This window comes from Nomascus leucogenys, chromosome 1a (assembly GCF_006542625.1).
Source record: "Nomascus leucogenys isolate Asia chromosome 1a, Asia_NLE_v1, whole genome shotgun sequence".
Classification (NCBI taxonomy): domain Eukaryota; kingdom Metazoa; phylum Chordata; class Mammalia; order Primates; family Hylobatidae; genus Nomascus; species Nomascus leucogenys.
In genome coordinates this window covers 22,928,492-23,050,387 of record NC_044381.1, presented here as the reverse complement: position 1 = coordinate 23,050,387, position 121,896 = coordinate 22,928,492, and the positions used below count along the sequence as shown (strand labels likewise).

The window sequence follows — 121,896 nt, the reverse complement described above, 5'->3', positions numbered from 1 at the left end:
GAGCCACCATGCCCGGCTAACTTTTTTTTTAAATTTAATTTAATTTAATTTTAAGTTCTGGGATAATTGTGTGGAACGTGCAGGTTTGTTACATAGGTAAACGTGTGCCATGGTGGTTTGCTTCATCTGTCGACCCATCACTTAGGTATTAGCCCTCGCACGCATTAGCTATTTATCCTGATGCTCTCCCTCCCCCACCCCCACTTCGACAGGCCCCGGTGTGTGTTGTTCCCCTCCCTATGTCCATGTGTTCTCATTGTTCAGCTCTTACTTATGAATAAAAACATGCAGTGTTTGGAAAATTTTCACACTTCAAAGCCATTATTTTCTACCATAACTCAGAAGAAGCTGTAGTGAACAGTGAGGTGACTGGTTGTTGTTGACTGTGAAACTTCCATCCTCCATCACTAATTACATAGCACTTAAATGTATTTTATTAAGTAGCTCAAACTCATTACAAGTACATTTCTTAGACATTTAAGGTAGTATACATTTTTGCTAAATGGTGAAAAACAAATTAAGTAATCATCTAAATGGCCTCCAGATTCCATGTGTCCTCTTTTTCATGCTTTCACTATTGTCTTCCCCAAATTATCTCCTTTCAGCATTCCCATAAATGCAGCTGGCATGTTTTCGAATCCTTCGATGATATATTCCTTGTACTGGATTTTACCCTGTATCAAAGCAACAACAAATTTTAAAACTTAATTTAATATTCTCAATGATACACTGTTCTCATCCTAGCAACAAATATATCAGGTACATCATTGGAAACCTTGAAAATAAGAGATGGAGGTCCTGTCCTCCACGAACTTGAAGTCAAGGGGGGGCAAGATCCACTTACACAGTACATGTAAAAGATTACAAAGTACACCTAAGAAGAACTTAATAATAGGTGTCAGATCATAGTGTGAAATGTCATAAGGCAGCGATTAAGCAATATTTTTTTCTTTTTTTTCTTTTTTTTTTTTTGAGATGGAGAGTCACTCTGTCGCCCAGGCTGGAGTGCAGTGGCGTGATCTTGGCTCACTGCAAGCTCCACCTCCCAGGTTCATACCATTCTCCTGCCTCAGCCTCCCGAGTAGCTGGGACTACAGGTGCCCACCACCATGCCTGGCTAATTGTTTTGTATTTTTAGTAGGGACAGGGCTTCACTGTGATAGCCAGGATGGTCTCGATCTCCTGACCTCGTGATCTGCCTGCCTCGGCCTCCCAAAGCGCTGGAATTACAGGCGTGAGCCTCCGTGCCCAGCGCGATTAAGCAATTTCTAAGTAAGATGCATAGTAAAGTTTAATAATACAATGATCTCAGAGGAGGTGCAAATAGACAGAGAAAAGAGCACCCTTCATTACCTCTGGACCCTGAAGAGGCAGGTCCTATTCAGGAAATATAAATGGCAGGACAGTCTAATAATTTGTCTCCCCTTTAAGCCAAGGTTATTTCAACATGTGTTTAACCTTTATCTGGGAGTGTGGGAAGGAAGGGTTCATGTTAGTGAGGAAGGGTCTTCATTTCTCTTTCTACTACAAGGCACAGCCTACTAATGGGAACTAATTTACATTTTCAGATTTTTTTAAGGGGTCTTATATAGAGACCCGAGTTACCTGATACAAGTTTTTCCCTAATGTATTCCAGTGATGGCTTAGCACTCTTCATGGATTTATAGACAAGATTATTTGCTTGAAGTCAGTCAATTACAAAGTAGGGAAGCTGAGATTTAAACTTTTATTATTATTATTCTGAGACAGGGTCTCACTCTGTCACCTAGGTTTGAGCGCAGTGGCACAATCATAGCTCACTGCAGTCTCAACCTCCTGGGCTCCAGTGATCCTTCTGCCTCAGCCTCCTTAGTAGCTGGGACTACAGGGATGTGCCACCATGCTCAGCTAATTTTTTTTAGTTTTTGTAGAGACGGGGTCTTGATAGGTTGCCCAGGTTGGTCTCAAACACCTAGGTTCAAGTGATCCGCCCACCTCAGCCTCCAAAAGTGCTAGGATTACAGGCGAGAGCCACTGTGCCTGGCTGAGATTTGAACTTTTGACTTGAAAGCCCCAACTCATTCTTGTTCTTGAAGAAGCAAGGAATCTGGATAGGGTGGAAAGGTAGAATCCAGTTCAGAGGTTAAAAATAGAGAACAAATACTGTTATGGACTGAATTGTGTGCCCCCAATCCAAATCCATATGTTTAAGTCCTAATCACCAGTGCCTGACAATGGGACTATATTTGGAGATAGGGCTTTAAAAAAGGTAATTAAGAGGCCAGGCGCAGAGATGGATTTGCGCTCTGTCACCATGCTAGGGTACAGTGGCACAATCTCAACTCACTGCAACCTCCGCCTCCCAGGTTCAAGTGATTCTCATGCCTCAGCCTCCCAAGTAGCTGGGACTATAGGTGCACATCACCATACCCGGCTAATTTTTGTATTTTTAGTAAAGACAGGGTTTCACCATGTTGGTCAGGATGGTCTCAATCTCTTGACCTTGTGATCCACCCACCTCGGCCTCCCAAAGTGCTGGGATTACAGGTGTGAGCCACCGCGCTGGTCCAGAAGGCACTTTTCAGCAAAGACTTGCAGGATGTGAGAGAATTCAGCAAGCAGTTACAGAGGGGTGGAGTGGTGGAGGAGACTGGGCAAGTAAACAAGGGGGTGAATACTAAGAAATGAAATCAGAGCGATAACAGGTCAGATTTTGTGTAAGCTTGCTGAGTATTTTACTTTAAGTGAAATGCAGAGCTTTGCATGGTTTGGATCATAAGAATGGCAGGATTTGATTTGTACCTTAACAGATCACTATGGCCACCACATTGGGAATTGTCTATAGGGGTGCAAAGATGGGAGGCCAGGTAGAGTCCACTACTGTTGTGGGAAGTCAGGGACCCCAAATGGAGGGACCGGCTGGAGCCATGGCAGAGGAACATAAATTGTGAAGATTTCATTTTAATATGGACATTTATCAGTTCCCAAATTAATACTTTTATAATTTCTTACACCTGTCTTACTTTAATCTCTTAATCCTGTTATCTTTGTAAGCTGAGGATGTATGTCATCTCAGGACCACTGTGATAATTGTGTTAACTGTACAAATTGATTGTAAAATGTGTATTTGAACAATATGAAATCACTGCACCTTGAAAAAGAACAGAATAACAGTGATTTTCAGGGAACAAGGGAAGACAACCATAAGGTCTAACTGCCTGCAGGGTTGGGCAAAATAGAGCCATATTTTTCTTCTTGCAGAGAGTCTATAAACGGACTTGCAAGTAGGGAAGATATTGCTACATTCTTTTCCTAGCAAGGAATATTAATAATTAATGCCCCAGGGAAGGAATGCATTCCTGGGGGAGGTCTAGAAGTGGCTGCTCTGGGAGTGTCTGTCTTATGCAGTTGAAATAAGGACTGAAATACGCCCTGGTCTCCTGCAGTACTCTCAGGCTTATTAGGGTGGGGTAAAAACTCCGCCCTGGTAAATTTGTGGTCAAACCGGTTCTCTGCTTTCGAACCCTGTTTTCTGTTGTTCAAGATGTTTATCAAGACAACACGTGCACAGCTGAACATAGACCCTTATCAGTAGTTCTGGTTTTGCCCTTGTCCTGTTTCCTCAGAAGCATGTGATCTTTGTTCTGCCTTTTGCCCTTTGAAACATGTGATCTTTGTGACCTACTCCCTGTTCGTACACCCCCTCCCCTTTTAAAATCCTTGATAAAAACTTGCTGGTTTTGTGGCTCAGGTGGGCATCACGGACCTACTGATATGTGATGTCACCCCCGGTGGCCCAGCTGTAAAATTCCTCTCTTTGTACTCTTTCTCTTTATTTCTCAGCTGGCCAACACTTATGAAAAATAGAAAGAACCTACGTTGAAATATTGGGGGCAGGTTCCCCCGATACACTACAAACATCCAGGCTAGATGGCATGGTGCCTGGACCAGGGTGGTAGCAGGGAGGGGGGAGAAGTGTTCAGATTCTGTATATGTTTTGAAGATAGAATCACCAGAATCTCCTTAGAGATTAGACGTGGGTACGAGAGAAAGACATCAAAGATGGCTCTGAAGTTTTTGGATTGAGAAACTAGAAGTATAGAATTGTTATAACTGAGATAGTAAAGTCTGAATATGGAGCATGTTGAGCAGGAAAGATCAAAACATATTTAGTTTTCAAGATGTTATGTCAGAGATGTGTATCAGGCATCCAGGTGGACATACTAGCCTAGAGTTAAGAGGAGAGCCAGGCTGGAGATAGAGCTGGGAGCTCCCGGCATACTGAGCCCAGACGAGCTAATTAAGGGATACCTCGAGTGTGGATAAAGAAGAGCAAAGGCCCAATGACCATGACCTGGGGCACTCTAATATTAATTTGGAGAAAAGAAAAGCTAGCAGGAGTCTGAGGAGGACCAATCAGTGAGGAAAACCAAGAGTTAAGGGAAGCCAAGGGAAGAAAGCATATCAAGGAGAGAATGATCACTATGAAATATTTCCCATAGCCAAGTGAGGCTAAGAATCAACCAGTGGATTTCACTATGTAAGGGTCCCCTGTGACCTTGACAAAAGTTAATTTCGGCCAGGTGTGGTAGCTCACAACTGTAATCCCAGCACTTTGGGAGGCTGAGGCAGGCTCATCACTTGAGACCAGCCTGACCAACATGACAAAAACCTGTCTCTACTAAAAATACAAAAAGTTAGCTGGGCGTGGTGGTACATGCCTGTAGTCCCAGCTACTTGGGAGGCTGAGGCATGAGAATTGCTGGAACCCAGTAGGCAGAAGTTGCAGTGAGCTGAGATTGTGCCACTGCACTCCAGCCTGGGCAACAGAGTGAGACTCTGAAAAGCCTGATATGTGGGTTTAAGGAAGAATGGAAAGAGAGGAATGGCAGACAGTGAGTGTAGACAGCACTTCCAGGTATTTTGTTATAAAAGGGAGAGAAGGGAAATGGACCTGCATTTGCAGTGGAAATGAACTTTAGAGAGGGTTGTTTTGTTTTCCTTTCAAAGATGAGAAAAGTAAGAATATTTATATTCTAAGCACAATGACCCAATAGGGAAAAACTGAAGATGCGGCAGAGAGGGGGAAGAATTGGTGGAACAAAAGCCTTGAGAGGCAAAAGGGAATGGGACCTAGTGTACAATTGGAAGGGGTGGCTCCGGAGCTCCTTACCTCTAAGACCCATTTCAGCAACTCCTTCAGAGCTTTTTGGCGGGTATCTCCTTGCCAGCGGTAGACGACGAAAGCTTCCATGCGAAGCTCCTGAAAGATAACAATCTCTGGGGGTGGGCCTATGAAGAGAAGAGCACATTTGGGTGGCAGGATCCAGGGAGGTGGCCGTGGTGAAACAAGCAGTACAGGTCACTGTCACTGCGCTTGGTGCTGGGAGTTTCTTGGTGCTTCTCCCCGTCCATTTCCTCACTCCTTTCTGATCCACGGGACTGCTGGCCAATCAACATGCACTCTGCGGCAGGTAGAATAATCGCCCCAAAGATGTTCATATCCAAAAACCCCAGAACCTGTTGCTTACATGGCAAAAAGGACTTTGCAGATGTGATTAAGAACCTTGGGGCGGGGGGCGGTGGGGGCACGGTGGTTCATGCCTGTAATCCCAGCACTTTGGGAGGCCAAGGGGGGAGCAGATCACAAGGTCAGGAGTTCGAGACTAGCCTGGCCAACATAGTGAAATCCCTGTCTCTATTAAAAATACAAAAAAAGAAAAAAATCAGCTGGGCATGGTGGCGGGTGCCTATAGTCCCAGCTACTTGGGAGGCTGAGGCAGGAGAATTGCTTGAACCTGATAGGTGGAGGTTTCAGTGAGCCAAGATCATGCCACCGCACTCCAGCCTGGGTGACAGAATGAGACTCTGCCTCAAAAAAATAAAATAAAAAAAAAGAACCTTGAGATGGGAAGATTATTCTCCACTATAAAGATGGACCCAATATAATAGCAAAGGTCTTCGTAAGGGAATGAGGGACACAGGAAAGTTACAGTCAGGAACAGAATATGGGGAGATAGAAGCAGAGATGAGAGAGAGGAGGAGGAAGAGCCTATGCCACTGGCTTTGAAGATAGAGGAAGGGGCCACATGCCAGGAAATACAGGCAGCTGCTAGAAGCTTGAAAACGCAAGGGAACAGATTCTCCTCTAGCATCTTCAGAAGGAATGCAGCCCTGCCCACCCATTTTACTTTTAACCTCCAGACCTATAAGAATAAGTGTGTGGGGTCGGGTATGTGGCTCATGCCTATAATCCAGCATTTTGGGAGGCCGAGGCAGGCAGATCACTTGAGGTCAGGAGTTTGAGACCAGCCTGGCCAACATGGTGAAACCCTCTCTCTACTAAAAATACAAAAATTAGCTGGGCATGGTGGCACATGCCTGTAATCCCAGCTACTCAGGAGGCTGAGGCAGGAGAATCACTTGAAGCCGGAAGGGGACTGCAGTGAGCTGAGATTGCACCACTGCACTCCAGCCTGGGTGACAGAGTGAGACTCGGTTTCAAAAAGAAAAAAAGGAAACAAACAAAAGAATAAACATGTGGGTGTTTTTGTGTGTGTGTTTTGTGGTTGTCGTTTTTAATTTGAGACAGGGTCTGGCTCTGTTTCCCCAGGCTAGAGTAAAGTGGTGCCATCACTGCTCAATGCAGCCTTGACCTCCTGGCTCAAGAGATCTTCCCACCTCCACCCCCCAAGTAGCTGGGACTATAGGTGCATGCCACCATACCTGGCTAATTTTTTTTTAGTTTTTGTTTGTTTGTTTGTTTTTTCTGTTAGAGATGAGGTCTCACTCTATTGCCCTGGTTTGAAACTCCTGGGCCAAGCGATCCTCCTGCCTCAGCCTCCCAAAGTATTGGGATTACAGGCATGAGCCACTGCGCCTAGCTAAGAATTTGTATTTCTAACAAGCTCCCAGGAGATGGTGATGCTGCTGGTCCTTGGCCCACACTTTGAGAACCATCACCCCAGAAAAAGCACACAGCTCTCCTGCAGCCTGTAAAGAAGATACTACCCTTCTCTGTGTGAGGAAGAAAAAGTTTTTTGGTTGCCTGGTTGATTTTCCCAAGTGTCCTAATTAACTAGAAACTGAGAGAATGACACCTGAGCATAGGCTTTCAAGTTCAAGTTCCAGGAAGTCAGGTGAAGATGCCTGGTGTGCTAAGACAAGTGGCGGAATCTAGCTTCAGCATCTTTGATGACCACTGGCACCACTCAGCCTAAAGTTCCCACTCACTACTTTGAGGAAAGTAACATTAGCAGTCAGAAATATGAAGCTTTGTCCTGAACCAAAAGAAACTAATGCAAGAGAATGAGACAGAAAGAGTGCTTCTTCAGAAGACCCACATCAACTATTCTTTGTGAGTTAGGGATTGGAACTCTCATTTCCTCATCTTAAATGAAAGTGGGATGGGCATGGCGGCTCATGCCTGTAATCCCAGCACTTTGGGAGACCTAAGGGAGCAGATCATGAGGTCAGGAGATTGAGACCATCCTAACACGGTGAAACCCCATCTCTACTAAAAATAAAAAAAATTAGTCAGGCATGACAGTGTGTGCCTGTAATCCCAGCTACTCAGGAGGCTAAGGCAGGAGAATCGCTTGAACCCAGGAGGCGGAGGTTGCAGTGAGCCGAGAGCACGCCATTGCACTCCAGCCTGGGCAACAGAGCAAGACTCTGTCTCAGAACAAAACAAAAAACAATAGCCAGGTATGGTGGCACATGTCTGTAGTCTCAGCTACTCGGGAGGCTGAGGTGGGAGGATCACTTGAGCCCGGAAGGTGGAGGCTGCAGTGAGCCATGATTGCACACGGCACTCCAGCCTGGGCAACAAAGCAAGACCCTGTCTCAAAAAAATAAATAAATAAATAAATAAATAAAAAATCTCCAGTCTGGGAAACAGAGTGAGACCTTGTCTCAAAACAAACAAACAAACAAAAAAGCAAAATGGAAGTGAAATGCTGTTTCTGGGTTTGTGCGTGTTGATGAGAATGTTGGTTTTTGTTTTTTTACTGAGAGCAAAAAAGCAAACGTGGCATTAAACCTGGAGGAAATCATTGCTTGCCTCTGAGCTATCCTAACAGTGGAATATGTTAGAATTTCTGGGGATCTGTGGTAGGGTAGAATTCCATCTGATTAAAATGGAATGGACAAGGCCAGCTGACATCTCAAAGTCCTGTCTGAGCAGCTGAGCTTCCAAAGACTAATTGCTAAAAAGACTAGATCGAGTTACTGTATCCAAAATATTTGGCTATTCCTAATTGGACTGTGGTTAAGAAAAGGCCTCCTGCAGCTTTGCTCAGCTGGCAGGCAGACAGTTTCCCATGATTCCAGCTTAGCACCAGTTAGAAAATGACAGGGGAAAAAAAGTCCCTAACAATAAGATTGCCAAGTAAATCTGGAGTTTCCTTCTTGGTAATGATTTTGATTTTTCACAACCTGAGAGGGAATCTACAAGTTGCCCTTCGTCAGCCCCTTCCCTTCTAGCCCCCACATCTCCATACAGTTGTGGGGTGGTTAACTAGTGGGGCTATAAGATTTCATTCCCATTAGTCAAGCTCATCATAGAATAAATAACCAATTGATTTATGGTTGCCTGGATCCTGATTAGAGTCTTTCCTTCTTTCTCCTTTTTTGGGGGGGACCACAGGTAATTTGTGATCTGTCTTAATAGCACAGAATCATTGTAGCAGAAACAGACTCTGTATGGGGAGCTTAGAAGACTGGTCTTTGTTTTGAGTCTGTTGCCAATAGGAGTTAAAGAGTCTCTGGTCCTCTTGGCCATTCATCTCCCCACCTGTAAAATGAGAGGCCTGTACAAGGCATCTCACAGGACTGGGATTTAATGAATATGGTTCTCTGGTTGATACTGCTTTTGGACCTCAGAGTGTGGAGTGGGAGGGGTGTGGTTTCAGCATAAGAGAGTAGGGAGTGGGGAATGGAGTGCATGGCAGGGCACCAGAGAAATAAAACAAGGACAATCAAAGAATGGAGGGAAGCTGCTGCTCCCTTCCCTTTTAGTGGCAATTGTCAGCCTGCTGAGGCCAAGGTGCCCTACTGCTCCAAGAAGCACTGCCCAAGATTTCTGAAGGGCATGGCAGCCTGCCCGTCCCTTCACCCACAGCAAGTCACGCTTTATTCCTCTCACACCTCCAGCAATGTCTCTAATATCCAGAGGAACCTGAATATTTTACCAGCCAGACCAAGGTGTTCTGTTTCTAAATCAAATCATCACTTTTTACAACTTTGCATTAAATGATAGGTAAAAACTAAAACTTTTAATAACTGTTTCTTCTATATTTGTAGATCCTGCTGTTTCTCTACATAAAAATCTAATGTAAGCTGATTTAGCACAAAATATGTGAAATTGTATATTTTTTAATTTCTTTTGTTGTTGTTTTTGTTATTATTATTATTTTGAGACAGGCTGTCACTTTGTCACCCAGGCTGGAGTGCAGTGGCACGAACACAGCTCACTGCAGCCTCAGCCTCCCAGGCTCAAGCAATCCTCCCACTTTAGCCTCTTGAGTAGCTGGGACTACAGGTGCACACTACCACACCTGGCTTATTTTTGTATTTTTTGTAGAGATGGCATTTTGCCATGTTGCCCAGGATGGTCTCAAACTCCTGAGCTCTCACAAAGTGAGGCTCTATCTTAAAAAAAAAAAAAAAAAAAAAAGAATAAAAGAATATAAGAAAATCTTTCTAATAATTTCAGAGTCACTGGCCTATGGCATATCTGTGAATTTTCTCCTTTTCCAGCCTTGTGCATGTGCTCATTACCTGGGGGAAGTGGGCCGGTTCTGTTATATGTAGAGATGGCTCCACATATGGCAATCCTTCCAAATTTCTTCATCTGGCTGATAACAGTGTTTGAAAACTCACCACCTACCTAAACAGACAGGAAAAACAAAACCAAAGACAAAACGTTAAATAATCTAAATACTAGAGATTCAGGAGAATCATTAAGTCACAATCATTATTTTACAATACCTGTTTTAGCATCAGCAAAACTGATTGAATTAGCCCAACAGTGCGGAAGATTGTAGTTAGAAAGACATTAGAAACAGGCATTTTCGGCCGGGCATGGTGGCTTACACCTGTAATCCCAACACTTTGGAAGGTCGAGGTGGGTGGATCACCTGAGGTCAGGAGTTCAAGACCAGCCTGGCCAACATGGTAAAACCCTGTCTCTACTAAAGATACAAAAAATTAGAAGGGCATGGTGGCGGGCGCCCATAATCCCAGCTACTTGGGAGGCCGAGGCAGGAGAATTGCTTGAACCCAGGAGGCGGAGGTTTCAGTGAGCTGAGATCACACTACTGCACTCCAGCCTGGGAAACAGAGCAAGACTCCATCTCAAGAAAAGAAGAAAAATACATAAACAGGCATTTTCATTTGACTCTAAGACCATACCTTTTATAACTTATACATTTTACTTGATTATATATTGAGGTTCTCTGATCAGCTAAGTGAAAGAAGCCAGTCATAAGAGGCCACTTTTAGTGGGGAGGAGGGTGGGTAATGGAGAGTGACTGCTAATGAGTAGCGTTTTTTGGGGTGGTGATGAAAATAAATTGGTTGTATAATTTTGCCAATATAGTAAAAAACATTGACTTCTACATGTTAAATGAGTGAATTACATGGTACATGAATGATATCTCAATAAAGCTGTTTTTTAAAAAAGGCATATGTACTTTCTTCATGTATCCCATGTATCAGCGGTCCTCAACCTTTTTGGCACCAGGGACCAGTTTCATTGGAAGACAATTTTTCCATCGAATGTTGTGGGTGTGGTTTCGGGGATGATTCAAGTACATTGTGTTTATTGTGCACTTTATTTCTATTATTATTACAATGTAATATATAATGAAATAATTATACAACTCACCATAACCATAGAATCAGTGGGTGAGTTTTCCTGCAACTAGATGGTCCCATCTGGGGGTGATGGGAGACAGTGACAGATCATCAGGCATCAGGCATCATCAGGCAGCTGAGTAGTGCGATCCCCATAAGGAACGCACAACCTAGATCCCTCATATGCATAGTTCACAACAGGGTTTACACTCCTATGGGAATCTAATGCTGCCACTGATGTGACAAGAGGCGGAGCTCAGGCAGTAATGGGAGCAATGGGGAGGGGCTGTAAATACAGATGAAGCTTTGCTTGCTCACCTGCCCCTCACCTCCTGCTGTGCATCCCAGTTCCTGATAGGCTATGGACCACTAACTGTCCATGGCCCAGGGGTAGGAGACTCCTGCCTTATATAGTACTTCATTAATAAATTAGATATTAAGTCCAGTTTGTACTTACATTATCAAAATAACAATCATAACCATCAGGAGAGGCTTTCTTCAAGGTTTCTTCCAAAGACTCTACTGTCTTGTAGTTAAAGACAACATCAAATCCAAGCTTTTGAAGGTAGGCAACCTTTTCATCAGACCCTACTGCTCCTACAACTTTGCAGCCCTAAATAGAAAAAAAAAAAAGGAAACCATTAATAAGTCGCAAGCATGGACCAACACTACTTTCCTAGTCTAGTATGCCTAGGTTCCCTAAGAACACTCTCTTAGGTGCTGAGCCACATATATAAGGAATAGCGTAATGGGCCAACAGATCCCATAGGTGAAATTAGTCCCCGGACCATCCTACAACTCAGCTTCAGCTTGCTTCTGACCACCCAGCAGGTCCCTTCTGCATTTATTTGGTTCATAGTTCCACCAGCTGGTTTCACAACCCATTCATTTGACTTCCTTGGTTCTTTGTTTCTGGGTTTCTCTTCCTTGCAATGCAGTGTATGCCATCTCTTGGTACAGTCATTCTTCAGACTATTATTTTGTCTCAGCTCTGTGACTCCCACATCACAGACAGCCCTCCTGGTAACTGCCCCCTTACCCTTTTTTGATTTTTTGGATGTTTATATTTTTTTGAGACATGGTCTCACTCTGTTGCCCAGGCTGGAGTGCAGTAGCACAAACATGCCTCACTGCAACCTTGACCTCTTAAGCTCAAATGATCCTCCCACCTCAGCCTCCTGAGTAGCTGGGACCACATGTGCATGCCACTGCATCTGGCTTATATTTTTTAAATTTTCATAGAGACAGGGTCTCACTATGTTGCCCAGGCTGATCTCGAACTCCTGGGCTCAAGTGATCCTCCTGCCTCGGCCTCCTAAATTGCTTGGATTACAGGCATGAGCCACTGCACCAGGCCCCCTTTATCCTTTGATTTAGTCCAAAGCACCAGACTAGACGCTTCCTCATCACAGAGGAGCTAGGAAGCATTCTGAAAAGCACTTTCAGGATGACACTACAGATTATATTGGTTCATAGAAACTAGATTTTCAGAAAGCTCCCTTATACTCTAAATGTATTATGAAGACCAGAATATGTGCCACTGTGCATTTTCAATTGAGGAAAAACCCCAATTGGATTTACATGAATCTCTGTACAAATAGTGACGGCCATATGCTTTTTCCATTCCTTCATGATTCCAGAAAAACCTATTGCAAGAGAGCCATCCTTGGTCCTTTTTCCTTCTAAGACTATAGACTATCATAGGATGATCTCTTTTACTCTTATGACCTCCTTTATGCAGATTATTAATTAATCTATTAATTCTATCTATTAATGTTAGCCCATGTTTTTTTCTCCTGAGTTCCAAATCAGTATTTCCAACAACCTGTAGATGTCCTCACATTTGGATGTCCTGTAGGTCCCTCATAAATAGTGTGTTCAAAAGGGAATATACTTTTTTCCTTGCTTCTTGTTTCTTTTCTATCCACTATTATAGAGAATGACACCACTCAGTTATCCAAACCTGAAACATGGCTCAAAGGAGAAGCCTTCCTTTGTCTTATGATCCATGTCCAATCATCTGGTTTTCTTCCTCTTTTTTAACCAAACAGCCTTAAAAACCAACTCTGGGCCAGGCGGTGGCTCACGCCTGTAATCCCAGCACTTTGGGAGGCTGAGGCAGGCAGATCACCGGAGGTCGGGAGTTCGAGACCAGCCTGACCAACATGGAGAAACCCCATCTCTAGTAAAAATACAAAATTAGCCAGGCGTGGTGGCACACACCTGTAATCCTAGCTACTCGGGAAGCTGAGGCAGGAGAATAGCTTGAACCCGGGAGGCAGAGGTTGCGGTGAGCTGAGATTGCACCATTGCACTCCAGCCTGGACAACAAGAGCGAAACTCCGTCTCAAAAAAAAAAAAAAAAGCTGACTCTGACTTCCAATCTTTGTCGATGCATCAACATTTTCATTTGAATTATTATAAGAGCCTCCTAAGTGGACTTCTTGTCTCTAGTATAATGTCCCTAGGAACTATTCTCCTACCAAGGCCTAAGTAATGTTTCTAAAAAGCAGAACCAATCATGGTACTTCTTTAAGGATTGAGTATAAATTCCTTAGCATGGCAGTCTCCAGTGGAATTTCTACAGGGAAGAGAAGATATTTTAAAAGATGTGTTCATACCATGTCGAGTTTCTCAGTGAAATTCAGAAGGATACTGCATTAGTCAACAAGTGCAGGTTATGGGGAAAGGAAGCAATCCCAGAATATGATGAGCCTCAGCTATGAAAAACTCAATTGCTAATCTAGAAACTGATGCTGCTGCAAGTCATATAATTCAATTGGAGGACCAGATTAAGAAAGTACAGAATTCAGAGGAAAAAGTACAAAAGATGTAATTATGAGAGCAAAGAGAGCATACAAGAATAGTCCTAAGGGAAACAGAATGAACATATACCATTCCTCATGAAGAAAACAGAATAGACGAAAAAAAGAACTAAATAGAAGAAGAAAACTGTTCTTCATCTGAAGAAAAACGTTGGTCTTCAGATTATAATGGCTAACAAAGTTGCAGGCAGGATTAAACAAAGACAGATATAGACATTTCCTGGTGATATTTCTAAATTCAACGAATAACAAGAAATGCTTATAAGCACCTAAAAGAAAAGTCTAATTACCTACAAGGGAAAGAGAATCAGATTGGCTTTGAATGTCTCATCTGCAACACTAAATAGAAATTGAAAAAGTAGAGCAATTTTATAGAGCTCTGACAGAAAGGGATTGGGTCCTTTGAATTTTTTTTTTTAATTTAAAGACAAGGTCTCACAACATTGCCCAGACTGGTCTTGAACTCCTGAGCTCAAGGGCTCCTCTTGCCTCAGCCAGAATTCTGAGAAGCTGGGATTATAGGCACACACCACTGCACCTGGCAGGTCCTTTGAATTCTATATGCATCAAAATTAAAAGGCATTTTCAGATGTCATAACCAAAAAGTTTTAATAATCATATGAGATTTTTATTATTTATTAGATTATTGAATAAAAATCTAGGATGTAGGGGTAGAATATGGGGAAAAAATATACTGTTAGAAGTTCATATACATATATTGTGTATATGTTTATTTTTGTATATAAAATATGTATATGAATAGTAGCAGGATAGAAATAAAACAGATTTTAAATAATTGGTAAAAAGGTAAACACTAGCAAAATGTAAATAAAACCTAGGTTCTCAGTAGTTAGAGGAAAAAGAACATAGAAAATAACACAGAAAGAAATAACCAATAAATGGAAAACAAAGTAAGATAATATAAATATGACCAAACATTCCAGTTATGACAATTAATATGAATGGCTTAAATTTAACTATTACAACACTGAGACTTTCAGATGGGTTAAAAATGCAAATAGCTGCATTTTACAGAAACACAAAAAATGGACAGAAAGGTTGAATATAAAAGAATAGGTTTAAGTGCAAGTCCTATCAAACTTACAGGATAAAAGCCCCTTGTGATTTTAATAGGATATTTGAAATTGGAATATTTAGAAATAATCCTGATTCATTTTGTAATTTTAGCATAATCCAAGCCTAGCTAAATTCCAGAACAAAAAGTAAACTTTAAACCGAACTCACTTGTGACTGTAGATGCAAAAATTCTATTTTAAATGTTATCAAGTCAATTCCAAAGGTATGAGCCCATAATATACCATACATACGTAAAGCTTATTCTGGAAATGTCAGAATGGTTCGACATTGGAAAACTAATGTAATTCATTCACTGAAAAGTGAACATGATAAATGCTGCAATGGCATTTAATAAAATTTAGTATCTATTCCTATTTATTTACTTACTTAAACAAATTATTCTACAACTTCTATGGTAGCCTCACATTTGTATTCCAAGCTCCTATTAGCACTGGAGACCAGTCCAAACCCTTGGCCATTGGTTGTAGCCCTGTACTCATCTGTACTCCATCTAACTTGTCCCCTAGGACCTAGGTCCTGAATCCTGCATCCCACCCTTGGGTAAAGGATCAGTCAAGCCAGATCACCTTTCCACTATGTAATAACAAATCCCTACTGTGTCTGAGTTGTCGCCTACTCTATACACCCATCATCAGATTGGATCCCTTGAGCAGACATCTGCCTAAATCAGAGCCAACGCTTCCTTATCCCAGGTACCTCCCAGGATTTAGTTCCCAAGCCATGGCCCCACTGCTCTGGGCTGGATGCCCGTTTCCTTCTAGTACAACAGCCTTGGCAGTGGGGCCACGTGGGTGATGACTCTTAGTTGGCTCATCTCAAGTCCCTTCTTCATTGCTAAGGACAATCATGAAGAAAGAAGATTAAGCTGTAGCGATAGAATGTTCAGTAAAAAATATGAAAGTGATAAATGCTGATAAACTCACTACTCTAGACAGAGGCCATTTCTGACTTGATTATCTGCAATGTTATCAAATAACAATGTTCAGCTTATCTTTGGTATAGTTTTCCCCATTCCTCCAATTTCTCAATCTCCAACTTCTAAAGAAGACAACTAGACTATAAACTCCCTGAGGCCAAGGAAGATCTGCTGTGTTCACTGTTGCATTCCCAACGGGTTTTGAATAAAGGCTTGTTGCTGGAGTAAGGCACTTACCTTGAGCTTTGCAATCTGCCCCACAACAGAGCCCACAGCTCCAGCTGCTGCATTAACCATCACTGTTTCTCCACCCTTCACACCACAGATTTCAAGGAGGCCAAAGTAGGCAGTCAGGCTAAAGGAAGAAAATTAAGGATATATGAATAGAGTTGTTTATTTCCTCTATAACTCATTTATATATATTTTGAAGGCCTTCTCAATGGCCCAGTGCCATGGGTCCAAGTAAAAGACGAAAATATAGGAAATAAATATTGCCAGCCACTGTTGCTTTACTTCCTCCATCTCTACTCTCAGATAGGAATAAAGATGATGTGAACTAGGGAGGGAAGAGAGAGTTGGCTAGAAAGGGGCTGTATCCTGTCCATTCACAGGCCAAATTTCAGGGGCAAAAGATGGATTATCTTTCTCAAACTTTGGAGATTCAAGAAGAGAGAGCTATGCCTCATTCCCATATAAGTTCTATGGAGATGATGAGCTTCATGGGAGAAGCCCCCATGTTATCATGGTAACATAGCCACAGAGTAGCTACAATGCTGTGATATTAGGCATGAGAGGGTCACAGGGAGCATCTGGAGCTTTCCATGGCCCCAAAGTGGTATGGAAGACCTTCTGAAATTTCCCCATATTACCACAAGTAAGATGTCAAAGTTAGCTTGCAAGAAAAGAGCTACTGGACCTACCAAGATGTCACACTGGCGGTACTGATGGGGACTGGGTGAAGACACCACCGCACCTCACTGGATTGCGAGTTTGGAAGGTGATATGATTGAAGGCTTTCTTCACAACCAAAGTTTCCTCGTGTCTCCCTTCACCTCTTCTCCCCTACACCTGGCTCACAGTCCAAAGGGAATGATGGATAACAGAGGAGAACAGAGAGAAAGAGCTCTCATCCGTAGAGGGTACAGGGCAGGCAGGAGAGACCAAGAAGTGCTGGAATTGTTTAGTGCCCACTAATTGAATGTAAGAAGGTATTAAGCATCCTCTACTTTCACAATGATGTCCTTGGCAGTGGCAATTTTGAGGAGTTCAAATTCTGAGTGAAATATGAATTTGGGGTACATGGGAGTTGTGTTTGTTTAGAGGCTGATCATTTGGCGCTATATATATATTTCCATTTCATTCCTCAGAAGAACTTCAAAGTGTAAAAAAGGAAGGGGAAGGGAGGGTGGGAAGAAGGAAAGGGGGAAAAGATCTGAAAACCTAGAGAAAGGAAGTAACTTTGAGCAGGAGATCAGCTTAAGACCAGTACAGATCAAGATCAAGAAGTCGTTGTTGTCCCCCTTCTACTGACACTGAACTTGTATTATCCCTTGGAGCTTTGCAACAACCCTAGGGAGAAGAAGAAAGAAATCCTGAGTTTTAAATTTGAAATGATGTGAGAAATCACTGAATTTAACTGAGGTTTTCTCTTATTACACTAGCCAAAAGGAGGGCTTGAGGTAGAAATGAAGTTCAGTAGTGGAAAATGTTAAGCTATATTTCTGCAGCCCTGAATCTGAGCCAATAAAATCCAGACCCATTATAGTGATTGTTAAGTCACTTGCAGAATTTCAGACAAATTCATGTAAAGTTATTTCTGCATTAAAAAAAAAAACTACGTGTTGACATTACTTAGCTTACACAGCCTCTGACTATATTTGGGGCCCATGAGAGGTTGGCATTGAATAGAAGGCAGTGACAGGCACAAGCAGCATTTTTTCTGAGAATCCAAATATCTAACATTCCCTTAACACAGTGTTTTTCAAAAGGGGGAGGCAGCACCACCTGCCTCAGAATCACCTGAAATTTTTTTTTTTTTTTTTTTTTGAGACAGAGTCTCGCCCTGTCACCCCTGCTGGAGTGCAATGGGGTGATCTTGGCTCACTGCAACCTCCGACTCCCAGGTTCAAATGATTCTCCTGCCTCAGCCTCCCCAGTAGTTGGGATTGTAGGCATGCGCCACCACACCCAGCTAATTTTTTGTATCTTTAGTAGAGACGGGGTTTTGCCATGTTAGCCAGGCTAGTCTCGAACTCCTGACCTTGTGATCCACCCGCCTCTGCCTCCCAAAGTGCTGGAATTGCCGGTGTGAGCCACCGCACCCCGCTGAAATGTTTGTTAAACATTTAGATTCTCAGGCCTCACCCTAGACCCACTGATTCAGAAATAATCCAAATGTTGATAAGACTCTAGGTGACTTTTATGAATGCTAGCAATTGAGAACTACTCCCTTTACAAAAAAATTTTTTTTGAGACAGGTTCTTGCACTGTTGCCCAGGCGGGAGTGCAGTGGCGCAATCGTGGCTCACTGCAGCCTCAATGTCTAGGGCTCAATCGATCCTCCCACCTCAGCCTCCCAAGTAGATGGGACTACAGGCACACACCACCACACCCAGCTAATTTCTAAATTTTTCTGTAGAGACAAGGTCTCACTATGTTGCCCAGGCTGGTTTCCAACTCCTTACCTAAGGCGATCCTCCTGTCTCAGCCTCCCAAAGTGCTGAAATTACCAGCATGAGCCACCATACCTGGCTGGGATGGGTCGACTTTCAAGAATGCTAGGACTTCTGATATAGACTATAAGAGAAGTTGAACTTTGAAATCTAGGGTGTGTTTTAGCTGTCCAGACTCCACAGATTTAACATTCCCCCAACGTTTTGCATCATTTCCTTCAATTAAGTTGGAAGAGCACATGTATTTGCTCTCCAAACCATTGATTCTATTAAGTCCTTCTTAGTCCAAAGTACACCATTAATTTTCCCTCAAGGATTTCTTTCCTTTTGACTTCTTCATCTTATCTCCATTGTATTTTATTTTATTTTATTTTTTATTTTATTTTTTGAGATGGAATCTTGCTCTGTCACCCAGGCTACAGTGCAGTGGTGCAATCTCGGCTCACCGCAACCTCCACCTCCTGGATTCAAGCGATTCTCCTGCCTCAGCCTCCTGAGTAGCTGAGATTACAGGCACATGCCACCATGTCTGGCTAATTTTTGTATTTTTAGTAGAGACGGTTTTACCATGTTGGTCAGGCTGGTCTCGAACTCCTGACCTCATGATCCGCCTGCCTCGGCTTCCCAAAGTGCTGGGATTAGAGACGTGAGCCACCGCGCCCGGCCTCCATTTTATTTTAAAAGGAGGTAATGTTTGGGAAAATCTTTGTGTATCTTAGATCGGAATATCTAATTGAAAGCCAACTCTGGAAATATCTAGAAGGTATACTGGGAGAGGGGGATGCTGGTTGTCACAGGTGGAATGACTCAATCAGAAAGTGTAACCTCTGCTTCTGTTTTGGGGTTAAGTGAACTGGCCCAGAAAACTCTGGCATTAGCAAAGAAGACCCATCCCACTGGTCAGTGACTCATAATAACAAGAAGTCTCACTGAATGGGTGATGTGTTGACAGAGGATTCTTAGAAATGGGCATGTGTGACTCCCCACCTCAGTCACTGAGCACCACTGGTTGATTGTTGAGAGTAAACGTGCATTAACACGCATTCCTTAGTGGCTTGGATCAGATGAATAAGAAATATACATGAGTGAATAAATTACCTTCTCTTTCAGGAGTCAGGATCTCCTAATATATTACAAATTACCTTCTCAACAACCAAAGTTTCCTCATGTCTACCTTCACCTCTCCTCCCCTACACCTGGCTCACAGTGCAGAGGGAAGGATGAGCGGGACAACAAAGGAAGAGGAAGAGCTCTCACCCATAGAGGGTACAGGGCAGGCAGGAAAGAATAAGAAGTGCTGGAATTATTTAGTGTCCACTAATTGAATGTAAGAAGGTATTAATTTTAGTAAATATTAATTACTAAAATATTTATTCATGCCGAGCATGGTGGGTCTAACTGAAATTTTGTATCCTTTCACCAACATCTCCCCAACCCTTCAGCCTCCCGGCCCCTGGTAACTATCATTCTACTCTCTAATTCTATGAGTTCCACTTTGTTAGATTCCACATTGAAGTGAAATAATGTGGTATTTGCCTTTCTGTGCCTGGCTTATTTCACTTAACATAAAGTCCTCCAATGTTGTCACAAATGACAAGATTTTCTTCTTTTTTAAGGCTGGATAGTATGCCACTGTGTATATAGACCACGTTTTCTTTATCCATTCACCCATTGATGGACACGTAGGTTGATCTTCCTTCTGAGTCCTGCCCTCTTCTCTAATCAGCCCCTGAGCCTGTCACACATCAAATATCTTCCTGTTGACCAAGTTCTGAACAAAGCATTTTGGAAAACCAGAGTGTCAGACATTCAAACAAATGGAACATATCCATGAAACTCACCCTGGCATGCCAACTGTCCCCAGAGCCAAAGACAGTGGTATTGTGTCTGGCCACTCTGTCAGGAGCTTTTCCAGATCTTTCCCATCAGAAATGGAGTACGTTGTCCAGCCTGAAGAAGCCAGTACAATAGTTCCTTTTGGTAGGGCTGCATTTTTACTTTCCACAACTCTGAAAGATAAAGCACATTAAGGCATTAAGGCATGTGACATGTCTTCCCTTTCAAGGGAGTCAGGATGCTGTGGGGTTAGTGTTGACAAAAGGGCACTGAGGTTGATATTCCACGACTGATAGTCCACCACCCCTCTCCATCCTAATTCTTAGTCATCGGCATAGGGGTCATCAGAGAACTCTCAACTGGCCCAGCCACTTGAGGAGTGGCTCATGGGGGGAGGAGCGCCTGTTCTCACCCACTTCTCTGCCTTTTAAGCAAGAGGCCTCTGTCCTCTGGCTCAAGGTGACCTGAACACTAGCCTTCTCTTCTTCAGGTATCGCTCACTTTCCCTTAGCCTTCCACGGTCCATAATCTTTGAGATTTTCCTCTCTACTGTCCCTTTCACTCAACATATAAGCATGCTCAACTCTGCCATCTTATAATCCCATCCCTCCCCTATCTCCTTGCTCCTTCGTCCTCCTTTTTCAGCCAAACTTCTTCACTTCCCATTCACGTGCTAACCCGCTGCAACCTGCCTTCCACCCCTACTACTCCACTAAGGTCACAACAACCTCCTGAGCACAAAATCCAGTGGATATTCCTTAATCATTGTCTGATTTTACTTTTCCACTGTCTCTCTCTCTCTCTCCTCTCTCTCTCTCTGTCTATATATATATAGATATATATATACACATACATATATATACATATATATATACATATATGCATATATGCGCACTTTTTTTAAAAAAAGTGGAGTCTTGCTCTTGTCGCCCAGGCTGGAGTGCAATGGTGTGATTTCAGCTCACTGCAACCTTCACTTCCTGGGTTCAAGCAATTCTCCTGCCTCAGCAACTGGGATTACAGGTGTCCACCACCACACCAGGCTAATTTTTGTATTTTTAGTAGGGATGGCGTTTCACCATGTTAGCCAGGCTGGTCTCGAACTCCTGACCTCAGGTGATCCACCCGCCTCGGCCTCCCAAAGTGCTGGGATTATAGGAATGAGCAACTGCACCTGGCTCAATACTGTTTCCTTAGTCAGGATTTCTATAAATGGTATTACTAGGTCAAAGAGTATTAAAACATTTGTAACTCTTGCTGCATATTGCCAAATTCCCAAATTCCTTCCTAGAAGGTTGTGCCAACTTCCACTTCCACCATCAATGTATGAGTGTATTATCTTCATTACTATTACATTTTTAAAAATAGTTTGCCAATCCAGCAAACCCAAATACATGTTCATTTCTTTAATTATTAGCAAGAAATGTATAAGACCTATATGAAGAAAACTGTTAAGGGGATATAAGACAAAATGAATAAATGGAGAAGCATACCTTGTGTTTGGAGAGAGAAATTATAAAGATGTCAGTTTCCTCTAAATAAATCTGTAAGGTCATTGAAATCCCAGTAAAGATCCATAGACGATTTCTACCAATGGTATTATAATAACTGGCTAGTCATTGAGACACAAAATTTAAAAAAATAAAGAATGAGATGTTTGGTTTTTTTAAGAGACAGGGTTTTGCCATGTTTCCCAGGCTGGTCTTGAACTCCTGGATTCAAGCAATCCATCCACCTTGGCCTCCCAAAGTGTTAGGATTACAGGCGTGAGCTACTGAACCTGCCCCCACTCATTATTCTAATATGAAAGCTAAATGACTCAAAATTTTTGTTGTAAAAAATTAAAGTATAAAATACAGAAAACATGAATACTTTTTTGAGATGGAGTCTCGCTCTGTCATCCAAAGCTGGAGTGCAATGGCGCGATCTGTGCTCACTGCAACCCCCTCCTTGGTTCAAGTGATTTTCCTGCCTCAGCTTCCCAAGTAGCTGGGATTACAAGCACCCACCACTGTGCCCAGCTAATTTTTGTATTTTTAGTAGAGACAAGGTTTCGCCATGTTGGCCAGGCTGGTTTTGAACTCCCGACCTCAGGTGATCCGCCCACCTTGGCCTCCCAAAGTGCCGGGATTGCAAGCGTGAGCCACCGCCCCCGGCATGAATAAATATTTTAGTAATTATGGAGTGGAGAATCCCTTTCTAAGCATGAGATGAAACCAAAGGACCATAATTATAAATAATTATAATTTTATCACGTAAAATTTTAAACTGTAATTGGACACAGAAGAAAGATCAACAAAGGCCCGAACATTTGCAACACTAATATCCTGAACATACAAGAAGCTTTTACAAATCAATATAACGAACGATAAGACCTAAAGGAAAAGGGCAAAGGATATAAACAGATAATCCACAGAAGAAAATTGAGAATTAACTTACAAAAAGAAGGTCAACATCACTAATAATAAAAGAAATGCAAACTAAACTAAGCATAAAGTATCAATATATTTATCTCAGGTTGCTGAGACTGATGGTGAACAGTATAAGGGAAACAGGTTAATACTATTTGTAGGAGTGACATTCATACATTTTTTTTTTTTTTGAGACCAAGTCTCACTCTGTTGCCCAGGCTGGAGTGCAGAGGTGTGATCTCAGCTCACTGCAACCTCTGCCTCCTGGGTTCAAGCGATTCTCATGCCTCAGCCTCCTGAATAGCTAGGATTACAGATGCCCACCACCACACCTGGCTAATTTTTTTTATTTTTAGCAGAGATTGGGTTTTGTCATGTTGGCCAGGCTGGTCTCAAACTCCTGACCTCAAGTGATCCTCCTGCCTCAGCCTCCCAAAGTGCTGGGATTACAGGCATGAGCCACTGCGTCCAGCCTTCATATAATTTTTCTAAAGAACAATTTGTCATCACCTTTTCAGATGAGAAATATACATTTCTTTGGGTCTAGAATTTATGCTTCTGGGAATTTAACGTAAAGCAATACTCATCCAAGAGGGCAAAGAATACACAGATACACACGTATAAATACATACATGCTCCTTGAAGAATTATTTGTCATAGAAAAAACTGAAAACAGTTGTTATCAGTAGTAGATTAGTTAAAAATAACTTGCAGCTATTAAAAGGTAGGTGGTATATTTATATACTGTCAATGAAAGATATCCTTAACATAATAATTGAGAGAAAGCAGTTTTCTGAAGGGCATATAATTCCATTTAAAATTTATATATAGGCCGGGTGCGGTGGCTCATGCCTGTAATCGCAGCACTTTGAGAGGCTGAGGCGGGTGGATCACCTGAGATTGGGAGTTCAAGACCAGCCCGACCAACATGGAGAAACCCCATCTCTACTAAAAATACAAAATTAGCCGGGTGCGGTGGTGCATGCCTGTAATCCCAGCTACTCAGGAGGCTGAGGCAGGAGAATCAGAATCACTTGAACCTGGGAGGTGGAGGTTGCGGTGAGCCAAGATTGCGCCATTGCACTCCAGCATGGGCAACAAGAGTGAGATTCCGTCTCAAAAAATAATAATAATAAAATAAAATGAAATCTATATATAAAAGTATGTGCACTGGACAATTTTTCTTTTTCTTTCTTTTTTTTTTTGAGATGGAGTCTCGCACTGTCACCCAGGCTGGAGGGCAGTGGTGCAATCTTGGCTCACTGCAACCTCCGCCTCCCAGGCTCAAGCGATTCTCCTGCCTCAGCCTCCCGAGTAGCTGGGATGACAGGCATGCACTATTACACCCAGTTAATTTTTGTATTTTTAGTAGAGACAGGGTTTCACCATGTTGGCCAGGCTGGTCTCGAACTCCTGACCTCAAGTGATCTGCCCACCTCGGCTTCCCAAAGTGCTGGGATCACAGGCGTGAGCCACTGTGCTGGCCCACAATTTTTGAAATAATATATTAACAATAGTTGTCTTTAAGGTTCAGATGACAGGGGATCTTTCAGTTTCTAAGATAAAAATTTTGTTTTATTTGAATTTTTACAATAATCATTGTAGGCAGACCCCCTGAAACTATTGCTACGGAATAAAAGATGAAATGATCCTGATTATTGTCATTAAAAGTTGCGTGCAGGATTGTGTAAAGACAATGCCAGGCTGGACTGCCAGAATGAGCCAACAGCGTGTGATGTGCTTCCCCCTGCGGAGAGCCTATGAACAGACATGCAGTCAGGGAGGTTTCACATCACCAAGATTCCTATCCCAGAAATGCAGATTTTCATTGCTCTGGGAATGGAATGCAACTGTTGTGGAGAGCCTATAAATGCATGCATGGGGGGTGCTTGTCCATACAGATAAGACAGGGCTATAAACACCCTCATCTTGCCACGGCTCTTCTAGGCCTCTTTACAGTTAAGGCATACTCCCTTCTGAGAATTTCTGGTCTAATTGATTGTCTAGCTTCACCTCCTGTTTCTATGGATTGTAACCAGCTTTTGCTGCAACTGTTACTGCTGATTAATATCTTGCTAATCATAGGTTATGAAAAGACTGTGTTATTAGCCGGGCGCGGTGGCAGGCGCCTGTAGTCCCAGCTACTCGGGAGGCTGAGGCAGGAGAATGGCATGAACCCGGGAGGCGGAGCTTGCAGTGAGCCGAGGTCACGCCACTACACTCCAGCCTGGGCGACAGAGCGAGACTCCGTCTCAAAAAAAAAAAAAAAAGAAAGAAAAAAAAAGAAAAGACTGTGTTTGTGTTTTAAGGCTCTGTTAGAATTTACTGATGCACACACTCTATTGTAAATTCTTATCTCTGTATACTGTACTTCTGCATACAGATGTTATGTTAAATAATTACTTCATCCCCATGTAACCATCTCACCTTATAATCAAATGACCCTAAATCCCTCACTAACCTACCCCCGCCCTCACTAAACTTAATAATAAATGCTGGTATATTCAGTGCATTGGTGGCACCATGGAACCAGAAGGCGGTGACGCCCCTGGACCCAGCTTTCACTATCTTGTGTGTGTCTATTATTTCTCAACCTGCCGATCCGCCTGGGAACAAAGAGATAGCCCCGTTGCATTGTGGGCTGCTGGCCAGATCCCACAATAAATCATGACCTGGATGAATACTTTTTTTTTTTTTTGTAATTAAAAGTAAGGATGGCAAAGTGAAGCTGAAAAAATGACAATTTCACATCCTTCCCTCCTTTCCAGCTAGTCAGGAAGGGGACAGAATTTCCCAAGTTGATTCCAAGATCACACAGTGAGTGAACAACACAGGCTGAAGAAATTGTAGGAGCAATGGACAGAGACAGGACCCAGCAGGAAGTAAAGAGGAGACATATTTTCCAAGCATTGGGACAAATGGAAATAATTACTTGGCCACTTGCTGCCCCATCATTGTATCACCTTCCTTCAATCTTTTGGCTGCCAATCTGCAAAAAAAAAAAAATAGGTAAATAAATAAAATTCCATTCATAATACATAGGAGCATCAGGGGACTGTTTTGAGTTTCAAGCCAAATGAAAAACTGCTGAGTAAGTGTATGCGGCAATAAAACCCAGACAGATGAAGGGCTACAACTAGGTGAGATGCAGGAGGAAAGCTGTTGGAGGAAATTCTGCTCTGTGACCTCAGATAAGCACTCTGATTGGATTTTTTTATGAGTGAACACAAAAGTCTTACTGCCATGTTCAAGTAAAGATGAATTTTTACCAATGACTTTAAAAACAGAACCCAGGCACCATTGGGTAGTTATTACCCAAAATACTAGCTACACAAAAAGATGCCAATTAACATTTTTAAACTGTATTTTCCACTTAAGATTTGAATCTTTATCAATCAGCTATGAAAAAAATGTAAAAGAATGATGGCTATGTTATTTACTGAGGCAAAAAAATACTGAGGACTTAGTGGTCAATAAAGGCTTTTGATTTCCTCCCCTCCCTGAGTTGTTTGCTGAGTATATAAGTTTGAGTCAACTGCAGATTCACCTACATTAGAAGAATACAGGTGAATGGAAGGCCAGAAAACCTGATTTTAGTCTTAGCATCCTCCGCTATCCAAATTACTTGCCAGTAGTGAAATGCACAAATTGGGGTTTGGCTTCTTTTTTCTTTATGAGATGGGGTCTTGCTCTGTTACCTAGGCTGGAGTGCAGTGGCACGATCTTGGCTCACTGCAACCTCTGCCTCCCAGGCTCAGGTGATCTTTCTGCCTCATCCTCCTGAGTAGCTGGGACCACAGGCCTGCACCACCATGCCTGGCTACTTTTTTTGTATTTTTAGTAGAGACGGGGTTTTGCCATGTTACCCAGGCTTTATTTTTTTCTTTTAAGGGTTTTTTTTCCTTCTTTTTTTTTTTTTTTTCTGGAAGTAATTCTTTTGAGCAGTGACAGGCAAATTGTGCAGAGCAGATAGGAGATGGTTGGGACAAAGGGACTGAGGTGATCCCTCACTAAGCTACTTAGACCTTTGCCTGCAAAAGACGAGCATGCATGAATCCCATCACTGATACTGGCTGGGAGAAACAGAAGGAAAGTGACCATGTTTTAAGTCAGGTGGATATTTTAAAAGATGAACTACTTCCAAATAGCATTTAACACAGCATTAGCATTTTGAGGGGGGAAATAAATAATACCTCATGTAAGGATCCACGGTGAGGAACAAAGCTTCAAGCAGGACCTCTACAAAATAAAGCATTCCATAGGCAATTAGAAACTCAAGGCCTGAGAGGAACAATAGATGCTGAGCACCACTAGACAGGGGAGGGTGAGACAGTGATGAGGGTTGAGAAACTACCTATGAGGTACCATGCTCACTGCCTGGGTGACAGGATCATTGGTACACCAAACCTCAGCCACATGCAATTTACCCATATAACAAGCCTGCATATGTACCCCTAAAACTAAAATAAATGTTGAAGAAAAAAACGGAACTCAAGGCCTGATGCCTTTGTTTTTGGCACTCTTTTTTTTTTTTTTTTTTTTTTTTGAGAGGGAGTCTTGCTCTGTCGCCCAGGCTGGAGCTCAGTGGCGCGATCTCAGCTCACTGCAAGCTCCGCCTCCTGGGTTCATGCCATTCTCCTGCCTCAGCCTCCTGAGTAGCTGGGACTACAGGCGCCTGCCTCACAACGCCCAGCTAATTTTTTGTATTTTTAGTACAGACAGGTTTCACCGTGTTAGCCAGGATGGTCTCAATCCCCTGACCTTGTGATCCACCCGCCTCGGCCTCCTAAAGTGCTGGGATTACAGGCGTGAGCCACTGTGACCGGCCTCTTTTTTATTTTTTTATTTTTTGACACCTAGTCTTGTTCTGTTGCCCAGGCTGGAGTGCAGTGGCTTGATCTTTGAACACTGCAACCTCCATCTCCCAGGTTCAGGTGATTCTTGTGCCTTAGCCTCCTGAGTAGCTGGGATTACAGGCACCCACCACCACGCCAGGCTAATTTTTGTATTTTTAGTAGAGACAGGGTTTCACCGTGTTGGCCAGGCTCGTCTCGAACTTCTAACCTCAAGAGATCTGCCCACCTTGGCCTCCCAAAGTGCTGGGATTACAGGCATGAGCCACCATGCCCAGGCTGTTTTTGGTATTCTAAAAAAACACAGATAATACTTCTGCTTCAGGAATGTCTTCCCATCTCTGCTTCTATCGCAGAGACAAGAAGGGGTTCTCATTTTTGGCCCAGCCCAGTTAATAATAATAATAATAATAATGATAATAATAATAATAATGCTATTTACTCAGCACTCATTCCATGCTTTACATGAATTATGTCATCTGATATTCAACAAATATTGTTTCCATTTTATTTAAGGTTAGGTTAAGTAACTTGCCCAAGGCCACATTTAAACCATTATGTTACAGTGCTCACCATATGGTTTCATCGCCAAACCCACTTAGTGTGAGAGAACATGCATTTTGCTGGAGTGATTCTCATGTATACATTCTTTGGAATTTTGAATTTGAGTCATGGCCATCATAGCTTAGATGGGACTGATCACTTTGTCATGCCACTTGATTGCATCCCCTTTTCTCAAAAGCTTACCTACCTGTAAACACTCCTTAGAGACTCATCTTTTTTTTTTTTTTTGAGATGTAGTCTTGCTCTGTTGCCCAGGCTGGAGTGCAGTGGCACGATCTTGGCTCACTGCAATCTCCACCTCCCGGGTTCACGCTATTCTCCTGCCTCAGCCTCCCGAATAGCTGGGAGTACAGGCGCTCACCACCACGCCCAGCTAATTTTTGTATTTTTAGTAGAGATGGGGTTTCACCGTGTTAGCCAGGATGGTCTCGATCTCCTGAACTTGTGATCTGCCCGCCTCAGCCTCCCTAAGTTCTGGGATTACAGGTGTGAGCCACCACGCTCGGCCGAGACTCATCTTATAGTCTGAACTCTTCGTATAGCCACTGGGCAGTGCTTACCTCACTGCCATCATCAGGCTCATGAGGATAGAGAGGACATCCTCCCCACAGTCTAGTCAAAGCCACAAAGAGTAGTGCACTCAAGCATGAATTTCAATTATCAATGAAAGCAGGGGAATCCTGCCACGTGACATCGAGGATTCACACTGAGAACCCTGGAAAGGTCTTTGTGGCAGATTGCAAAATGGCCACAAATAACTCCAACCCTTGTGTGCTGGTCTCCTTGCCACTTCTCCCATCAAGAAATCTATTTTCTGCCTCTCGAATCTGAGGTTGGTTTTGTCATTTGTTTTGACCATGGGATATTAGCAAACGTGGCACAAGTAGAGGCTTGAAAAGCACTTGCACAGTGGGGCATGGTGGCTCACAGCTTTAATCCCAGCAGTTTGTGAGGTCAAGGCAGGCTGATCATCTAAGGTCAGGAGTTCAAGACCAGCCTGGCAAAGATGGGAAACCCCGTTTCTACTAAAAATGCAAACATTAAGGCCGGGCACTGTGGCTCACGCCTGTAATCCCAGCACTTTGGGAGGCCGAGGCAGATGGATCACCTGAAGTCGGGAGTTCGAGACCAGCCTGGCCAACATGGTGAAACTCTGTCTCTACTAAAAAAAAAAAAAAAAAAAAAAAAAATTAGCCGGTCGTGTTGGTGGGCGCCTGTAATCCCAGCTACTCAGGAGGCTGAGGCAGGGAGAATCACTTGAACCTGGGAGGCAAAGGATGCAGTGAGCAGAGATTGCTCCACTGCACTCCAGCCTGGGTGACAGAGCAAGACTCCGTCTCAAAAAGAATACAAAAATTAGGGGGGCATGGTGGCGCACACCTGTAATCCCAGCTACTCAGGAGGCTGAGGCAAGAGAATCGCTTGGACCCAGAAGGCAGAGGTTGCAGTGAGCCAAAATCACACCACTGCACTCCAACTTGGGCAACAGAGCAAGACACTGTCTCGAAAAAAAAAAAAAAAAAAAGAGAGAAAGTGCTTGGACATTGGAGCTTACCAACTCCTGCTGCTCTAGATCTATGGGGCTACCATAAGAACAGAGCTCAAACTAGCCTGCTAGAAAGGCCACATAGATGAGAACTAAGGCATGCACCCCAACAGAAAGCCTGCTAACCAGCAGACACGTGAGCAAGGCCCATCCCAAATTAGCCATTTACCCCAGATGAGACCTAAGAAGAACCACCCAGCTTAACTCAGCCCAAATTGCCAACCCAAAGAATTGTGAACCAATAAACCATTGTTGCTTAAAGTCACTAAACTTTGGGGTAGTTTGCTATGCAACAAAAGCTAACTGATACAGTCCCTTCCAACTCTGAAATATTTTTAGTATGACTTGCCTCCATTTTTTAAGGGTGGTAGCTCAGCTGTCTTCAACTCGAAGTCACTATTAGTAGGATAGCCAACAAAGTGCTTCTTCAGGGTCCACGTCTTAGTACGAACCATCCTGAAGCTCCTAGAACACAGTAAATATGTAGTCAACTGCCATGAAGTGACTGCATTCTAACAGTTCCCTAGCCATCGAACTGAGACCAGATAGCACAACTACAATATCCTCAAATCCCATCATTATCATATCACGCCAACCACATTCATTTAACATTTACTGGGTTTCTGGTGCTGTGCTAAGCACTTCATATAGATTACCTCATTTTATCCTTATAACTTCCCTATCAGATAGACATTAGTATCATTGCCAGTGTACCGATGAGGAAACTGAGGTTTAAAGAAATCTTCAAGACAAGGAAAAAATATAAATCAACAAGGAAATTCTTCCCAGCCACGGCTAGGCTAGAGTTTCTCTATGGCACTGAACAGTTACCGGGAGTGCAAATATTCCATTCCGTTTCTCATCTCACATGGAGTGAATTCTAAGAAAAAGCATCAAACACAAAGAATCCAGTAGATAGAAGTCCATTCACCTCTTTCAGATGGAAAGAGCCAGGCATTTCAAGGCAGTCTCAGAACTCCTGAAAACCACCGGGGGGCGCCGCTGCTCCGCCCCATTTTCAAGTGCTTTTTTTTTTGTTTTGTTTTGTTTTTTAATACTTTTTTTTCTCTCTTTCTTGTAGAGAGAAGCCTCACTGTGTTGCCTAGGCGATCCGCCCGCCTCGGTCTCCCAAAGTGCTGGGATTACAGGTGTGAGCCACTTGCACTCAGCCATCGGGTGCGAATTTTCTTTGGCCCAGGAGGGATTTGAGTTTAGACTCCACACCAAACTGATTTTGAGCTGAAACGCTACACCAAAGCAAGGGAAGATGATGAAGGCTGCCCCGAGCTGCGAGTTGAGGACGTTCTGCTTGGACTGAACTCTGCCGAATCACTTGGGACCTGCGCCTTCACGCAGGTGCATCCGATACAAACAATCCAGTTACGAAACGATTTGGAGCTGCCAGTGACCTCCCCAGCTCCCCAACCGGTGCCGCGGGGAGGGGACACGGGTGGCCTGGAGGGAGCACTCCCGCATTGCGAGGGATCCAGGGGGGCAGTCCGATCTGCAGCCCAGGGTTGTTCCTTCTTTTCTTTTTTTTAAATTAAGACTTTTTTCTGTGTGGTGTGTGTGTGTGGTGTGTGTGTGTGTGTGTGTGTGTGAAGGAGTCTCGCTCTGTCGCCCAGGCTGGAGTGCAATGGCGCCATCTCAGCTCACTGCAAACTCCGCCTCCCGGGTTCAAGCGATTCTCCTGTCTCAGCCTCCTGAGTAGCTGGGATTACAGGCGCCCGCCACCAGGACCGGCTAATTTTTGTATTTTTAGTAGAGACGGGGTTTCCTCATGTTGGCCAGACTGGTCTAGAACTCCTGAGCTCAAATGATCCGCCCGCCTCGACCTTGCATAGTACTGGGATTACAGGCGTGAGCCCCCGCGCCCGGCCCTACGTGTCATTTTTACGGTGAGACATTTGCAGTTTACTCTGTTATTTCGAAATACACATTATTGGCTCTAGTCACTCTGCTGTGCAACAGATCTCAGAACCTACTCCTCTCGTCTCTGAACTTTGTACCCTTTGGCCAACAAGCCCCCATTCCCGCCCCCGAACCCGCTCCCATCCTCCGGCAACCATCATTCTAGTCGTTATTTCTATGAGTTCAACTTGTTTAGAGTCCACACATCTTTGTCCCTTTCCCCAAAAAAGCAACCGCTGGGCTTCCAAACTCGCTATAAGTCCAGAAGCCCTCCTGGAAAGGGTCTGGCCGCAGAGGGGCGAGGTCCTGGGAAGGTCTCGCCCGCCCGAGGAGGGGGCCTGGCGCGGCGCCCGGCCTTTGCCCGCTCGCCCTTTGCTCCCACCCTCGCCGCCCGCCACCGCCACCGCCACCCGCTGCCCGCGTGCCCATTCCTGAATCCCCACCCCAATCTTTCTTCTTCTACCCTCCCCCAGTTGTGCAGTACCGCAAGTTCCCTGGCCAGCCCCTTCCCGGGTGCAGGCAGCTACCAGGTGTCCCGGGTTGTAACCAAGCTTTCCTATTCCCTCCGGCGCACGGCTCCAAGCTCTCCAAGGAACTGCAGGGCCGGGAGGCGTCGGGACCTCGGCTCCCAAGATCCTCCGAGGGCAAGACCCAGCGGTCATTTCGGCGTAAGGGGAGGAGGTCTAAGCGCAAACCTCCTCCACTGGGGCGTCTAGAAACTTGGCAGGAAGAAAGCAAGGGGGTTAGAGGAGGGAGAAAAGGGAAGGAAAGAAAGCAGGAGGTCTACTTACAAGAGCCCGAAGGTTCCACTGTCTGGGGAAGGCGGCTGGGACTGCGCGGCTGGGGGCCCGGGGTCCGGCTTATAACAGGTCCCAGGAGAGGGTGGGGCCACCCCAGGGCGGAGCTGCTTCTTTAGGGTGAGAGCCCCGACCCCGAAAAGGTCACAGGAGGAAAACCAGGGTCCGGGAAATCTGAGTGCGTTTGTGTTTGTGTGTGTGTATGTGTGTGCGCGTGTATCTCTGTGTGCCTATGTGCATGTGCACGCGCGTGTGTGTGCGTGTGTGTGTGTGTGTGTGTGTGTGTGTGTGTGTAGGGGGGTTGGGGACTTCTGATAGTAAAACCCCTAACAGAGCTTTGTCCAGGTGACACTGGACCTGCGCCTGGGGTCCTCATTTGGAGCCCGGGGGAAATATGCCCCGTGGGGGAACCAGCCCTGGCATCTGCCAAGCAGGCCAAAAGGGACCAAAGGCAGGGCCTGGGGCGGCCGCAGCCCTAATAAGCCCCCGGTGCTGGTTCCGATCCCTGGGCTCCCCGTCAGCCCGGCCGCTTGCCCGCAGTGCAAGCTTTCGCCCAGTGCTGGGGTGCAGACACCCTGCCTGTCTGTCCCCAGTTCGCCTGCTGAACACCTACTCGCCTTCCACCAGCCAATTCAAGGTCACCTCTGTGAACCCTTGCCAGACTCCCCCAGGCAGGAGTGAGCACTCTTGCCACTGAGGCACCCCACTCATCACACCCTAGCAAACATCAGGCCTTGACTCGGCCTCTGCAAGGAGAGGTGGTCTCAGGCAGGGGTTGAACGTGAAGCTAAGTCGTTGGTATTAGACGGCTGCAGGTTCGAAGCCTGCACCTGCCACTTACTAGTGGTGTAGCTTTCAAAGACTTACTTACCTTCTCCTTGCCTCACTCAGTCCAGCCATCTGCAAGATGGGGTTAAGAAGAATGCCTAACTCCCAGTCATTATGAAGATTAAATGTCTTTAATTTATTTATTTAATTTTAATTATTTTGAGGTCTTGTTCTGTCACCCAGGCTGGAGTGCAATGGTGGGTATCATAGCTCATTGCAGCCTTGAACTCCTGGACTCAGGTGATCCTCCTTCAGCCTCCCTAGAAGCTGGGATTATAGGCCCACCACCACATCTGGCTCAGTGTCTCTCCTTGTAAGGATACCCGTCATATTGGATGAGAGCCCCACTTGTCAGCCTCAGTTTAACTTAATCACGTCTTTGAAGGCCTTGTCTTCAAATACTGTCAAATGGATTAGGGCTCGTGAATATGGCCTCATTTAACCTTAATTACCTCTTTAAAGGCCCCATCTCCAAATATAGTTACATTCTGAGTACTGGGACTTGGGGATTTTAACACATGAAATTGGGGAAGACACAGTTCAGCCCATAACAGAGTGTGTGGAGCAAGTGTGGTGGATGCATACCACAGGATATATGCAGCATCAGAAGCACTGGGTTCAATGTACATAAAGCAACTTGGATGGACCCTAAAAACACAATGCCGAGAGTTGAATTCTTCATACTCATCAGAGTTTGTGGCACTTAATCCCCACTGGTCTGCTAAATTCTTTCTTTCTCACTCTCTCTCTCTCTCTCATTAATTTATGTAACTTCAAACAAAACAAAACTCCATTCCCAGGCTGGGTGCTGTGGCTCATGCCTGTAATCCTAGCACTTTTGGAGTCCGAGACAAAAGAACCACTTGAGGCCAAGCATTCCAGACTTGCGTGGGCAACATAGCTTTAACCTGGGAGGTGGGGGCTGCAGCGAGCTGCGATCCTGGCACTGCACTCTAGCCTCGGTGTCTAAGTGAGACCCCGTCTTGAAAGAAAACCAAAAAAACTCCATTCTCTGCTTTTCTCCTCCTACTATAGGCAGCTACTGTGATGTGTTTGATGTGCATACAGTTTGTTTTTTTTTCATGTTCTTACATAATGTGCACTGTGGGCATATACTTTTAATTTATAGAAATGGTATTGGGTTACATATCTCATTCTGCTTCTCTTTTTTTTTTCTTTTAAGATAACTTATTATAGAATCACTCTGTTTCTTTTGGATATTAGAAGTGTTAATAAAATTGCAGGCATAAAAATCTTTGCAAAGTAAGAATAACAGAAAAAAATGCCGGAAAACACAGAGTGGCTCACATATTTACTCACTTGTCCTTAAACTGAAGATACGGATAAGATTGGGCCACACCAGGCCAAACAAAATCTCTTTCCCATCATGATGACTCAGTCAGTTTTAAAGGCTGCAGTTTGTCAAGTCATGGTGATTAAGTTAAATCATGGCTGTTACATACTCGCATACAGAGAGTTAGAATATGGAATAAAGGATCAAGGAAAAAGATTTTCCCTTGCTTTACCCTAAGATAAAACTCTGTTCAATTCAGTTCTCTGATTTTAGGTTTCAATGAGTTCTGATCTAACTGTGGAGGAAACAGTTCGCTTAAAACAATAAAGTAGTAACAAACAAGTAATTTAAAAATGCTTTTTATCAAATAATTCAGACAATACAGATGTTTACCTATAAAAAGCAAAAGTCATTGTTAATCTGTTTGATGGAAATTTCTTCCGGATTTTTTTTTGTACTTTAAAAACAGACAGACTTGGTCAGGGGCGGTGGCTCATGCCTATAATCCCAGCACTTTGGGAGGCGGGTGGATCACTTGATGTCAGGAGTTTGAGATCGGCCTGGCCAACATGGTGAAACCCCATGCCTACTAAAACTACAAAAATTAGCTGGGCGTGGTGGCCGGCGTCTGTAGTCCCAGCTCCTTGGGAGGCTGAGGCTGGAGAATCACTTGAATACAGGAGGTGGAGGTTGCAGTGAGGCAAGATCATGCCACTGCACTCCAACCTGGGCGACAGAGCAAGACTCTGTCTCAAAAACAAACAAACAAACAAAAACAGACAGACTTGTCCCCCACTTTTTTCTCTACAACTTCCATTTCATTGGTCTGGTGGGATAATGCTTGAGAAATATAACAACAAAAGTAATATTTTTCTCATAATTGCAGGAATTCCTGAATACATGTGGGACAATGCGTTTGAAGAGATATTGATTATCCTCTCTGCACAGCACAGAGGAGATGCAATCTTGCACTAGAATAGCCCTTGGTATCCAGTATTTCTAGTTCTCATGATGACCCAAGGAAGGGTCATCAACAGGTGGGCATCATAGTAATAGACCAATTACACTAAGACAGCAGGGATGCAGCAAAGAAAGAGTTTAATGATCACAGGGCACCCAGCAAGGAAGTGGAAGGAAATCATCAAATCTATCTCCCAAGAAGTTCTGGCCTGGGGCTTTAAGAGGATTATAGAGAGTGAGGGGCTGGAAAATTGGGGTTGCTGGTGGGTTGGGGCAAGGGGAATAAAATCATCACAAAGTGGAAACTGTATTTTTTGATGAGGTAGCTCCTCGGGGAGTCCTTCAGGTCAGCTGCATCAGTGGGGTCCTTCAGCTGACATCAGTAGTTTCATCCATATGCAGGACCTGAAGGAATATCTCAAAGTGAAAACAACATTTCATAATGTTCGAGTTGCTATTTAAAGAGCAGTTGAGGCGAACTATAATCTTGTAACTGGGTCTAGTGATTCTAGAACAATAGGCACCAAAGTGTGAGGAAGCAGATGGGAGAGTGTGCCAAGTTAATGATGAATGCTGAACATGCTGCCAGCTTGGTTTGTTTTTGTTTCTCCCTCCCTCCCTTCTCTCCTGATTAATTTTATATATTTTTTGAGATGGAGTCTTGCTCTGTCTCCCAGGCTGGGGTGCAGTGGCATGATCTCGGCTCACTGCAACCTCTACCTCCCGGGTTCAAGGAATTCTCCTGTCTCAGCCTCCTGAGTAGCTGGGCCTACAGGCACACACCACCACACCCGGCTAATTTTTGTATTTTTACTACAGACAGAGTTTCACCATATTGGTCAGGCTGGTCGTGAACTCCTGACCTCAGGTGATCCACCTGCCTCGGCCTCCCAAAGTACTGGGATTACAGGTGTGAGCCACTGTGTGTGGCCTAATTTTATAAAGTTTATAGGGGCAGTTTCAGAAGCACATATTACCATCATCTTCCTTGGAGCCTCAGGAAACTGAAATTCTGAGAGGTAAAACAACATAGTCAAGATCACATAGCTAGTCAGTAGCAGGATTGAGATTTGAATCTCAGTCCATGTCAAAGTCCTACACTTTTCTCTGTTCCATTCATGTTGATAGCCCAATTCTGTTGCTGTTGGGGGTGCCACTATGCTGCAGATCTATTGGACTGAACAAAGGGGGCGAACGCGGAAATAAAAGACAATAGACAAAAGAGTATAGTTGGAAGAAGGAGTCAGGGGGCACCTAGCCTCTAGTGGACAAGGGCCCTGAGCTTTACACCGCCCTCCGTATTTATTAGGTAAAAGAGATAGCGAGAAGCGGGGGTGATTGTTGGGTAATTGTCATTGGGCCGTTTGGTTCACAGCAGGTTTGCGAGACTGCATCCTTTGAACGATAGGCGCTAATTTTCTCAGTAGGTAACTTTGGGGGAACTCACCCCCAATATTTCAACGTGGGTTGTTTCTATTTTCCCTAAGTGTCGGCCGGTCTGAGAAATAAAGAGAAAGAGTACAAAGAGTACAAAAGAGCCCGGCGCCAGGGAGTGACATCCCTCAGCAAAGCTTTTGGTGGCAGGGCAGTGTGAGTTTGCCCACAGCCTGCATTCATGATAAACAATTTGCTGTTTGATCATATAGCCTCCAGCGGAATGCTGAGTTGGTCATGTCCCATGGGCCTTCGGCTCCTTGCACATTCAGCCTTCCAGTACAGGTGAGGTAGATTCCTTTTGTAGGTAAGAACAAACTTAAGGAAGGTTACTAATGAGATTTCTGTAAACCCCTATCAGTGATGTCATTTCTGGCATGCAAACGTGCTGCATGTCTTGGAATGTCATCTCATCCTAGCTTCCCCTTCCAGCCTCTCCTTCTACCCTCCTGTCTCCACGTGAGTAGTGTCTGCTATAATTCTGTGGTGGGACTTCTGCCTCTTGATGGATGGCTGGGCTGGGACAAGGGCAACGAAAGTACAAAAAAACCCTGAAACATCCTTTTGCGTCAGTCAGTAAGAAAGTGTGCAAAATATGATGGAAACACAAAAGTGTAGGGGATGTGTCAAAAGGAACGCAGAAACCACCTTAAAGGAGCTTCCATTGGCCAAATCTAAGACAATCTGCACATAAAAGCCAGCAATAAAATTAGCATTTTATTATTGTAGCACCCTACAATTAACGATAGCAATTAACATGTTAACGGTTAACCCTTAACAGTTTAAGGTAAAAATCAATCAATCAATAAGTAACAGAAAATATGTTAATGGATGAACATATTTTACCACCCCTAAAGTAAGTTACCAAGAGTTCATAAACACAGAAGTAAGAAAAGGAGGGCTGGGCTCAGCGGCTCACGCCTGCAATCCCAGGACTTTGGGAGGCCAAGGTGGGTGGATCACTTGAGGCCAGGAGTCCAAGACCACCCTGGCCAACATGATGAAACCCCATCTCTTCTAACAACACAAAAGTTAGCCTGGCATGGTGGCACACACCTATAGTCTCAGCTACTATGGAGGCTAAGGCACGAGAATCGCTTGAGCCTGAGAGGCGGAGGTTGCAGTGAGCTGAGATCGCATCACTGCACTCCAGCCTGGGTCACAGAGTGAGAGAGACCCTGTTTCAAGGAAAAAAAAAAAAAAAAAATCCTGACAGTAGAATGCCACAGTTTTGAAACCATTTATTAATAATTGACTCAGGCAAGAATCATGAAAGCTAAAAGAAGGTGAAAGTTGAATAAGGAACAGAGTGTTTACATGTTCTAAACGTATCTCTTTGCAGATTGTTTATTAAAGGGGAAAAAGGTAACTTTACAGTAGAAAAAACTGACAGATAAGAGGTCAAAGTCAATATCATCAATGAGACCAACAGATATTCTCTGTACTTTCTCATATTATGCCTTGAGAAGGTCACAACATCAATTCTGTGGTTTCCTGACTGAAATACATAATCCGGATTTAGCCATGAGGAAACAGCAGACAAACTCAAATTGGGGGACCTTCTACAAAACAGCTAGTTTGTAAGCTTCAAAAGTGTCAAGGTCATGGAGTCAAAGAAAGGTTGAGGAATTGTTAAAGAGATACGGTAACGAGATGAACCTGAATTACATGGCTGGGGAGGGGCGCAGATAATTATAAAGATCATGGTTGAAACAACGGGTAAAATTTGAATATGAACTAAAGATTAGATCAGGAGTTGGCAAACTGACCAAATCCAGCCTACTGCCTATTTTTGTACAGCCTGCAAGGTAATAATGGTTTTTACATTTTAAAAATAGTAGGCCGGGTGTGGTGGCTCAAGCCTGTCATCCCAGCACTTTGGGAGGCTGAAGCGCGTGGATCACGAGGTCAGGAGATGGAGACCATCCTGGCTAACACGGTGAAACCCCGTCTCTACTAAAAATACAAAAAAAAAAAAACCAAAAACATTAGCAGGGTGTGGTGGCGGGCACCTGTAGTCCCAGCAACTCAGGAGGCTGAGGCAGGAGAATGGCGTGAACCCGGGAGGCGGAGCTTGCAGTGAGCCAAGATTGCACCACTGCACTCCAGTCTGGGCAACACAGTGAGACTCCATCTCAAAAAAAAAAAAAAAAAACAAATAGCATGAAGTTCAGAGCTATCTTCTTGCACCTACCATCTTTCAAGTGCATTTAGCTTAACTAGTCTGTGCACCAGACTAGCATATTTTAACCTCATCAGTGGTAACAGAATGTTAAGAAGCTTGAAGTAGCCAGTCCACAATGTACACAGATATCAAAACATCATGTTGTACTCCATAAATATTTATAATTTGTACTTGTTAATTAAATTTTAAAAATATAACTAGGTGCAGTGTTTCTGTGTCCAGGAATTTGTGGGATGAGAGGAAGGTAAATTTAAATTGAGAGCCTCCCCGTGGTTCTAATCCACTTGGGCAGAATCTCTCTGAAGCAGCCTCCGACTTGGCAATTTTCTATGAAAGAATTAGGGAATGGTGGCCAGGTGCATTGGGTCACTCCTGTCATCCCATAACTTTGGGGGACCAAGGTGAGAGGATTGCTTGAACTCAGGAGTTCAAGACCAGCATGGGCAACATAGTGAGAAACTCATCTGTACCAAAAAATTTTAAAAATTACTTGGGTGTGGTGGGGCATGCCTGTAGTTCCAGCTACTTGAGAGGTTGAGGTGGGAGGCTCACCTGAAGCTTGGGAGATTGTGGCTGCAGTGTGCTATGATTGTGCCACCGCCTTCCAGCATGGCTGACAAAGTGAGACTGTCTAAAAAAAAAGGAAAAAAAAGAATTAGGGAATGAATCAGGAATAAGATTAATCAAAGTTTTTTTGCTTTTCTTTTTTTTTTTTTCTGAGATGGAGTTTTTCGCTTGTTGCCCAGGCTGGAGTGCAATGGTGTAATCTCGGCTCACTGCAACCTCCATCTCCTGGGTTCAAACAATTATCCTGCCTCAGACTCCCAAGTAGCTGGAATTATAGGCATGCGCCACCACGCCCAGCTAATTTTTGTATTTTCGTAGAGATGGGGTTTTGCCATGTTGGTCACACTGGTCTCGAACTCCTGACCTCAGGTTATCCACCAGCCTCGGCTTCCCAAAGTGCTGGGATGACAAGCATAAGCCACCACACCTGGCCATAGATTTTTTTTTTAACTGCCCCCCCCCCCGACCCGCCACAGCCTTATTAATTTGCTTATTTTAAGTTGTGAGTATATGCAAATGATGTTTTCTTTTCTTTTTTCTTCTTTTTTTTTTTTTTTGAGATATTCTCACTCTGTAACCCAGGCTGGAGTGCAGTGGCACAATCTCGGCTCACTGCAACTTCCACTTCCCAGGTTCAAGCGATTCTCGTGCCTCAGCCTCCCGAGTAGCTGAGATTACAGGCATGAGCCACTATGCCCAGCTAATTTTTTTTTTCTTTTTTTTTTTTTTGAGACGGAGTCTCGCTCTGTCGCCCGGGCTGGAGTGCAGTGGCGCAATCTCGGCTCACTGCAAGCTCCACCTCCCGGCTTCACGCCATTCTCCTGCCTCAGCCTCTCCGAGTAGCTGGGACTACAGGCGCCCGCCACCACGCCCGGCTAATTTTTTGTATATTTTTAGTAGAGACGGGGTTTCACCGTGGTCTCAATCTCCTGACCTCGTGATCCGCCCGCCTCGGCTTCCCAAAGTGCTGGGATTACAAGCGTGAGCCACCGCGCCCGGCCATTAATTTTTGTATTTTTAGTAGAGACTGGGTTCCGCCATGTTGGCCAGGCTGGTCTGAAACTCCTGAACTCAGGTGATCTGCTTGCCTTGGCCTCCCAGAGTTTTGGGATTATAGGCGTGAGCCACCGTGCCCCGCCAATGTTTAACTTTTCTCATTAAATACCTTGCAGAAAGACCCACAAGTATTTGTATACGTGGTGGGCAGAGCAGAAAAACTGGATTTAAATGCTGGTTTGTCTTTTGACAGCTATGTACCTTTGGGTAAGACATGTTTTTTCTCAGAGTTTGTTGCTTCATTTTATCACAGGGTAGTACGTATGTGTCCTTAAGCTTGACTTGTGACATAATGTATATGAAAACAATTTCTGTCTTCGAAGTGCTAGACAAATTAGGGTATATTATTATTGATATTGTTATAAATAAAGTTTTGGTGCCACAAAAGAAATAGCACTCTAATATAAAATTTTCTTTTTAATTCTCAGCAAGGCGAGTGACTTCTGTAGAAGGGTGCCCCCTTACGGATGGAGCAATGGTGAGTGCACGCCTGGACAAGGGAGGGGAAGGGGTTCTTATCCCTGACGCACGTGGTCCCTGCTGCTGTGTCGTTCCCCTGTTGGCTAGGGTTAGACCGCACAGGCTAAACTAATTCCAACTGGCTAATTTAAAGAGAGTGACGGGGTGAATGGTTTGGCAGGGAAAAGTGTTTATGGCAGAGCAGGAAATCGGAATGAGTCAGGGTGGAGAATGAGCAGGTGATCGGAATGAGTTAGGGTGGAGATAATCGAAAAAGGTTGCTTTACGAGGAAGTTAAGTTTAAAAGTAGAAGGCAAAGAATTGAACGTACTAACATATTGATTCTTTGAAGAGAAATTTAGAACTTAAATCTAACAATATAGGGACCAAAGTGCTCTGTGATAGGAAAACTTTCAAGGAGAGAAAGAGCAGCTGACTGTATTCAATTTTCTCCATTTGCCCCCCAGGGCCGCTCTCCAGCCTGCTCAGCATAAACTGGACCCCTGCCCTCAAGCTTCTGCCTGGTTTTGGTGGAGGTCTGATGCTTGTTGATTCTCCCTGTAGGTTACTGCAGGTTGACTATGTCCCTCTAGCAGAAGTCACAGCTCTTTCAGGCAACCCCTGGGCGTGCCTCCCTCCCCTGACTCCTTCAGGCCCAAGGGGGAGCTTCTCAGGCTTCACTGGTTTCCCTGTTCCTTGCACACTGCCCTTTGGGTGGGTACAACATCTGTTTCCTGCTGGGAGACTGCTCAGTCTGATTTATGTATTTATGATAAAAAAGGGATGAAAGTACATTGATTTTGAAAGAGAAAATGCGTTTAAAAAGTTCTAGACAAATGTTGTAAATTAATGAAAATTGGAAAAGGACCCCTCCACCTCCACCAAAAAAAAAAAAGGACATATGGAAGTAAAATGACATTTCGCCCCGTCACCATTGTAAGTATGTACATCACAACTCCCCATCATATAAAGGAGTTTTTTCATCCTGAAATGTAAACAAAAAGAAAAACTAGGGTTAACACCCAGTATACTGCTAGACCCCCCAAAAATGTGTTACTGGACCAACAGGTTCTTATGCTTGCTGTCCAGTAACAGATCAATACACAAAGCCAGCAGGGTTTGCAGCAGAGAAAGAGCTTAATGATCTTAGGGTGGCCAAGCTAGGAAATGGGAGGAGACCCTCAAATCTGTCTTGCCAAGGAGTTCTGGGCTGGGGCTTTTAAGGCGATTGTGAAGGGGAGGGGCTGGAAAATTGGGGTCATTGATTAATTGGGATAAAGGGGATGAAATCATCAGGATGTGGACGCCACATTCTTTGGTGAGTTGGCTTCTTGTGGGGTCCTTCAGACCAGCTGGCGTCTGTAGTTTCACTCGTGTGCAGGATCTGAAAGAATATCTCAAATGGAAAACCTGACATATCACAATGTTCAAGATGTTATCTACAGAGCAGTTCTAAGGAGAGCTATAATCTTGTAATGGGGTGTTCCAGAAAACCTCTCAAACCATGTTTTTCCTCTGCTCTCACACCACCACAACAGCAATCATTAACACAGAAGAAGGCTTCTGTGACGAAATGTGTGGGGATTTCTTCCCACCACCAAGGGAGTAATTAAGTCTGCAGTGAACACCAGCTGGGTGTTCTCCAAATCAATTTCAACACTGCCTACCTGGAGGCAGATCCCACAGGTTGAAGGCTCAGGGGAAACCAACATGAACATGGACATCATGCTGTTTGCTGTGCCATAAGTGATAAAGTCCTTTGCCTCTGATCTAGAAGTCTTGTGTCTTCTGTCAGCATCCATGAAACTGAGGCAGGCTAACTTGTTGGCTTTCAAGGGAAGGCAAAAATCTCAGTCCCTTTACTGTTGTTGACAATAAACTACAAAGACATGCAGTCATATTTAAAGAAGCACAATTTGGCAGCCAAAAGTAGTTAAAATGCTACCTCAGGACTTCCTGTACAGGGGAGGGGGCCAGGCAGCCATTAGACAGCCGTTAGACAGACATTAGACTGCTGTAAGCCATTAGACAGCATAGCCCAACCCAAGGCTTTACAAATCCTGGAGTAGTCTCTCTCCTCCCACTGTCCAAGATGCCAAAAGGAAAGAAAGCCAAGGGGAAGAAGGTGGCTCCAGCCCCTGCTGTCATGAAGAAGTAGGAAGCCAAGAAAGTGGTGAATCCCCTGTTTGAGAAAAGGCCTAAGAATTTTGGCATTGGACAGGACATCTAGCCCAAAAGAGACCTCACCCGCTTTGTGAAATGGCCCTGCTATCTCAAGTTGCAGCGGCAGAGAGCCATGCTCTATAAGCGGCTGAAAGTGCCTCCTGCGATTAACCAGTTCACCCAGGCCATGGACCGCCAAACAGCTACTCAGCTGCTTAGGCTGGCCCACAAGTACAGACCAGAGACAAAGCAGGAGAAGAAGCAGAGGCTGTTGGCCCGGGGCCGAGAAGGAAGCTGCTGGCAAAGGGGACGCCCCCACTAAAAGACCACCTGTCCTTCCAGCAGGAGTTAACACCGTCACCACCTTGGTGGAGAACAAGAAAGCTCAGCTGCTGGTGAATGCACACGACCTGGATCCCATTGAGCTGGTTGTCTTCTTGCCTGCCCTGTGTCATAAAATGGGGGTCTCTTACTGCATTATCAAGGGGAAGGCAAGACTGGGCCGTCTAGTCCACAGGAAGACCTGCACCACTGTCGCCTTCACATAGGTGAACTAGGAAGACAAAGGCGCTTTGGCTAAGCTGGTGGAAGCTGTCGGGACCAATTACAACAACAGATATGATGAGATCCACCGTCACTGGCGAGGCAACGTCCTGGGTCCCAAGTCTGTGGCTCGCATTGCCAAGTTTGAAAAGGCAAAGGCTAAAGAAGTTGCCACTAAACTGTATGCTATGGAGTTTTCTGTACATAAAAATAATTACAATAATACAAAAAAAAATCCTGGAATACACATTGCAGTAAAAGAACAAAGCATACCTCAGCTTTAAACGACTGAAGAAGAATGTCAAGTAGTAGCAGGTGGGCAAGTGGCTTTGATTTTCAGTTTGTGGGTTCTGAATCCACAGAAAGACAGGATTGCATTCTGAAAACCTGAATTAATTATTGTCCTTACTTCAATGAGACAGAAAATTATAATGAAAATCATCACTATGCAGAGCTTAATAGCTTGCAGTGAATGCCAAGAATGAGTTCTCAGACAATTCCAGCTGAGTGGGGCGGGGGGCAGCTCTTCTAAGAGAGTCCGCCCCAGCACCCATGCACCAAGTATTTATTGAAAGGGCTTGTTAAACCACAAACATTCACTAGATGTCTTTTTTGAGGTCAGGTCGTGAGACACCTGTGGCCTTGTAAGAGCACTCAAACCGCACTCTCAGAAGGCTGTTTTCAGCATTCCTTATCACACCACACACTCCACTCCCTGTCCTGTTTTCAGGGTCAAGGAGTTTCATTCTCATGCACAAATAACATACACACAGTGCCTCATTATTTTTCCATGTCCCGACCTCAAATGCCTTGTACGTAAGCTTGAATATGTTGCTGTGCGCCCCACACACACTATCTTTTTTTATTTTTATTTTTTGAGATGGAGTCTCGCTTTGTCACCCAGGCTGGAGTGCAATGGCACGATCTTGGCTCACTGCAACCTCCGCCTCCCTGGTTCAAGCGATTCTCCTGCCTCAGCCTCCAGAGTAGCTAGGATTACAAGCACGCACTACCACGCCCAGCTAATTTTTGTATTTTTAGTAGAGATGGGGTTTCACCATGTTGGTCAGGCTGGTCTCAAACTCCTGACCTTGTGATCCACCCACCTCGGCTTCCAAAAGTGTTGGGATTACAGGCATGAGCCACCATGCCCGGCCCCCACACACTACCTTAGTCACAGTTGAACAGAGTTCCAGTGGAATCTGCCTCAGCAGGATGATGGTATGTTGTGTTTTCAGAGATGGTGCCTTCTGGCATAGTAGTGTTTTCCATAAAAATGTTTTTTTCTTTTTTTCTTTTTTTTTTTGAGGCAGAGTCTCGCTGTCGCCCAGGCTGGAGTGCAGTGGCTCAATCTCGGCTCACTGCAGGCTCCGCCCCCTGGGGTTCACGCCATCTCCTGCCTCAGCCTCCCGAGTAGCTGGGACTACAGGCGCCCGCCATCTCGCCCGGCTAATTTTTTGTATTTTTAGTAGAGACGGGGTTTCACTGTGTTAGCCAGGATGGAAAAATGTTTTTTTCAAAGTGAGTTTGTTGTTATAGCCATATCCTGGAACTTTTTTAGTGAGCTAAAAAAAAAAAAAAAAAAAGGAAAGAAGAAGAATTTTGAAAAACAAAGAGGATGAAGAGGATGAAAGCTAACTATTCAAAACCCCAGTATTACAGGTGAGTAGCTTACAGGTTCTTTTTAATTTCTTTGAGACAGGGTCTCACTCTGTTGCCCGGGCTGGATGGAGTACAGTGGTGCGATCACAGTTCACTACACACTCTATCTCCCTGGGCTCAGGTGATCCTCCCACCTCAGCCTCCCAAGTAGCTGGGACTACAGGCACTTGTCATCACACCCAGCTAATCTTTGTATTTTTTCTGGAGACAAGGTTTCACTATGTTGACCAATCTGGTCTCAAACTCCTGACCTGAAGTGATCCACACACCTCAGCCTCCCAAAGTGCTAGGATTACAGGCATGAGCCTTTGCTCCCAGCCTACAGTTTATCTTGTGTACTAATCTATTTCACTCTCTAAATGAGCAAAGTGGGAGATCATTGTCATGGCCAAAGTTACATGGCCAAGACAAGCTACGGTCTGGGAGTCCCAGGTTCTCCTGTGTGGGCACTTTCCTGGCATAGGCTAAATGATGGGAAAGTCTGGGTCTCATGTTTCTGTGTGGTCCTCACCTCACTCAACTTCTGCTCTTTCTGTTCACTCTGGGCTTCCGTGCTCTCGTTGATACAGTTCTCAATTCTTGCTGCTCACTGAGAAGCTTCATCAGGAGGCCTCTCCTAGAGATGAGCTTGGCACTGGCAAGTTGCACATGGGTCTTAGCGCAGTCTGTCTTCAAGGTCCGGATAACCTGAGAAATGAGATTTCTCACATCGTTCTTGGGGATGAGGGACCGTAGCTGCTGGTTTAGCTGAATTTCAAACTGGTCACCTGGGGATGAGAGCAATGGGTAATTGAAGCTTTTGGGCTCGGGGGACAGGTCAGTGCCCACATTGTTGTATTCCCACTGTGTTTCATTGGTTTGTTTAACAGTTGTCTCTAAGTGTATTCCCACTGTATTTCATTGGTTTGTTTAACAGTTGTCTCTAAGTTTAATGCAGTCCCAGTGGAATCCGCCTCAGGAGGATGATTGTAGGTTGTGTTTTCAGAGATGGTGCCTTCTGGCATAGTAGCGTTTTCCATAAAAATGTTTTCTTCAAAGGCATTTCTTGCAGTGGTGTTTTCTACATTAGTGTTTTCTATAAAAGGTTCTGAAAAGGCAAATACTTTTGGAAAAGGATTTTCCTGAGTACTCAGGTCCCCTAAAGATGAAAAATCCCTCGCTGCAGAGAATGGAGGCCTCTTTGCAAGCATCAGTCTATTGAGTGAACTTTTCTTTCTGAACTTTTGACTCTTTTTGACCTTGGGTGTTCTGTGGACCACACAGGAGTGAGTTTTATGAAAACAATAGTTTTTCTCGAATGTACGATTGGTTTAGCAGCCTTCATATTTTTAACTCTAGCCTTTGCAACTTCTAAAACTAAAAAGGTGTAGGTTAAGTCTTTCGATCTGTTTCTGACCTCAGATAGGGCTTTTGCAGGGGTGGAGGCAGAAGGCACGCCCATGGAGAAGGGTTTCAGCAAAGAGGAGACTGCAGCCTTATGCTCTTGGATTGAATGAAGGCTTGGTGTAGACAGCATTTCCTGCTAACTTATCGGGCCCCTGCACCACGTGAGGCTGTTCCAGCTCCCTTGGGGCTGGACTCTTGAGCCACCCTGTTCCCTCCTGAGGCTCTGCTTTCCCACCTCTTTGAAGTGCCTTTTCTGGATGCTCCTTGGGCCCATGAAGACTCTGTTCACTCTCTGCAAGCTTTTGCCTACACTTTGACTCTTTGCCAGGCTATTTTCCTGTGGTTGGACAGTTTCTAATTTCTTTTCAAATATTTGGCATTTAAATTTGTTACCTAGAAGGCTGGACTGTATAAGCATGGCAGTTTATTTTTTTTCCCTTTTAACTTCATTGATTTTTGTCTTGAATTTCTGCATCTAACACATTTTCCAGAAAATACAGCTTTCTCAATTTATTTTCATAAGTTGAGTCGTTGGATGCAGGTGGAAGAGAGGGGCTCTTTGTATTGTTTTTCAAAATACCCAGGAGCCTATCTCCATCTTATACATTTGAAAAAAACAGGTAACAACATTGATTCCACATCTTCTAGATTTCCCCCTGAGAAATAAGGCAGTATGTAGTTTAGTGCATCACTTTCATCATTGGTGTCTAGCTGCTCACTCCCGAAGCCTGATAAGTTGATGCCATTGCTGTCTGAGGGCGCCTCCGGCTCAATAGTCAGCTCAGTGCTCGTGTGCTTCTTCCGGGCTTTAACACCTTCATGAATGCTCCATCTGGATTCCTTACAGATGCTTCTTCAACTGTCAAAAAAGAAGAGACTGCTCTGATAATGAAAGACAATGGGACGGCATGTGTCAGTCCACAGCTGTATGCCCCAGTCACACAGAGTAGTCAGTAATCATTCAAGTGCCATTCAGAGAGGAGAAACATACACCCAATCCTAAACCTATGAAATGGCAACAACAAAAAGAGGAAAAGACATTTTTTGAAAACATGGCCACCTACTTGGAACATTCCATATTGTGACATAGGGTTATGCCATAGCGTGCTTAGGATTATTCCATTGATCCCCAGGGGCCAATTGTCCAGCGCTCAGTCAAAGCCCAAGGTGGAAGACAAGTGCTTCCCTGATGAGCTAGCCTCTCTGCAGACTGCTCTGTACCCTGTGCTGTCCTGCCTCAGATGCAGAGAGAGCACAAGGCTCCCTCTCTCCTCGTCCTCGGTGTGCCTGTGTTCCTGCTACCATCAAAGCTGAATGCAATGAAAGGCGGTCCTCTGAGAGGAGCAGGGGCAGAGATGCTAAAGTGGAGGCCCCCTCCCATTGCTGATAGATTCTCATCTGGCATGCTCTCCGTCCACCCACCCCATTCTCTGCTCCCACATATCGTAGCCCCATCACAGAATACTGGGTGGGGCATAGTGGCTCATGCTCGTAATCCCAGCACTCTGGGAGGCTGAGTCAGGAGGATCACTTGAGTCCAGGAGTTTGAGACCAGCCTGGGCAGCATGGTGGAATCCCATTTCTACAAACAAACAAACAAAAAATACAAAAAATAGCCAGGCCTGGTGGCGCATGCCTATAGTTCCAGCTACTTAGGAGGCTGAGGCAGGAGGATTGCTTAAGTCTGGGAGGTTGAGGCTGCAGTTAGCCATGATCATGCCACTGCACTCCAGCCTGGGTGATAGAGTAAGACCCTGTCTCAAACAAACAACCTGTCTTATTGTACAGTCATGCACCATCCAGTCTCTCCCCAGTGCCACTATGGTCCCCAGCTTATCTCCTGGTTTGGAGGGTACTTTTTCTTTTTTTAATTTTCATCTCACTTCATTTTATCTGGTAAAACCAGGACTTCAGGAATAAAGTAGAACTGTATATTTCTCCAATCTCTTCTGCTCCTTTCAGAAATATCTCCAACTCAAGAGATATGGAAATTACCTTCTTTTCTTAAATTATATGGTACTATTTTTGTCTGTTACAAAAATAATAAAAAGACATGCTCGACACACAATTAACCATATGGCAATAAGTCTTTTTTATCAACTGAGGAAATAATTCTTGAACTACTTTTTGTTCAGAGAAAAAGTGCAGGATCTAGCGAACTAATGTGGTTGCTCAGGGTATCACTGAGCATGCCCAGTTGTTCCTATTCTTCTTTCCTTTCCCAAGTTTGTCAAGTGTCTCTGAGGACCCAGTCAAGTGTCTCTGAAGACTTACCCTTCCCATTATTCTACCAAACCTAAACCTAAATTCAGCCCAACTGGAGACATTAAATTCTCTAGGTTTTCTAGGGTCACAGCATTAAGAGTCTAGACAGCCTTGAGATAAGTACCAAGTTTATATAACATGAGTTAATAAAATAAATGGTCACAAGGACTCTTCCATTCAGTGTAGATTAACAACTATTTGCACACAGGCTTAAGCAGGACCAGCAAAGTGGAAAAATATTTCGCTAGTAGTATTTGTTCGTGTCCCAAGAAAATCTAGAAAAGAACATCTTTTTAATTGGCATGTCAATAAATATAAACTACTATATTATTTATAATGTTAAGCTACCTGAAGCATGCCTCCCCTGATTCTGTGGCATTCTTTGGAAGAGATCATGGTTGTATTCACAATATCTGTAGTCTTCGTGTGCACAATCTCCAAGTGGCCGCTTTCTCTGACCATCAAAAAAATTGTCTGAATGATAATATCGGGAACCAGAGTCCATTTTCAACAGCAAAACTAACTTCCGTTACAAACGACTGAGAAGAACCATACTCTCTAGGGACATCTGCTAGACTTCTGGCAAGATAAGAAGGTGCAGATAATTTGTTGCTTTCTCTTCTCATTATTTCATGAGGTGTTCTTTGAATTGGAGTTCTAAGGAAACTCTGGTTTCTTGAAACTACTCCATCTCCAGAAGTTGAAAAGGCATTAGGGCTTGAATCTGGAAGACAGATATCAGTTCATCTTGGAATTGTTGGACGATGCCGGATGAATGAAGGCATAAGATTCCGAAGCAGAGGCGACATCTCCTTCTTCACCTACTTCCCCTGCACCTCGGCCGGCTTGGACACTTCGTTTTTGGTTTTCTTTCGGGACAGCATCCTTCTCGACGAGGCCCGAGGCTGTGCTGAACTGCCTCCCTAGGGCTTCGCGCCGGGGGCCAGCCGTCTCCGCCGCCACCTCCGCCGGCGCCACCGCCTCCTTCCCTCCCCGAGCCGCCGCCTGTCCGGAGCCCGGGGTCGCCCGCAGGGACTGCGGCATGTTCAGGGCGCTCTGGAGGGTACTTTAATGACTCTTGGAATCTACTTCTACCTGGCTATCACCCCACCTGGCCACAAAGGTTTGAAGATAACTTGCATTTCTATACCTCCTCCAATATCTCCACTGGTTCCTGCCCTTACCACCCAGCATGCTGTGCACAACTCCTAGCATCTTATTCTAGAACACGCCATTTCATAGCAACTATAGCTTTATCCCTATTACTTCCTCAGTCCATGCAGTACCACTGACATCCTGATGGGTGAGTTGCTCCTAAGAGAAATAAAAGCTACCAAGGACATCCAGGAAAACCCCTGGAGGAACAAACCTATTAGAAGAAGTATGTGAGGCCGGGCGCGGTGGCTCACACCTATATTCCCAGCACTTTGGGAGACCAAGGCGGGAGGATCACGAGGTCAGGAGTTCAAGACCAGCCTGGCCAACATAGTGAAACCCCATCTCTACTAAAAATACAAAAATTAGCCTAGTGTGGTGGCATGCGCCTGTAGTCCCAGCTACTCAGGAAGCTGAGGCAGGAGAATTCCTTGAACCCTGGAGGCGGAGGTTCTGGTGAGCCAAGATTGCACCATTGCACTCCAGCCTGGGCGACAGAGCAAGACTCCATCTCAAAAAAAAAAAAAAAAAGTATATGAACTGGCACTAGCTCTAGAGAAAAAATCCAAGTGGTAGACACTGCCTGGTTCTACCACCATGATCTACATATGTTCAAGACTGAAGCTGGAAGACAGTTTCTTCAGTTATTTCAAAGTGATGGAAATTGTTAGTCCAAGAATCTTTGGACCCCAGTGTATCTACCCTGTCTAGGTATCTACTACTGTCTATGTTCAATGAGGCCCCATTCCATACACAGGGCCTCAGAATAGACAACTAGAGAATGTTATTCAGGAGAAGCTGAACTCATGGCAATTCAAGGGCAGCCCCAGGACATAGAGGAATGGCTGTGGGAATTAATCACTTTTTTTCTTTTTTTTTTTTTTGAGACAGAGTCTCGCTCTGTCACCAGGCTGGAGTGCAGTGGCACGATCTTGGCTCACTGCAACCTCTGCCTCCCAGGTTCAAGTGATTCTTCTGTCTCAGCCTCCCGAGTAGCTGGGATTACAGGCGCATGCCGCCATGTCCAGCTAATTTTTTTTTAAATTTTTAGTAGAGATGGTGTTCCACCATGTTGGCCAGGATGGTTTCGATCTCTTGACCTCGTGATCCGTCCGCCGCAGCCTCCCAAAGTGCTGGGATTACAGGAGTGAGCCACCACGCCTGGCCAGAATGAATGACTCTTAAGTGATTACAGCCTTGCTCCTTAAAGGTGGTCCCTGGACCAGTAGCATCAGCATCAATAAGCGCAGAACCTCAGGTCACACTTGTGACCTATTGATTTAGAATCTATATTTTAAAGAAGACTCAGGTGTGCTTTAGCACATTACTGTTTGAGAAGCACTATAGTAATGCTTCTATGTAGGTGTCTTCATTTGTGTAAGCTAAGTAAGCTGATAACAAAATACTATCAACTGGGTGGCTTATAAACAACAAACATTTACTTCTCATAGCGTGGAGGCTGGGAAGTCCAAGATCAAGGTGCTGGGAAATTTGGTGTCTGGGGAGGGCCCACTTCCTCATAGGTGTCTTCTGTGACCTTGCATGGTGGAACTGGTGGGGGGTCTTTTTAGGGCCTCTTTTTTTTTCTTTTTGAGACAGAGTCTCACTCTGTCACCCAGGTTGGAGTGCAGTGGTGCCATCTCACCATCTCAGCTCACTGCAACCTTTGCCTCCTAGGCTCAAGTGATTCTCCTGCCTCAGCATCATGAGTAACTGGGATTACAGGCACCCACTACCATGCCTGACCAATTTTTGCTTTCTTTTGTTTTATTTTTTGAGACCGAGTCTTGCTTTGTCACCCAGGCTGGAGGGCAGTGGCACTATCTCGGCTCACTGCAACCTCCAGCTCCCAGGTTCAAGAGATTCTCCTGCCTCAGCCTCCCGAATAGCTGGGATTACAGGCATGTACCACCACACCCAGCTAATTTTTGTATTTTCAGCAGAGACGGGGTTTCACCATGTTGACCAGGCTGTTCTCAAACTCTGACCTCAGATGATCCACCTGCCTCGGCCTCCCAAAGTGCTGGGATTACAAGCGCGAACCACTGTGCCCGGCCTAATTTTTGTATTTTCAGTAAAGATGGGTTTCTGCCATATTGGCCAGGCTGGTCTGGAACTCCTGACCTTAGGTGATCCACCCACCTTGGCCTCCCAAAGTGCTGGGATTACAGGCATGAGCCACTGCATCTGGCCTAGGGCCTCTTTTATAAAGGCACTAATTCTGCTCATTCAGGCTTCACCCTCATGACTTAATCACCTCCCAAAGCCTCCACCTACTAACACCATTATCTTGGAGCGAGAATTTCAACATATGAATTTTGTGGGAACACAAACATTTAGACCCTAGCAGCAGGGAACCCAGGGATCTGGGTTGTTAGTGGTGATCTAGGTGTGAGGGTGAATGTGTGTGTACCTATGTGTAATCGAAATGGTCTTGTATTCCCTAATGTGCCACTCTGCACACATCACTGAGGTCCTGGGACTATACTCCATCATCTCAGAAGTGTCTCCCAGCTGCAACTCCTGCCTGGCATTCTGAGACCACACAACGTATGTGGAGGGCTGTGCTTGCTATCTCATGATCTCATTCCAGGTTATCATCTCCCCAATACTGACTTGTCTGCACCACACACTCCCATCTTGCCATCTCCTTACCTCCGCACAGACATCAGACAATCTCATTCCACACGTACCCCACCAGCCCCATGTTGGCTCCCCCAGATTCTCTTTGTATGGGGCTGGGGTTTGACAACAACCAACCATTTCCCTGCCAGAGTACTACCTGCCCAGCTAGAAGCTTTTGGCAGGAAAACGGGAGTCAGGAAGTGAGTGGTCTGTAGTCTTTGATCTTTCTGGAAGGCTGGGAAGAAGAAACGTTTCCTGGTTGGGTCCCCAAAGCTGAGGCTGAGAGCTCTGCCTGGACACTTCTGGGCATGCTTGTTCTGGCTGGTGCTAAAATGCAATGCTGGTGTTTGCTAATTCGTTCACTACACTTGCCAGGCCTTGTGAAAAGATTCCTGCCAGGAAAGGAACCAGGAATCATGAGCTGGCTGAGTTGACACAGCATAAAGCTCAACTTGAACAGTTTATGGGTATTTTATTTCTGTTCTCTTTTTTCCTTGGTTCTGGTTTTCTAGCTTTGTATTACTATTATCAGAGTGGGCATAAATTTCAGTTCAATTTAGTTCAGACAGGATTCCAGCCGGGCGCAGTGGCTCATACCTGTAATCCAAGTATTTTGGGAGGCTGAGGTGGTGGATGGCCTAAGGCCAGGAGTCTGAGACCAGCATAGGCAATGTGGTGAAACCCCAGCTCTACGAATTTTTTTTTTTTTTTTAATTAGCCAGGTATGGTGGTGCATGCCTGTGATCCCAGCTAATTGGGAGACTGAAGTGGGAGGATAACCTGGGCCTGAGGAAGTTGACGCTGCAGTGAGCTATAATCACGCCACTGCACTCCAGTGTGGGTGACAGAGAGACCCTGTCTCAAAAAAAAAAAAAAAAAGATTCCAAGGTGCTTTGTTATAATCACTCCCTGGCAAATGCTTTCGGCTTCCTTGCTTTTGTCTTCCTCCATCAGTCACGCCTGGCCTAACCCTAACCCCGAATAAAAGCAATCACTGACTTCTCCACACCTTCTCATGATTACTTAACTAGACTGACTGGTTTTCCTCTAACGATCACAAACAACACAAAGGCACACAAGACACTGCCCAGCAACCCCAGAGATTCTCCAGGAAATTTGCTTACTCACAAAACTTGATGACAATTTTATCCTTTCACACGGTTCTCAAGCCTCACCCCTCAACTATTCTTACCTGATGCTTCACTGAGAGATTAAAAGAGATTAGACCAGAGACTTTGTCTTTTTATGGTCAAGACTACAAACTTTTCTGCATATGCATCCGTCTTCTCTTTCTTTCTCTTTCTTTCTTTTTCTTTCTTTCTTTCTTTTCTTTCTTTCTTTTTCTTTCTTTCTTTCCTTTCTTCTTTCTGTCTCTCTCTCTCTCTCTTTCTTTCTTTCTTTTTTTGAGACAGGGTCTCACTGGGTTGCCCAGGCTGGAGCGCAGTGGCACAATCTCGGCTCACTGCAACCTCTGCCTCCCAGGTTGAAGCCTTTCTCCTGCCTTACCCTCCCGATTAGCTGGGACTACAGGCATGTGCCACCACACCAGGCCCATCTTCACTTTTCTTTCTGTGACAATGGAGGCAGCTTCTCTCCTCCTACCAAAGGTTAATGTACTTAGGATGCATTTCTCCTAACCTTCCTAGGCTACTTGGATTATTTCTTTTCTCCTGCATAACTAACCTCTTCTGAATCAACTAGAATACTTTCCACTGCAAGTAAAAAGACAAAGGCCATTAGCAGACTGAACACCCCCAAATTTATATCTCCTGCCCAGGATGTCTTCCAAGCTCCATCGATTAATGGGCTGAAGAGCCTCCTGTGTCCAGCCTGGGCAACATGGCAAAACCTTGTCTCTACAAAAAATACAAAAATTAGCTGGGTGTGGTGGGGTTTGCCTGTAGTCCCAGCTACTTGGGAGGCTGAGGTGAGAGGATCGCTTGAGCCCGGGTGGTCGAGGCCGCAGTGAGCTGAGATCATGCCACTGGGCTCCAGTCTGGGTGATAGAGCAGAGGGAGACTCTGTCTCAAGAATTAAAATAAAAAAAAAAAAAGTCACCTGGACATTTTCCCCATGGCATCTTAAACTTAACATGTTCTAAACTGAACCGATTTCTACCCAGAACAGATGCTTCCAGCTGCATTCTCTCTTGGTTCTTTGCTAGCAAGTATCCCAACGTTGTTTAGAATAGCAACATGTCTGGCTAAAAAATTGTTAGCCAAGCTCCTTTATTGTTAGAAGTGATCACATGACAATTCTGCCCAGAGATATGAGCAGAAGTTACTGAATAGGGCCTCCAGGAAAGCTTTTTAAAAGTGGGCAGAACCAACCCTCTCTTTTTTTTTCTGCATGGAACATGCACGGCGGTAGAGCAGCCACCTCATGATCATAAGGTCCAGAAGCTGAGAGTGAAAAAGCGGAAGGTTAGAAGGACCCTGGGAAACAACATCATGGGATCCCAACATTAGTTCTGGGATGTTACAGGAAAAAAATGATGCCCTACTTGTTTTTTTGTTCTGTTTTGTTTTTGAGATGGAGTCTCACTCTGTCGCCCAGGCTGGAGTGCAGTGGTGCAATCTCGGTTCACTGCAATCTAGGTTCACTGCAATCTAGGTTCACTGCAACCTCCACCTCCCAGGTTCAAGCGATTCTCCTGCCTCAGCCTCCTGAGTAGCTGAGTATACAGGCATGTGCCACCACACCTGGCTAATTTTTTTATTTTTAGTAGAGATGGGATTTCACCGTCTTAGCCAGGATGGTCTCCATCTCCTGACCTCGTGATCTGCCTACTTCGGTTTCCTAAAGTGCTGGGATTACAGGCGTGAGCCACCGCGCCTTGCCGCCATTACTTGTTTAAGCTACTATGTATAGCAAACATTTTGTTACAAGCAACTGAACCAAGCCTTAGCTATACACCACTCAAACCTACTTCTCCCTAGCCTTCCCCATTAGTAATTGGGACCTCCAGCGCCAAATCCAGAGATGGGCAAGTTATCCGGGATTCTTCTGTCTTAACACCCACCTACAATCCAATCTATAAGCAAGTACTGCAGCATCTCCTCCAAAATACTCCTAGTCATGCACTTGTCTTTATCAGCCTTGCCACTACCTGGTTCAAGCCACCATCATCTCCTAAAATAACCTGATACTGGTCCCTTTGCCTACCCCCTTGCCTCCTTTCAGTCTTTTCACCATCTAGCAGCTAGGAGGAGCTTTTAAAATGCAAACTGGGCATCAGTACTGGCAGATACTAAAACTTCCAGGGAGGAAATGAACTGCTTTGCCTAAGAGAGAGAGAGAAAAAAGAATTTGGAATTCCCCATTTTAGAAGGAAAAATTAAGAAAAGAGTAGAGAGAATGGCTCTGGGTTACATAATGGATTCCTTAATCACTGGCTAAGAAATAAAAAAAACCCTCTGAATATTGGAATGAATTAATTTTCTTGTGGAAATTGGTGAAGGAGCTAAATGTCCTAATGATCTTGGAACAAAATAGAGCTCACATTTAAAAACAGCTAGCAGGACTATTAGCTAGGAGGAGGCAAGCCCAGGGAGCTCACAGGCCTTGTGGGAGGACTTTGGACTATCATGGAACATAGAACTTGGATTTGTTCCAATTTAATCAGGCCTCTGAAGGGCAGAGGAGCCACCCACAGATGGCTTTGGGTTATGTTTGGGTTTTACTTGCCAGGTTGGGGGCATTGTTTAGATATCAGCTGTCGGTCATGCTGAACTGTGAAACAGGCGTCATTCCTTAATCCAGGTCTTAATACCTTGGTTTGTGAATTATGTAGGAAGGGTAAGAGTGAGTAGGACCTGCTGATTTGGATTACTTACCTGGATTTATATCCAGATGGATGAGTGGTGATTTGGAGGAACTTTTTAGCAACTCTCAGTGGTGTCCTAATTTTTTCATTCAAAATAATCTAAAAACAAGCCTGGGCAATATAACGAGACTCCATCTCTACTAAACTTAAAAGAAAAATGAGTGGGGCATTGTGGTGCATGCCTGTAGTCACAGGTTCTCAGGAGGCTGAAGCAGGAGGATTGCTTGAACCCGGGAGTTGGAGGCTGCAGAAAGCTATGATCACACCACTGCACCTCAGTCCAGGTGACAGAGTAAGACTCTGTCTCTAAAATAATAATAATTATATATATATATGTGTGTATATATATATATATATATGTGTATATATATATATATATATGTGTGTATATATATATATATATATTTTTTTTTTTTTTGAGACAGGGCCTCACTCTGTCTCCCGGGCTGGTGTATGGTGGCATGATCTCAGCTCACTGCAACCTCTGCCTCCCAGGTTCAAATAATTCTCCAGCCTCAGCCTCCTGAGTAGCTGGGACCACAGGTGCACACCACCATGCCCAGCTAATTTTTGTATTTTTAGTAGAGATGTAGTCTTGCCATGTTGCCCAGGCTGGTCTTGAACTCCTGAGATTAAAGTGATCCACCTGCCTCTGCCTCCTAAAGGGCTGGGATTACAGGTGTGAGCCACTGCACCCAGCCTAACAATAATAATTGTGTTTTTTTGTTTTGTTTTTGAGACAGAGTCTTACTCTGTTGCCCAGGCTGGAGTGCAGTGGCGTGATCTTGGCTCACTGCAAGCTCTGCCTCCCGGGTTCACGCCATTCTCCTGCCTCAGCCTCTTGAGTAGCTGGGACTACAGGTGCCTGCCACCTCGCCCGGCTAATTTTTTGTATTTTTAGTAGAGACAGGGTTTCACCGTATTAGCCAGGATGGTCTTGATCTCCTGACCTCGTGATCCACCTGCCTCAGCCTCCCAAAGGGCTGGGATTACAGGCGTGAGAGACTGCACCCGGCCAATAATTTTTAAATATTTATATGAGACGCAGAGAAATTTTGTAGGAAAGGAATGCTTTGTATGGAAGAGAGTTAAGATGCACAAAACAGTAAGTGGTTCAAGATCAAGGGGAAAACTGAGTGCTCAGCTCAGTGTTGGTTACTTGTATCTTACTTCAGCCCAGACTCTTGGGCTTATGCCCAAGTTCCAGCTCAGGCGGACACCAACAAAGAAAAAAGTAAGAACTTAAACAAGTGGCTTCATTAAACTCTCTGTGACATACTGAGTAGCTTTGTTACATGGATGGGAGATGGCACCAGTGACTTCGACCCTATCAGAGACATTGGGATTCATCAATCTAATTACTCATGTGGAGGGTGCCCAAGGATACCCTTATGTTTGGAGAGTCACTGGAAGGGCTCACAGGACCCAGAATATAGTTGTATTCATGGCTAAGGTTTATTATGGCAATGTAGTGAGGAGGGAGAAAGACTCAGGTAGAGCCTGGAGAAATCCATGGGCAGGCATCCCACTGCCCACTCCCTCCACGAGGAATCGCACAGTGCACTCTTCCTTCAGCAATGAAAATATATTTCCCCAGCAATAAGCATTCAATGTTTCTGCTTATTAGAGGGAAACCCATTAGAGTCTCAACATCCGAAGTTTTACTAGGGTCTAGTCACATAAGGCACCCTCTGCCTAGCATGTACCAAAATTCCAGACCCCCCGAAGGAAGGCATGTGTTCAGCATAAACCGCACTGTTTGTACAGTCTAGGCAGAATGAGCCACCCTTGTCAGTTAGGGAATGGTGGGGACACACTTCAAATCCAAGTTTCCAGTCACCAGCCCAAGGCCAACGTTGCAGTCAGGCTTGCTATGTTAACTCTTCTGTACATCAGTAAAACCTCTAGCAATAGTGAAGTCATTAAGAGACATTTTGTCCTGGAAATTTTCCACCAGAATTGCTAATGTTGTATGGTGTATGCACAGAAGTTAGGATTAAATATGTTAAAACTTGGCAGCTCTTCTAACTGGTCTGTATTCAAGAAATATATTCAAGGCAGGGCAAAAGAAAAATAATATAGCCAATTGCAAATGAGGAGGTAATTGGTTCTTTGACCATTTGTCCCTGAAGCACAGCTGCAGATTAACACTTCCTTGTGGGTTGCCGTCATCTCAGGAGGACAGCTGATGTACATAGACACACAGGGAGGTGGGCACTGAGGGTGGGCTGTAAACCTGGCACAACCTAGCTATGACATCCACTGTGACATCTAACCTGCTAGTAGAATGATGCCAAGGAATGGAAGTAATGCAAGCTGACAGAGATTTGGGTCCAGGAATTTCCCCTCACAGTAGAGGAACATGGTAGAGACAGACATAGTCACAGAACCAGAGCTGTGGGCCAAGAAAATGTTCGAAGATGAATATTTCTGGCAGAAAGCTAACAGTAACTATTTTGAATTTACCAGGTACTTCCCCAAGGCAAATTGATTTCAGAAAACACTGGAGCAAGAGAATGCGTGGAAGATTCTAAATAAAAAAAAAAAAAAAAAAAGAGTCCCTAGAAAAAGAAAGAAGCTGAGGCCTAGGACAAATTGAACAGAGCAATGCAGCCTGGGCTGCAAATAGCCAGATACTAAAACTAGGATTTTTGCAGAGCTATCTCGGGGGTGGAAGAACCTGAACTACAGGTTAAATGTGCCAGATGATGTTCTGGAATAGAAAGTCAAGGAGAATGAGAGTCAGATCATGCAGTGTTTGGGGTGAGACTGTATGAAATGAGCGCCAGAAGGTATAACACTTGTGTGCTTAAATAATGCCAATTTTGGAGTAAGATTTTGTCAGGGGAGAATCTGCTGTGGAAGCATGAACTGAGCTTCCCACCTTCCCCATCCAACAATGAATTAATCCAGTGAGACACTACCTTTTCTCCATCAATCTGTATCTTTGATCCTGAATATGAGGACAATGGTAAAATTGCACAATGTGAGTTACAATTCTCTTGTGCTCCTTGGATGATGTTTTTCAACTTTAGTTTTTTTGTTTTTTTTTTTTTTTGTAGAGTTTCATAGAGAAAGAGGCGTTTGTAGGTTTGGATTGAATCAGATGGATTTTCCATTTAGAAAGCAAAAGGTAAGAAAAAAAATAGAAACAATACCTTTGTGCCAAGAGAAAAGCAAATGGGAAAGTTAGATACAGAACTGTTATCAATACGTCTTCCTTTTCAGTACAAAATACCTTGAAAACTTAGTTAATCTTGTACATTCAACAGAGTATGTTCTGAAATGTTCTATTCACATGTTTCAGGAAGAGTAACCTTTCTCTTTCTATTCTGTAGAAAATCAAGACTTCAGCATTGTGTTTAAAATGATTAAGGCAGCCGGGGGCGGTGGCTCATACCTGTAATCCCAGCACTTTGGGAGGCTGAGATGGGCGGATCACTAGGTCAAGAGATCGAGACTATCCTGGCCAACATGGTGAAACCCCGTTTCTACTAAAAATACAAAAATTAGCTGGGCATGGTGGCATGCACCTGTAGTCCCAGCTAACCGAGAGGCTGAGGCAAGAGAATCGCTTGAACCCAGGAAGTAGAGGTTGCAGTGAGCTGAGATCGTGTCACTGCGCTCCATTCTGGCAACAGAGCGAGACTCTGTCTCAAAAAAAAAAAAAAAAAAAAAGATTAAGCCATCAACACAATTTTATTTTATTTGCATAGCCTTCAAATAGGAAAGTCTAGGTTCATAATTAGATACCTTTTCCTGTCTGGAAAGAGACCTTGTACAGTTTATATACTGGTGAACTAAATCATACAAAACCTGAGAAGCCATGGTCAGAGATGATTGCGCACACACACACACACACACACACAGAGTTGTTGTTGTTGTTGTTTTGAGATACAGTCTTGCTCTGTTTCCCTGGCTGGAGTGCAATGGGGTGACTTTGGCTCACTGCAACCCCAACCTCCTGGCTCAAATGATCCTCCCACCTCAGCCTCCGAGTAGCTGAGGTTACAGGTACGTGCCACCACCACACCCAGCTAATTTTTTTGTATTTTTTGTAGAGATGGGTTTTCGTCATGTTGCTCAGGCTGGTCTTGAATTTCTGGGCTCAAGTGATCCACCATTGAGTGCTGGCCATGTATGCAGTAGCATCAGTACTTGTAGTAGTAGCAGCAACAGTGATCCTAATAGGGGTATGGGTGGCATCGCTAAGTTTCTTGGTAAATGCAGCCACAGAAAACATACCAGAGTATAGAGGAGCAGATGCTGGGTACCCAAGACAACCTAGTAATAGGATACAAAGCTTTACTGGCAGCTGGAGGCCTCATGGAGCAGACGGGGGCAGTTGGAAGCATGCTTTTTTTTTTTTTTTTTTGAGACGGAGTCTTGCTCAGTCGTCTAGCCTGGAGTACAGTGGCACGATATTGGCTCATTGCAACCTCCACCTCCCAGGTTCAAACGATTCTCCAGCCTCAGCCTCCCAAGTAGCTGGGATTACAGGCTCATGCCTGATTACTCATCAAATTAAGTCTTTCCATTTATCCTAACTGGTTTGAGTTCCTTTTCTGAGAATGTCCATTCAAGACCATTACTATTTAAAATGACTTTTGTTTTGTTTTGTTTTAAAGAGTCTTGCTCTGTCATCCAGGTTGGAGTGCAGTGGCGTGATCTTGGCTTACTGCAACCTCTGCCTCCCAGGTTCAAGCGATTCTCCTGCCTCACCCTCCCTACTAGCTGGGATTACAGGTGCCCGCCACCATGCCCAGTTAATTTTTGTTTTTTCAGTAAAGATGGGGTTTCACTATGTTGGCCAGGCTGGTTTGGAACTCCTGACCTGAAGTGATCTGCCCGCTTCGGCCTCCCAAAGTGCTGTGATTACAAGCCTAGGTCACTGCGCCTGGCCTAAAATGATTTTAATTATACCTTTTAATTTTTAAAATAATGTATATAAATATTTATGTAAAATATACTAATTCTTCATCAAATTTACTATAGCTACGCCCAAATTTGTCATTTTTTCTTGAATATTATGAGTTTTAATGCATACCCTTAAATTTCATATAATCAACTTCATGAAAAATTTCCATAATTTCTTTTTTTTTTTTTTTTTTTTTTTTTTGAGCCATTGTCTCACTCTGTTGCCCAGGCTGGAGTGCAGTGGCACAATCTCAGCTCACTGCAACCTCCGCCTCCCGGGTTCAAGTGATTCTCTTGCCTCAGCCTCTGGAGGAGTAGCTGGGATTACAGGTGCTCGCCACCACACCTGGCTAATTTTTTCTATTTTTAGTAGAGACAGGGTTTCACCGTGTTGCCCAGGCTGGTGTCAAACTCCTGAGCTCAGGCGATCCACCTGCCTTGGCCTCCCAAAGCTCTGGGATTACAGGTGTGAGCCACCGCGTCCGGCTCATTTCTTAATTTAAAAAGCCTTCTCTGCATCAACAATTTTGTTGAGTATTCACATCTCACATCTTTATTCTTCCAGTTTGTGCTTCATTTTGTTTCGGTGGGACACAGTGGTGCAAAGCTGGAACTCTGAGCCAGGCAGACCGGCCTGGGGATTATGCTAATTAGCAGATGGATATCTCCTTGAGCTTCCTATATAAAACCTTGTCACGGAGAATATTTCTGAAATGCCTGTTTACCCAACTTCACAGATTATTTAGACAAAAAGTGAATAGGTGTACACTGGAGATCTTCATCTGCAAATGTTTTTCCTTCCTGACAGAACCAACTGCCAGGTTTTAAAAAGTATGTTTAGCTTGCTCAAAAGTCCCCTTTGAGGATCACGTGAGCCCAGGGGTTTGAGACCAGCCTGGGCAAGATAATGAGACCCTAGCTCTACAAAACCATACAAAAATTAGCCAGAGATGATGACATGAGCCCGTAGTCCCAGCTACTCAGGAGGCTGAGGTGGGACAGTTGCTTGAGCCTGGGAGGTTGAGGCTGCAGTAAGCCATGATCCTGCCTCTGCACTTCAGCCTGGGCAATAGAGGGAGACCCTGTCTCAAAAAAAAAAAAAAATCCCTTTCACCTCCATCCTTATAGGAAGTATGCCAGAGGAATGGGTATTGGAGCTTTTTTTAGTTTTCCCCCATTGGTCTACGCAACCAATCATACAGATTTATTTTCCCTTCTTGGGTTCTTGGTTTTAAAAAGGTGCTTCATTGATGAATTCTGAGGAAAGCTAGGGAAAATTTAAACCGTTATAAACTGGGGAATTTAGCTTTTAGACATCTCTAACAGGCTGTGCAGGAGTGGGTAGCATCCTCTGGTCAACAATTTTGGAACCAGTATGGTCTCTGATGGGTGCATTAGAACCAGTTGGGGAGATACAGATCCAGGGTGAATCCTCTCCAAAATCTCTGCTCAGCATTTTTCTGTGGCTCTCTGATGGTCAGCAAGTAAACGGCTGCTTTGTATCCCTGATGACCTAGCAGGTCCAGTATTAAACCCACTATGAGTGGTTTGTGTGAGCCGTGTGAGTTTTCTGCTTGCCCCAAATAAGAATGCCAGAGGGATGGGAGAATTGTAAAATGAGTTTCTCCACAAAAGTGACTGAGTGGGCTGAATAGTAAAGGGAAGTGGATGTGGAAAACAAAAAAAGGGAGTGAATACAGGCAGAATCCACCCATCCTCTGACTCCTTGCCATTCTTCAAGTGGACAGATTTTAGGAGAGGTAAGGAAGAAACAGATATTAATTATCTTAATTAATTAATTAATTTTATTTTTAAATTTTTTGTAGAGGCAGGGTTTTGCCATGTTGCCCGGGCTGGTCTCGAACTCCTGGACAGGCTCAAGCGATCCACCCGCCTTGGCCTCCCAAAGTGCCGGGATTACAATCATATGCCACCACACCTGGCTCAGATATTAACTCTCAACAACAACAAAAATATAGACATACACCAAGAAGGCAGAAGAGAAACTATAATCATACAAGCCTGACAGAATTAAAAATGGGGTTGGCAATGAAATTGGTGGCATTCCAATGCCATGAACCGTGACTCACACTAGTGGGTTGCTACACTGGCAGTCCACTTGCAGTGAGAAGGACAGATTTGTAAATGTCAACAAAGGAAGTTCAAGGGCAATGCTGGTTTTGAATTAGCTTTTTAAACTGTAATATTATTTTTTAAATGTATATGCATTAAATACATGTGCATTGAAGCATTTCTTTCTCCACTTTGAAAGGAAGGTGTTTTAGTCTGTTCTCACGCTGCTATAAGGACATACCTGAGACTGGGTAATTTATAAAGGAAAGAGGTTTAATTGACTCACAGTTCCGCATGGCTGGGAGGCCACAGGAAACTTACAATCATGGCTGAAGGGGAAGCGAACACATCCTTCTTCACATGGCGACAGGAGAAAGAAGTGCAGAGCAAAGGGGAAAAAGCCCCTTGTAAAACCATCAGATCTTGTGAGAACTCACTCACTATCATTAGAACAGCATGGGGCTAACAGCCCCCATGATTCAATTACCTCCCACCAGGTCCCTCCCACGGGGTCCCGCCCTTGACATGTGGGGATTATGGGAACTACAATTCAAGATGAGATTTGGCTGGGGACACAGCCAAACCATATCAGAAGGATTTTAATTTTGAGACTTCCTGTGATGTGCGTGAATTCCCTACAATTTGCAAATGTGCCTATTCATCAAGACTTCTATTTTGGAATAAGTATGGGTACTCTGTCCTTGACAAGTTGTCATCAAAGGAAACAATGAAAATTAAGTTTATGGAAGTCACAAGTAATGTTGATACAAGAAAATGTTAATTGTCTTCCATATAAATTTCCAAAGCTGTTTATCAAAACTTAGAATGCTGTACAGACCAATCCCAATTACAAGAATCTTAAATATAGTTGTGATCAAGTTGCTAATCATAACCTGTTGCTAACCTACAAGTCCACTGATTCATTGAAGTAATTTAGCTAAAAGTTATCTGTGAAGACATTACTGTTTGCTGTGCTTCTTAGTTCTCCTTTTACATACCTTATGAAGAAATTCAATGGCTGGGTGTGGTGGCTCACACCTGTAATCCCAGCACTTTGGGATGCTGGGGTGGGAGGATTGCTTGAGGCCAGGAGTTTGAGACCAGCTGGGGCAACATAGCAAGATCCTGTCTCCACAAAAAGAATTTTTTTTTTTTTTGAGACAGGGTCTCACTGTTACCCAGGCTGGAGTGCAGTGGTACAATCACGTCTCACTGAAGCCTCAACCTCCCAGGCTCAAGCGATCCTCCCGCCTCAGCCTTCTGAGTAGCTAGGACTGCAGGTGCACTCCATTATACCCAGCTAATTTTTGTATTTTTTGTAGAGACAGAGTTTTGCCATGTTTCCTAGGCTGGTCTCAAACTCCCGGGCTCAAGCAATCCACCCAGCTTGGCCTCCCAGTGTTGGGATTCCAAGCACCTGGCCCAAAAATTTTTTTAAAAAAGAAATTCAAGGTGCAGATAGATAATTAAGGAATGGAATGTAGAGGCTACATCTCGAAATCCATCTGTGATCATCTAATCTTGACCTTTGGGCTAAAGAAATATAATCAAAAGCTAGATTTCAGGTAATAGGGATTTTTTTTTTTTTTTGGCTTAAGATGTTATTACTCAAATAATTATACTGGTCAAAACAACCTCCCCAGAAGATTGTTCTGACTGATTGAACATGTCCATCTAAGCAATTGGACCAGAGATAGTAAAGAATCCTCAAACTTCAGCGTTTGCCTGGGTTGTAGTATGAAATGAATTAATGAATGATAAGCCCCCTGATTCTTCTATTCAGCCTTGGGAAAGAAGGCCAGAAAGAAGATAGTTTTGCTCTGTGGGAAGATATCGTGGGGAGAACATAATAAATGATATAGCCCTGCAGCTGCAGTTAGAGGTACATCCAGACTAAACCCTGACTTCCCTCAGATTGCAAAGGTGGAGATTCATGTAGTAAGTAGTCCAGGAAGAACCATAAACAGCAAGTTCATCATAAGCCACATTCACTTATACATTCAACAAATGTTTATTAAGTACCTACTATATACCAGATGCTGAATATATAGTAGTGGACAAAAGATATTCCATTTTATAGTTGGTTATCACCAATAGAGATCAATGCTATTAACTTTTCTGGGTTGAATTTGTGTGTTAATCTTGCTAAACTCTAATTCTAATAGCTTGATTGTTGATTCTGTTAGTTTTTCTAGATGCTCATATTATTTGTAAATATCAGCAGTTTTATCTCTGCCTTTATAATCCTTACACTTTTTTCTTTTCCTCATAATGCAGACAAGAACCTCCAGTATCATATTAAACAGCAACAAGGATATTCCAATGGCTTGTCTTTTTCCTGATCTTAAAGTTTAGTTCGCTATAAGTCTAACTTTGCTGTAGATTTTTTATATATAAACTTTTCAAGGTAAGAAAAATGTTCAGTATTACTACTTTGTAATTTAAAAAATCCTAGTCGTTAAACATTATAAAACATTTTTTCTGTATCACTTGTGGGAACATGTGGTTTTTTCTTTTAATTTATTAATTATGAATCCATTGATAAATTTTCTGATTGTCAAACATCTTTACATTCCTGCAACGATTCTTACTAGATCAAGATGTAGGACTTTTAAAAGACATTGTTGTTGGATTCAAATAGCTGTTATTTTCTTGTATTGCCCTTATCTGATTTTGGAATCAATATGACAATAGCCAATAATAAAATGAATGGGTTGATTTTGAAAATCTTCTGTTTTCTATAGCAACTTGTTTTGTTTTGTTTTGTCTTCAGGAGAGACAGTCCCGAATGGCTTTTAAGTTTCTTTAATATTAATACAAGCACGAATTTTGATATTTTGTATTTTTTAGGAACTTTTGCATTTCATCCAAATTTTCCAATTTCCTGTCCATATGATGACTATGTCAATATTTTATTTCAGATTCTGGTTCATCGGGTTTCTTATAGTGAGAGAGATGAAGTGAGATCTGGTTCAGGCAGCACTTTTCAAGCATGGTGTTCATTTTTTTGAGTAGGATAATTCTATCAAGGATGTGTCCTTCCATGATTAGTCTGACACCTGATCTTGGCCTGGACGAGGCCTTTTGTGATTCTTCCTGGCTCCCCTGTAGTCTGCCTTATCTTCCTTCAGGTTGGGCATGCTCCTTTATGGTGCTGGCCATGGTTAGCTACTAAAAAGGAGAAAAGAGAACCTTAAGGAGTATGGAGCAAAAGATGCAGTAACTGCATGCTTAGTAGATACAGGATTTCCATTTGGAGTGATGAAAATTTCTGGAACTAGACGGTGGTGGTGGTTGTACAACACTGTGAATGTACTTAATGCTACTGAATTGTATGCTTTAAAATAGTTAAAATGGTAAATGTGATGTTATACTAATTCACAATATATAATTTTTAAAAAAATAAATAATGAGGCTGGGCGCGGTGGCTCACACCTGTAATCCTAGTACTTTTGGGAGGCCGAGACGGGCGGATCACCTGAGGTCAGGAGTTTGAGACCAGCCGGGCCAACACGGTGAAACCCCGTCTCTACTAAAAATACAAAAATTAGCCAGGCGTGGTGGCAGGCGCCTGTAATCCCAGTAACTCGGCAGGCTGAGGCAGGAGAATCGCTTGAACCGGGAGGCGGAGGTTGTAGTGAGCCAAGATCATTGCAGTCCAGCCTGGGTGACAAGAGCAAAACATCATCTCGAAAAAAATAAAGAAAGAATGCAGAGAGCAGCTAACTATTCCTAAAGTGGAGGGAAAAGGAAACAAATATAGAACTTAGAAACTCAGAGAAAGCTCTTCCCTGATCTGAGATTTTTAAAAATTGTGATAAAATACACGTAACATAGAATATACTGTTTTAACCATTTTAAAACGTACATTTTAAAGGATATCCAGTACCTGTCAAGCATGCATTTACTACTTCTTTTGCTCTGAGGGGAGAGCGTGGTTGCCCTAGGAGCATGCTGCCTGCTTTTGTGGGGAAGAAACTGGCCTCTGTTGAGAGCTAACAGCTGCCACCAACCTGGTGACAAAGTAACTGACTCAAGCTGCATTAGTGTCCTACGGCTGTTGTAACAAACAAAGTACCACATACTAGGTGGCTTAAAGCAACTAGAAATTTATTTTCTCACAGTTCTGGGGGTGGGAAGTCTGAAATCAAGGTATTAGCAGGGTTGGATCCTTCTGGGGCCTCTGAGGGAGGAGGGGTTCCATGGCTTTCCCCAGGCTCCTGGTGGTTGCCAGCAATCTTTGGCATTCTCCAGTTTGTGGTAGCATAACCCCAGCCTCTGCCTCTGCCTTCTGTGGTCATCTTCTCTTGTGCCTCTGTTTTCTCTTCTTTTAATGACATGAGGCCGGGCGCTGGCTCACGCCTGTAAACCCAGCACTTTGGGAGGCCAAGGCAGGCGAATCACCTGAGGTCAGGAGTTTGAGATCAGCCTGGCCAACGTGGTAAAACTCCGTCTCCACTGAAAATACAAACATTAGCCGGCGTGGTGGTGCATGCCTGTAATCCCAGTTAGTTAGGAGGCTGAGGCAGAAGGATCACTTGAACCCAAGAGGCGGAGCTTGCACTGAAAAGAGATTGCACCACTGCACTCCGGCCTGGGCAACACAGCAAGACTTGGTCTAAAAAAAAAAAAAGACACGGTCATTGGATTAGGGTCCATCCTAAGCCAGAGTGACTTCACTAATTACATTTACAAAGACCCTATTTCCAAATAAGGTCACATTCACAGGCACCAGGATTTAGGACTTGAACATATATTTTTTGGGGGACATAATTCAACCCACAACAAGAGCCATCCCCAATGTGGCAGCAAATAAACTGGTGCTGAACAGGGAAACCTGCACATTGATCTGTTTGTTTCGAGAAGAAAATATCCTTCTTTTTCCAGGTTTGTAGTGTCCTTCAAGCACCCTCTACTGGCAGAGTTTAACATCCAGCCAGCTGGCAAAGGGGAATGGACTTTGCCTCGTTCCCTGGGGCAAGGAAGGGTGGGTTCAAAGCTCAGAGGCAATAAATTAATAACTGCCACATCAGGGGACCAAAGTTCTTTCTGCTTTGCAGTGAGCTTCAGCTAGCCTCATTGAATCTTCTTAATTTTATTTTATTGTGGTCACAACGCTTAACATGAGATCTACCCTCCGAACACATTTATTCTTTTTCTTTCCTATGGCTGAAATAGAACTTGTTGCTGTTGTTGTTTGAGACAGCGTCTTGGTCTGTCGCCGAGGCTGGAGTTCCCTGGTGCAAACTCGCCTCACTGCAATCTGCACCTCTCGGGTTCAAGTGATTCTCCCACCTCAGCCTCTCGGGTAGCTGGGATTACAGGCGCCCCACCACCACGCCCAGCTAATTTTTGTATTTTTAGTGGAGACGGGGGTTTCGCCATGTTGGCCAGGCTGGTCTCGAACTCCTGACCTCAAGTGATCTGCCTGCCTCGGCCTCCCCAAGTGCTGGGAGTTGTTTTGAGACCAGGTCTCACTTTGTCACCCAAGCTGGCGTGCAGTGGCCTAATCATATCTCTGCAGCTTCAAACTCCCAGGATTAAGCAATCCTCCCACCTTGGCCTCCCAAGCAGTTGGGACTACAGGTGCAAGCCAGTGCACCCAGTAAATTTTAAAATTTCTTGTAGAGGCCGGACGCGGTAGCTCATGCCTGTAATCCCAGCAGGCACATCCATTCAAACCATAGCACTCAGGGGTTTGAACTCTAATCTGAGGGGAAAGTTGAGTAAAAGTTACATGGCCAAATTTGCAATGTGGGAAATTTCCTCTATCTGAAGGCAGTGTGGGAACTTCTTCAATTTGGGAAGAAGAGCCCTGAACAAGTAGCAGTGAGCATCTATAAGAGGAGCTTGCGTGGAGGAAATGGACTGGGTAACCTGTGTATCTGAAAGGCCTCACGGGAGGCAAGGGTCAATGAGAATCCTCAAAGCTTTCAAATATGGAAACAACATGATCCAATGTGGAGATGGTTGGCATCTGCAACACAACATGTTTTAAACAAATGCACCATCCTACTCCGTAAGTCTACTTTACTTATGTGTTCCCTGTTTCCGGAGTGGTACCTGGTTGCCCAAACTGGAAACCTGGGCATTATCATGACTCACTCATCTCCTTCACTCTTCCAGAGCCAACGACTAAATACTGTCCATTTTGCCTCATAAATATATTTTAACTTTTTTCTATTTATTTTCCTTTCCCAGAGCCACTACCTAGAAATAGGCCTGTAGCATGTCTTAACTTGGATTTTTTTTTTTTTTTTTTTTTTTTTTGAGACAGAGTCTTGCTCTGTCACCCAGGCTGGAGTGCAATGGTGTGATCTCGGCTCACTGGAACCTCTGCCTCCTAGGTTCAAGCAATTCTCCCGGCCTCAGCCTCCTGAGTAGCTGGGATTACAGGCGCCTGCCACCATGCCTGGCTAATTTTTGTATTTTTAGTAGAGACGAGGTTTCACAATGTTGGCCAGACTGGTCTTGAACTCCTAACCTCAGGTGATCCACCCACTTCGGCCTCCCAAAGTGCTGGGATTACAGGCTACTTGGACTCTTATAACTGTCTCCTAATGGTCTCCCTGATACATCCCAATTCATTTTCCCAGGCAGAGTAATGGTTCTGAAATGTCAATCCGAAGGTGTCACTTTTTGCTCAAAGACCCCATATTGGCCCTTCCATTGCTCTTAAGATAAGGAACAACTTCTTCGACATGGGATAAAATGACCCTTCGCAACTTGGCTTTCTCCAGTTTCATCTCCTGCACTCCTTACCTCTACTCCTAGTCATATAGCTGTCTTTCATTTTTTGAAAAGCTTTATTATTATTTTTTTCTTGCTCATGGCTCGTTTCTCTTCCTGGTACTTATTTCACACTCCCTTGTCCCCAAACTCCTCTCTAACTCACATCCTTCAAGCCATTCTCTATTTGTCCTCCAAAGTCAGTTTAGCTGTCAACTCCTACTGGAACTGATGCTCGTAATTGACCCCGATCCTAATAATTTCAGGTTAGGAGACCCTCCCATGTGTTTCCATTAATTTTATCTCTCTCATTATATATGTATGCATATATATAATGCATATATAAGCATATATAAACATATATATAATGAGATATAAATGTAAATAAGCATATATGATACACAAAATTATGTTATCTTATTATATATAATTTTTGTATCTCATTACATATATATGTATCTCTATCATTATGTATATAACTGTATATGTTACTATATAGTCCCATGCAATATTTGGTGGGCTGAGGTGAAAAATAGACACATATATATTATATATGTAATGACAGAGACATATATATGTAATGAGATTATATATATTATATATGTAATGAGAGATATATATGTAATGAGATAGAGATATATATTAATGAGAAATACAAAATTATAATGTATATGCATTATGTATTGTAAGTATATAATGCTATATATCAGTATTCTATTTCACTTTATTAAAAGAGTTGATTATATCTGAAAGCTTATTTATTTGTTACTGACTGTCATCCTCCATCAGAATATATGCTCTCTGAAGTTGAGCTTCTTGTTTACTTTGCTCACCACTGTATCCCCAGTGCCTAAGTAACAGTGCCCGGCTCAGAGTAGAGACTCAATAAACATTTACCAGATGAATGATAGAAACAGATTTTTTGAGGCAAAGTTTTTCATGTTGCCATACAGTCCCATGCAATATTTTGGACATACTTATACTAAAAAATTATTATCTGAAATTCAAATGTAGGCCGGGCACGGTGGCTCACGCCCGTAATCCTAGCATTTTGGAAGGATCGCTTGATCTCAGGATTTTGGGACCAGCCTGGGCAACAAAACGATACCCTGTCTCTATAAAAAATAATAATAATAAAAATTAGCCAGGCATGGTGGTGGGTGCCTGTAGTCCCAGCTACTTGGGAGGCTGAGGTGGGAGAATCACTTGAGCCCGGAAAGTTGAGGCTGCAGTGAGACATGATCGCGCCACTGCACTCCAGCCTAGGCGACAAAGCGAGACCCTGTGTCAAAAGAAAACAAAGACAAAAGCAACAAATGTAACTGAGCATCCTGTATTTTTTTCTGGCAACCCTACCCCCGGCAGACATTTGGCAATATCTAGAGAGATTTTTTTTTTACTTCATAATGAAATATTCAATCACATAATGCAGAGTCTGAGAAGAGATACAAAAATGAAATGTAGAAGTTTGATTTGTTTAAAAAAAAAATCAGAATCAGATACAGAGGGCTCGCAGCGAGGCCACAGGTGAGGCAAACCACTTCCGGCGTAAAGTTCTCCCGGCAGAGTTATACTCTAGAACTGCACTAAGCAGAGCGAGCTCAGCTTCCCAGGCGCTCGGCTGCCTGGAGTGGGCTGAGATGAGAAATAGACACAGCCCAGCAGGTTGTCCCGGGAACGCATAGCCCAAGGTGGACGCACAGACCCGCGTACAGAGATTTTTGATTGTCAGGACCGGGGGTGGTGGCACTACCGGCATTTAGTGTGGAGAGACCAGGGATGCTGCTAAACATCTTACAATGCAAAGGGCAGCCCCTCCAAGGCAAAGAATTATCTGGTCTAAAATGTCAATAGTTTGGAGGCTGAGAAAAACTGAACTAGATGGCTATGAACTTTCAGGGTCCCTACCTAGTACACAGGCAGCGCCTAGAATTGCTAAGTTCATCTTCCGTTTGGAAAGGCAGCATGGGGTTGGTGAGAGGAAGGCGTCCGGTGCTGGCGGCTGCCTTTAAAGGCCTATATGCAGATCTTCTTGACGCTGATATAGGGATGCGAGAGAGCCAGGTAGGTTACCTATTGCAGCAGGTCAAGTGATGATGTCGAAAAGGATGCGTGTGCCGGGCACTGTGGAAGGTAAAGCGCTCCGCACACCCCGCCTAAGTGCGCCCAGGACAGAGCCATCCCCCAGATCCTACCAAACACAAATCCTCCAGCTGCTGGGACCGGGAAGGTGTTCAGTGACACACCGAAAGCAGCCTAGTGGCTGAGGCGTCCTTCTCCCTACCAACGGGTTGCGAAGGAAGTAGTTGCTGTAGCCGCGCCCTGTGCGCCTGCGCGGAGGCGCCGGCTGCTGACGTGGAGCTGGAGCCAGGCGGGCCGAGCCGGGCGTGAGGCAGAGTGCTGCAAGACTCGCTGGGGTGGCAGAGCCGCCGGTGAGGCTGGGGTGGCAGAGCCGCCAGCGAGGCTGGGGATGGGGGCGCCGCTGCTCTCTCCCGGCCGGGGAGCCGGGGCTGCCGGCCGGCGCTGGTGGATGCTGCTGGCGCCCCTGCTGCTGGCGCTGCTGATGGTGCGGCCCGCGGGGGCCCTGGTGGAGGGGCTCTACTGCGGCACGCGGGACTGCTACGAGGTGCTGGGCGTGAGCCGCTCGGCGGGCAAGGCGGAGATCGCGCGGGCCTACCGCCAGCTGGCACGACGCTACCACCCCGACCGCTACCGGCCCCAGCCCGGCGACGAGGGCCCCGGGCGGACGCCGCAGAGCGCCGAGGAAGCGTTCCTGCTGGTGGCAACCGCCTACGAGACACTCAAGGTGAGAGGCCTGCGGGCGCGGAGGAGCTTCGAAGACCGGCCGCAGGAAGCCCACGGCTCCTTCCGACCCGTTCGCGGAGCGTGGGCCTCTGTGACCCCGAACTGAGCACAGCCACCACCGCGACCTTTAAGATACTCAGGTTTCCCACGTGGCCCTGTGAAAGAGCCGAGTCGGCCCCCTGGGGCCTCGGCTGGCCTCCTTGCCCTCTTCCTTTTTGTGACATGGTTATGCAAAACTTTGGGCATCTTACGATTTCGTGAAAATATTTTAATAACGTGCATTTCACATTCGAAAAGCAGGGTGATCATTATTAGTAGGATCTGGGGTAGCCCACAACAGGGAGAGTCTCGAATATCAAGTGACAACTGTGATCGCATCAGTTTGATATGACAGAAATTTGGTTTCTGGAAATAGTGTTAATGGTGACACTTAGTTTGGGTTTAAGGAACTAAGAAAACACTGAAAAGAACAATGAACAACCAGTCAAAAGGCTGGATGTGACTCTTTGCTGTGACACCCCTGTATGACGTTGGATAGTGATTTATTATGTTGGAATAGCTGTTTCTTCATATGCAAAATTAAGGCCATGATACCTCCTCCCAGGGTTATTATGGGGATTAAATGATAAGTGTGCGAACCGCCCCCCTTTCCATAGGACCCATAAATAGGTGCTTAATGACTTGGGTACAAAACTGAGAATTTCTAGTAGGAAATATTTTGTGAATATGCATTTGTATTTCATTTGACAGGTTTTATTGAGTCTTGTGGGGATGAGAGATTTAGCCCGATGCTGTTTTCTTCTACTACTGCAAAAAATCAAACCATCTAGGACATCACGAAGTATAAATCGTACTTGATGGTGGTATTACTGCTTGAAGGGCCCCATCATACTAATGCGTCAGCGATTGTAGTTGTAAAGTATTTCTTTCTAGCCTTTTTTTTCCCCGAGGTAAAATTTTCCACGTTGCTAGGTAGCCTGCTTTTAATGATTGTACTTTGAGTGGATATAATTTAACCTTGGATTGTTTCTCCAGATTGTTTTTCCAGAGCTGAAAATAGTCAAGGAGCCAACAACTTTATTCATGCCTTCCAGAGCAGTTTGGATAATTTGGAGTCATAAAATGAGTGGTGGAGGGGCGGGCCCTGAACTAGGTAAACTAGGTAAATTGAACTAGATAAAATTTAATTTACCTAGTTCATTAAATTCTCACTAGCGTTAGTGAGATTGTAATTTTTATTGGCAGTTAACTGAAGGATGGCTGGGGAACTGGGAAAGTGCTGAGGCCCCAAAGGGCTTTGTTGCCGATTATGTAAAGAGTGATGGAAAAAAAGACTCCAGAAAAGATAGGAAAGAACTCTCCATCCAAGGCACTTCAGCATATGAAGCTCCAACCTCTGTTCTTTGTAGTCAGCCAGAAGCCCTGCTGGTACATAAGGGACCCCCGGACCACTGCGTGAAATCATAATGGGATTTACTAGGGATAGTAAAATTGATAGGATTAGGGAGGTTAATCATGTTAATTTGTATCAGGCGCGAGATAGTAATAGGCTTGTGGTGCTTGAATTTAGGTTGAGCGTCAGGAATGCAGTAGTTGTTAGGATGATATAGATAATTAGGTTAAAGATAGTGATATTTGGATGGTATATTAGTTATCCCATTATGATTTCACACACTGCTTTATAAACTAAGACCAGCAATAGTATTTAGTGTGTTTGACTTTTGGGTATTTAGGGAGTTTATGGACTTTGGAAGTTAAACAAGTGGACGCTTACCCTCTGTGTCAACCCATCTTCTGGAAGATGGAGAACTTCCAGAAGAGAGGGCAGCGGAAACACTGCCAGCTGTTGCCTTCTGCTGTGCTTTGTAGGAGTGGAGATGAGTAGGTTTGGCATGGGAATGGTGAGCATGTCGGTAAGAACTTTGAAAACAAGTGCCATGATTAGAGGGTAGAAATAGTGACGGTAGGGATTCCTGCTGGGAGGGCCACCAGGAGAGACTGATCAGACCCCCCACCCCGGGACTGATCTGATGAATCTATATGGTTGCCTCTAAAGGTTTCTACCCCTAAAGTTTACCACTCATTGTCAGTTAATGAAAAGCTAGATAAAATAAGTGATCCACTCAAGATCAAGGAACGTTTAGGCAGTTAAAGACCAGTATGTCTGGAGTGAGTAACACTTGTACTCTTGGCTCTGACGGGTTTGTGATAGCTACAAATATCTTGGAACAGGGGAGTAGAAGTGGAGTTGTACTGATGGAGGAGGGAATGAGGGGAGTGTTCTGTAGCTCCCCCAGAACGCCCACTGTGTTACTGTGGAAATTATCTGTGAGACAAAAGGGATGTCTGGAGATATTTTGGACCCTGGAAAATCAGACCCAGCAGAACTCTTTGAAAACTTGCATTTTAAACTTATAGAGATGAACATGTATTCATCTTCCAAGTGGAGCACCTCCAAGAACTATTTACCTCATTGAAGATGCTCTCTCTTGGAATAAGGATGAGGACTTTGACTTGCTGTGTGTGGGAGCAATTATTACAGGGTGGTCTGCTTTAATTTCTGTCATAACGGAGAATTGTGAGGAAGTTGCCAAAGAATATGTTTTCTGGGTAATGCAAGGTTTTAATGAACTGAGGTCATCCAATTTGGAGGGCTTCAGCCTTCCATATTATCCATTGAGGCAATGGAGATGTAATGGCTGTTTTGTTTGGATTGTGTCCTCCGGCTGTAAAAAGGGTTTGTACCGGGCAAGGTGGCTCACGCTTGTAATCCCAGCACTTTGGGAGGCCGAGGCGGGCGGATCATGAGGTCAGGAGATCGAGACCACGGTGAAACCCCGTCTCTACTAAAAGTACAAAAAAATTAGCCGGGCGTGGTGGCGGGCGCCTGTAGTCCCAGCTACTCGGAGAGGCTGAGGCAGGAGAATGCCGTGAACCCGCGAGGCGGAGCTTGCAGTGAGCCGAGATCGCGCCACTGCACTCCAGCCTGGGTGAGAGAGCAAGACTCTGTCTCAAAAAAATAAATAAATAAATAATAAATAAATAAATAAAAAGGGTTTGTGAAGGGTAAAAGGTCCAGGTGGCGTTTTCTAAGAGCAGGTCAGATAGAATAGTGGGAGAAGTCGAGTTCCAGTGGCTCTGGAATGAAAACGGGATGCAGAAGCCTATCTCTGAATGTTGATAATAAATACATCAACAAAATGGAAACTGTAATTATGTAAAACATCAGTGGATTTATGATTCTGAGGTGGTTTTGTTCAAATAAATGCCCTTTTGAGGGGGTTTTGTTGTTTTTTTTTTAGATGGTGGTTTTTAAAAAATAAGACTTAAATACAGTTGATAAGACAAGAAGATGTGACATTTGGTCATCAATATTTTAGCAAAAAGATTTTACCTGTGCATGGAGAAATGGAGGAAAACCAAAAAAAAGAAGTGTGGGTAATAATGGAAGGCAAAGGCACTGGCCTCATGCTTTCACCAAGTCATGCTTAGTTCAAATTCCCAAATAAATTACAGTTCCAGATCTCAGCAAAACTTCAAACCATTATGATTTCACACACTGCTTTATAAACTAAGACCATGCAGTAGTATTTAGTGTGTTTGACTTTTGGGGATTTAGGGAGTTTATGGACTTTGGAAGTTAAACAAGTGGACACTTACCCTCTGTGTCAACGCTGGATCTCATGAGGTAGAATAATCTGGTCCCACTTACATGTTTTTAAAGTGGCTATAGCACTTATCACACTGCATTGTAAGTACTGAGTAGGTCTGTCTTTCCTACTAAACCATGCTCCTCATTTTTTTTGTGCGTATATCCATAGCACCTAGCACAGTGTCTGGCACATCAGAGCATTAATATTATAAAAACTCTTATCTGGAGACATTCAGATAGAATGGAAATGGAAAGTGGATTTCTGGCATTTTGACATTGGTGTGTGCAACGCCGTTTGCCATTTCACTCAAATTAATTGCAGTTTTAAAGAGTGGTATAGATAAGTAAATTGGACGGTTATGAGTGAAAAATTCCTGCATGAGAGAAAAATTGCACTTCTACTTTTAATGTTCTAAGGGTTTTTAAGTGAGAGCAATAATTTTTGAATGTAGATAAAAATTGGATAATACATGAAATATGAGAAATGGCACAGAAATAAGCAGATGAGAGAACAACTTGAAAGGATGCACTTAGAAAAACTATGATTGGTAAAAAATGCAAAAGTGTAGAGTTTGATGGCATTTTGCAGGATCACAAGAAAAGAGCCTAGAAAAGGTCTTGGGAATATTTCTGGCATGAAGGTGAAGGCTATTTGATAAGTTGAAAGGATGTGTAGAGAGGGCATTCTACTCCAGGCTTGTCTTGGAAGGGAAGCATTACAACAACACTTCAGTTTCCTTTTATCAGTCTGATGTGGCAGGGCTTTAGCACTTAGGAAGAATTTAGCAAAAAACGATTCTGAACTCCCTGCCCTGTACATTTCTGTTTATTGTTCATTCCTTATATTCTCTTACTCAACCCCTTCTTTAACTGGCACTGACATAGGCGCTTGGAGGAGACCATAACAAAGGAAAAGACACAGTTTCTGACTTAGTTTTTAATAACAAGGGAGACAGATACTTATTGTTCAGTTATTATTTAAGTTATATAATACAAGTCTGTGCAGATTATATTGCTGTGCTGAGAGGAAGTGATTATGTCTTCTTGGATTAGAGAAGAATGTACCCTTTGAGTTGATCAGGAACAAAGTCACCAAGGTTGATGGTGAAAGGACATTTCCGGTAGAAGGGAAACTTGATCAACAGAAAAATAGAGTCATGAGTGTGCAGGGCTTGTTCCAGGAATGAGATGTAGTTTCATGAGGTATTATAGTAATGAGCATTTTCTCCACCAAGGATCAGTTTTAGCATATTTGTCCCAGGGACTCTGTTTTGGGGAGAAAATAAACTGCATGTATTACTATTCTTTTTCAACATTACCCAGATTGTATTTAATCAGTCATTCATAGTAATTGAATAATCATAAAAATATTTTAAAATTATATAAATTGCTTTCTTTTTTGAGACAGGGTCTCACTGTGTCACCCAGGCTGGTCTTGAAATCCTATGCTCAAGCAGTCTTCCTGCCTCAGTCTCCCAAATAGCTGCGATTACTGGCACATGCACTGAACCCTAAAATTATATAAATTTCTATTATAGGTGTGATGCTGATAAACAACCAAATTAAGTTAATTTATAGTCCACAGATGGCATATAGTTTTCATTTCATATGCCAACCCTGATTGGTCATGATTACCTGGAACAGAACTCTTACCTTTTAAGAGTTTTGAGACCTTTTCTGGGGTTAGTGGGAAAGAGTAACATATTTGCTAGTAATGTTTCCCATGGCCCTGGAAAAAGGATGTGGTAGCGTATGTACTACATTTACTATTTCTGCTGTGAACCCGTAAATGTTAGTGTTTACTGGTTCCTTAATTTCAGCGGTTACTCCCTACTTATGGCCAAGGGTGATTATATACTAGCTGTGTTTGATCCTGGTGCCATGACTGGCTGACATGATGTAATCAACAACCAATCAGAGTTCTTAATCAACTTGAAAACTACTGACTTGGTATAATACTAGCCAGAAACTGAGCACTAGACATCTTAATTTAGCTTGTACAGATTTATCGTAGGTAAATGGAACATTTTGAGATATTCACAAGAGCGCAAAGACCGTTACTGTTTTTCATAGACTTTAGGGGATCTGCTATTTCTAGGTTGGGAGCCTGCCAAGGTGCCATGGGAGGGAGAATGTTGCAGGATACTGGAACATAGTTTGGGATCAGATGATGAAGGACCCCTTAAGTTGTGTTCAGGAATCGGAACTTTATGTATTGAATAGTTACCAGAAGTTTTAAAGTGGAGAAATGATACAATCTTATGTTTGTTTTAGGAAGAAAATTCTGGGAGCAATTTTGAGAATGGTTCGGGGAGGGCAAAAAGGTATTCTTGACTGAACTCATTTTACTTACACTGTCTTCTTCTGGAATCCCTCTTCTGTCATTCTTCTTCTGGAATCTTCTTCTGTCATTCCTCTTTGGCAACTTGAAAATCTCCTACTTGGTTCATTTCCCATTCCTTTCGCTTCATTTTGCTTCTTTTAAAACTACACTCACATTTTTCCTTTCTTTGCTGTTCACTGTCTTTACTTTCTCATCTCCCTTTTTCATTCAAGCTGTCATAGACTGGCGTGTGCAGCAGCACATGTGTTGGAACTGTTCTTGTTAAGGTGAACAGTGACACTTTACTCACCAGATCTGATTAGATTGACTGCTCTTCATTTCTTCCTCCTCCTGGAACTTTGTGTCATGTGATATTGTTGACCATTTCGTTCTTTAAGGTGTTCTTCCCTGACTTCCTTGATGTAATCTTTGTCTGTTTCTCCTGTCCTCGCCATTTCTTTTCAGTCTTTATCGTTTTTTCTACTACCTACCCCTTAAGCATTGCTGTTGAGTTCTCTTTTGTGTACTCTTTTATTTTCTAAGCTCTTCCTGATGAAACTCAACCGTATCCTTGACCTAAGCCACTGCTTTTAAGCTGACAGCTCTAAAACCTGCATGTTCTCCAGGCTCATATTTTCAGCTGCCTCTCCTCTGTAGCACAGGTACCCGCAATTAAACATGTCCGAAATCAATCTTATCTTTGTGAAAGCATAAACTGCAAAAGAAGATATAATTATGGCTCTCACAAATACAGAATGAACATGTGTCAGAGATTTAATTTAACATATTAATCAATGAGAGAACCAGTAAGATACTAAAACTAGTTGAAAGAGTAAAAGTGCCAACATTTTTAATCAGATAGGGAATGATGAAATGCCTATAAAACTGGAAAATACCTACCAAGCAATAATGTGTTGCATTCCACGGACATAATTTGTCTTTCTGTGAATAGGAGTCATTTGCATTATTTCCAGTTTTCTACGAGTTACTTCTGTCTCTAGAGTTAAAATAGGTTAGTCAAAGACAAAGGTGCACTCCTCTGAAGGAATAGATAATCCTTGAGGCTCCAGAAATTGAAAGGATATCTAGTAATTTTTTTCTTCCTAGTTCAAAATCTTCCACAATTTTTCCTTGCATCTTCTCCAAACTTGCTGTTTTTTTCCTGTATTCATTATCTTAGTGAGTAACGTTGTCTACGTAGTAACTCTAATTAAAAACTCTGGTATCATGTTCAACATCTCCTTTGATTCTTGTGTATCCCTTTACTTACCAAGTCCTATTCTTTTTCTTAGCTGCTAAAATCTGTTTCTCCCTCATTCTACTTTTTGCAATACTGCCAGAATTGTCTTTCAGAAATATATACTTCTACACAATGCTATTGTTCTCATACTTGGAAACATTTTTGTTTTTGAATAGCACAGATGATAACATCCTAACTCTTTGGTGCAGCATACAAGATCCTCAACAGTTCTTATCCAAACTTGCCTTCCTAGCTATATTTACTACTCCTTTCTTCCTAAATTTCCCCAATGCTCAAGCTTCCCTGAATCCATGATATTTTTTGATACTTTTATACCCTTAACACTTGCTGTTTCCTTTGCCTGGAACAAGTTTCATTATACCTTACTTGTTTCTGAGATCTAGCCCCCATTTCCCTTCTGCTGTGAATCCCATTGCTAGTGTTTTTAGACAGAGTCAGCCCCTTGTTCCTTAGCACACTCAGTTGTGCTTTTCTTGCTTGCTAGATTCTTCTTCTAGATGGAGGGTTCTTGAGGCCACGGCCTTGTCTTTTTATTCTCTTTTTGTGCTCAATACAAGGCCTAATGCCCTGCATCATCATTTTTGAAATGAAGACAACTGAGGTTTTTAAAAGTTCAAGTGACTAAGTAGATGCTGATAGTATTAACTGATACACAGAGGGATAGATTGTTTTTGTTTTGTTTTGTTTTGTCTTTTTTTTTTTGTTTTGAGACAGAGTCTTGCTCTGTCGCCCAGGCTGGAGTGCAGTGGCGCTACCTCAGCTCACTGCAAGCTCCGCCTCCTGGGTTCATGCCATTCTTCTGCCTCAGCCTCCCGAGTAGCTGGGACTACAGGCGCCTGCCACCATGCCGGCTAATTTTTTGTATTTTTAGTAGAGGCAGGGTTTCACCATGGTCTCGATCTCCTGACCTCGTGATCCGTCTGCCTCAGCCTCCCAAAGTGCTGGGATTACAGGCGTGAGTCACCGTGCCCAGCCAGTAGATTGGTTTTGAGCATGTTGAGTTTGAGATATTTATGTTGCATTTAGAAAATGTTCAGGACATAGTTGAGAATAGGAGGAGGCAAGAAAAACAGTTACAAGCATTACTAGTACGTAGGTAATATTCCAAATCATGGAAGTTTTTGAGACTATGTGCAGAATGAGAAGAGAAGATAGAGAAGAAGATAAGTTGCACTAGTGACTAGTGGGCAGGAAACAAGAAAAAAAATGAAATGGGTAGCAGTTAATTTTCTCCCTCTTTCATAGGATATAATGGCCTGGAAAAAAATTTAGATCAGAGGTTGTTTTTTTTTTGAAGGATCATTTGTGCGTATGTGTGTATGGGTGTGTGTGTATGGATTTAAAAAAAATAAGATTAATATATATTGAGTGAATACAGTAATACATTTTCATATATCATTGATTCCTGACCTTCACCACCCCAAAAATGGTTTTTATACTCTGTAATAGAAAGTTTTAAATGTAAAACTAGCTGCAGTATCAAATTATTGCAATTTATGTACTGAGATCAAACAATTCGTGATTTCCTTCAAGGGCAGGAACATAATATATTTTTGTCTCTGGGGAGGGGGGATGACCCTTTAAGAGAAGGAAGGATTCAGTGCTTTCTTTGCTTGTGGGTTTCCTCTTGTTCACTTTTGATCTAGATATTGGTGGTTATGTTCCAGTCCTCCTGCATATGCCCAAGAGGATTGGGAGTGGAATGGACACCAGCAGAAGCACTACAGTTATTCCTGTAGAGATTAGAAACAAGGAGCTTATTGCCCTGTTTGTCAAGGCTCAGGACAGACAGGAGGAAGAAACAAGTATAAAGGTTTTGGTTTTGGAAAGAAGTTGGAATCTCCAGACCCTGGGACCTTAAGATCCACAAAATTGCTGAAAGAAAAAGTACTACCTTATTGAAAGGTAAGATATTAAACTGTTTTAAGGTTTAAGCTATGTTAGCCACAGTAGCATATTTTCATAAACTATGAATTCAAGCAGTCACTTCTGCCAAACTGAAGTTTTTATGACATCGCCACCCATCCAGCCTTGCTGGTGAGATGGAGACCTGTGTAGTGGAGAGATGCATATTGCAAGGAAAAACCTTCACAAAAGTTCACTCGTTTTTGAAATAATGTTTACTGAGTGCCAGGCACTGTAATAGGCCTTGGAGTTACCCTACCTACTTTCCAGAAATTCTCATTCTAAGAAAAGAAAAAACTGATGATTACAATGTGATAAGTGCTATAATAAATAGGTACCAAGTGTAATAAGAATGATCTAACTGTCTGGGGCAGTAATGTTTACATTCTAAAGGATTAATAGGACTCATGAGGTTCAAATTAGAGAGAAATATACGTTTGAAGACATAGGTATGAAAAGGAACATCGTGTTGGAATAACACACCAAATTCCAGAAATTGCTGTCTGAATGTTTGCTATGGGTAAAATAGGGGAAACTGATAAGGGATGTTGCTAGGTAGGTAAGTTTGGACCAGTTGTGAAGGCCTGGTGGCATGCAAAGGAAATTTTAACTTTGGCCATGGGAAAGCATTGGAGATTAAAAAAAAAAAAAATTGTGCGGCTACCCTAGTTCAAGATTAGTATGAAAAAAATAAGAATGTATCTTAGCTTTCTACTTAAGTCCCAGAAAGTTGGTCCTTCTTATTATGTCTTTTCTTTGCTGATATTCTTGGTATCCTCTTGTTCTTACTAGGTTGATTCTAAACTTTGTAGGTTACTAAAGAGCAGAATTTTGACTTAGGCTGTTGAGAACTCCTAAGTTTTACCAATTCGTGCTGCCCTTGATTCTAAAGTGTATGCATGCCTCACTGATCATCTTCAGTATGCATGAAAACTGATCACTTTCTTCATTTTGGAGAGAAAGCTTTAAGCCCTAGAATGGAGATAAAATAAATTGAATAAATGCTATAACAAGGAAGTGGCCCACTTTTTAGTCTAATCATGACCAAAACAGGGTCATAAATTTGTGGTGACCCTAAAGAAAAGAAAACCATCCAAAGAGAAGTCAGACTTGACCCTGAGATGTCTTGCAGGAATTTGATAGTTTGAGGATTCCATTAGGGGACCTTGAACAGATTGCACAGGCTCTGCTTGCAGTAGAGAGGCCAGACACAAGGTATAAATTTTGGAGTTGCTTGTGTTGGAGCATTAGTTGACCATTGTGTTAAAGGAGTTCAGGACTTGGTAAAGTCGATAATCTAGAAACCAGTGAGAAAATGTTGACCCTGGTGAAAGATCTGAGTGAAACGTTTGAAGAGGGATGATATCTACGTTCTGTAGAACAGAGCTAAGAGAACAAAAAGAGAAGATAGTCATTGGACACATGATGTCCACTTACCAGATTTCAACGGCACTCCAAGACCTTACTCCATTTACTTCAACCAGGAGGAGTGCAGACAGCTGGGGCAAAGGGCTGCACAGAGACAATGAGGCTCATAGGAGTCTGATCTCAGCGTGGCATTTCATTTAAAAGCTACATGTAATCTAGTTGTAGCAAGAAGAATTGTACTTGAAGAAATACATTTCAAAAGGCATCTGTCACGGTTGGGATGCCGAGTTAAAGTCAAGGATTTAAGGCGCCAAAACAGGGCATTTCTATAAAATTAGCCCAAAAAGCAGAGGGAGAATGGGAAAATTCTCAGATGATTTCTTGAGGTACTCAAAAGGAGACACATGAAGAGACACAGGCTTTAGTGTTCAGGGCTGTCTGTGTGACCCTTATATAGGTTTACCCTTTCTAGGTTAGAAGCTCTGGAATAGGATGATGACTTAAAGGAGGAGTCACTGATTGACAGTTGAGGCATATAGCAGCTGCCACAAGAAAATCCTTTTTGACCGAAGAGAACATACAAGGAGTGAATCTGAAAATAATACTAGCTTGAGCTCACACCTCCTTGTATAACTGAGAATTTTCATATTGGCCCTCCATATAAATAAATTCATATCTAATTAAGCTAGCTACTAGTTTACATCGTTTCATATACTGGTGAGAGGTAAGAAATTTTTTGAATGTAATGAATATAGGAGAACTTACTGAGAATGATTGCACACAAATTCAAAAATTTTTTTTTTTTTGGAAACAGAGTCTCGCTCTGTTGCCCAGGCTGGAGTGCAGTGGTACAATCTCGGCTCACTGCAACCTTCACCTCCCAAGTTCAAGTGATTCTCTTGCCTCAGCCTCCCGAGTAGCTGGGATTATAAGCACAAGCCACCACGACTGGCTAATTTTTGTATTTTCAGTAGAAATGGGATTTTGCCATGTTGCCAGGCTGGTCTCCAACTCCTGACCTCAAGTTAGCTGCCTGCCTTGGCCTCCCAAAGTGCTGGGATTACAGGAGTGAGCGCCTGTGCCTGGCCCAAAATTCTTAATAGAAAATACATAATGATTTTAATGGATACAAGGAAGATTTTGTCATTAGCAAATTTCTTACTTTAAATCTAAAAAACTACATGTTGGAGGACTCAGAAGGTGATCCTGAACAGACCCCAGAGAATCTGTCTGCAGTAGCAAGGCACTAAGTTTAGATTTTGAAATGCCTTTAGCTAGGAATCTACAACTTAATAAATGTTGAATAATTCATTCCTCTAAGATAAAAAAAAGACTTTTTTTTTTTTTGGAGACAGGGTCTTGCTGTCTTGCCCAGACTGGAGTGTGATGGCATGATCACATAAGTGATTTCCCACCTGGGGAACATCCTGGGAAGCTGGGACTATAGGCACATACCACCATGCCGTGTGCAAACACAATTTTTTTTATTTTTTATAAAGACGAGGTCTCACTATGTTGCCCAGGCTGATCTCAAACTCCTGGGCTGAAGCAGTCCTCCCGCCTTGGCCTTCCAAAGTGCTGGGATTACAGGCATGAGTCACCACACTTGGCAAAACAGACTTTTGTTTTTGTAATGGTTTTTATTATACTCATGTATAGCGATTAAAGAATTTGTTTTGATTTTATAATAGTTTTTATCTTTAATTTTTTTGGAAATGGGGCAAGTTGGAAAATGTAATAGGTTTCCTGTGAGATAAAGAGCAAATCGTAACCTGGTTTAATAACTCTGCAACCTGCATAGCTCAGTACAACATTGCATTTATCCCTGTTAGAAATTGATTAGAATCAGAGAATATATTTTTTTAAATGTTTTATCTGTGAACATACAGAGCAGCATTTTGGAATGCTATAATTCTTTCAAGGAGTTTGTATCAGTAAGAAAGATCTATATGTTACCTCATTTGTGACCTGGGCTGGACAACATATTATAGTGATGAAGTACTACATGTTTGTAACATGTTTTTGTATAATGTTTGTTATTTGATATTCACAACAACCATGTAAAAATAGTACAGCAGGGATTGTTAGCTCTTTCTGTGAATGAAGAAGGAGGAGGCTCAGAGAGGCTAAATATTTTACCTAAGGTCACAAAGCTAGACTTTTGACCGTTGGGCTGCATGAGTGTCTCTGTGTTTCTTTGGGATGGGCATAATTCAGTTTTGTAGGCACAGGCTGGCTTCACCTACTTTTTGCTGTCCTAATCATTGCTTTTAGCAGAAAACTATCTATACAAGGCTGGGACGTGATTGTGAATATATACAAGAAATAAGCATTTTTTAAAAAAATAAACAGTTAAGAGTAGTTGTGAACAGGCTTTTATTAGCACCAAGCATCAGCTAAAATTTTAGGCTGAATGGTTAATTGTTATTAAAGTGTTTTTATTTTTCCAGGAGGACTAACAATACTCAAGAACTTAGAGAAATATTTTTGTTATGCTTTTATATCTAACATTGAAGTTCTGGAAATTTACATGGCTTTGAAGAGCAATGGGCAATTTTTTGATTGTGACAATTTCAGTATTTTTACTCAGATTAACCTTACATAATTATAAAATTCTATATGTGATTTAACATTATAAACTAAGGCCATTTAATGGACTGTCCTATGAAGTTGGATATCTTGTCATTTTACAGGATGAAGAAACACGAAAAGATTATGATTACATGCTGGATCATCCAGAAGAGTACTACAGCCATTACTACCACTACTATAGCAGGCGCTTGGCCCCTAAGGTGGATGTTAGAGTCGTGATTTTGGTCAGCGTGTGTGCTATTTCGGTGTTTCAGGTATGTATCAGTGGATATTTTTATCTATATTTATGTGCACTGAGTGCACATTGCCTAGTGCTAGTCATTAAAACCTAACTGCGAGTATCTTCTTGTAAAATTTTACTTCTAGTTGAGATCTGTTTTATTCATTGGCAGTATTGGAATCTTTGTCAGTGGCAAATCTAAGAAATTGTTGAAGAATGTCATTATTACTACAAAACAACCCCTAAAAAATACAGACCCTTTTTCATTGTTCCCTCTGGAGTATTTTCTACATAATAGCCAGAGTGAATGTCAGCTAATTCATATCATTTACCTTTGTAGGACTTTTCAGTGACTTCCCATTAAACTTGGGAGAAATCGGAATTCCTTAATCTGGCCTAACAAGTCCTGGCTCCAGTCACCAAATGCCGGTAGTGCTTGCCATCATTATTGTAACAACCAGAAATGTCCCACGCATTTCTGTGTGCCCCTTTAAGGGTGCTTCTGCTCAGGTTGAAAACCACTGAAATAGATTAAAAGAGGCATAGGAACTTTTTGTTTTTGTTTTGAGACAGAGTCTCGCTCTGTTGCCAGGCTGGAGTGCAGTGGCACGATCTCGGCTCACTGCAGCCTCCGCCTCCTGGGTTCATGCGATTTCCCTGCCTCAGCCTCCTGAGTAGCTGGGACTACAGGCGTGCACCACCACACCTGGCTAGCTTTTTGTATTTTAGTAGAGACGGGGTTTCACCATGTTGGCCAGGATGGTCTCGAACTCCTGACCTCGTGATCCTCCTGCCTCGGCTTCCAAAAGTGCTGGAATTACAGGCGTGAGCCACTGTGCCCAGCCAGGAACTTTTTATTTGTAAAGTATCACAAAAATTTAACTTCTGCCTGAAATAAGTTTTCCCTGTTATTAAACTAGCCATGCCTATCACATGCTCCTTTAGAGGAAATGAACAAGTCAAATGACTAGAATGAAGCAATCTGCTTGTTTGAAAATTACTTCTCCAGTTACATTCCCAGAAACGACATGATATTCAGTGTTTTTTTTTTTTAGAGATGGAGTCTCACTCTGTCACCCAGACTGGAGTGCAGTGGAGTGATCATGACTCACTGTAGGCTCGACTTCTTGGGCTCAGGCGATCCTCCCACCTCAGCCTCCTGCACAGTTGGGACTACAGGCATGTGCCACCACACCTGGCTAATTTTTGTATTTTTTTTTTTTTTGGTAGAGACACAGTTTTGCCATGTTGCCCAGGCTGGTCTCGAGCTCCTGGGCTCAAGCAATCCACTCACCGCAGCCTCTCAAAGTGCTGGGATTACAGGCATGAGCCCCTGCACTTGGCCGACATTCAATTTTTATGAATAAAAACTATATTGGAAACTAAGGTGGTATATTTAAAATGTGTCAGCATTTGTAGTAGGATTTACCCTTTCAAAGGAGAGAGCAGGGATAATTTTACTTTTTTGTTTTAAACAATGTAATACTGTAGTAATTTTTTAAAAAATATTCTTAATAGATTGCTACTATTGCAGGGTATTATTTGTATATCTGCTATATTCATTCAGTTAATCAGGAGCTGAAATTTATGGAGGTACTAGGTGAGGAGCAGGGCATTTTCTGACAAATGCTTTATGGTTGAATATATTTATGAAGTAAGTTAATGTTTTCCTGTCCAAATAGGTAGAGTTCAACCGTATTTGAGTCTCTCATCAGAATAGGATGAGTGCCACTGTGATATATGCAGATGGCTTAGGAAAAGAGATGAGAATGAATATAGTTGCCTGAGTCTATACCCAATGAGTTTTTGAAACAAATTCCTCACCAGCTAGATTTTGCCATTTAACTCTCTGGTAAGTAGGTTGCTGTTTAAAAAAAAAAAAAAAGAAAAAAATTTTTTTAAAGTGATCTAGGGAAGAGCCAAATGGTAACGATACGAACCACAGGTGTGGTATGATACATTGATTAGCCTTTGACCTTGGGTCCCTGACTGCAGCAGTGATTTTTGGCTCAGCTCAGAGTTTACCTTACTTATCCAGCCTTCAGATCCTGTGTACGCATGGGCTTCGTTCAGTTGTATCTTTTACTTACAAAGTAAGATTTTTGAGATCCCTATTTTTAATTGTAATGGTTTCTTGGGAGATGGTATTCACCAAGACTCTATCATTCCTTTAATTTAGATGAATTTGGGTAAAAAAATGACTCATTGTTCTCTGTTAATTATTCTAGTTTTTCAGCTGGTGGAATAGCTACAATAAGGCAATCAGCTACCTAGCCACAGTGCCCAAGTACCGTATCCAAGCTACAGAGATTGCCAAGCAGCAGGGACTGCTCAAAAAAGCCAAAGAAAAAGGCAAAAACAAAAAGTCCAAAGAAGAAATTCGTGATGAGGAGGAGAACATCATAAAGAACATTATAAAAAGTAAAATAGATATAAAGGGGGGCTATCAGAAACCCCAAATCTGTGATCTTCTCCTGTTTCAAATTATCTTAGCTCCTTTTCACCTATGCTCATATATAGTTTGGTATTGCCGGTGGATCTATAATTTTAACATCAAAGGCAAAGAATATGGAGAGGAAGAGAGATTATACATTATACGTAAATCTATGAAGATGTCGAAGTCTCAGTTTGATAGTCTAGAAGATCATCAGAAAGAAACTTTTCTTAAACGAGAGCTCTGGATCAAGGAGAATTATGAGGTGAGTAGTCAACCTGCTGTGATTTAAGTGTCATCCATCTGACCAAGTTAAAATCAGGTGTATTATGAGGGATCACAGAAGTGTGCTCACATTTCTGAAATCCTAGAGTTAAACAATTAGTAAAGATCTTACTTTTATTGAAAGTAGGACTCTATTTGGTAGTGAGACGGTGGGTTTTTAACGTGTAATTTCTCTTTTTAGAGGATGAACTTCAAATACTTTAATTGACAAATTCTGAAAACGTTTTAAGAATGTTAAACTGCATTGGAATGATATGCATGTTTGCAAGGGTGTTACAACAACTTTTGGGTAACTGCACTAAAATTTGGCCCTCCCCAAGTTTTCTTCTAATCCTGTAAACCTAGCCACAGAGACTAAAAAAAAAACAGGGAGTAAGAGGTGGAAATTTTGTTGAGATGACTTCATTTCAAAATAATTGAGCACAAGATCTTCTGCATAATAACTGACATCTATAGAAAGTTACTTTTGTTTTACTTTTAAATTAAATCGAATTACTGTAATGCCTCTAAACTTTTGGGCATTTTAATAAATGCTTTATGCTACAGTTGTCACCTACAAAAATTACTTTGAGGTGATCAGCTACGTGGCCATCATGTTAAAGGGATTAGCAGTCTCATTATCATAATGACACTGTTTTAGATTCAGGATAAAATTAATTGGCTATTATGTTAAATATAAGAATAGAGCACAGTGAAATGTTTTTGTTTTTTTTTCTTATTCTTATCATATAGTGTCGGGGTTTTGCCGTGTTGTCTAGGATGGTCTCAAACTTCCGAGCTCAAGCAATCTGCCCACCTTGGCCTCCTAGAGTGCTGGGATTACAGGCATCAGCCACTGCACCCAGCCAAAACCTGCTTAAGAAATCTGAGATACATTAGTTTTTTTAGTTTCATAGTCATTTCATTTTGTATGTGATGTCCTAAATAGATTTCACTGAAATTAAAGTTTGGGTCTGAATTATATTTATGTAAATTAACTACTGTGAATTGCGCGATGTTTTACCAAGTATATCTGTTCATAAATAAAATAAAAATGTTATTTAGGGCCGGGTGTGGTGGCTCACACTTGTAATCCCAGCACTTTGGGAGGTCGAGGCAGGTGGATCACTTGAGGTCAGGAGTTCAAGACCAGCCTGGCCAACATAGTGAAACCCTGTCTCAAAATACAAAAAAATTAGCTGGGCGTGGTGGTGCATGCATGTAATCCTAGCTACTCCTGAGGCTGAGGCAGGAGAATCACTTGAACCAGGGAGGCAGAGGTTGCAGTGAGCCAAGATTGTACCTCTGCACTCTGGCCTGGGCAACAGAGTGAGACTCTATCTCAAAAAAAAAAAAAATGTTATTTACTTACAGCATACCATTTAGCTCCTAAACTATTTGAAAAGCTTGTTCTTTTAAGTAGGTTAAAAGTTTAAAAGTTTTCTTTTTTAAGAAGGTAAAGCGTGCGCTCTCTCTCTCTCTCTCTCTCTCTCTCTCTTTTCTTTCCTTTCCCTTTCCTTTCCTGTCCTGTCCTTCCCTTCCTTCCCTTCCTGTCCCTTTCCTTCCTGTCCTCCTTTTTTTCTTCTTTCCCTCTGTGGCCCAGGCTGCAATCTACTCGGCTCGCTGCTGCCCGCGCCGCGGACTGCCTGGGACTGCCAGCGCGCGCCACCACTGCCTGCTTTTTCTCCTTTGGCTGCAGGCGTGCGTTCGCCATGTTGGCCACGCTGGTCGCCAGCTCCTGACGCCGAGTGCTCTGCCCACCTCAGCCTCCCGAGGTACTGGGACTGCAGACGGAGTCTCGCTCACCTGGCGCTCGGTGTTGCCCAGGCTGGAGTGCGGTGGCATGGTCTGGGCTCGCGGCAGCCTCTGCCTCCCAGCCGCCTGCCTTGGCCTACCAGGGTGCTGGGATTGCAGCCCCTGCCCGGCCGCCGCCCCGTCTGGGAGGTGGGGAGCGTCTCTGCCCGGCCGCCCCTCTGCCCGGCCTCCCCATCTGGGAAGTGAGGAGCGCCTCTGCCCGGCCACCCATCGTCTGGGAGGTGAGGAGCGCCTCTGCCCGGCCACCCATCGTCTGGGAGGTGAGGAGCGCCTCTGCCCGGCCACCCATCGTCTGGGAGGTGAGGAGCGCTTCTGCCCGGCCACCCATCGTCTGGGAGGTGAGGAGCGCTTCTGCCCGGCCACCCATCGTCTGGGAGGTGAGGAGCGCCTCTGCCCGGCCACCCCGTCTGGGAAGAAGTGAGGAGCGCCTCTGCCCGGCCGCCCCGTCTGGGAAGTGAGGAGCGCCTCTGCCCGGCCGCCCCGTCTGGGAAGAAGTGAGGAGCGCCTCTGCCCGGCCGCCCCGTCCGGGAAGAAGTGAGGAGCCCCTCTGCCCGGCCGCCCCGTCTGGGAAGTGAGGAGCGCCTCTGCCTGGCCACCCATCGTCTGGGAAGTGAGGAGCACCTCTGCCCGTTCACCCATCGTCTGGGAAGTGAGGAGCACCTCTGCCCGGCCGCCCCGTCTGGGAAGGGAGGAGCACCTCTGCCCGGCCACCCATCGTCTGGGAAGGGAGGAGCGCCTCTGCCCGGCCACCCATCGTCTGGGAAGGGAGGAGCGCCTCTGCCTGGCCACCCATCGTCTGGGAAGTGAGGAGCGCCTCTGCCCTGCCACCCATCGTCTGGGAAGGGAGGAGCGCCTCTGCCCGGCCACCCATCGTCTGGGAAGTGAGGAGCGCCTCTGCCCGGCCACGCATCGTCTGGGAAGTGAGGAGCGCCTCTGCCCGGCCACCCATCGTCTGGGAAGTGAGGAGCGCCTCTGCCTGGCCACCCCGTCTGGGAAGAAGTGAGGAGCGCCTCTGCCCGGCTGCCCCATCTGGGAAGTGAGGAGCGCCTCTGCCCAGGCGCCCCGTCCGGGAAGAAGTGAGGAGCGCCTCTGCCCGGCCACCCACCGTCTGGGAAGTGAGGAGCGCCTCTGACCACCCACCATCTGGGAAGTGAGGAGCGCCTCTGCCCGGCCACCCATCATCTGGGAAGTGAGGAGCACCTCTGCCCGTTCACCCATCGTCTGGGAAGTGAGGAGCGCCTCTGCCCGGCCACCCATCGTCTGGGAAGAAGTGAGGAGCGCCTCTGCCCGGCCACCCACCGTCTGGGAAGTGAGGAGCGCCTGTGCCCAGCTACCCACTGTCTGGGAAGTGAGGAGTGCCTCTGCCCAGCCACCCATCGTCTGGGAAGTGAGGAGCGGCTGTGCCCGGCCGCCCCGTCTGGGAAGTGAGGAGCGCCTCTGCCCGGCCACCCATCGTCTGGGAAGTGAGGAGCGCCTCTGCCCGACCACCCACCGTCTGGGAAGTGAGGAGCGCCTCTGCCCGGCCACCCACCGTCTGGGAAGTGAGGAGCGCCTCTGCCCGGCCACCCATCGTCTGGGAAGTGAGGAGCGCCTCTGCCCGACCACCCACCGTCTGGGAAGTGAGGAGCGCCTCTGCCCGGCCACCCACCGTCTGGGAAGTGAGGAGCGCCTCTGCCCGGCCACCCATTGTCTGGGAAGAGAGGAGCGCCTCTGCCCGGCCGCCCCGTCTGGGAAGTGAGGAGCGCCTCTGCCCGGCCACCCACCGTCTGGGAAGCGAGGAGCGCCTCTGCCCGGCCACCCATCGTCTGGGAAGTGAGGAGCGCCTCTGCCCGGCCACCCATCGTCTGGGAAGTGAGGAGCGCCTTTGCCCGGCCACCTATCGTCTGGGAGGTGAGGAGCGCCTCTGCCCGGCCGCCCCGTCTGGGAAGTGAGGAGCACCTCTGCCCGGCCGCCCCGTCCGGGAGGAAGTGAGGAGCGCCTCTGCCCGGCCGCCCCGTCCGGGAGGAAGTGAGGAGCGCCTCTGCCCGGCCGCCCCGTCCGGGAAGAAGTGAGGAGCGCCTCTGCCCGGCCACCCATCGTCTGGGAAGTGAGGAGCGCCTCTGCCCGGCCGCCCCATCTGGGAAGTGAGGAGCGCCTCTGCCCGGCCACCCACCATCTGGGAAGTGAGCGCCTCTGCCCGACCACCCACCGTCTGGGAAGTGAGGAGCGCCTCTGCCCGACCACCCACCGTCTGGGAAGTGAGGAGCGCCTCTGCCCAACCACCCACCGTCTGGGAAGTGAGGAGCGCCTCTGCCCGGCCACCCATCGTCTGGGAAGTGAGGAGCGCCTCTGCCCGACCACCCACCGTCTGGGAAGTGAGGAGCGCCTCTGCCCGGCCGCCCCGTCTGGGAAGTGAGGAGCGCCTCTGCCCGGCCACCCACTGTCTGGGAAGTGAGCGCCTCTGCCCGACCACCCACCGTCTGGGAAGTGAGGAGCGCCTCTGCCCGGCCGCCCCGTCCGGGAAGAAGTGAGGAGCGCCTCTGCCCGGCCACCCCGTCCGGGAAGGAGTGAGGAGCGCCTCTGCTCGGCCGCCCCATCTGGGAAATGAGGAGAGCCTCTGCCCGGCCACCCATCGTCTGGGAAGTGAGGAGCGCCTCTGCCCGGCCACCCATCGTCTGGGAAGTGAGGAGCGCCTCTGCCCGGCCACCTATTGTCTGGGAGGAAGTGAGGAGCGTCTCTGCCTGGCCGCCCCGTCTGGGAAGTGAGGAGCGCCTCTGCCCGGCCGCCCCGTGTCTGGGAAGAAGTGAGGAGCACCTCTGCCCGGCCACCCATCGTCTGGGAAGTGAGGAGCGCCTCTGCCCGGCCACCCACCGTCTGGGAAGTGAGGAGCGCCTCTGCCCGGCCACCCACCGTCTGGGAAGTGAGGAGCGCCTCTGCCCGACCACCCACCGTCTGGGAAGTGAGGAGCGCCTCTGCCCGACCACCCACCGTCTGGGAAGTGAGGAGCGCCTCTGACCACCCACCATCTGGGAAGTGAGGAGCGCCTCTGCCCGGCCACCCATCGTCTGGGAAGTGAGGAGCGCCTCTGCCCGGCCACCCATCGTCTGGGAAGTGAGGAGCGCCTCTGCCCGGCCGCCCCATCTGGGAAGTGAGGAGCGCCTCTGCCCGGCCACCCACCGTCTGGGAAGTGAGCGCCTCTGCCCGACCACCCACCGTCTGGGAAGTGAGGAGCGCCTCTGCCCGACCACCCACCGTCTGGGAAGTGAGGAGCGCCTCTGCCCGGCCACCCACCGTCTGGGAAGCGAGGAGCGCCTCTGCCCGGCCACCCATCGTCTGGGAAGTGAGGAGCGCCTCGGCCCGGCCACCCATCGTCTGGGAAGTGAGGAGCGCCTCGGCCCGTCCGCCCCGTCTGGGAAGTGAGGAGCGCCTCTGCCCGGCCACCCATCGTCTGGGAAGTGAGGAGCGCCTCTGCCCGGCCACCCATCGTCTGGGAAGTGAGGAGCGCCTCTGCCCGGCCACCTATCGTCTGGGAAGAAGTGAGGAGCATCTCTGCCTGGCCGCCCCATCTGGGAAGTGAGGAGCGCCTCTGCCCGGCCGCCCCGTGTCTGGGAAGAAGTGAGGAGCGCCTCTGCCCGGCCACCCACCGTCTGGGAAGTGAGGAGCGCCTCTGCCCGGCCACCCACCGTCTGGGAATGAGGAGCGCCTCTGCCCGACCACCCACCGTCTGGGAAGTGAGGAGCGCCTCTGCCCGACCACCCACCGTCTGGGAAGTGAGGAGCGCCTCTGCCCGGCCACCCACGTCTGGGAAGTGAGGAGCGCCTCGGCCCGTCCGCCCCGTCTGGGAAGTGAGGAGCGCCTCGGCCCGGCCCCCCGTCTGGGAAGTGAGGAGCGCCTCTGCCCGGCCCCCCTCTGGAAGTGAGGAGCGCCTGCCCGAACCCACCGTCTGGGAAGTGAGGAGCGCCTCTGCCCGCCACCCACGTCTGGGAAGTGAGGAGCGCCTCTGCCCGGCCACCCCGTCTGGGAAGTGAGGAGCGCCTCTGCCCGGCCACCCACCGTCTGGGAAGTGAGGAGCGCCTCTGCCCGCCACCCACCGTCTGGGAAGTGAGGAGCGCCTCTGCCCGACCACCCACCGTCTGGGAAGTGAGGAGCGCCTCTGCCCGACCACCCACCGTCTGGGAAGTGAGGAGCGCCTCTGCCCGCCACCCACGTCTGGGAAGTGAGGAGCGCCTCTGCCCGCCACCCGTCTGGAAGTGAGGAGCCCTGCCCCCCCGTCTGGGAAGTGAGGAGCGCCTCTGCCCGCCACCCACCGTCTGGGAAGTGAGGAGCGCCTCTGCCCGGCCCCCCGTCTGGGAAGTGAGGAGCGCCTCTGCCCGCCACCCACCGTCTGGGAAGTGAGCGCCTCTGCCCGACCACCCACCGTCTGGGAAGTGAGGAGCGCCTCTGCCCGACCACCCACCGTCTGGGAAGTGAGGAGCGCCTCTGCCCGACCACCCCCGTCTGGGAAGTGAGGAGCGCCTCTGCCCGGCCACCCATTGTCTGGGAAGTGAGGAGTGCCTCTGCCCGACCACCCAGCGTCTGGGAAGTGAGGAGCACCTCTGCCCGACCACCCACCGTCTGGGAAGTGAGGAGCGCCTCTGCCCGGCCGCCCCGTCTGGGAAGTGAGGAGCGCCTCTGCCCGGCCACCCACCGTCTGGGAAGTGAGGAGCGCCTCTGCCCGGCCGCCCCGTCTGGGAAGTGAGGAGCGCCTCTGCCCGACCACCCACCGTCTGGGAAGTGAGGAGCGCCTCTGCCCGACCACCCACCGTCTGGGAAGTGAGGAGTGCCTCTGCCCGGCCGCTCCGTCTGCGAGGTCTACCACGGAGGCCAGAAGCAATGTGGGGGCTGGACGTGGTGGCTCACGCCTGTGGTCCCGGCACTCTGGGGGGCGAGGCGGGTTGATCACTTCGGGCTAGGAGTTCGAGACCAGTCTGGCCAACTTGGCGAAACATGAAAAATACAACAGACAAACCAACCAACCAACTCAGTGACAACAAAACAGGTCTACCCTGGAGTCATACTCTAATTTTTTCTATTTTCCTCCCTTTCTGATCCTTTATCCCACTTCCTTTTTCTTCCTCTTCCTTCTCCCTCTTCTTTGTCAAATAGAGGATTGAGTTATTATCACTGATCCATATAAAGTCCCTCTCTCATTTAACTCCCACCTCCCATTTCTATTCCCTGACTTCCCATGTGTAACCTTCCTAATATGTTTGATACGCATCTTTTTGTTTGTATGTATTTTTAGAAAATGTTTATTGTTTTTGTGTGCAAAAAAATTAATAAAAAAAAAAAAAGAAAAAAAAAAGAAGGTAAAGCAGCTCAATCTGCAAAACTGTGTCTTTCTTAGGGTGCTATTGTGGGGTGAATTATATGTTATCGTAGGAAGTTGTCTTAGTCTTTACTTCCTAATATTTGGAAGTAAAATAATTTCTTTCCAAAATTTGATGTGGCTATGAAACTGGCTAAGACAGCTTGTTCATTTTGCTTTAGTTGACATGCATTAAAAGTTACAGAATTGCAGGCTGGGTGCGGTGGCTCATGCGTGTAATCCCAGCACTTTGGGAGGCCCAGGCAGGCAGATTGCTTGAGCTCAGGAGTTCAAGACCAGCCTGGGCAACATGGCGAAACCCTATCTCTACCAAAAAAATACAAAAAATTAACTGGGCGTGGTGGTGCCTGTGGTCCTAGCTTCTCGGAGGTTACAGTGAGCCAAGATTGGGCCACTGTATTCCAGCCTGGATGACAGAGTGAGACCCCATCTCAAAAAAAAAAAAAAAAGTTGCAGAAATGCAGATGTTCTATGTTCTCACAAGTTTTAACTCTGTGGTTTATTTAACCTTCTTTGGAAACTTTAATTTTAAAAAAATGAAAAATTCATAATTATCTTTAGATGAAAGGAGATGTAAGTTCAGTTTGGAGATAAACATGTATGTAAGGTCATTTTGTTCCTTGGTTAAGATCACCAAATCTGAAAGTCATCAGTTAAATTTACAAAGGACTATATTAAAAAAATAAAGTTTTGATTCTTTAATATTAGACATTAGTTGTAGAGAGGAAATGTTAAGCCCTTTAAACTCAGTCAATTTTCATTGAGGAAAAGAATGTATTCCTAGGTTACAGAAATCAGTGACAAAAAATTACTAGTTCTAGGCAGGGCGCAGTGGCTCATGCCTGTAATCCCAACACTTTGGGAGGCCGAGGTAGGTGGATCACTTGAGGCCAGGAGTTCGAGACCAGCCTGGCCAACATGGTGAAACCCCATCTCATCTCTCCTAAAAAAAAAAAAATACAAAAAAATTAGCCAGATGTGGTGGCATGCTCCTGTAGTCCCAGCTAGGGAGGCTGAGGCAGGAGAATTGCTTGAACCCAGGAGGCAGAGAGTGCAGTGAGCTCCAAGAGAGACCCTGTCTCAAAAAAAAAAAAAAAAAAAAAAATTACTAGTTCTTTTTTTTTTTAATTTGAGATGGAGTTTCACTCTTGTTGCCCAAGCTGGAGTGCAATGGCATGATCTCAGCTCACTGTAACCTCTGCCTCCCAGGTTCAAGCAGCTCTCCTGCCTCAGCCTCCCAAGTAGCTGGGATTATAGGCATGTGCCACCACGCCCGGCTAATTTTTTCTATTTTTTTTAGTAGAGACAGGGGTTTCACCATGTTGGCCAGGCTGGTTTTGAACTCCTGACCTCAGGTGATCCACCCACCTCAGCCTCCCAATGTGCTGGGATTACAGGCGTGAGCCACCATGCCCGGCCACAAAATTACTAGTTCTTATACAGGTTGTTCTTTCATGTTTAACACTGAATGTTAAAATGGTTAATTGCAAATAAATAAATAAATAAATAAAATGCTTAATTGTTTAGTATTTTTAGGTGAATGGTTATCAATACATTCACTGGAAACTTTTTACCTAACGTTATATTAGAAAAATGTAAATATGCCATAAAGCTAACGGCAAATGTTTCTCTTTGGATTGTGAAGTCATCTAGTTATTTATACTTACAGGTCTACAAGCAAGAACAAGAGGAAGAATTAAAGAAAAAGTTGGCAAATGACCCCAGATGGAAGAGATACAGGAGATGGATGAAGAATGAAGGGCCTGGGCGGTTAACATTTGTGGATGACTGAAGATTGATGGAGTGCTACTATGCCAAACCTTAATTGTGATATTATTTTCATAACTGAATTATTTTAGAAATCTATCAATTGACTGCTGCTCAGCAGTAAGTAAAATTCCTCAAGTATTTGATTAAACAGAATAATGTCGAAATTTAAACCTTCCCTTAAAACTTTATACATAAGACATTTATGATTGTTCAGTTTTTATAATCTATTTGTGGATTTTGTTAAAAGATTTCACATGAAGATTTATTAGTTGCCATTTAAAATTTTTATATGTTTAGTTAAAAGATTTGACATGAAAATTTATTAGATACCATTTAAAAATTTTATGTGTTATGTGTTTATTCTTCGAGAATGTTTCCTTACTCTTTGTGATAGTGCTACATTTTTCTGCTTTCATAGCCTCTGTATTTTCACAAAACACCAAAAACAGCATTTAATTGTATTATCATGAGTGTTTTTCTGGACACAAACTTCTTCACTAGAATGACCTAACATGTCGTTTTCATTACAGTCATTATAGGATTGAAATACCTTCAAAATAACCTCTCTAGGAAAGTCTTCTGCTAGAATATCCCCCCTCTATTCATTATAAGATTCTTTGTTTTTAAAGCCAGTCAAATATAATAGTCTTAATAAGATCAGAAACTCTCCAGGAGAGTGAGTCTACCCTCACGTCCTTGTAGGATGATCTTGATTATAGTCTCATTATAGGACTATAACTGTGTTCTCAACATTTCTCCAGAAAGGACCTTGTAAAAAAGTCTTTTATACCACAGTATTGGTTTTTTCCCCCTCTCTCTTCATTAAAAAAAAAAAAATAGCAAGGCAGAAATAGTGTATTGAAAAGTTGTTCATCTATTATGAAGTCCTTGAGTGGTGAAAAATCCATTGTACATGGGAACATTTCTATGCATTTAAACCAGAAACGAGATACGTGGCTGTGTGCTCTTCTATCAACCAATGAAATGTAAGTGTTTTTACGTGTGTGGCAGTGCAAGTAAATAACACATTATTTGACTGCATCAGGCATGATACTGCACCAAAGTGTCGGTACATATTCACGGTAGTAAATCAGTACTGCTGTTAAAGGATTTATCCCATTGCTTCATATTAATAAAATGGTTACAATATATCACAAGTTTGTTGGTATGACATTTGAAGTGAAAAATTAAAATTGCTTTTATATAATTTTTAAAGATTGGTATAGCATGGTTGATATGCAGAATCTGTTTCTAGCTAAAGTAAGCTAGTTGTTTTGAGAGCTTAGCCCCAGTCAATGTGAGACAAAGCAGGAAGGCTCTTGCTAATGTAGACAAAGACCTGAGGCAAGGTAGTTAATCTGCGAGGACTTCAGTTGGCTCAGTTATAAACTTGGGGAAGAGTCTGACCAGATTATCACTAGGGCCCTTTTGCAGCTCTAAAATTATTTATATTTTTGTAAACTTTAGATGAAAGTGTTTTATGCATCCATTCTGTTGGACGAGTGTGGAGAAGGTACAGAGCTGAATTATAGGTAGCTGTGTTTTAGACTTCAAATGCCCACCTCTTAGCTATAGACAAAATGCCTTTCAAAGATGCTGTGGTTGCTGGTAGAGTCAGTGAATGTATTATCATATAGTTAACACACAATGGTATTTACCGTCTAAAAACATAAGTACGTGGCATATATTATGAGGACCAAAAGAAATGTCAGTACATGACTCTCAAAATTTTTGAATGCCTCTATTAACCTAGTGATGAAGTGTAAGAGGACTGGACATGTTAGCATTCATAAAGGTTGGCTGATGAAAACAGTTCATCTTTTGATATTCTTTTGCATATGTGCTAGATTACTGTATTTCTTCCTTTCTAGAAATGTTTCTGGAATTGTCCCCAGTAGCCTGCCCACTTGGTAATGTTTGGTCAGTCTTTTGGAATCACGGTCATTGTGTGTGTGTAGATGAATGGGCCCTCCTTAACAGAAGAACTGATTCTTCTCCCCTTCCCTCAACATACGGACCTTATGCTTCAAAATCCTAGGGTGAAGGAAGAGCTGTTAGTTGTCACAAGTGTCAGTCAAGTCTTCTGGGTGTCCTTATTATCTGTACCCTGCCCATCCCTCACCAAAAACCCAAAGGCCTCTCCATTTTAGAAACGTGGAGAAAAATCCACAAAACGTGGAGAGAACCCCACAACTCCACTAGTTGGAAAATTTTTCTCGAACTTCATTTTAGGGCTATTCCCATTGCCTTTTTGGCTGGTATTCAAGGGTTTATAGAGCATAGCTGTTCAATGCTATCTGTTCGTCATTGTGTTACAGTTGAGGTCTGCTAAAATTACCCTTCAGGTTATATGCATAACAGATATTCTCATAACAGATTCCATGACTAACTCTTCATTGCCTTATTTATGAATTCTAAGTTCTACAAATCATAGGTTACAGTTTCATAACATATATTAGGTCTATTCTTAAATAGAACCATTGAGATACAGGATTTTTTAAATGTTAAATGAAAGAATGGTTCAGTTTAGAGAATTAACTAGTACTATTTATGTTTAGAAAATCATAATTCATTACTTTGTGGGGTTTTTGTTTTTTGTTTTTTGAGATGGTGTCTCGCTCTGCCACCCAGGCTGGAGTACATTGGTGTGATCTCGGCTCACTGCAACCTCTACCTCCCGGTTTCAAGTGATTCCCTGCTTCAGCCTCCCAAGTAGTTGGGATTACAGGTGCCCGCCACCATGGCTGGCTAATTTTTTGTATTTTTAGTAGGGACAGGTTTCACCATGTTGGCCAGGCTAGTCTTGAACTCCTGACCTCAGGTGATCCTCCCGCCTCAGCCTCCCAAAGTGCTAGAATTACAGGCGTGAGCCACTGCGCCTGGCCTAGTAATAAACTTTTTTTTTTTTTTAATTGAGACGGAATCTCACTCTGTCACCAGGCTGGAGTGCAGTGGCACAATCTTGGCTCACTGCAACCTCTGCCTCCTGGGTTCAAGTGATTCTCCTGCCTCAGCCTCCCAAGTAATTGGGATTACAGGTGCCTGCCATGATGCCTGGCTAATTTTTTGTATTTTTAGTAGAGACAGGATTTCACCATATTGGCCAGGCTGGTCTCGAACTCCTGACCTCAGGTGATCTGCCCACCTCAGCCCCCCAAAGTGCTGGAAATACAGGCGTGAGCAACCGCACCTGGCCCAGTAGTAAACTTTTTTAGACGGAGTCTCACCCTGTCACCAGGCTGGAGTGCAGTGACAGAATCTCGGCTCACTGCAACTTCTGCCTCCTGGGTTCAAGTGATTCTCCTGCCTCAGCCTCCCGAGTAGCTGAGATTACAGGTGCCTGCCACCATGCCTGGCTAATTTTTTGTATTTTTAGTAGAGACAGGGTTTCACCATGTTGGCCAGGATGGTCTCGATCTTCTGACCTCGTGATCCACCCACTTCGGCCTCCCCAAGTGTTGGGATTACAGGCGTGAGCTAATGCACCCGGCCAGTAGTAAACTTTTAATACCCAAACCTTGGAGATACTTTTCTTGAGTGGAGGCCAATTGCTAGGGTATCACTCAGCTAGTGTGAACCAGACTGCTGGCCACAAACTGAAAATAATGTGGAAATTAGAAGTGGCTTTTATTAGATAGTATAAATGGAATCTAGCTACTTTAAAACATTAAATCAAACCTGGTCTCTTTTGACTTAGAATTATACACTTGAAGCAAATAGATAAATGTTGGTATTGATACAAATTAGTGTATGGATGAATTATAATTAAATATTTATAAAATGTGATGTTAACATTTAAATATTGGCAAAGGCCAAATCTAGAACCTAATAACTAAATTAAATTTACTTCATAAATTATTTCAGTAGAAACCTACATAATTAGTTGTAAACTTTAGCCTCTTAATTCTTTTTTAATTGATATGTGATAGTTGTACATATTTCAGCTTTTTTTTTTGGAGACAGCATCTCTTGCCCAGGCCGAGTGCAGTGGCTTGATCATGGCTCACTGCAGCCTTCACCTCCTAGGCTCACATGATCCTCCCACCTCAGCCTCCTGAGTAGCTGGGACTACAGGGGCTTAAGTTACAGCCACTATGGCTGGCTAATTTTTTGATTTATTATTATTGTTTTAGTTGGGGTCTTACTATGTTGCTCAAGCTGATCTGGAACTCCTGAGCTCAAGGGATCCTCCTTTCAAAGTGCTGGGATTAGAGGCATGAGCTACAGGGCCTGGCCTTAGCTTCTTAATTCTTAAAGGATTTAGGATATCCTCAACAATTGTGTATGGAATGGATCATATGGTCTCAGATCAGTGTCACAGATTCCTCCTTCCTGGTTTCATTCAGGGGTGGAGAAACTTCTGTCGTGTGACAGTCTCTCCTTTATAACCTCACGAAGCAGGACATAGTGGAATGACTCTGGCTTTTTAACCGGCTAGACCAAAGTTGACTGGGCAGGTTACTTTAACCTATGAGCCTTGTTTTCTTTCGTGTAAAGATACTATTTCAGAGAGTTCTTAGAAGATAACAAGGGTAAAATGCCTGGCATATATTAAGTGATCAGGAAATGTGAGTTATTTTGCCTTCAGAGGGAATAACAAACAGTCCCATTTGTTTAAAAAAAAAAAAAAATCCGTGGTAACAGGAGAATGTTTTGTGATGATTACAAACCCATTGTTTATTCTTTTAATACATATTTTAATCCCTTACCTTGTGCAAGGCACGGTGCTAGAGTGAAGGAGTGATGCTCCTTAGGGTTGGAATTGTGTATTTTAAAAAGCAGCTGCCTGCCCTGTTGCCACCAGGGTGCAAGGTAGAGCAGCCAAGATGACAACAGGAAAGAAAGAAAAACTTTCAGAGATGACAGAATGATCAGCAACTTGCTAGTCTAAGGCCTACATTTAGTGAAGGGACATTTTCAGTGTAGCAAACAGATATGCTTAGAATGGTTGCTCAAAAAGACATCTAATAGCCCTAAGTTCTACCATCTCCCAAAGTCTCAAAAGTACCTGTGAAAATCTCTCCAGAAAAGCCATTCTGAATCTACAAACCTGCTGGTGATTCTTTCAGCTCCTGATTCATTATTTCTAGGTTCTAAAAAGAATGTAATAGGCAAAAAGAAGTAAAATAATTTTTATGGTACATGATACTGTGTCACACTAAATATAGTTGTTAATGTGTTTTCCTACTCTTAATCATTTTGCAAACTATAGATGGTATATATTATTGTCATTTTGATATAACATTGGCAGAAATATCTTCCCATTATGTCATTTTTATGGAGAAGAGTGACGCACAGCTCCTTTCCTGGAAGAATAATCCACTGTTAGTAGAAAGGTGATAAAATACAAGTCAGAGGAGTGAAGAATTATAGCTCCTAACAGGGGAACAAATAGGTAGACTTCTAAGGTTTATGACTCTAGTCCCTGACTCCCAGATGACACTGCAGTACCCACCTGGGGCCTGGGGGAACTCACGGACCTGAAGAGAAGGACACAGGCCTGGCTGGCTTAGCAACTGCCTGATTATAGAGCCCCAGGGCCTTGAGTGAACATAGGCAGTAGCCAGGGAGTGGTTACAGCAGGCCTTGGGTGAGACCCAGTGCTGTGCTGGCTTCAGGTCTGACCCACTGCATTCATAATGGTGGTGGTTACAGGAGCACCTGTATCACTCCACCTCTGCTCCAGGTGTCTCAAAACAGAGAGAGTCTCAGTATGTTTAGGGGAAAGTAAGGCAAGAGAACAAGAATCTCTGCCTGGTAATCCAGAGAATTCTCCTGGATGTTGTCCAAGACCATCGAGGTGATACCTCTATGAGTCTGCAAGAACTACAGTGTTACTGGGCTTGAGGTGCCCCCTAAAGCTTATACAGCCTTAGATCACAACACCCAAGTCCTTTCAAATATCTGGAAAGCCTTCCCAAGAAGGATGGCTACATATAAGCTCAGACAGTGAAGACTACAATAAGTACCTAACTTTTCAATGCCCAGACACCCAAGAACATCGACTAGCATCAACACCATCCAGCAAAACATGACCTCACCAAATGAACTAAATAAGGCACCAGAGATCAATCGTAGAGAAACAGAGGTAAGTGACCTTTCAGAAGGAGAATTCAAAACAGCTGTATTGAGGAAACTCAAAGAAATTCAAGATAACACAGAGAAAAAAATCAGAATTCTATCAGATAAAGTTAACAAAGAGATTGAAATAATTAAAAGGAATCAAGAAGAAATTCTGGAGCTGAAAAATGCAATTGGCACACTGAAGAATGCATCAGTGTCCTTTAATAGCAAAATGGATCAAGAAGAAGAAAGAATTAGTGAGCTTGAAGATAGACTATTTGTAAATACACAGTCAGAGGAGAAGGAATAAAAAAGAAGAAGGAATAAAAAACAATGAAGCAAGTCTACAGGATCTAAAGAATAGCCTCAAAAGGGCAAATCTAAGAGTTATTGACCTTAAAGAGGAGGTAGAGAAAGGAATCGGAGTAGAAAGTTTATTCGAAGGAATAAAAATACAGGACTTCCCAAATCTAGAGAAAGATATCCATATGGAAGTACAAGAAGGTTATAGAACACCAAGCAGATTTAACCCAAATAAGATGACCTCAGGGTATTTAATAATCAAAATCCCAAAAGTTAAAAATAAAGAAATGATCCTAAAAGCAGCAAGAGAAAAGAAACAAATAGCATAAAATGAGCCCCAATGTGTCTAGCAGCAGACTTTTCAGAGAAAATGTTACGGGGCAGGAGAGAATGGCATGACATATTTAAAGTGCTGAAGGAAAAAAAAAAGACTTTTAACCCTTTTAACCTAGAATCCAGTGAAAATACCTTTCAAACACAAAGGAGAAATAAAGACTTTCCCAAACAAAAGTTAGGGGAATTCATCAATACCAGACCCATTCTACAAGAAATATTAAAGGAAATACTTAAATCAGAAACAAAAGGACATTAATGAGGAATAAATTATTACCTGAAGGTACAAAACCCACTGGTAATAGTAAGTACACAGAAAGACACAGAATATTATTATTGTAACTGTGGTGTGTAAACTGCTCTTAGTCCTAAGTAGGAAGACTAAACAATAAACCAATTAAAAAATAATAACTACAACTTTTCAAGACATAGTACAATAAGATTTAAATAGAAACAAGAAAAATTAAAAAGTGGAAGGATGAAATTAAGGTGTAGGGTTTTATTAGTTTTCTTTTTGCTTGTTTGTTTATACAAATAATAAGTTGTTAACAGTTTAAAATGAATTATAAGACAGTATTTGCAAACCTCATAGTAACCTCAAACCAAAAAACAACAGAGACACACAAAAAAGCAATAAACTATATTGTATTTAAAGAGAAAATTACTTTCACTAAAGGGAAGACAGGGAGGAAAGAAAAAAAGGAAGAGAAGACCACAAAATAACCAGAAAACGAGTAACAAAATGGCAGGAGTAAGTCCTAGTTATCAATAATAACATTAAATTTAATGGACTAAACTGTCCAATAAAAAGACATAGACTGATGGAATGAATGAAAAAACAAGACCCATTGTTCTGTTGCCTACAAGAAACACACTTCACCTATAAAGGCACACATAAACTTAAAATAAAGAGCTGGAAAAAGATAATCCATGCCAATGAAAACATAAAAAAGTGTAGGAATTGCTATACTTACATCACACAAAATTGATTTCAAGACAAAAACTATAAGAAGAGGCAAAGAAGGTCACTATATAATGATAAAGGGGTCAATTCAGCAAGAGAATGTAACAACTTTAAATATAAATGCACCCAACACTGGAACATTCAGTTATATAAACCCAATACTATTAGAGCTAATGAGAGAGATAGGCCTCAATACAATAATAGCTGGAGACATCAACATCTCATTTTCAACATTGGAGAGATCTTCCAGACAGAAAATCAACGAACATCACACTTAATCTGCACTGTAAACCAAATGAATCTAATAGATATTTACAGAACATTTCATCCAATAGCTGCAGAATACACGTCTTTTTTTATTTTTATTTTTTTTGAGACTGAGTCTCACTCTGTCGCCCAGGCAGGAGTGCAGTGGCATGATCTCGGCTTACTGCAAGCTCTGCCTCCTGGATTCACAACATTCTCCTGCCTCCGCCTCCTGAGTAGCTGGGACTACAGGCGCTCACCACCACATCTAGCTAATTTTTTGTATTTTTAGTAGAGTCTGGGTTTTGCCGTGTTAGCCAGGATGGTCTCGATCTCCTGACCTTGTGATCTGCCCGCCTCAGCCTCCCAAAGTGCTGGGATTACAGGAGTGAGCCACTGCACCCAGCCATAATACACATCTTTTTCCTCAGCATGTGGATCATTCTCAAGGACAGACCATATGTTAGGTAACAAAACAAGCCTTAAAACATTCAAAAAATTTAAATAATATCAACATCTTCTCTGACCACAATGGAATAAAACTAGAAATTAATAACAAGAGGAATTTTGGAAACTATACAAATAGATGGAAATTAAACAATATGCTCCTGAACAACCAGTGGGTCAGTAAAGAAATTAGGAAGGCAATTATAAAATTTATTGAAACAAATAATAATGGAAACACAACATATCAAAACCGATGGGATACAGCAAAAGTAGTACCAAGAGGGAAGTTTATAGCTATAAGTGCCTACATCAAGAAAAAGAGGAAAAACTTCAAATGATCTAACAACACATTGTAGAGAACTAGAAAAGCAAGAGCAAATAAATTCGAAATGAAGAAAACAATATGAAAGATCAATGAAATGAAACAAGTTGCTTTTTAAAAACTTAAGCAAAATTGACCAACCCTTAGCCAGACTAAGAAAAAAAGACGATTCAAATAAATAAAATCAGAAATGAAAAGGAGACATTACAACTTATATTGCAGAAACTCAAAGGTTCATTAGTAGCTACTACGAACAAATACATGCCAATAAATCGGAAAATTTAGAAGAAATGGACAAATTCTTAGATGCAAACAACCTACCAAGACTGAACCAGGAAGAAATCCAAAATCTGAATAGACCAATAACAAGTAACAAGATTGAAGACATCAGAAAAAGTCTTCTAGTAAAGAAAATCCCAGGACCTGAAGGCTTCACTGCTGAATTCTACCAAACATTTAAAGATGATACCAATCCTACTTGAACTATTCTGAAAAATAGAGAAGGAAGGAGTACTTCCAAACTCAATCTACGAGGCCAGTATTACTCTGAAACCAAAACCAGACAAAGACAAATTAAAAAAATACAGGCCAATGTTTCTGGTGAATATTGACGCAAAAATTCTCAACAAAATCCTGGCAAACAAAATTTAACAATACATTACAAAGGTCATTTATTATGGCCAAGTGGGATTTATCCCTGGGATCCAAGGACGGTTCAACAAATGCAAATCAATCAACATGATACATCACACCAACAGAATGAAGAATATAATTATATGATCATTTCAATTGATAGATAACTAGAATTTGATAAAATTCAACATTTCTTCATGATAAAAATCCTCAAAAAACTGGGGATAGAAGAAACATACCTCAACTTAATAAAAGCCATATATGACAGACCCACAGCTAGTATCATACTGAATGGGGAAAATATAAAAGCCTTTCCTCTAAAATCTGGAACACAACAAGGATGTCCACTTTTAATACTGTTATTCAACATAGCACTGAAAGTCCTAGCAAGAACAATCAGACAAGAGAAAGATATAAAGGGGATCCAAATTGGAAAGGAAAAAGTCAAATTATTCTTGTCGGCTGATGATATGATCTCATACTTGGAACAATCTAAAGACTCCACAAGAAAACTATTAGAACTGAGAAACAAATTCGGTAAAGTTGCAGGGTATAAAATTAACACACAAAAATTAGCAGCATTTCTACATGTCAACAGTGAAAAATCTGAAAAAAAGAATTAAAAAGTAATCCCATTTACAATAGCCACACATAAAATTAAATACCTAGTAATTAACTAAAGAAGTCAAAGATACATATAATAAAAACTACAAAACACTGATTAAACAAATTGAAGAGGACACCAAAAATGGAAAAATATTGCATGTTCATGGATTGAAAGAATCAATATTGTTAAAAATGTCCATACTACCCAAAGCAATGTACAGATTCAATGCAATTCCTATCAAAATACCAGGCATTCTTCATAGAAATAGAAAGAAAAAATCCTAAAATTTATATGGAGCCACAAAAGACGCAGAATAGCCATGCTGTCATGAGCAAAAAGAACAAAACTGGAGGAATCACACTACCTAACTTCAAATCATACTACAGAAATATAGTAACTAAAACAGCATAGTACTGGCATAAAAACAGACATATATACCAATGGAGCAAAATAAAGGACCCAGAAATAAATTCACACACCTACAGTTAACTCATTTCCAACAAAGGTGCCAATAACTTACACTGGGGAAAAGAAAATCTCTTCAATATATGGTACTGGGAAACTGGATATCCGTATGCAAAAGAATAAAACAAGGCCCCTATCTTTTACCATATACAAAAATCAAATCAAAATGGATTAAAGACTTAAATCTAAGACATTAAACTATGAAAGTAATACAAGAAAACATTAAGGAAAATCTTCAGAACACTGGTCTGGGCAAAGATTTCTTTAGCAATACCCCACATGCTCAAGCAACCAGAACACACCTGGACAAATGGGATCACATCAAGTTAAAAAGCTTCTGCATAGCAAAGAATACAATCAAGAAAATGAAGAGACAACCAACAGAATGGGAAAAAAATATTTGCAAACTACCCCACTGACAAGGGATTAATAACCAGAATATATAAGGATCTAAAACAACTATATAGGAAAAAAGTCTAAGAATCTGATTAAGGAATGAGCAAAGATTTGAATATATATTTCCCAAAAGAAGACATACAAATGGCAATCAGATATATGAAAAAGTGCTCAATATCATTGATCATCAGAGAAATGCAAATCAAAACTACAATGTTATATCTCACCCCAGTTAAAATGGTTCATATCCAAAAGATAGGCAATAACAAGTGTTGGTGAGGATGTGGGCACAAGGAAACCCTTGTACACTGATGGCGGGAATGTAAATTAGTTCAACCATGCTGGGAAACTGTTTGGAAGTTGCCCCAAAAAACTAAAAACTGAGCTACCATATGATCCAGGAATCCCACTACTGCGTATACACCCAAAAGAAAGGAAATCATTATATCAAAGAGATATCTGCACTCCTATGTTTGTTGTGGCACTGTAAAAATAACTAAGATTTGGAAGCAACCTAAGAGTCCATCAACAGATGAATGCATAAAGCAAATGTGGTACATATGCACAATGGAGCCCTATTTAGCCACGAAAAAAGAATGAGATCCAGTCATCTGCAACAACATTGAAGGAACTGAAGATAATTATGTTAAGCAAAATAAGCCAAGCACAGAAAGACAAACATTGCATGTTCTCACTTATTGTGGGATACAAAAATCAAAGCAATTGAACTCATGGACATAGAGCGTAGAAGGATAGTTACTAGAGGCTGGAAAGGTAATGGGGATGGGGTAGGAGATGGAGATAGTTAATTGGTACAACAAAAGTGGAAATAATGAATAAGACATCCTGTTTGATAACATAATAGGGTGGCTATAGTCTATAATAACTTAATTGTATATTTTAAAATAGAGTATAATTGCATTGTTTGTAACTCAAAAAATAAATGCTTGAAGGGATGGATATCCCATTCTTCACTATGTGATTATTTCACATTGCCGTGCCTGTATCAAAACATTTTATGTATCCCATAAATATATACACGTACAATGTACCTACAAAAGTGTTTTAAAATAATGTTTAAAAACTAATGAAAAATTTTAAGAAATAAAAATTACACCAAAAGAAAGAAAGAAGTATAAATTATTAGGCCCAGTCTTAGAGCTACTGAATCAGGAGCTCTGAGGGCAAGAGTAAGCAATCTGAGTTTTAACAAATGCTCAAGGCAATTCTGATGCACACTAAAGTTTGAAAAGCACAGTATAGGTCAATTTTTAAGCAATAAAGAATGAGGAAGGACTGATGAATTTTCAGGGAGTGAATTCTGTAATCAAGCACTTAGGATAGTTGTAATAGATCTTCCAGTCACTCTGAGTATTGGTTAACAGTTCAGAGCTGCACTCTGCTCCTGAGACTCATTCTCAGCTGATGAGAGGCGGCTTATCTAGGAATGGCAGGGTGTGCCCTTTTCAAAAATAATCCTCAACCAATGACTGAATGACATGGAGAAATAAAAGGCTAGTCCAATTGCCTTAAGATAGAAAAACTCTGTGGTATTCTTCATGTTCCAGAGCTCCTCACAGGGTCAGTTGAACCCACATGTTTGCCTGATGTCTTTCTCTTTTCTATCCTGCTTCCCTCAATCCTTACCAGGTTTCTCCTAAGAGCACTCCCTCAATAAATTACTGGCACAGGCTGTATTTAGGAAACCTCAACCAAAGACAGTGGTACATAGTAAGAGAATGCATGTGGAAATACAGGAGGCTTGCACTGATGAAGCAAAAAGTGTAAGTAAGGGAGTGGTGAGGGAGGAGGCTAGAAGGATGAGAGGAGCCAATCTATGAGGTACTTTGGGAAACAACACATAAAATCATCAAGATATACACACACATAGACACAGATTGAACTTCAATACATATAAAGTATTCACACAGGTGGGGAGAAGGGAAATTTTTCAGACTGCTATCTTGCATTGCCAGGAAAATATCTTTTCTATTTACAATAAACAATAATTTACATTCCATTTCTCACCATACACCAGAAATAAGGAGACTCCAAACCCAAGCCACAAGTCAGGGGCTATGTAATCATTTGCAAGGACAGATAGATATTCTTGGAGTTTTGGAAGGGAAAGCAAGACTGGCAAGGTGAAGAACTGGAATAACCCTCCAAGTGATGGAGAATCGTGAGGAAATAGACACTGGAAAGAGGAGAAATCATAGAGGCCAAAGGAAGGAGATTCTGAAAGGGTCAACCATGGGCTTCCCTTCTTCCTTCTCTATCTTCATCCTCTTCTTTCTGTGGCTCTGGGGGCTCCTGCTAATGCAGATTACTAAGGCCTTATTACAACATTTGATGGTCAATACAATTTTTTCTCTAAGAGCTTCTGCTTGCCTTTCCACTTGTGATAATTAATTTTATGTGTCAATTTGAATGGGTTAAAGGGATGCCCAGACAACTGGTAAAACATTATTTCCAGGTGTATTTCTAAAAGAGATTAGCATTGGAATCAATAGACTGAGTGAAGAAGATCCTCTTTCCAATGTAGGTGAGCATTATCCAGTCCACTGGGGATCCAGAGAGAACAAAAAGATGAAGGAACAGCAAATTTTTTTCTCCTTGAGTTGGGACAACTATCTTCTCCTGCTGTCTGATAAAGGAGTGCCTTGTTCTTGGAATTTTGGGCTCATACTGAATTACTCCACAAGCTTTCCTGGTTCTCCACCTTGCAGATGGCATATTAAAGGATTTCTCAGCCTTCATCATCATGTGGGCCAATTCCCATAATATACCTTCACATATGTATGTATGTATGTATGTATATGCATATGTATGTATGTGTATGTGTGTGTGTATATATATATATATATGTCTGTTTCTCTGGATAACCCGGACTAACACACTGCTCCATTGATGGGTTATCCAGAGAAACAGATTGCTTTTCTCTGGATAAAAGCAATGATTGCTTCTAACCAGGATCTCTTTCCAATTTGTCGGGATGCAGTGTGGGAATCCAGTCAACCAAGCTTATCCCCTTCTCCTGATGCTCAAGTAAGCACATGTAACTTTGAAAATGTTTTGGATATTTTTTCCCATTAGCACAATATAAAAATAGACCAGGGAAATGTACTCAATTTGAATGTGTCTCCACCACTAGCTCCAGCTAGTGTGGAGGGAAAGAGAGGGTCTGTTTCCCACTACGCTAGAACCTGAAAATATAAACAACTGAAGATTTTACAGCTGTCATGCTGCCACATATGGATAAGATGGGTTTCCAGAGACTATACAAGGATTCTGAGAATAATGGTAGGACTAGAAGTAAAACACTTATTTATTTTAGAATTTAGCAGTGTCTGAAGCGAAGTCTACCCTGAATTTTTCAATGTGAAACACTAAATTCCCATTTTTGCTTTAAACCACTTTGAAACAGTTTTTCTATCACTTTCAACAGAGACATCTAACTAATATAAAATACCATATATTTTTCAGAAAGTAAATATTTATTAGAATCTCATCTTCTCTAGGCTTTACTCTTTTGCTGAAGGACCTTTAAGTATCTTTACCTACTTCCTTTTATTCATATACAGTATTGCCAAAAAATGTGTTCCAACAAATATTAGTTTGAGGTGTTGATCATACAAAATGTAAAAGATGAGAGGCTCTATGATCATATAAATTTGGAAGTTACTATCTTCCACAAATTTAAACCAGTTTCTTTACTGCAGGACTTCTCAGAGCCTTAAACTTGTGTTTTACAAGCTAAACCTCCAGGAAATATTGATAGTATGCCTAACTGTCCCAATTTGTTTGGCTTTGAAAATCTTGTTTTTGTTGAGCAACTGTGGGACAATATTATATTAAGTACATTTCAGAAAACTGAGATTTAGTTGGAATTCTAGACCTTTACTATTTCAAATTGTTTAGGACTTAGGGGCCTTTTGACTCTACCACATGGGCCTTTAGGCCATTCCATCTAGTGAACCACAGAAGAGCTCTATGGGAGAGCATGTTTGGAGACCAGGGTGAAGGAAAATGTTAACCATAGGAGAGGTATAAATAATTGTGCTTTCCCCTGTGCCAGCATGGAAAAAGGTTTCATCATTTTTAGACATATTGTAGGTCTCCATTGTATCATGGTCATTTTTATTTTTATCACTGCATGTGGTGTCCATTTGTTAAATTTAAGGTAATATATCTATGAGGGCATCTGAAACACATTTATCAACTTAAAAAAAAACATACTCAGAACATGAAAAGTACTATGCCAATTAATTATCTTGAATACATCAGAGCAGAACAGATTTTAGAAAGTCACTTGTAAGGTTTTGGCTGTATTTCCTGAAATATTTTTGATGGGATTTTAATATTTTAAGTCTGACAGCTGCTCCCGAAAATGGAATACTGTTTGTCAGCAAGCTACAGTTAACTCATTTCGATAAATAGGTAATTTGTTCCCTTAGCAAACAGTTGAAAGCATTCACTGACATTTGAGTAGAAAGGAAACATAGGCAATCTGTGGTGGGGGGAAGATCAAATCTTACACACCGTCTCATCCCAAACTCTAGGAAGGTGAAAAAGACACTGGACACGTAAGGGAAGATTGCTCTTGTGTCTCTAGTGAAAGGGATTAAATTGCAAGTAATTCTCTTTTACCACCTGAGATAGTAAAAATATGCTATAATATGGAAATCTGGTTCCTGTGTGCCATGATTTAAATGTTTTTGACTCCTTTAAAATTCATGTTGAAACTTAATTCCTAATGCAACATTATTAAGAGGTGTGACCTTTAGGGGTGATTGAGTCATGAGGGCTATGCCCTCATGAATAAGATTAGGTACCCTTATAAACGGGCTTGATGGAGGAAATTCACCCCTTTTTGCCCTTCCATCCCTTCTGCCATGTGATGATACAGTGTTCTTCCCCTCCAGAGGATGCAGCATCAAGGTGCCATCCTAGAAGCAGAGAGCAGCCCTCACCAGACATGATGCTGGTGCCTTGATCTTGGACTTCCCAGGCTCCAGAACTGGGAAAAAATAAGTTTCTCTGCTTTATAAATTACCCAGTCTAAGGTATTTTGTTATATCTGCATAAATGGACTAAGACACTTTGTGTGACTTTTTGCATTTACTTTAAAGAGACATAATATCCAGAGCCTCTTTCTAGATCTCATGCCTTCATGCATTAAGAAATGCTCTTATTGTGGATGACATGAAATTCAGACACTTTATTCCAAGGACCTCTCGGTCAAGACAACTCCTCTTCTGACAATCCATTGATGCAGCTAGCACTTTGCTGGGCCAAATTAAAGACTTTTATTTTTCTCAAGACTTTGGTACTCCCAATTGTCTATCTACTCCCCATGTTAGCCATACAAACATACACCATCAATTTCTGGTCAGGAAAACAAAAACCATCATAACATTTCAAAAACAGAGGTTTTCATACAAGGAATTGGGTGCAAAGGGCATTGTACAACTGAAAGAACAAAAAAGGGAACACTGAGGTAGCCCAGGGAGGAAACTGCTGCCACTCTAAGGCTAGAAGAAAGGGAAGAAGTGGGGCTACAACAACCTAGGAATTTGGACTGGGAGCCCCATGGAGTTGGTTTTCAGGCTTCTGAGGAGGGAGCACACCATTTCCTGCAGGTGGTTCCTATGAGGGAATATGAAGACACTGGTTCTTAAAGTATTGGAAATCATCAGATGTTGGAGCCAACAACTGCTGCTAGGACTAACACTGTTTCTGGTCCCACAGTGTAGGAACAGGCAAAAACATAAACTGCCTTCTCCCCTGCACCCACTTTCCAGACTCTCCACGGTACCCCCTATTGGCAGGTTCTATAAAAGAACCACCTAGACAAAAGAGTCTGGAAAATATAGTTTGCGGGGCCCCACAGCAGTATCAAACAATGGAGCATAAGAGAGTGGACTTGGAGCTAAAGAAATTATTAAACAACCAGTCCTACATCAAACTTTCTCTCTCCTTCATAGCTAGTTCTACTCTCTTCCCTCCTGGTCCAATCTAAACAAAAGGATAGAGGTAAAGGGCTTCCCTAAGCACCAAACATTTAAGTGAATCATCCTGGGTCACAGTGCCGCTGTCATAGTGATAACAAAATCCCCTAAGGAAAAAAGTGACTGACTTTGGGCAAGTTGCGTAAACTCACTGGGCATTAGTTTTTTCTTCTGGGATAAGTATAACTACCTTGGAAAGTAGAATCGAGTGCACAAACAGGTCATCTGAATATGGGGCTTAGCATAGTGCCAGAGCCATGATAGATGCACAGCAAACATTAGTTGACTTCCTTCTTTTCTTTCCCTATTCTGCATCTTTCCTTGTTGAATAAAAGGCTTTGTATATTGTTGCTGGAATTTCAGGCATCAGTAAACACCTATGAGATCATTGGCAGGGAAGTGTTGCCTTTTAGCTAGAGAAGTTTTACTAGTCCAGCAGGCCAGACTCTTGTGAGTTCTAAAGAAGAGATACACAAATTGCCTACAAGGATTAATCTATTGTAAGGATATATGGGAAACAGAAAAAGAGGACTTAGCAAAACAATTTCCTGCTCAGGAATATGTAGCAAATTTCATAAGACACTGGGAAATTCTACCTAACTTTACTAGGAACAAGAACCTGTGCTTTCATGTTCTATCTTTTCTTTGCTCACCTGGCATTTGTGTTTTCCAAAACTTATGAATTTGAATGGGCCCTTTTGTCCGACTAAATATAAAGCATTGCTACTGAGCAGAGTTCACATAATCACTTCAAAGATTATTGGCCTCCCAAACCCAGCCTACCTGTGGTTGATTCCAATACATATACCTTCCCCTTCATAATCACCATGCTACAGCTAACACAGCAAAATTTAGACTGGTGTGTGAAAGGCCATCTAATCCATTCACCAAAAAAAACAACAAAAAAAAGTTATCCAAGCATTGTCTCATAAACCAGGTCTCACTGGCTCTTTCCTTCTATCCTTGGACTTCCCAGGATTAGGTACCCTTATAAAGAAACATTTTCTACTACTCTTCCTTTATAATTATCATGTCCAAAAACCATTTTATCATTGAATGGGGCTTTATAAAACATTCTGAGCAGTGATATACCAAAAGACCACCAAGGTAAGTAAGATTTATAAAACGGAAGATATTTTGTCTTTCAGCCATGTCATCACATGGATCTCAGATGTGGAAAACAAAGAAGAGGAGCAGGGACTAATGCTTCCATTTCTGAACTGAACAATTTAAATGAATGTGATATGACTTACAGAAATAGAGAAAATAGTGATAGAGTTCACTTGTGATGAATTAGTTGTTTAAAGTGGAATAAGGTGCTTGCGGAGTGTCCAAATACATGTTTAGGCATAGAAAGATGATCGCTTAAAATCGGAAAATAAATGAGTCTTTTTTGTTTTATTTTTAATATAATAATTCCTAAACTTTTGTTGTCATAGATCACTTTGAGCATCTAATGATAGCTATGGACAATTTCCTCTGGAAAAAGAAAAGAAAGAAAAATATACAGATGCATATATATCCAAAATTATGTATAAACTTTTATGTGATTTCCAGAACTCCCAGGTAAAATTTTTCCCCTCTCCACCTCTCTGCTTCATCTAGTGAAAAAACTTTAATAAAAAAGTCTGAGTGCTGAGTCTGTAAGGCATTAGGACTTAACACTTCTTCATCTTGTAGTTCACCTTCCTCAACCCAAACAAGCTAAAACTCTTTGTGTACCAAATAGCTTATTTCCTAGCAATATTTATGAGAGAAAACAAGAAACAAAGCAGGGCAATTCAATGATAAGAGTTTCTAACCATTGCCAGCAAGAGAAAGACCCAAGGTGTTCATTTTCTCAATTATTGCAATGCTCATTCTCTTGTTGGATGGGCAAAGGCTCCTAAGCAAACCTTGGAGGTAATTGTGTATATCCTGGCATCTACAGTGTGCCCCAAGCCTAGAGGCAGCAACTAGCAATTAAATTCCACAGATTAATGTGCAATTGTAAATTTATAAGCTTGATGGTCCAAAGAGGCTCCCTGCTATGTGAGATAATGAATAGGAAATTGTCAGAATAATGAGCCAAGTCAGACCTCACAAGTCTACCTGTGAGTTGAGAGTAATGAAAGAAACACATACACACACACACACACACACACATACACACATACACAAATGTCTGTCATGTAACAGAATTCGAGTTTGAAAGAGGGAGTGTTGGAATGGAACAGCATAGTGAAAATATTCCTTGTTATTTTTGTTTCATTTCACTCACCGGCCACAGTGTTTGTGGTGAATATGAATACAGAGCTACTTCTCTCAGATCCCCCATCAAGATACCAAGACCTAATCCACCAGCTGCTGGAAGTAGTGCTATCTCTGTGGTCAGCCCTATCAGAATTTGCCATCGGCTGGAGAAAGTTGCCTTGTCCATGGTCAGGCCACCTTCCCAGGGAGGGAAGGGAGCAGCCAATATTCATGACTGATCAATGACAGATTACAAAGACCTGAGGCCTCTCATCATAACAGGACACAAACCAGAAGGGCCAACCCAGCCTCAGAGCCCCTCATGGTGTTGGCTAAAACCTTGGGTGACACTGTGTTGCTAACCAGCTTCTCCCTCTGCCCAGCCCTAGAAGACGTCCTAGTAAATAAATCTCCTGTACTTTGCTTGCTGAGTCTGTTTCCCAGAGTTCAACTTGCAAAAATGTCAAAGATTACTGCAAAGAAATGTTCTTGACACAAGAAATAGCCCATTTATTCAGTTTAACAAATATTTTTTGTTTGCCTACTCTGTGCTGGAGGTGGGGCCTGGTGGGAGGCATTTGAATAATGGTGGCAAATCCTTCTTGGCTGGGTGCTGTCTTTGTGATAGCGAGTTCTCACAAGGTCCGGTCATTTAACAGTGTGTGGAACCTCCCATCTCCACTTTCTCCCTCTCTTGCTCCTGCTTCTGCCATGTTATGTGCTCTGCTCCCCTTTCACCGTCCACCATAATTGGAAGACTCCTGAGACCTCCCCAGAAGCAGATGTCACTATGCTTCCTGTACAGCCTGCAGAACCATGAGTCAATTAAAACCTCTTTTCTTATAAATTTCTTCATAGCAGTATGAGAATGACCTAACATAGAGGTCAACTTGGTTTGATGTAAATACCGTTATAAGTTATCAATACAATAAAGGCAACCACAATCTTCATTAACTATAAAGACAGAGAGTGGTGAAATGTATGAATTACATATAGTAAAGGATGGCCCACTTTTCGAGTGTTATATGGATATAGTTCCAAATGGTGAAGATGGACCCCACCTTAAGCAGAACTGATATCTGAAAACCCAGATTATTATGAAGGATAAATTAGAGACTAACTTTTAAAAGAATTCATTACAGGCTTTAAAAAAGTGTTTTATTAAAAACATGTTCCAAATTTTAAAATATATTTATATTCAGTTTTTTCAGTATATTGTTAAGATCTCTGTTTTAGTACCTGGTGCTTTATTTTTTGTTTCTATCTTCTGGAAATATTATAATTTGTACCATGGTTTTCAGTTTTTTAAGCTATACTTAATATTCTCCTGCCACTTATCAGCAATGTGATCCTAGGTGGGTTATTTACCCACCTAAGCCTCAATTTCCTCTTCTGTGAAATGCAGTTGGGAATAGCTGAGAGCTGTCAAGAAGACTAATGAGAACTATGTGCGAAAATGGAGAAAATACCTAACACAATCCACAATGGTTATTTGTTGTCAGTAATGCAAAGGTTTGATAAAATTTCCCAAACAGAAATTTAAAAAGGAGTATGCCCAAATAATGGAATAAGTTAGAATACATTCAAATCCCTTATAGTTGGGGTGGAGCCAAGATGGCCGAATAGGAACAGCTCCGGTCTCCAGCTCCCAGCCCGAGCAACACAGAAGACGGGTGATTTCTGCATTTCTGCTTGAGGTATCGGTTTCATCTCACTAGGGAGTGCCAAACAGTGGGTGCAGGAGAGTCGGTGAAGCGCACCATGCGCGAGCTGAAGCAGGGCGAGGCACTGCCTCACTCGGGAAGCGCAAGGGGTCAGGGAGTTCCCTTTCCTAGTCAAAGAAAGGGGTAACAGACGGCACCTGGACAATCGGGTCAGTCCCACCCTCATACTGCGCTTTCCCAATGGGCCTGGAAAACAGCACACTAGGAGATTGTGTCCCGCACCTGGCTCAGAGGGTCCTATGCCCACGGAGTCTCGCTGATTGCTAGCACAGCAGTCTGAGATCAAGCTGCAAGGCGGCAGCGAGGCTGGGGGAGGGGCACCCGCCATTGCCCAGGCTTGCTTAGGTAAACAAAGCAGCCAGGAAGCTCGAACTGGGTGGAGCCCACCACAGCTCAAGGAGGCCTGCCTGCCTCTGTAGGCTCCACCTCTGGGGGCAGGGCACAGACAAACAAAAAGTCAGCAGGAAATTCCAGAGACTTAAATGTCCCTGTCGGACTGACAGCTTTGAAGAGAGTAGTGGTTCTCCCAGCACGCAGCTGGAGATCTGAGAACAGACAGACTGCCTCCTAAAGTGGGTCCCTCACCCCTGAGCAGCCTAACTGGGAGGCACCCCCCCAGTAGGGACAGACTGACACCTCACTCGGCCGGGTACTCCTCTGAGACAAAACTTCCAGAGGAACTATCAGACAGCTGAATTTGTGGTCTCATGAAAATCCGGTGTTCTGCAGCCACTGCTGCTGACACCCAGCCAAACAGGGTCTGGAGTGGACCTCTAGTAAACTCCAACAGACCTGCAGCTGAGGGTCCTGTCTGGTAGAAGGAAAACTAACAAACAGAAAGGACATCCACACCAAAAACCCTTCTGTACATCACCATCATCAAAGAACAAAAGTAGATAAAACCGCAAAGATGGGGAAAAAACAGAGCAGAAAAACTGGAAACTCTAAAAAGCAGAGCACCTCTCCTCCTCCAAAGGAACGCAGTTCCTCACCAGCAATGGAACAAAGCTGGATGGAGGATGACTTTGACGAGGTGAGAGAAGAAGGCATCAGACGATCAAACTACTCTGAGCTACGAGAGGAAATTCAAAACAATAGCAAAGAAGTTAAAAACTTTGAAAAAAATTAGAAGAATGGATAACTAGAATAACCAATGGAGAGAAGGGCTTAAAGGAGATGATGGAGCTCAAAGCCAAGTTTCGAGAACTACGTGAAGATTGCAGAAGCCTCAGTAGCAGATGCGATCAACTGGAAGAAAGGGTATCGCTGATGGAAGATGAAATGAATGAAATGAAGCGAGAAGGGAAGTCTAGAGAACAAAGAATAAAAAGAAATGAACAAAGCCTCCAAGAAATTTGGGACTACGTGAAACGACCAAACCTACGTCTGATCGGTGTACCTGAAAATGATGGGGAGAATGGAACCAAGTTGGAAAACACTCTGCAAGATATTATCCAGGAGAACTTCCCCAATCTAGCAAGGCAGGCCAACATTCAGATTCAGCAAATACAGAGAACGCCACAAAGATACTCCTCGAGAAGAGCAACTCCAAGACACATAATTGTCAGATTCACCAAAGTTGAAATGAAGGAAAAAATGTTAAGGGCAGCCAGAGAGAAAGGTCGGGTTACCCACAAAGGGAAGCCCACCAGACTAACAGCTGATCTCTCGGCAGAAACTCTACAAGCCAGAAGAGAGTGGGGGCCGATATTCAACATTCTTAAAGAAAAGAATTTTCAACCCAGAATTTCCTATCTAGCCAAACTAAGCTTCATAAGTGAAGGAGAAATAAAATACTTTACAGACAAGCAAACGCTGAGTGATTTTGTCACCACCAGGCCTGCCCTAAAAGAGCTCCTGAAGGAAGCACTAAACATGGAAAGGAACAACCGGTACCAGCCACTGCAAAAACATGCCAAATTGTAAAGACCATCGAGGCTGGGAGGAAACTGCATCAACTAATGAGCAAAATAACCAACTAACATCATAATGACAGGATCAGATTCACACATAACAATATTAACTTTAAATGTAAATGGGCTAAATGCTCCAATTAAAAGACACAGACTGGCAAACTGGATAAGGAGTCAGGACCCATCAGTGTGCTGTATTCAGGAAACCCATCTCACGTGCAGAGACACACATAGACTCAAAATAAAGGGATGGAGGAAGATCTATCAAGCAAATGGAAAACAAAAAAAGGCAGGGGTTGCAATCCTAGTCTCTGATAAAACAGACTTTAAACCAACAAAGATCAAAAGAGACAAAGAAGGCCATTACATAATGGTAAAGGGATCAATCCAACAAGAAGAGCTAACTATCCTAAATATATATGCACCCAACACAGGAGCACCCAGATTCATAAAGTCCTGAGTGACCTACAAAGGGACTTAAACTCCCACACAATAATAATGGGAGATTTTAACACCCCACTGTCAACATTAGACAGATCATCGAGACAGAAAGTTAACAAGGATATCCAGGAATTGAACTCAGCTCTAAACAAAGTGGACCTAATAGACATCTACAGAACTCTCCACCCCAAATCAACAGAATATACATTTTTTTCAGCACCACACCACACCTATTCCAAAATTGACCACATAGTTGGAAGTAAAGCTCTCCTCAGCAAATGTAAAAGAACAGAAATTATAACAAACTGTCTCTCAGACCACAGTGCAATCAAACTAGAACTCAGGATTAAAAAACTCACTCAAAACCGCTCAACTACATGGAAACTGAACAACCTGCTCCTGAATGACTATTGGGTACATAATGAAATGAAGGCAGAAATAAAGATGTTCTTTGAAACCAACGAGAACAAAGACACAACATACCAGAATCTCTGGGACACATTCAAAGCAGTGTGTAGAGGGAAATTTATAGCACTAAATGCCCACAAGAGAAAGCAGGAAAGATCCAAAATTGACACCCTAACATCACAATTAAAAGAACTGGAAAAGCAAGAGCAAACACATTCAAAAGCTAGCAGAAGGCTAGAA

General features: G+C 43.4%; 2 protein-coding genes and 2 pseudogenes across 2 annotated transcripts; 2 read left to right on the top strand and 2 right to left on the bottom strand.

The window, feature by feature from the left end:
• Window positions 1-411: 411 nt before the first annotated feature.
• PTGR1 (prostaglandin reductase 1) lies at window positions 412-32,025 on the bottom strand. The gene is made up of 10 exons (XM_030822018.1): window positions 31,953-32,025; window positions 29,907-30,022; window positions 26,788-26,833; window positions 25,527-25,583; window positions 20,189-20,356; window positions 15,913-16,030; window positions 11,294-11,449; window positions 9,760-9,868; window positions 5,153-5,271; window positions 412-674 (listed from the first exon to the last, which is right to left on the bottom strand). Exons 2-10 carry the CDS (start codon window positions 30,010-30,012, stop codon window positions 564-566), a joined length of 990 nt encoding a protein of 329 aa, XP_030677878.1. The 5' UTR covers window positions 30,013-30,022; window positions 31,953-32,025; the 3' UTR covers window positions 412-563.
• Window positions 32,026-43,140: 11,115 nt separating this feature from the next.
• On the top strand, window positions 43,141-43,942 carry LOC105738449 (annotated as a pseudogene).
• On the bottom strand, window positions 43,941-49,951 carry LOC100585808 (annotated as a pseudogene).
• Window positions 49,952-72,835: 22,884 nt separating this feature from the next.
• On the top strand, window positions 72,836-99,302 carry DNAJC25 (DnaJ heat shock protein family (Hsp40) member C25). Its single transcript, XM_003260357.3, has 4 exons — window positions 72,836-73,198; window positions 86,400-86,552; window positions 88,747-89,217; window positions 98,048-99,302. The coding sequence occupies exons 1-4, from the start codon at window positions 72,863-72,865 to the stop codon at window positions 98,168-98,170; spliced, it is 1,083 nt and encodes a 360-aa protein (XP_003260405.1). The 5' UTR covers window positions 72,836-72,862; the 3' UTR covers window positions 98,171-99,302.
• The last annotated feature ends 22,594 nt before the right edge of the window (window positions 99,303-121,896 follow it).

What these genes read in the sequence shown, in the direction of transcription:
- PTGR1 (XM_030822018.1), bottom strand. Translation starts at nt 30,012, where the DNA reads ATGGTTCGTACTAAGACGTGGACCCTGAAGAAGCACTTTGTTGGCTAT. An exon ending in ATGGGGCAGCAAGTGGCCAA is followed by an intron (nt 20,357 to 25,526) that starts GTAATTATTTCC and finishes TTTATCTTTCAG; the next exon opens with AGTTGTGGAAAGTAAAAATG. An exon ending in ATGATTGTTATTTTGATAAT is followed by an intron (nt 9,869 to 11,293) that starts GTAAGTACAAAC and finishes CTGTCTGTTTAG; the next exon opens with GTAGGTGGTGAGTTTTCAAA.
- DNAJC25 (XM_003260357.3), top strand. Translation starts at nt 72,863, where the DNA reads ATGGGGGCGCCGCTGCTCTCTCCCGGCCGGGGAGCCGGGGCTGCCGGC. An exon ending in CCGCCTACGAGACACTCAAG is followed by an intron (nt 73,199 to 86,399) that starts GTGAGAGGCCTG and finishes GTCATTTTACAG; the next exon opens with GATGAAGAAACACGAAAAGA. An exon ending in GTGCTATTTCGGTGTTTCAG is followed by an intron (nt 86,553 to 88,746) that starts GTATGTATCAGT and finishes TAATTATTCTAG; the next exon opens with TTTTTCAGCTGGTGGAATAG.